Source organism: Trachinotus anak, unplaced genomic scaffold (assembly GCF_046630095.1).
Source record: "Trachinotus anak isolate AG129_WGS33_773 ecotype Australia unplaced genomic scaffold, CSIRO_AGI_Tana_v1 ptg000002l, whole genome shotgun sequence".
NCBI classification, from domain to species: Eukaryota; Metazoa; Chordata; class Actinopteri; order Carangiformes; family Carangidae; genus Trachinotus; species Trachinotus anak.
Window position 1 is genome coordinate 5,809,586 of NW_027273853.1, and position 127,058 is coordinate 5,936,643.

The 127,058-nt window shown below is 40.9% G+C and overlaps 5 protein-coding genes and 1 long non-coding RNA gene across 12 annotated transcripts; 3 read left to right on the forward strand and 3 right to left on the reverse strand.

Annotated features, from left to right (window-relative positions):
* The first annotated feature begins 515 nt into the window (after positions 1-515).
* On the forward strand, positions 516-20,472 carry crabp1a (cellular retinoic acid binding protein 1a). The gene is made up of 4 exons (XM_071492668.1): positions 516-971; positions 4,380-4,558; positions 15,570-15,683; positions 20,115-20,472. Exons 1-4 carry the CDS (start codon positions 902-904, stop codon positions 20,163-20,165), a joined length of 414 nt encoding a protein of 137 aa, XP_071348769.1. The 5' UTR covers positions 516-901; the 3' UTR covers positions 20,166-20,472.
* An 11,231-nt stretch (positions 20,473-31,703) lies between these two features.
* Positions 31,704-52,749, reverse strand: sin3aa (SIN3 transcription regulator family member Aa). 3 transcript variants are annotated; one of them, XM_071492682.1, is made up of 21 exons: positions 52,626-52,749; positions 45,895-46,111; positions 45,458-45,640; positions 44,106-44,212; positions 43,005-43,299; positions 42,626-42,874; positions 42,290-42,442; positions 41,843-41,998; positions 41,635-41,724; positions 41,074-41,192; positions 40,768-40,978; positions 40,476-40,592; positions 39,937-40,175; positions 39,246-39,429; positions 38,475-39,051; positions 37,119-37,288; positions 36,868-37,041; positions 35,727-35,819; positions 35,076-35,170; positions 34,697-34,889; positions 31,704-33,582 (listed from the first exon to the last, which is right to left on the reverse strand). In XM_071492682.1, the coding sequence occupies exons 1-21, from the start codon at positions 52,721-52,723 to the stop codon at positions 33,352-33,354; spliced, it is 3,951 nt and encodes a 1,316-aa protein (XP_071348783.1). In that variant the 5' UTR covers positions 52,724-52,749; the 3' UTR covers positions 31,704-33,351. The 3 variants fall into 3 exon arrangements, with proteins under 3 accessions (XP_071348783.1, XP_071348800.1, XP_071348792.1); XM_071492699.1 differs by lacking the exon at positions 52,626-52,749 and adding an exon at positions 49,307-49,713; XM_071492691.1 differs by lacking the exon at positions 52,626-52,749 and adding an exon at positions 46,307-48,507.
* A 3,518-nt stretch (positions 52,750-56,267) lies between these two features.
* ptpn9a (protein tyrosine phosphatase non-receptor type 9a) lies at positions 56,268-80,714 on the reverse strand. Of its 3 annotated transcripts, none has more exons than XM_071492721.1 (13): positions 80,617-80,714; positions 70,915-71,058; positions 66,260-66,349; positions 64,488-64,612; positions 64,022-64,127; positions 63,134-63,244; positions 62,357-62,673; positions 61,576-61,663; positions 61,135-61,204; positions 60,510-60,588; positions 60,230-60,380; positions 59,400-59,607; positions 56,268-58,839 (listed from the first exon to the last, which is right to left on the reverse strand). In XM_071492721.1, exons 2-13 carry the CDS (start codon positions 70,966-70,968, stop codon positions 58,649-58,651), a joined length of 1,590 nt encoding a protein of 529 aa, XP_071348822.1. In that variant the 5' UTR covers positions 70,969-71,058; positions 80,617-80,714; the 3' UTR covers positions 56,268-58,648. The 3 variants fall into 3 exon arrangements, with proteins under 3 accessions (XP_071348822.1, XP_071348813.1, XP_071348829.1); XM_071492712.1 differs by lacking the exon at positions 80,617-80,714 and adding an exon at positions 79,400-79,894; XM_071492728.1 differs by lacking the exon at positions 80,617-80,714 and adding an exon at positions 73,810-73,949.
* On the forward strand, positions 80,189-84,559 carry LOC139629844 (uncharacterized). Of its 3 annotated transcripts, XR_011693058.1 has the most exons (4): positions 80,682-80,786; positions 80,878-80,972; positions 82,358-82,456; positions 83,929-84,559. It is a non-coding gene; the product is annotated as an uncharacterized lncRNA (long non-coding RNA). The 3 variants fall into 3 exon arrangements; XR_011693056.1 differs by lacking the exons at positions 80,682-80,786; positions 80,878-80,972 and adding an exon at positions 80,189-80,558; XR_011693057.1 differs by lacking the exon at positions 80,682-80,786 and having other exon boundaries at positions 80,869-80,972.
* A 1,808-nt stretch (positions 84,560-86,367) lies between these two features.
* On the reverse strand, positions 86,368-95,762 carry snupn (snurportin 1). Its single transcript, XM_071492746.1, has 9 exons — positions 95,606-95,762; positions 93,891-94,055; positions 93,268-93,451; positions 92,893-92,997; positions 89,767-89,863; positions 88,439-88,536; positions 88,194-88,271; positions 87,606-87,686; positions 86,368-87,422 (listed from the first exon to the last, which is right to left on the reverse strand). Exons 2-9 carry the CDS (start codon positions 94,046-94,048, stop codon positions 87,102-87,104), a joined length of 1,122 nt encoding a protein of 373 aa, XP_071348847.1. The 5' UTR covers positions 94,049-94,055; positions 95,606-95,762; the 3' UTR covers positions 86,368-87,101.
* Positions 95,763-96,432: 670 nt separating this feature from the next.
* On the forward strand, positions 96,433-116,240 carry snx33 (sorting nexin 33). The gene is made up of 2 exons (XM_071492740.1): positions 96,433-98,819; positions 112,976-116,240. The coding sequence occupies exons 1-2, from the start codon at positions 97,388-97,390 to the stop codon at positions 113,227-113,229; spliced, it is 1,686 nt and encodes a 561-aa protein (XP_071348841.1). The 5' UTR covers positions 96,433-97,387; the 3' UTR covers positions 113,230-116,240.
* The last annotated feature ends 10,818 nt before the right edge of the window (positions 116,241-127,058 follow it).

The window sequence follows — 127,058 nt, forward strand, 5'->3', positions numbered from 1 at the left end:
TCCCCCACACACAAAGTTGTCCACTGTTGGTTTTGTGATAATTTACTCAAAGTCTTAACAATTTGCCCCCATTTAGTCAACAGTGCAGAACAAAACAGAGACACAGCAGAGCATAAAATTAGAGAGGACAGACAGAAAATTTCGTCATTAAAACTAGTGTGGTTGAATATTTATTATCCATATCTAAATCATGTAGAGTTTGATTAGCTTCACACAAGACGAATGTGTGGATATAGAAATTTTCAGAGTTTACCAAACTTTTATTTCTGAAGCACTAATTTTGAAATAACAAAGTGACATAATGTTTTGATTTTCAAAAATAAAGCCTGTGACCCAAGCCCCCTCTCTTTTTTAACGTGGGAAAAAAAAATGCTTTTTGAACCATCTTACGAAAGGACATCAGTGATAAATGACTGCTCATAATCGAGTTGTTGACAAACTGAAGCTCTATAAATACACTTTAAAAGAATGAATTCAGCCGTTTTGATTCCCAAAGAGAGCCGCGACGTCAGTCTCGCTCTACTGTGTTAATGGGACACAGCTTTCAGGGGGAGGGACCTGCTCTGACTCCCATTAAAGACAGTAGCTATAAAGGAGCTAAAGACAAGACTGCAGCCAGCACATTGAGACACATTGACGAAGACGCGGCAGAAGTGTGTGTGTGTGTGTGAGCCCCCGGCTGTGTGGATAAATAAATAAAAGAAGAAGCCTAGAGAAAGGCTTGGGTGTAACAGTGTGAACGAGAGGCTGAGCCCAGAGCAGAGGAGACAGGAGCGCAGAGAAGGAGGAGGAGGGTGAGAAAGAGTCAAAGAGAGACAGAGGAGAGAGGAAAGAGAGGGAGACAGACATCAAAGCGTGGAACAGGTTCTTTCTGCAGCCCTCACACTCAGCCTCTGCAGACATGCCTAACTTTGCCGGCACCTGGAAGATGAAGAAGAGTGAGAATTTTGATGAACTTCTCAAAGCCCTGGGTAAGCCCTCTCCTCTCTCTTTTCTCCCTCTCCTCTCTCCCCTCCATAGCCAGCACCACATCCCTGCATGAGGTTGACTATCCATCACGTCCATATAGAAAAAGGCTTTTCTTGTTCTTTTGGGAATGGCATGCCTGACTTCCAACAACATCTTATTGTTCGGAGGAGCTCCCTGGGAAAAGGAGGCAGAGATCTACAGGGAGATGCTACTGCAGGGAAATCCCTCGGCTTTACAGGAGATATGAAACACTGGATGCTGAATTCCAGCCCAAACAGACGTGGTATTGTTACATGATGAGAGGAGGGGGGCACAACATTATTCATGTTAAGCATTTAAGTAGGGCATGCATTAGCAATGCCAGGGGAGGTCTCTGGAGCCCAGTGTTGTTCTCTTGTCTCCCATCTTTTTCACCCTTCTTGGTCTTAACTGATGATTGTGATGGTTTAGATTTGGACCAGTTTAACTGGGTCATTCAATTGTGTTGCAGCGTTTCGTCACGCCGGGACTGCTGAAACAGAGAGGGCACAGCAAAAGGGCTGGGTGTCTTTAGAATAATGTAGAAATCTTTAGGGAGAAGTCGCGCTCAGAGTACAGCGAGCGGCTGCAGCAACTCTCCAGGAAGTGTTGACACAAAACTGGATTACAACTTTTTAGGCATGAATGGTTCCCATCTTAGCGCAAACAGAGTGAGTGAAGTTGAAAAGTGAACAGTTTTGTACCATGGAATAACCAACAATTTAGCCATTTGTGCCGCTGCACAGAACTTAACAGCACATGTAAGATTTCTTAAGGATTTAAGAGCAAATTTGTTGTAAATACCAAATGAATATTAATCTGCAGCTGAAAATAGTCCCCAGCCAATGCACTGTTCACTCTTGTTCAAGAGACATTTACCAAAAACTACAGTGCCCAGTTGTTTCAGGAAGTTTCTAAGCCTTCGATGGGAAACAATGAATTAGGATCTGAGAGCCACAGACAAGCAGCGAAAGTTAGAGAGGGTTCAGAGATGGACTAACACATCGTTGGTGTTTTTTATTGGGGTTTGATGACAAAGTGAAAAACTAGATAAATAACAGCCTTATCCTTTAAACTTCTATTTAATTCCTTGGTGTCAAAAAGAAAACCCCAAAGGCCATCCAAAAATACAATTATTTTGAAAGTCAGTAAAATTCATGGAAGTTTTTGATTAACTTTGAGTCACAAAACAAATTCAACACCTCACAAACATGCTTGCTCTTAGTATAAGGTCCATAAAACAACTGCTGCTCTGATTTTAGGGGAACTCTGAGTTTAGCGCCTCATCCATTCGTGAACACATTAACCACATCTGCTGGAACAGATCACTCGTTCGCTCTTACATAAGGGCCTGGTCAATTGAGAGCTGCGATGGGCAACTAATGTGGATTCCAGTGCTGCAGGGCCGCCACTTTCCATCAACATCTTCATAATTATCTGTTGACTCGGAGGTTTCCCTACTGTAGGAGGGGACTGTTAGATCCAGGGTGCAGATAGGAGCACACTGAGTGAACAGAGCTGTATGGAGTGATCAGACTCACAGACTGAGAGCAGGCATACGTGTCTGAGCAAAAAGGCTGATTTTGTAAGACTTGCCTGAGTTAATGGGGACTCTATCAGGACCTGCAGAAACCTGAGATGTTTGGTTATTGGTGTTAATACAGTCACCTTTCTCTACCTTGCCCTAGGTTTCTGTAAGACCATGTACTCCATTATACAATAATCTAAAACCCAAAGCCTGTTGTTCTCTACGCTCATTTTGGACATAGATGAAGCTAAAAATGCTTATTAAGACTTGAACAAATGCCAACTTTTCAGACATGAGGGCAGACTGCCTGGCTAATTCGTGCTAATACATTTTTAATGCTATAAAAACACATGGCGCGATCCCTCAGATCATGGGTGGGGTCAAGTGTAAGTCAAAGTAATATGTTTTTATTCCTGGGTGTTGACCATGTAAAACCACGGTGGTTTTGGGTTTAGGAGGATCTTTCAAAACTAAGTAGAGCTGAATTTCTTTTTTCAAAATCCATGAAAACTTTGCAACATTAAATACTTGATCTTGTTTGTAAAGTCACAGGTTTTTTATGTATTCGAATATTGGTAAAAGAGGGCAATGAAATAAAAGACCCAGGACCTTTGGCAGGACATACAGCCAGATGGCCTTGCAGAGTCAAACAGGGCGCTGCAACAAGCCTGGGCTGTGCCACGCGCAAGATCGCCGCTCTTACAGCCACCAGACAAAAGGAGAGCCGGCGCTGATCTGCCCCGACATCCTCAAGACTTCGTTTTTTTTTCCTCCAGACATGGCTGAACAATCCTTCACACGGGCTTCAAAGCCAGAAATTCCACAGATTTCTCCCAGTTTTGAGAAATAGTTGAGGTGTTCTGTCAGAGCCACAGAACATTCATCAGGTTTTTTCTCTGAAGCATCGACGTTTCTGTCATTCCTAGTTAGAGTTTAAGCTTGTGGATGTCCATGTTTAAACACACCAGTACAAAGAGATGCACCCAGTATGTGTCTCTGTATCTGAGGTCCTGTGCCTGATTGAATGTGGCATCAGGGCCTGGAGACGTCTCAGACTGGGTGGGGTCGAGGGTAAAGCAGGACAGAAAGACAAGAGAAAATACTGGAGGTTGTTTTGGTGCAAATTTTAGAACCGATGAGACTGAAAGAGGCAGTGAAATGACTTCATCTCTCTCTTTTGTGCAGATTTTGTGTCTGTCTCTCAGTTTTTCTGTTAAATACATGTAAATTTGATTTAGTTTGAGCTAAATTGAAACAAAATTAAAGAACCATTTACCCAGTATTAAGATACAGCCAATTTTATACACTTTCTCTTTCGTGTCTCAGCTTCTCAGTATCGAGCAGAGATCAACCTTTAGCATGCATCCTTTCTTCTACTGCTGTGTCATGACTAAAGTTGATTTTATGGGGAAAGAAACTGTCTGTAACTCTTGCTGACCTCTGTCTGTGACCAATAAGAAGCAAAAACAATGGCCTCTGGCACTTCTGTAATTATGGTGGAGCATAATGGACACTAAAAACATCCATGGTGTATTAGCTCACTGATTAAAACAGTCACGAAACAATTATTTCATAAAGAGATAACATACCACAATACACATTACTGAAATTACTACAATAACAATTATATCTGCTTGGATCTTTTTCAACTACGAAACAAGTTTAAAAAATGATTAAAGGTGACAGATAAGTCAGCATGTTGTAATTATGTAGTCATGAGTAATGATCAACAACCATAAAACATAATTTTCTTCTATGAGACAGAAAAATATCCCATAATTTCCCTTTAATGAATCTTGTTAAAATGATGAAACTGAGCCCTGTTTCTTCTGTTGTTGCTCGGGCCTGTGTTGTACCTGCTCAGGGGTGAACGCCATGCTGAGGAAGGTGGCCGTGGCGGCGGCCTCCAGCCCCCACGTGGAAATCCGTCAGGACGGTGAGCAGTTCTACATCAAAACGTCCACCAGCGTGCGCACCACCGAGATCAACTTCCACATCGGTGAAGAGTTTGATGAGGAGACGGTGGACGGACGAAAGTGCAAGGTACATATTGGAAACAGCACAGTCAGACTCAACAGATTGTATGAATTCTGGTGTAGCATAAAGGGAAAACTACAGACTGAAGGAACATGTTCGTGTTGCTGACCATTTTTGAAAGCAGACTATACAGTTTCTATATCATCTTATTTATTTTCCTGTAGTTCCAGCAGCAGTGGTTTCCATTTTTCCGTGCACCATGTAAATCTATTAAGAGACTATTAAAACTGAGTTCTGTAAAACATCACAGAAAACATCAGCGCTGCATTAATTTAGTCAAAATAATGTACGACTATTGTAGTGGCTGGGAAGCAAGAAGGTCCTGTGTTCGGACCTCGGGCCTCTCTGTGTGGAGTTTCCATGTTCTCCCTGTGCCCTCCTCAGGTACTCTGGGAACCCAGAGACATGCAGGTCAGAGCAGTTAGAGCAGGTGTGCACTGCAAATGACCTGTAGGTGTGAAGGTAGGTGTACAGATAGACTGGTGTGACTGCGTCCTCACCCAGTGCCAGCTGGGATTGGCTCCAGCAACCCCAGAAGGTTCTGTAAATAAATGATGCACAACTTTACTGAACAGTAACAATGCAAAAGTTCTTTTCAAGCTTATTTTTTCAGTATTTTTGTCTTTATTTAAAATTGACAGTGTTATGATGTGCAATAAAAATCTCAGAATCAAAGTGGAAATATTGTGGTTTTATCAAATGTGTCTTGACAACTGCGTTGCCCCACAATATTCAACTTTGAATGTATAATTATATCATACAGAAATGAATAGAAAGCAACAGCTGCTCAGAATGGTAGATAAAATAATCCAAAGTTCTGAAACTCAACAGCGCTGTGTACAAAATTGTTATTTGTGACTTTAAATAAAGTGTACAAGGTTAAGGGGTTTAGAGGTTAAGATTAATTTGAGTGTTGGGTTTAGGTGTGACAAAAACTGGTTCCCATTAATTAAGATGTTATATTTTAGGGTTATGGCTCATTATGGCTCCAGCAGATATGGATACAGATATGGACGACTCCTTCTGTCCGTACTCCGCATTAATTTTGTCCGTGTTTGTGCATGTTTTCTGGAAGCTCACGGATACAGAAATGGAGACAGAAATCATGGGGCCAGTGTAGTTCAAGTGAAACACAACCACAGGACACGACAAAGACATTTTTAAAATGGCGGAACCTTTTTAGAGGTTGTACGATGTATTAAATGGCCTCACAGGCACTCTAAACTCTAAACTTTTCACATCATTTAGATTCTCCTGGTATCCTTTGTGTGTTTGTGTGTGTGTATTCACAGTCTTCAGAGCTGTCTCCGTGCTGTTGTTGCTGAGTGTTCAGTGAAAGATTAACCTCCACATGCTCTCGTGTATTGGTATCATGCTCACGCCTGTGCAGCTGGATTAAGGGCATCTTGAGTTGGGATGATGAGAGTTTCTCTCTGAACCTTTTGAGGCCCTCGGGGGGATTTCTCACATCCCCATACACAGCCAGAGCTCCTGCACAGGTTTGGAGAGTAGCCAGAAGCATACATTATACTCTTCTAATTTTTTTTTTATCTTTGGGGAAACGTTAAGGTTTTATAAATTACTGGATCCCATAACAATTTCTGCTCTGCTCTCTCTCTAAATGTTAATACCTGTAAAACAAGACTCCGTTAATCATAAATACAAAACTTGGACTGGACTGTTACTTTAAGTACTGAACTGACTGAACTGGCTTCTTGGAGACGTCTCCTGATATGATCAACACTGAGACACTGACGTAATAAATATGTACGTTGTTCAATCAGATAATGAAGATGAGGCAGCTCGATTGTTGATAATGATAATGTGAAGACATATTCTGATCATTTTCTCACAGCTGGGCCCAACCTGTTTTTCTAATTTATGTCAAAGCAGAAGAAATCCCCTTTGATTTATTATTTTATTCTGTTCTATAATTTGCTCCTTACTTCATAAAATGAATTACATCGATGTTGTATGTGGTATATTGTAAGATACTGTTGTGAGGGAAGAAGTAACATGAATCAATCCTTATTTTTCCTCTGGGTTTTAAAGCTTTTCCATGTGATGTCTGTGCCATTCAGTTTGTTGGAATAAGAAGTCAATTCACTCAACAATTTAACTGCACAGACACAATGAGGAGAGTCAATGCTGAGACAAGATGTCATGGCAAAAACACACTGCAGCTGACTCACTGCAGGTAACGAGAGTCTTGCATTAATGGTCGAGAGGCTGACATCTGTTTATCGCCCTCTGCTACGCAACCAGAGTCTGACAAAGACTCTTGTTTGGTGTCGGTGAGGACGCAGTGGGTAAACAAGGTTAGGATATAACCCAGTGTTGTCCTGTCACACGGGGGGGGGGGGGGGGGGGGGGGGGCAAAACATAAAAGTAGCATGTGTTAACCAACAGACTCAGTGTTAAATGTCTATACTCTCATTGCTGTTACATAACTTGATTGTGTGGCAGGTTGAGAGAAGCTAAACAGAAACTAGAAAGAGTATTTTACACGTTCACTTTAAATCAAACAATCTAAACAGACATTCAGTTGGAGGTTGAGTGAGGAGGCTTTAACATGTGTGATATTACTGATTAGATTTCATATGGTATGTCATGAAGAGGCAACCATGAAGCACGAATCTGATTTTTTTCTGTAAATGTAAATGTAAAGGTAATTTGTTGAGCAGGTACACAAATCTTTTTTTCTCCTTGTGGAAGTCCTGCAGCTGGTGGGTATACAGTGTCTGCCTCCATCGGTATGTACACACTTTTCATGAAGAAGAGGCTGCGGCGGCAGTAGCAGTGAAGCAGAGGAGCGTTACGTAACAGGCGTGGGACTGGGAGCTGTTGACAGCCACAGTTAAACTTTTCAAGTTTCTCTGACCACTGGATACATTTTGGGTTTTGTAGATGAGATTTTCCATATCTTTTTAAAACACCACTTCTTTTTAAAAGAAACTGCATCTTGGATCAAAGTGGTTCCTCCTCATAATCTCAAAGTAGCATTAATGTACAATTGCAGGGTTTGAATAAAAAGTCTGATTTCCTCTGAAATTGAGGACTTTTGCTAAATGGGGTTCCACATTTCAAGTTAGCAGATATATTGCAATTAATAAAACCTGTCAATAATAGATCTATGACATTCATTTATCATTAGGGGGCTGAAGCATTTTTTTTTTTTTTTTTTTAGAAAATCCTTATTTCACTGCACAGTGTGGTCTGATATTTACAGGCCCACAGGTCTGTAAATGTGTTGACCTTTAAAAGTAGAGGTATATTCACATAAATGAAATCATAGATAATAAAAGTAGCATAATCTTAAATTTGTCATGAGTTAGCTTGCGTTCTTTTGCAACCATTTCTAAGCATTAACCTCCATTTCAGTGTCAGTCCCTTCACTCAATCTGGAGGTGACACTTTTTCCCATCTCGTGTTTTGACCCTTTTGTTTAGATTTAGATCACACATTGGACCTTCAATGTCTGAAAACTAGGACAATTAAAACCACTGGAGGGACTTCGGGACATTAATTAATTTGTACAACCTGTATTTTAAAATCAGCTGTTGATTGTGTTACATTCACATAAAGTATTGGACTGGTTGAATTTGTTTATTTTCCTAAATTGCCAGTTGGACTGTTTGACTGAATGCACGATTTATCTCATTTGCATTGGAGCAAACATAATGGTGCCGAGAGAAAAACCATCCATCGACTGTACAGTCCACGTATCAGCAGCTGCTCCGCTGGAGCATCCTGAAGCAAAGCACTGCGTCTTTCTCAGCTGCAGGACTGCTGCTCTGTCAAAACAATAAACATTATGGTTCCCACTCTGTTTTTTTGTTTTGTTTTTTCAAGAGAGCCGCAGAGTTTCTGGTTCTATCCTCACATGTATTGCTGAGACTTTACCATCCTGAGACATTCTCGGGCAGCAGAGAGCAGTGATACTGATGGTTGTGGAAGAGAAATTTTGCTCATGGAAAGGGAAAAATGTGTAATTTCGTGCATGGACTCCATTTGGTTAGCAAAATTCAGCCAACATCCTTTCTGGAGAGATATGTTTTCAGAAAACCGACCGGGTATGTGCAGTATGGTTTTCATTAAGTGTCTGATCTGTGTATTTTGTCTATATCACATCTTTTAACATGCAAAATTTCACATATTCAAACAGCAGTCAAAAGCTAAAAGGGGAGATACAGATTTTTGTCTCTACCTGTTGTTTTATGGTTTGAACTCCATGTTGCAGTCAGGGGGAGCAGACATGACCTATTTCAGATCCCAGGAGACAGCGTGGCTCCTTCTGTCTGTGCCCTGGGGCATGCTGGGTACTGGGCAGGACGAGATGAATCTCAGTGTGGCTTTTTTGCTATACAAAGCCTCTCTGCTACGAGGCCAACAACTCAAGTTGTCATCACAAATTTGCTGCATCCATTTGTCTGGGTCTGAGCTTCAGCATCACAGCAGTCACCTGCAAAAAACGGTTACAACAAAATCAGAGAGTTTGTCCCTCATTGCTTTGACATTGTATGAGGTTATTGTATGAGGTTAAAGTGGCCTTCAGCTATTCCCCAAACTGAGCAGGATATTTGAGGATGTCTCTGGAGTTGAGTTTCAGTGTGCTGTAACGCCCGGTCTCATTTTGGATTCTGCTGTTTTGCTGCTGAAGACCAGACTGAAGGCAAAAAGTGAAGCTGGCTGCGGTAAAAGAGCAATAAAGAGGAAGATACCAATCAGTATCACTCGACCACAGACAGCAGAACAAGCTGTAAACACAACACTGACATTTATAACTGTCTAAAGAGTTTATGTTTTTTACACAACCAGAAGACACAGACCAAAATGATCATTCATTAGGACTCATGTTTCTGGTCGCCTGACAAATGTAAGCCCAATATTCATTTTCTTTTGGCTCTGGTGGGTTTTTTTCCCTACTGAAAACAGCTGCCTGCTGCTGCTGCTGCTGGGAGCAATGCCGAGTATAGCTGTGAGCCTTTAAATCAAAACAGGAAAGTTGACGGCTGGAAAAACCAAAACAATGAGCTGTAAGGCACTAAAATGCTCCATAAAGCTGACAGTGCTGCAGAGTCTGGTGATAATTTTCTGTGGGGTTTGTCTCTACAAGAAACCCCTGTTAAAGCACTTAGGGTCACTTGAGTAATTGTTTACATACAAAATGTTGATTAGTGCAGCGTCAAGTTTATGTTATGTTTTGTCTCCTGAAATGTTAAAGGTGAGAACCAGAACTTAAACTCCACATTTATTGTTTCTTTTCATGTCCTACGTGCTTGAGTACAAAGCCAACACAATTTAAAATATATCATTTTATCAATAGTTTATTACTGTTTCGTATATTCTGTCTATTTTTTTTTTACAAAGAAGATAGCGAGACTGTGGCTCTCAGCAACAAGCATATTGTGCTCTTATGTGGCATCATACACAAGACTGGAGCTAAACCTGCAGGAGGCAGCGCCCACTGACACTGGCACATGTGCCACGGGGATGCGAGGGGGGTGGGGGGTGTTGGCGGACTCTCAGGTGGAGCGACTGGCAGGAGAGGGCTAAGTGGGTTCTGGCTGAGGCCAGCTGCCCCCATGGTTAAAGGGATTACACGCTGATCTGCGCCTGGCGAAGAGCAGAGGGCTGATTAACACCGCCACAAGGTTAAAAAGCTCCTGTTAATCTGTGTGAGTGCGGTGAGATCAGACGGTCTCTTCTCACTTCCAGGAGGAGAGAGTGATAAGGTGTTTGCTGTCAGTGACACAAGCGACAGGGAAGCAGACACCAGACAGACAGGCTTTAGTGCAGAGTGGGAGTCGTAATGAGGCGATTATGTACCTGCTCCGATGGATAGAGCTGTTTGTTAATGTGGAAAAACCTCCAAGACAAACATTAGCACAGCAAGAGTCGTTGCTGTTTTCTTCAGCTGAGGCTGAATTAAGTTCAAACTTTTTAGAAATAAAACAGCGTCTGTGGTGAGGCTGCAATATTTTCACCTGAATGCTTACGCTTCATTTTCTAGGATGCAACAAAGCGAGTCACTTCTGGGCAGAAAGGCTTAGACAAATGGACCCTTTTAACCCAGCTGGTTGCCATAGAGACACACTCACAGTATCAGTCACCTGCCATGGGGCGATGGAGAGGCACAGGGAAGCAGACAGGCTGTGTGAATAAGAAAATGTCACAGAAAAACACAAATGTAAGAGTTCAGTTGCACACTGACGGAAGGTACAAGGACAAAATGGCATAAGTATGTCCTGATGATGGACTATACAGTATCCTGTAACATAAAGATGATGGTAATTCTTTTCCGTGAAGCTTTGCAGACTTTTGACTTTTTTGTATGAGTCTCACTTAACTCAAGGCTAAACAATTCTTTGTTATTCTGCCTGCTCCTCGCATTGATTTAAAAGTACCTATGTCCCTAGAAAACTGTGTTGTCACCCACAGTTTCAGCTGTGCAGGAAACTGAGGCTGTAACATTTTCAGTCTTGGCTGATTTGGAGTTTTATTTTCTAAATAATTCCCCAATAATTTCCCAGGATAAAATAATCAAATTTAGCACTAATTACAGACAAAACATGTTCAGCTGAAATTTTTTCAAATTAACAATTAAAAATGTGAAATTTGTCTACAGGCAACAGTACAGTTCGGTATTTATGAGGACTAATGCTCTCTGTAATGAATGATGAATATGGTATTATATCAGTTCAAGGAAATTCTTCTCAACAAAATCAACAACTCAGCACGATTAACTAAGTCTAATCACTCTCTGTGATTTGTCTGTTTTTCTCCCTTTAATCTTATACGTTTATTATGTCCAAATAATCTGACAGGAAGTTTTCTGGAAAAAGCAGATGGGTAAAATACAAAGTCACGGAAAGCAAATACAAGAATTGAGTATACTAAACATGACTTTAGCAACTCCGAATGGCAGTTTCAGATATAACTATGTCAGACACAGGAACATGGGGGTGAACGATTTCAAAGCAACAAACCGACTGCACCTGCTTGCACTGAAATTGTCTCAGTTTTCTACAAACAAAAATATATGCCGCCAGAATAAGTGTGAAACAATCATTAACCATGTGATAAGAGGAGAAAGACGAAATATAACACAATTCTTACAGTATCTTTAAACCAGATATTAGAAAATTACTGGAATGACCAAGTAAGACCAAAAAGTCAAAAAGTCAAAATCATCTCCTTTCCTAACCACTTGTCCTCGATGGATAACGTCGTGAGGTCAAGGATTTAGGAAAAGACAACTGTAGTGCTGAGAGAATCTGACTGCACTTACTCCAGGATTTTTTTTTAACCAAAACAAACAGGACTGAAATTTTGAAAGATGATATGAAAGGAAAATACAAGTAGAAAGAGCTGAGCCATTAAAATAATAATTCAATAAAAGTAAGTGAGTAAGGGGACAGAATGTATTATATTTAGATATATGCAGGCTGTATAGAGTTTTGACTTTTTTAAACATTTGTTAAATACAGAAAATTATTTCTTTAGATCTGGGTTTTGAAACAACATTTATCTATAGATCATCACGACGATAATACAGATGATGTGCTTGTTTGTCATGATGACTCCTAACTGGATTTGAAAGAAAATAGATCTATACTTATGGTCAGATTTTCATTAGTTTTGGATTAAGTCACAAACATAAAGCAGCTGCTCTGTTGTTTTTTTACATCTGCTGTGGTGAAACTACAATTGAGCATTGTTTTAAATGTTGGTGCAACAAGGAATTGTGGCATGGCATTTTCTAATTTCCCATTTCATAAAGGAAGGTCCAGTGTTTCCTATGCTAAAGGAGATAAGATAGGAAGCACTGAAGCTCCTTTCCTTATCATTTAGAGAACTGGACCAGCTCTCATCATGGCTGCTGATACTTAAGGTCATTTCATTCAGCGAGGAGCCTTCCTAAGAAAAAAAGCTTATGGAACTTTTTATGGAAACTCATCATTCAAGAAGTTGGAATTTTTACAATTGACTTTTGTACTGTCAGATTTTTTTTGTTGTTGCAGTGTTGAGTGGTTATTAGAGAAAGTGCAGTTTCTGCACTGTCTTCACCACCAGATTTGTTGCATGGTAAAAAAAAAAAAAAAAAAAGAGCTGATCTGATAAAGAGCTACTGTGCTTCAGATTTGATGCCTTTAGGGTAAGACATAAGCTACTGAGAGAGGAATATGAGAGACAGATAATGTGATCAAACTGTGGGAAGAGAGGAGTCCAAAGGTGGAAATTAGTGTGTTATTTCAGGCTGTGAAAGAAATGTTGTAAAATCCAACATAAAACTTAAAACCAAGCAGGAAATGAAATGTTCCCTCACTACTATTTGTGTCTGATGAAGAAGCTTAAGTCTGTCAAACACCGAATCAAAGCCAAAGGCAGCAGATGTTCTGATAAGTAAAACACTGCAGAAAAAGACAGCACACGGTAAAGCCTTGGACTATCAGGGTGAATTTGTCTTGGTCTCAAATGTGTGTGCACAAACTCTGGTGTGTTATCTGGAGGAGAACGACTATGCGTGAGAATTTGTCTGTGAGTTAATGTGCAGTAGAGAGAATGAGAGAAAATCCATCCAAGTCAGAGGCTGACTGATGCTAACGCTAAAATGGAGCCGTAGCTAATTGACTCTCTGGGTTCTGGCTTTATGAGAAAAGAAAATCAGAGGGAGAGTTGTAGAAAGCTGCAGAAAAGCCCTGCTGTTAGGCTTGGCAAAGTCTGCGGACAGCAGCCTGCAGGGATCCATGATGGCTTTCCTTACCTTTGATATGGTGATTAACATTTGCCTCTGAGAAACCAAGGCTGCTGCTTCATCCAAAACTGGGTATAGGCACTTTTCAACGTACAAAATTGTACAAATGATAAGACAAATTGTCCATGAACAACACTACAAATGTACAAAAAAAAACTTCATGGGTTTTCAGAGTGGGTTTGTCCAGAGTTTTATTTTGCTGGATGTAAATGTTGAGCTTGAGTTGGATGAAACAATGGCAGCTTTGATCAGCCCCAGGCTTTGGAGTGGGGTCACGGGCTTAAGACGATGCGCTGAAAAGGAAAATGCAGTTGGCTTTATTGAGAGGAAAACACTTTTCAGCTGTGTGTGAGGATCAGAACAGCAACACAAAGCCAACAATGAAGAGAAGATGTAAGGAGTAGGCTGATATCTGCATTAAAGACTTGATAAGAAAACCTGTAGCTGTAAAACAGCCATTAAAATACTGGTCTGACATTTTGGAAAATACACTTTCTTGAGTTGATAATGATAAAAGTCTCATATCTGCCAGAAGGTACAGCTAGGTAATGGCTAGCCTGTTAATTAGTGAACTTTAGCTTTAAAAATGAGAGTGGTATCAATCTTCTCATCTCGCTCTCAGCAACAAAGTGAATAAGCGTATTACCCAAACTGTTCCTGTAGCAGAACAGCCTGTGTGACAGTGGACGGCTGAGGTAATGAAACATGAGGGTGGCTAATGGACCCCAAGCTGACCAAAATGACAAATCCTCTCTGCTAGCACAAATTAGCGCCACAGGGTCACCTTGGTCCTGATCTTTCATGAACCCTTAACTCTGATAGGCAATTTGAGTCAGTTACTTCAGGAGAAATTAGTCCTGAAGTCACAGTCTGACTAATCCTGTTGAAGTCATTTGAACTATTATTGAAGTGAATTAGCAGACGGGGACCCTGACCAACCACAGTGCTAAGAGGATTTTATGGTTGGTTTTTTTCCCTCAGTCAGGCCACTGATTTATAATATCATATTTCTTTGTTCATTGATGTCTGGCCTGACCATTAATGAACTAGGCTGTATAATATATGGTCAAAAGTTGGTGGACAGCTGAACATTACACATATACTTTTATTACATACAGAGGGGTCCAAGATTCTGAAACCTCTTTCCCATTCAAGTGAATGTTATATTGTATTATAATTTAATATATTATTACATATTTTTAATTGCATATTAAAACCATTGGCATTAATGTGCTGTTGTAACAGCATTCACATTTTGCAACCTGGCTGCAGGGATAAACTAACTAACTAACTAACTAACTAACTAACTAACTAACTAACTAACTAACTAACTAACTAACTAACCTAAACTATGAAAAACAGGCAAGAGTAAAAATAAAAGTATACTTAAACTTAACACAGGTTTATCTATTATCTATTACTGAGCCCTTTACCACACATGGCTGGACGAACATACTTCTTCCTGAGCTATAAATGCTTTATACTAAAATATTTAATATTATACTACTACCCTCTAAATTCAGTTTCTGATTTTTTAAAAAATTTCTGGTTAGATGTCAGCCGTACAGTTGCTGAATCAGTTTTGTATCTGTATATATATTATACAGTGCCTGTTTAACTGTTGTTAATGAGGTCGCTTGAACCACAACAACTACACATTGTGAACTTTGTGAGGATGTTTAGATGCAATTTGTGGAAAAAAAAAACTGCCAAAAAAATAAAAACAAACTCTATAAATGGAAATAAATAGATAAAGAAGCCTAATTAAGTTTCAGAGGATTTTGTTAAATATGAAACAATGAAATGAAAAAATCCTCCTCAGTGTCACTTAAAGGTAACTTGTATGAGATTTGTTGTAACCAACCAAAAGTTATGTTTAGATTAAGTCTTTCTCATCAAAATGCATTGTGCCAAATTTTACAGTGTTTTAAATCCATCATCATCTACATCATTGTTTACTAGCTTGCAGTCTTTGTTGGTGCATTACCGTATTTCCAGGCTCCTTCCTGCCACATGTTGATCAGGAGAATAGTGTGAAACCACTGGCAGGGCTGTATGTTGCATCACCCGTGTGCACAGGACAAACACAGTGGGGACCCACTTACAATACGAAGGTTGTGACTTCAGTTGAAAATCTTGTTTTGTGACCTCCAGTGTGTGTCAGTGTGTCGGTACACTGTAACATCACAAAGCCCTGTGTTTTACCATCACTCACACCCTCACGTTGACATTCCCACCTTGTTGTGTCTCCCCCTGCAGAGCCTCGCCACCTGGGAGTCAGAGAACAAGATCCACTGCCAGCAGACTCTGGTCGATGGCCAAGGCCCCAAAACATACTGGACCCGAGAGCTGAAGGGAGATGAGCTTACACTGGTGAGCGCACAGCCATGACTCACTATCTTACTGGAAGCTTCTTAATAGATTACTGCAAAGAAAAGAAAGGAAAACATTTTAGTTCAGTAGATTAATGACTTTCAAATAACTCATATTTCTGGCCGAGGTCTATGCCCAACAAAAAGAGAAAAAATCCTAAACCTTACTCTAAGAGCAGACAGGGTATGATCTCATGGGTAGCTAATCTGTATGGTTTGCCTGTTATGTGGCTTGTTCTCATGGAGGCTCAGAAGTCGTCAGGTGCATCAAAATCGGATTTTCAAGCAGCTAGTGTGCTCTGTTTGAGAAATGGTTAATGAAACAAGGCAGGGAGTGAATGAAGTCACCCTGGAGATTCATCTGTAAAGGAAATGAGAGAGGCCGTTTCCCAAGGAGCCAAGCTTTCATCCACCCCGCAGAGAGATGTGAAAGGAGAACAAGAGGAGCTGCTACGCTGACATTGCAGGAATACCCCCTGTATTTATCCAGATTAATATGGGCAAGAGTCAATGGGTCTAAAGCCCCCCGAACGATGTGCAGGGGAACAGTCCAAGACCAGGGGACCACACGAAAGGTTCTCAGGGACTCGACAGTTTTCTGCTCTCAACGTTCGGCGCTCCCACGCTCTGCTTTGTTGTTCCTTGAGTACTTGTAAGATGAATGTCCAACAGGCAAAAGCTTGAAACAACAATATAGAAGGTTTAGATGCTGAAAAAAATCATCACAGGATGTTTGCAGAGCTTTGTAACACAAGCCAGAAGCGAGTACTGGGAAGAGGAGCTTTAATCATATCTTCAGTGCTCAGAAGAAGGCAGAACGTATGAAATCTTTCCCAGCGTTTGGGTGAAATGAGCAGGGAGTGTTACAGCGCCTGACTCTCCGGTGACACTTTGGCCCGGCTGCCCTGGAGGAGCTGAAGCATTCACACACTAATGGAGATTGATCCGGCCGAGCTGTGACAGCAGCCGAGCCTCTGTGTATTTCCCTGCTCTTCTCACCTCAGCTCTCCCTGCTGTCACGCCATCAGACAGACCGCGTTTAAACTGCGGCAATCAGAGACCCAATTCTGCATTTCTTTAATCAGCAAAAAGCTGCACAGTCACACTCATCCAACACATTATAGAATTCACACATACTGTAGTTACGTGGTATGACATTGGCTCTGAGTGTATGCAACTTGTAGATGTTGCCATGACAACCATAACCAGCAAATGTCCTCATCCACCTGAGACAACTGCCCTAGTGTTGGTGCCACAGCAGCTTTGCAGGGGCAGTGAAGGACAACAAGAAACTGTGGTGACAAAGTGAAGATGCCTCCATTCAGGCAGAACTCACAGGCACCTTGAGTGAAATAGGTTTAGACCACATGAGAGAAATATTGTTTTGGACATGGATGTAATAGACCGTTAAAAGTAATTTGCAAGTCTGTCTTAATACAATACTAAATGTGCGTTAAAAAAGTTGTTAGCTGCTGAATCTTGTCCTTCTACATTGTAAGAGATGGGAGACCAAATCTGCAGTCCTCTGACAGATATAGGCAGCTTTTTTCACTGAGAAATTCCCTGTCTGAGTGACCCGACAGCAGCTCAGTGTGGAAACACTGTCAGCAGAAACACAGAATTGCTGTGACCATCCAGAATAAGAGAAATGGATAGAAGTATCTCCTTAAATACAAATATAAAGGTCTGTGTTGTGCTACTCGAGTCCAGGACTTGGACTCTTGAGTCTTGTTTTCCGAGATTAGGGACTGGACTTGGAATTGAGCGCTGATAACTCGGAGTTGGACACCGACTTGAACATTGACTGTATTTGCAGTTGGAAGTTGGAGACTTGGGCACAGATTTTTGTGTTAGTTGTGCATTTGTTTGGCTACTGTGTCACACAAAGTAAATGGTGACAGCTGCATCATTTGTGTTTAATGTTGACCTTTTTTTTCTATGTCAGAGTGCATTGAGCACTGGAGTCCAACCTTGATGACTTGGACTCGGACTCAGACTCGGACCTTGGTAATAAGGACTTGACTCTGACTCCGACTTGGACTTGTGTAATTGGGACTTGGAGGAATAAGTACATTTTAGAAACACTGTATATTGGCTCAAAATATCAACTACTTGTACTTTTAATGAAAACTGATGCCTGCAGAAGTTCACTTTTAGGCAGTCCTTAAGAAAACACTCGCACCCTCTCATGTACCTGAACATACAGTATATCATGACTAAAACAAGGTAAATCTACTTTTCCAATCACTTTCAGTTTCTTGAAATCTGTACATATTTACCAAAATTAACAAATTACAAAAACTTTTGAAAAACTTTTCAAAATCAACACTCAAGTCACAATGATTTATCACTTTCAGCTAGCTAGCTAACTCACAGCAAGGTGCCGACTATTTTGAGTGCTCTCTCAAAGTTTAGAATATGACTGTTACTGTTTAACAGAAAATGTGATTCCTGCTGCTGTTATCTTTGGTCCTGTCTCACAATACAGTATTTATTCTTTTCTTTTTATATAATTTGTCAGTATTCATCTGTGATTGGAACTATTACATATTGACACATGTAAATATGAAATCACATTAACTTCTCCACCGTATGTTCAAACTAAACAATCAGCCTAATATCTTGACACCAGCTGGGAAATGACAGCATAAAAATACCTGCTCATAAACATACATTCTCATTGAAGTACAAAACTTGATGCTGATTAAGTAAATACTGTATCATTAAAATCCTGGAAAATTTAAATCCTCTCTGGAGAAAAAGACATGAGTCATCTTTGCACCCATGCAGACAACCTCTTTCTTTTGGGACGAGCAACTGGAAAAACCAAAACAGCCACTGTCTGAACCTGAATCATATCTACATCTGTCCCTCAGACACAGAGACAACCCCACAACTGCAGAGCTTCAGCTTGAGTCTTAGAGGAGGAGTGCTGATCATAAAACAATGGTCTGAGTGTCTGTGGCAGTTCACACTGTAACTGGGGCACATTTCCATATGATTTGCATGATCCGTTTAATTGGCTTAGTCTGAAAACACTATAAGGGCAGGGCTGTGTGGATTTCCTTCAGCTACATCAGCCTGAAATAAAATTGGAAAATGATGGAGCATCGGAAGATTGGACTTCAAGCCTGTGCATTCAAATGATGCATAGATCAGTTATTAAGCAGTTTCTTTTGGTTTCATCATCAAGAGTTGGCCAGCGTGACCTAGATTGATGTCCATAATTTGCCTGTGATGTTGTGACATATACATCATTGCTTTATATATTTTGAAATTTAGTTGGACAGTTTTATTCACTGTGAACTCAAATCCAAATTTTTTATTTTTCTCAAATAAGCCCATCAACTTTGCCTCTCTCATAATGAGAACAATATGGTAAAACTATCACAACCTACAATGAGACAAGTTGTAGAGACACATAAAGGTTCAGTCTTGAAACAAACTAGCTCGTACAATGTGTCCAGCCACATTTAAAGAAGTAAAGTAGTAAGTACTGATGCAAATTGCCACACACACTGTCTCCCTTGTACCGCTGCAAAAATTATTTGTTGTGTGTCTTTTTAGTCCTTTCACTGTGTACTTGTTTGCACACATTAAAGCGATATATCCATCCATTTTCTTCCAGTTATCCGGGGTTAGTTTGTGATGGTAGCAGGCTAAGCAGGTTATTCTAGATGTCCCTCTCTCTAGCAACACTTCCCAGCTCCTCCAGGAGGATCCCAAGGTGCTCCCAGGCCAGATGGGATATGTAATCCCTCCAATGAGTTCTGGGTCTACCCTGGGTACTTCTCCCAGTTGGACGTGCCTGAAGTACCTCCAAAGGAAGGCGTTCAGGAGGCATCCTAATCAGATTCCTGAACCACCTCAATTGGCTCCTTTTTGACAATCCCAAACAAATTTCAGCCGCTTGTATCCGTGATCTCATTCTTTTGGTCACTACCCAGAGCTCTTGACCATAGGTGAGGGTCGGAATGAAGATCGACTGGTAAATCGAAAGCTTTGCCTTCTGGCTCAGTTCTCTCTTCAGCACAATGCTCTGAAACAATGTCTGCACCACTCTGTCTGTCAATGTCCTACAAAAAAATCCATCCAAATCCAAAATCAAAAATGCCACAACTCCTAACAACTACCCAACTGGCAAATGCAGTGCCTTGGATGACCCTGTACTGTTCTATCAGAGCCGGGTTTGAGGGCTCTGTTCAAATGAATGAGAAGGCTGCATTGCTTCACATCATGCTAAAACTGGCCTGAATGCAGCCTCAGACCATCTGACGATTACCCCCGTTGTAGCGTACCAAGGTGTTTGCTAAAAGTGTTTGTTGAAGCTGAACAGCAAACAGCTTCAAGATGTGAATCTCATTAAACTCATAGTAAGGGCTAATCACTGTCAGGTGTCTAAAATGCAGAAATGTCTTTGTGTTTCCTCCAGATTTTTGGGGCAGATGACGTAGTGTGCACACGGATTTACGTCCGGGAATGACGCTCTACAAACTTCGTCGGGACAAGGCAGAAACCCAGTTGAACCACAACTTGCTTAAACCCTACAACACTCTGTCATGCTAACATGCTAACACATTTGCAAAGTATCCTGTGTAATCTGTAAACATCAATCTGCATAGTCCCTGTAATCTGGTTATTTGTAGTGAGTATTGTGTCTGCAGTACAGTAGCTGGATAGCTCAGTGTCCATACCTGCAACCCTGGTGTCAGCTGTTTACGTAGGATTTAGTCATCAGTTGCATCGATTAAGTATTCATGACAGGAAACAATAAAATGGAACAAACGGTTTCAGAGCCTCTTTCCTGATAATATGCGTTTGTTTTCTTGTAAACAAACATAGTTTTGTCTACATCCAGTGAGCCAGTGATGTACCTCGCCATGTCAAAGCTACGTACAGGTACAACACACCTGACCACACCCAGCTGTGATGTTGGGTATGGTTAGAGGTTCAACAGACGTACAGTGGAGGAAATTATTTTATCCCTCGCTGATTTTGTAAGTTTGCCCACTGACAAAGAAACAAAGTCTATAATTTTAATGGTAGGTTTATTCAAATAGTGAGAGATAGAATATCAAAAAGAAAATCCAGGAAATCACTTTAAATAAAAGACAAACAGACTTGCATTTTATCGAGTGAAATAAGTATTTGATCCCCAGGCAAAACATGGCTTAGTACTTGGTGGCAAAACCCTTGCTGGCAAGCACAGAGGTCAGACGTTTCTTGTACTTAATTACCAGGTTTGTGCACATATCAGGAGGAATCTTGGTCCACTCCTCTTTGCAAATCATCTCCAAATCCTTAAGGTTTCGAGGCTGTTGCTTTGCAACTTGAAGCTTCAGATCCCTCCACAGATTTTCTATGGGATTAAGGTCCGGAAACTGGCTAGGCCACTTCATTACCTTAATATGCTTCTTTTTGAGCCACTCCTTTGTTACCTTGGCCATATGTTTTGGGCCATTGTCGTGCTGGAAGACCCATCCACGACCCATTTTCAGTGCCCTGGCAGAGGGAAGAAGGTTGTCACTCAGGATTTTACGGCACATGGCCCCGTTCATCTTTCCATCAATGCGGTGAAGTCGTCCTGTCCCCTTAGCAGAGAAGCACCCCCAAAGCATAATGTTTCCACCTCCATGCTTGACGGTGGGGACGGTGTTCTTGGGGTCATAGTCAGTATTTTTCTTCCTCCAAACACGGCGAGTTGAGTTGATGCCAAAGAGCTCGATTTTTCATCTGACCACAGCACTTTCTCCCGAGACTTCTCTGAATCATTCAGGTGATCATTGGCAAACTTCAGACGGGGCTGTACATGTGCCTTCTTGAGCAGGGGGACCTTGCAGGCACTGCAGGATTTTAATCCATTGCGGCGTAGTGTGTTACCAATGGTTTTCTTGGTGACTGTGGTCCCAGCTGCCTTGAGATCATTAGCAAGCTCCTCCTGTGTAGTTCTTGGCTGATTTCTCACCTTCCTCATGATCAGTGATATGCCACGAGGTGAGATCTTGCGTGGAGCCCCAGAACAAGGTCGATTGATGGTCATTTTGTGTGTCTTCCATTTTCGAATAATTGCACCAACAGTTGTCTCTTCCTCACCCAGCTTCTTGCCTATGGTCTTGTAGCCCAATCCAGCCTTGTGCAGGTCTACAATCTTGTCCCTGATGTCCTTAGACAGCTCTTTGGTCTTGCCCATGGTGGAGAGGTTGGAGTCTGTTTGCATGGATGGGTGTCTTTTATACAGGTGACTGATTGACACAGGTGTCTTTGCTGCAGGTAACAAGTTTTTTTCGGTGTGTCTAAGGACTAGGAGTATTTAACCAGTCTGTGGGAGCCAGAATTGTTAATGGTTGGCAGGGGATCAAATACTTATTTCACTCAAAGAAATGCAAATCAATTTATATCTTTTATATAATGTGGTTTTCTGAATTTTCTTTTTGATATTCTGTCTCTCGTTGTAAAAAGGAACCTACTTTTAAAATTATAGACTGTTCGCTTCTATGTCAGTGGGCAAACTTACAAAATTAGTGAGGGATCAAATAATTATTTCCTCCACAGTATGGGGGGTGGTGCAGCCCTACTTTTCCTTTGTCCAAAATCTTCTGTGAATTTACTACACTCTTTAAATTCTCTGAAAAAAACAGACAAACAGGCAAAGTCCATTTGCGGAGTTAAGGACCAAAGTGGTCTTGTGCCAGCCCGGCTACACTGGCCTGAGTCTTCACAGCTGTCTGGCTTTGGGAACAAAAGTTCTTCTCAGTGGTAGGGTGGGCAGTAAGCAGCTGGAATGGTGGGAATATATCTAGGTATAAGATAATAATTTTGGAGACATATGTGTCCTTTATAGAAACCTTTTATGTTTTAATTCTATTATTTAAAAAAAAAAAAAAAACACTTTTGCCTTGCTATACTGCAATAAAACTTGTGAACTTTCGTCCCTGAAATTTCACAGGCAAAACAATGGGTGCAGGAATGCTTGGAGTAATCTGCAATAACTCCCAACTTATGATGAAATCACACTAATACACTTTGTAAAAAGCCTGAACTTCCCCTTTAAAAGAGTCTTAGGTTCAAAACCCCTCATCCCCTCATGCTGCAGGCTCCCACTCCCTGCTGCTATTCATCACTTGCTCTGCTTCTTCCCAGACACTCCCGAGAGACACGTCTTTGTGTCTGATACAGTTCTGAGGCAGCAAGATTAAAGACAGAGTGGGGCAGCAAGATAAGACCAGACAGACTGGAGCAAACACAGTCAAAAGCTTCCAAGCAGGGCCCTGTGGCTGTGGCGTGACTAATGCCACAGTTGAACATTTACATGAATCAGCCATCGACACGAGAGCTTTCATTGTTAGAAAATGAGTTAACCTCATAAGAAATCCACAGAAACACTTGGAGACATTTGTTATTTTTGCATAATGTATTGGGGAATTCAAAGAGATGTAGAAATGAGGAGAGTTGTCCTTGTGTGACTCGCCCTCAGGGCCTGGGATTTGGAGGCAATGTTACTGGAACAAACAGACACAGTAGCGTTGTGGTCAGTTCGTCTCTCTGACCTCTTTTGCTTCACTAGCCTTTATAACCTGATTGCCCAGCGATCTATGTCGCCCCTTGTTCCACCGACAAGGTGGTCAGTATAGGGACAAGAACAATGACATCAGAGAGAGAATCTAGTAAATAGGAATACAGAGGTAAATTTTTCACTAAACAATTGAAAAGAGTAATGGTTAAGATAGTGTTAAAACATATGACACATGTGGTATTGCTGTTATTATACACGGATCATTATTAGGAATGTAGGATTACACACTGTAGAGTGGCCCTGAGGTTTAAATTAAAAGTTGGTTGGGAAAAATGGAAAACATATGTGGAAAAAAAGTTTTAAAGCCAGTTCTCTCCATCTGCAATCTATATGCATAATGTTTGAGTAATAGCTCATTATTTCATTTTAATATAGTGTAAAGGAAAATTCAGATACAACGGTGAAGATGCAATTGATGGTAAAACCTAATGACAGTAAAAAGTGAAATGGGCCATGTGACTTAAGTCTGTAATCAACATGCTCCGTACTCCTGGAAAATTTATGAACCACTATCATGGGAAGTGTTGTGGGAATATGGAGTTCTAAGTAGTGGACACTAAATTATAGCACAGTTCAAGATCTGAAAAGCATTCAGGTCTAAGAGGGAACTGGACTGCTGTTTGGGCTTCAATGGTCAATGATTTATCATGTGCATCAGAGCAGTTTGTATCTAGTTGTGACACGATCTGGGTGAGGATCAGCCCTAAAAGGAAAAGTTTCAGTAACTTGGGGACTTTGGGGTTTTTTTAGTCTCTGACAGTCAGTGGGTGGTCAAACTCAGGTTCTTGCATGGCGAGGGTCTTCACTGTATATAACAGATTGAGGATTCAGTCAGCTAAGAGGACTTCATGGTCAAGCCTCTGCTGCTTCCTCACGTCATTGAAACCAGCTGAAGGGATTCAGGCACTGAGCAAAGATACAAACATGTGCTTTCTTTAGAAGGTGTATTGGGTATAACTGATGTAGAGACCAAAGGCATGTGCCTCCCAGCTCACCTGAAAGTGTGAGGGATTCTCTCAGGAAGAGCTGGATGAAAGGCTGTGGACTGAAAGACAGAGTTCTGACCCAGATACTGATGGAAGGATGGATGGATGGACAGATGCACAGACAGATGCAAAGTAAGTCCGAAGAAATGAGTGAGTGATGGAAACGTGCACTCTAAACTACAGAGCAAACTCAAAATGATTAGATCAGTATCATTGGATATTTTGGATGTTTACATGGACAAATTTGGGTATTTGACCCAAACTTGTCCATGTAATATAAATGGAGACTTGTAGTATTGTTAATTTAAAGTACAAGTAACAGACACCAAATTCAATTAAGTGCAGTTCAATTCAGTTTCATTTGTATAGCACAAAATCATAACATATATCATCTCAAGGCACTTTACAGGGCAAGAGTCAATATCTTACAATATTATAAAGAGAAACCCAATAGTTCCAAGAATGAGCAAGCACTTGGTGACAGTGGGGAAAAAACTCCATACCTGAGGCTCCCTCATATATATATATATATATATATGTATATATATATATATATATATATATATATTTTTTTTTTTTTTTTCTTTTTTCCAAAAACCAAAAGTTCATATTATTATCAACTGCAGGTTTTTAAACTTTCCTCTTTATTTGCTTGTAGGAGGATTAATCTCTTCCTTTCCTCCTCTGATGAGCTGGAACTGTTTGTTTTTCTGCCATAAAGGTCTTTTAAAGCCAAAAACTCTGGGCAAAACAAACCAATTCACACAGGTTGGAGACCATGATGCAACTGCTTCAATTGGATGACTGAGTCCATTCATTTTGAAGTATGAGAAAGGTAAAGTGACTGTAAACCTTTTCTTACAATCCATGGTTTCAAACGCTTCTGTCTTGATAAATAATTTAGCCTTTGTTTTATTTAAACAGTGTTTCAGTGCTGCTCAGGAGCTAATTTACTGCTTGGGTGCATGAGCCAGGCCGTGCACTACTACCATACAAATCTTTCTATTGGGAAACCCTTGGGGAACTTATTCAAGACACTTCCCCGGAGCAGGTGCACAACAGATGAGTCTGTGGTCTGAGCCAATACAGCCTTAGTCTAACTAAATGTGGTGCTGCCTCACCAGTGGTCAGGGGCCTTGGCACGGACTTCAGTCCTGTCCAGGGGGTGGATACGGCCAGAAAGTGGCACAACATCAAAAACAAAAAGCAAATCTGTCTCTGCCCTTCACAGCTGCCAGGGATTAAAAGGTTGTCCTTTCAACACTACGCCTCACGAGGACTCAGCGAGTGTTTCCATTCCTAAACACGAGGCTGCTGGGACAAGTCTATACCACCCCTGCTTTTTGACCTGTATCCCCTGAAAGAATGAGTTTCCTCCTGAGTGCACCACAATGCTGCGGGAAGCAAGGGCCAGGGCGCGCGCCTGCTGTGATGTTAATTTAATGACGAGCTGCTGTTCAGATGGCAGGTCCAAACAGCTGAATAAAGGGATTGTTGTGTTTTTGCTCTATTTTGTGGGGAAGGGGCCCCTCCGCCTGTCTTACTGCTTTCTTCTGGGCTCCAAACAGTGGAGCCTCTGTGAGTACAGTGGAGTACAATGCTGCTTCCTAAAGAAAAAAAATCCTGCCTCTTTCTACTTGATGTCCTAGTTTAACTCCTCCCTGGGTCTGAGTGTTTGGGACGGAGTTTGGGATGCTGCTGAAAAAGGCCCTTGGGTTTTTCTTCACATTAAGACCTTTGGCTAATTAGTACATTCTTAAAAGAAAATTCAATTTAGAAACAACCATGGTCTTATTGTTGACAAGCCTGTACTTACCAAGTTAATGGTAATGGGCCAACATCTGAAAAGCATTCAGACATGTTTAAAAGAAATTTTCAGGATAGCAAAACCATCATCACCATCAATCATAGTTTACAGAAAGACTCCCTGCTTCAGCTTTGACCTTTCATATTTACCATAGTTGTGCGATCACACTTCCTGTCTTACTGTGTAATTAAGTAGCTTAGGTAAACAGACTTTGTTGGTTTGTGTAGTGATGCTGCTGATATTGTCATTGACTGAAACATAAGAAGTTGTCATAAACAGTGTGAAACTGCAATTAAGCTGAAGATGGGAAGAACTTCTTTATAGTGGCATGAAAATTAATAAGGCATCTTTTACAAAGAGTTTAAATGTTGTAACTAATGGCTTAATGACTAATAATAAGACCTGCCAGTGAGAATTTGTTCTTATATTGTCCTTATTAATGGCTTATAACTGATCAATTAAACATTGTTATATGATTTATTAACCATTAATAGCCCATTAGTTACAAAGCCTTATAAGGAAGTGGCTCCCTAAGGTATTAACTTTGGCCATGATGCTGCTGAAGTTACAGTACAGGCGTCATGAATGACAGATAATGCAAATGATTGCACTTGTATTTAACCGTGGCAGATGGTGCTGACTAACCCCGCACACTGCTGTAGAAGGTGTAACATGCAGCATTTTCACTTACATGCACTGGATATGAACACCAAGGGAGGATGGAAAAGGTCAAATGTGTGTGTGTGTGTGTGTTGGTGGGAGTGGGGGGCTTGCTGTCACATTAAATTACCCAATGTGCTTTGTGCCTCTGATGTCCCCAATGACTTTCATCTTGTGATATATATAGTCACGCTGAAGTCTCTATACATGGCTCTCAGGAGGGGATACACACATATTGAGTCGTCACAACTCTGCACGAATGTCTGCATAGAGAAGAGGAGAAGAAGAAGAAGACAGGAGCAAACATGATGAAGATGATGGTGATGATGAAAAGATTCCAGGCATCTGAGTAGCATTCGTACCCTGTGTGTAACACAAGATCACACCAGTGATTTGTATGTTTCAGCCCAATAACTACTAGTTACCAATACTTGTCTTTGACAAATCTGTGGTAAATTCTCCAAATACAGGGTCTACATTTCCTGTGGTTTTTGGTCTGATTTCATGGCTTCTCCCTGATTTCTATATTTTTTTTAGCAGGGAATGAACCAACCTGCAGAAATAGTTGATTTTTCACATTTCACTGCCTTTACTTTTTGAAATTTTGAAAGCAGCTTTGACCGTTCTTCCACTGTGATGCAGTCAAGGACACTGCTAAGTTATATTTCAGAATTACAGCCAAACAGTTTTAGGTCAAGACAATTCATTTTAAATCACATCACAACACCAGTGTTTGCTCAGTGGCTTCTGGTTCAATAGTAATGTAATGCTTTAAGTAGCAGGCTTTCAAATCATGGATTTACTCCCACTCAGAAATCCTCTGTCCATCCTGGGATTCAAACTACCAGCCTTCATGTTACGAGCCTGTTTTTTAAAGGGTTCAGTTCACCCAGAATTTTTAGAAGTCTGTGCAGTGCAGACAGTTGTGTTTTTTAAGAAAGCAAAGTTGACACTAATTTAAAAATGACACCATCACCATCATATCTGAGTCATACATCATCGACAATAAAGTTCTCAAACTCAGACCTCCAGACTGCTGCTAGTGTCCGTTAGTCCACTGTGATGGACATGGACGCCAGTTGACTGTGTGGTTCTGAGTGGAGCGTTTCTAATGTACCCAAATGAGGCACTGCCGTTCTACAAATAAGAATAAGACAAAGAGTCCGGGGTCTTTCTGTGTGGAGTTTGCATGTTCTTCCCCTGGGTACTTTGGTTTCCTCTCACAATCCAAAGACACGCAGGATAATTGGTGACTCTGGTAGGTGTCAATGTGAGTGTGAATGGTTGTTTGTCTCTATATGTCAGCCCTGTGATAGACTGACAACCTGTCCAAGGTGCCCTCGCCCAGTGTCAGCTGTGATTGGCTCCAGCCCCCCGTGATGCTAGAAGGATGAGTGGTATAGCTAATGAAAGACAAAGAGTCAACAGTCATGCTAGCTGCTGTGTGGCTGTATTTCCTGCCTTTACAAAGGGTTTTGAAGTTTTAACTAATGGCTGATAAATTATTTGTTAATGTTTTGTAGGTCAGTTATAAGCTTTTAACAAGAACAAATACAGCCATGCTAGCAGCTCTGTTTGATGATGAATGTCACTAGTTTTGCAGGTATTTAGATACAAATCAAAGTATTGAACAAGTTGAAAATGTGATCCGATGATGATGCTAGACGAAAAGTTAAGGGATCAACAAAGTTGTTACAATTTTTCTTGAGGAAGGCATGAATGTGTGAACCAAATTTCACTGCAATTCCTCCAATACTTGTTTCCAACAACATTTTCCTTAAAACTGCAGGTGTGAAACTGGCACTAGAGGAAAGGGTGGCCTCACTAGGACACATCCTCTGGGAATCATAAATGTCTGTACAGATACATATAGAGATATTTCACTGGATAAGTGAAACATTTGACCTGTCAGTGGCACTAGAGGAAAAGTCAGGGGATCAGCAAAGTCATTAGGATTCACCCTCATGGGACCATGAAAGTCTGAACCAGATTTCATCACAATCCATCCAACAGTTGATGAGATATTTCAGTCCTGACCAAAGTGGTGGACTGAGTGACCAGCACTTGCCATCTCCAGAGCAATGCTGCCTCTGGAAAATACCAGTGTGTGAGGTGAGTGCTTTCTGTTTTTCCAACACTATAGCATTTGGTCTGTAGCTTAGCAAAGATGCAAGAACACAAGAAGAAGAAGAGTGGATCCATCCAGAGCACGACATCTCTGCTGCAAAGTGGCCGTTAAAAGGTTAAATGAGTTAGTGGATGGATTTTTTTTTCTTGCCTGATGAAGTTGCTGGAGCTGAGCACGTAAAACCGACAGTGGTTATGTAAGAGTGCCAGACTTCACTAATCCTTTTATAGAGGAAAGGAGCCTGCAGGGTAGAGCTTTCTCATCATCAAGACAAATCAGCCTGTAAAGCATCCGCCACCATACATCACCAGCATCCTCTCATATAGACAAAGAAAAGCTCTGGCTGCAGTTAAGAGACCACCAAGTGAAGAGACAGATGTTTTGTCTGAGTGCTTTGAGGTGATATTAGCTGCTCTGACTCATGCTTCTTATTTTTTTAATCTGCAGAACTTCAGACCTTATAACCTTTTTTGTAAAATTACTTCCTAAGCCATGAAAAGCTTTTGGATGATCTGCCCTTATTCAGTGATGATATTGATGTCTGCTGCACACAGTGAACGCTGCCATCATCCAAATGCTGTAATGTCATGGTTGCCAAGATTGTCTGTTCCCCCAAGAAGCATTCAGATATTTTGTTCTTGAGAGCACTGTAGCGTATCAGAGAGTGAAAGCGCCAGAAAAATTTTGAAATACAGCAAACACTGTAAAAACCCCACCTCCGCACATACATGAATAAAGAACAGAAATCTACGTGGTTGCTCCAACTGAGTCAATTGCTCTGCACTGTGAGTGCCAAGGCCTCCAAGCTTGAGGGACAATACCAGCTCTGTAGTTGTGACAATAGCTCTGCTCTCTGAGTCAGAAGTTGCGGAAGTGCCGACATTGGAGAGTTGAAAGCTGTTGAAAGTTCAGGAGTGTGCACTCCAAGGAAGTAATCACGCAGAAGAGCTTTGGGGGGGGAAAAGCCCTCCACTCCCCCTCAGCCGGTGCTGCCTTTGAGGAACTCATTGTTGGCGCTGCCAGTGGGAGGCATGGAGGGCTCTGCTGGCATGTGTCGGCCTCACTCCTCATCAGGGCCTCACCGCCGCGACGGCCAAGTGGGTAAAGGGTGTGTGTGTTTTGTTAAGGGTCTGAAAGGTGCAGGTACAGTAAGTGGGGTGAAGTTTGGGTTTGGGACATGTTCTGTTTCGCTTCTCACCCAGTATGCGGGACCGGCCCCAGAGGCCTGGTGGAGTCTGGCTGGTTGCCCTGCTGAGTTCAAATTCAAATGTGAAACCACTGAGAGAATATTTTACCTTCATTATAAAATCTCAGTAGTAGATAATTAGGGGTTCATTGATCAACCATCCAGTCTGTGCACCTGGTGATGCACATGTAAAAACTGATGCAAAAATAATTCTGACTGTTAACAAGATGAAATCTGAGCAGAACGTTAAAGATTAGTTTGTACTGAAATGAATAATATGGTCAGTGATTTAATGATTAAATGATTTAAATGTTCAAGCTAAAATGTTAAAGTTACTGGTTTATGCTTTTTCAATGTGTGGATTTGCAGCCTTTCTTTGTTCTAACTCAGACTTTTTCACACACTGAACAATTAAATAAATAAGGCAGTGTAAACTTATTAATGGAAATAGAAATGCAAATGGACAATTTTTTTTTCTGGTGTTTACTGCATCTGGACATCTTGTATAGTTGAAGGTGATGAAAACAGACTCTGGTCCAACAATCACAGAGCGAGGAGACCAGACAATCTTCAGCCATGACGGCAATGCAAGGATAACAAATACAGCTAATCAGCTAATCAATAACCTGTAAATAAAGACCATAAAGCTGCGACAAACTCAAGTCCTTTTGTGTCTGGAGATCAAATTAATAATTTATGTAAAAAACAATAGTGCATGTGCAAGATGCAAGGAGCTGTTTATGCTGGTGGATGGCGTGAGGGCTCCCTCTGCAGGGTTTCAAAGGAAAACATCGTTTTACAGAGACGTTGACAAAATGGCCTTTTAACGCCTTAAAAAACAAAAACCACATAGAAAGCCATTTATTACCCTTTTTAATCATCATGTTGGCCACAGTATAAGTAGTAGTGATGATGTGCCCTCAAATTATTTATTTATATATCACATTTTTTCAGTACCACTCAACAGCATATAACAATAACAGTATAATGTGAGTAATTCTGCCGGATGAGTAGTATTTCAGTTCATTTAGGGTTTTGCTTAAATTGGCATTTGAGTTAATGCACAAAAAAGAACTTAACACCCTGCTGCACACACAATCCACTGCTGCACCAATCCCACTTTCAGTTTTTAAGTGCATAAATATGGAAAATTAAAAATTAAAGACTTTTTAAAAGCTGTTTTTAAAGAAACTGGCTTCAGTGCTTTTTAGACGTTCTGAGAAGTGCAGGTACCTAGAAAGATCAAGGCTTTAAGCATTTTCATTAAAAAAAAGCATTTCATACTGTCATAACTACAAAAAAATCATTATACTCCGAATATACAGAATGGACTTTAGAGCTGGTGTTGGCGGTACAAAGTTAAGAAATGTGGGTTACAAACTTTTCTGTGTGCCGTTACAGTACCTCTCAGACTGTGCAGACAGGTTGTAATTTATCTATTTGTTTGGCTGTTTGGATGTGAGTGAGGCCTGTTTGCTTCTTGTAGTCTGAAGTGAGAGGAAGCAGGATTTAAAACTGTATCATAAGAAAATTAAGCCTAATATGTGTGTGTTTATTGAGCTGAATAAAGGAACCGAGTCTCTGATAAGAGGTTAACAGAAAAGATTCTCCTTCAGTGCAACATGAACAATGCAAAGTTAACAGATGAAATAAATCACTCAACAACTCCACAAAGGGCTCCGTAGGCTACAAATGTCGTTTTTATTATTACTTTAAATAATGTCTAAATAAAGGGACTAAAGACATGCTCGAGTGACTTTTTCCATTATCAAAAATATGGTGTGGGGTGATGTCTGCAGCAGAAATCTATCCAGGGAGGGAAGCGTGCAACACAAGGTGAGACCGTTGTGGAGTCCATCAATCTGAAGGCTGAACTGGCTGAATGAGTCCCACCATCACCACGGACGGTGTCGGTTGTCAAAAGGGGGGGCAGTGATTTTTACCAACCAAATGTCACATTCAGAAGAAAGAAAATGTTATTCGATGTTATTTATAAAAACCAAAAGACCTGGATACATTTCTACTTCTCCACATTTTTACTACAGAAATTAAAAAGAAAAAGACATAAAAGGAACACACAAAGGGGGGAAACAGCTATTTTTATAATCAACTCCCTTTGGTAAAAACTGTAATAAATGGTCTTGCATTTGTCTTTTTCCATATACATACTAACTTTAGCCATTTATCACTAAAGTCCACAGTAACCTTGGAAAGTATTACTAGCACAACAACACAGATTTGTCATAAAAAGTCTGAGACTATATACAGTGTATTTACAATGTAAGCGGCATGTGGACAGACCTCCCAGAACGAGACATGTGTGTGTGTGTGTGTATATGGGTGTGTGTGTGTGTGTCTGTTTGTGTGTGTACAAGCTGGTGTATTGGCGGAGGGCATTTTAAAAAGGTTGACTTCCAGGGCGGCGAGGATCATTTGTGTTAATAGAACTATATATAATATATATACACAACACATACACTGGAATACATGTCAGTATCTGACATTCACAAGCTATACAATTTTACAGTCTGAGACCAAACAGTGTTGTGAGGCTATTTTTTATTTATTTTTTTACATTAAATGCAACAGTGCTTTTCGATGTTAACCTGACAATACTGTTTGGCACTCAGGCACAGTTTCTAATAATGCTGCCATGTGTTTTGGAAAAGGAAATGTAACCCTCTTTCCGTCTGGTGATAGGTACATAATTGTGATTTGGCCTCAACGCAGGAATGTCTGAACCAGATCTCTCAGACTTTATTGAGCTCCCTCCAAACCTTCAATCTGGGAAACAAAACTATTTGAAACAGCATTTTCCTCTTAAATAAGTGCACTTGTCCACCATATTGTTTTCCACGGAAACTGTAGAATAACACTATCATAAAGAAATCCCTGTATGATTGATTTCGATGGAGCTCTTACTCTGGTCAGTCAAAAGCTAAACCGAAGCTCAGTTTGTGATAAAGTACAAAAAGCACCACTCTGTCTCTCTCAGGCTCACCGTTTGTGTTACTAAGCCCGGCCCGAAAGGCTCAGGGAAGACGTGGCTCTGAGTGCTGGTAAGAGCTCAGGTCTGTGACTGGAACATGACGATTCCTAAGTTTTGGCACCAAAGGCCCTGCGCAAAAATGGGCCCAGCTAAAAACGCTGGTAAAATCAGTAATCCTGCCGCCCTCGGGGTGCAACATACACGGTCGCTAGCTTAATTGTGCTCCCATGTCTGCCTTAAAAACACATTAATAAGCCCTCGTCCCTACCTCTGCTTTGACCTGTTTGACCTCAGACCAAACACCCCGAGAAATCAGTCTCTCTCCCGTTTTCTTCCTCAGCTACGGTGCCTTGGCTGGTGGGCCATATTTGACGCGGTACTTGTTGATGTTCATGAAGTGCAGGACCTCGGGCTGGCGGGTGGTGGTGCAAGGTAACAAGCCGTCACGCCCTTCGCCCATCAGCCACTTGTTGGTCTCGGCGTTCATGTCGCGGGTGACGTGCTCCTTGACCCACGCCTCCACCCAGGCTTGGAAGCGTTTGTGCAGCCGTGTGCTCACCCGCTCGTGTGACTGAGGAAACACAGGAGAGGGGAGTGTGTTGTAAAGGTCAGTGGGCAGAGGTTACAGTTACACTACCGTGGTCAGAGACTCGACTGTGACATCACTACAGACTCACATGAAGGAATAAATCAGGCACCAAATCCTCAAGCTGAGCTGAGAACATCGAATCATCAGCATTACTGACCGGATCAAAGGTTTTTACACTAGAGCGCCCCTCACTGCTCTTCGGCAGCACTTCAGCTGTAGGCCTCCGTCTGTGTTGACGGCTGAGATCTATCAGCATCTCTCTGAGCTCTGTTCACAGTGACATTTCTTTTCATCACTCGCTCTGACAGTCGCTATTTCTGACCGCTGAAGAAAGAAGGAGAAACTAAAGAGCCAGGGAGCGTGTTGCTCGCCGTGAGTGGTCAGGTGATTAGCTGCAGCAGAACTGCATATGAAGGTTTTTTAGTTTGGTCAGTCTGATATTTACTGTTTTATATTTATTGCTTATTTCCCTTCCCTTTTCCTTTCCTGTTTTTCTGTTTGATAACATAACAAAATTCAGTTAATATAAATATCACTTAATATTTAATGTGGTGAAATGTTCTTGAAACACATAGTAAATAAAAAATATAAAGAACAAACGGACCTTGACCTGATTTTGTACTGAGTTGAACAAAACCATTCAACTGAGAAACAGACTGAACTCCCTCAGACAGTGAGAAGCAGCACATTGAGAGCTAACGGCTTAGTGCTTAACTGTTAACTGTTGTATTATAATACATGATTTAACATTTAAATTTAGAAGATGCAGATCTGACTGGATTTTATGCTTGAGTCACATATGTAAATCACAGCATATGTTCACGGTGTTTGCAGTAGAGCTGTGTGTGGTTTGATGTTTATTTTCAATGCTCATTTAATTATTTCAAGAATCTTTGGGAAACCTAAACCTTCTGCTCGGAATTGCAGATTTTAATAATAAGGTGAATCGATTTTAATCCAAACTGAGCCACAACCACAAACCTCAGTGAACAAACAGAGGCAGCAGCCAAAGATTCACACCTTTAAACCACCACGTGATAAGAGAGAAACACAGTCGCTGATGAAATCACATGAAGGCAGAGGGTGTGGTGAATACCTGGTGAGCTCGCAGCAGGGCAGTGCGTCGGTACATGTAATCCTCAGACTTGAAGACGTAGACCATCTTATAAGAGTTGAGCTTGAACATGCACTCCATTTTCTCCTTTTCCAGGGATTTCTTGCCGCCCTCGCAGGCCTCCTTGTCCAGCTGCTCTCGGCCCTTCTGGTACTTCCTGATCCGTCTCAGATTCCTGGTCGTGAGGGTGGAGACAAACATAATGACAGTGACTAACGGGATCCAGCAGGAATGCGCCAGAACAAATCGATTAGAGATAATTTAATCGATGGGCTCGTGTTGGACTTTTGACATTTGACTGTTACAGGAAGAGATGTGTCAGACAGTTTACGCAGCAAGATACCATGATGTGACGACTGACCTGGGAAGAAAAACAGGCTTCTGTGCGAGGTGCTCCCTCAGTTCAGGTGTGGTGGAATCTGGGTTTAAGTAGCGTCCAACATAATCAGACCAACGCTGCACATGCGAAACAACAAGACACAGATTAGGTACGTAAACACGACTACTGACACCATTATTACCAAAAGGTTGGCAACAGGTCCTTACTAGTATTTTCACTCCAGCTGGAAAAGTGGACCTTCTTACTAGACAAAATGTAAAAACAATGTCAACTTTTATTTGCATTTATTTGCTATATATTAAATATGAAGATCATATTAAGCAGAAAAATGAAGTTTAACCTTCCTCTGATCTGAACCTCGTTCCCTGCCATTAAACACCAGTGTGGGAATATGTGTCCAGCTAAAAGCTAAATACCGGTGCTGGGAATTCTCACAACTCCTCAGCCATTTTGGCAGATTTACCGACCATCACCGTCACAAAGGCTCTGTTCGGTTACAAAATCTTTACCGGCTTGTAAAATTGTAAAAAAGGGCTGAGCCCATTTTGGAATTACAGCTTGTGGCTTGTGGATTAAACATTTCTTTGCTGAGTTTATCCAACCTCTTTGCTCAGGGGCCAAAACTCACAACCGAGAGCCTTCGGGGGAGGGGGGAGATTTAGATTTTCTTACCTCAGCCTCCATGGGCTCGTCTGAGTTCTCCTCCTCCGTGTCGAGCAGCTCCACCGTGAGCTGCACCTGCCCTCTGTTCCTCAAAAACATCACCTGAGAACCAGACAGAGACAAGGCGAGTGTGAGACTGAAATTAATTCAGTGTGAAACACAAATAAGCCAGCACGTCTTGAGGGGTTTAAGGTCTGGAGTGTGAAGCAGGCAGCTGCAGTATATTAGGCTGGAATCCAGGACCCCTGTTATAAATCATGCAGTCACCATCAATTGTTCTTCTACTCATACTACATTATTTTTAACTTGAATGCAAATAAATGCAAAGGTAAAATAAAGGAGAAACATTAAACAACTGAGAAGCAAATAATAATAAATAACAGTATTAGATAGATAGTCGATAGTAATAGCTTGATTTCAGTGTTGCAAGCTGCATTTTGTGGACCATCCCTGGCTAGAATGTTAATATAACTGTCACTTCAGGGTGATTGGGCTTTGAGTCATCTTCTTCAAAAATGACTGTGATTTATTTTTTTGACAAATCTGGATGAACCTTTCTAAACCGAGTGAGTTAACAACCGTAAAATGAAGCTTTCAAAATAGGTCAGCGGGGAAATTTGCTGTCAGTTGGCAGGTGGCCTTAAGCTGCTTTAGAATTGCCAGTGTTACATGACAACAAACATAACTTATAACTTAAAAATGACATTATAATGTCACCATAACAATTGGTAGGCTGGAGACAGCACACCTATGTTTACCAGACCCACTAATCAGTTACCTCTTCAGACCTCATTTTAGACTCTTTAGAAGCAAAGGCACATGGGAAACCGGTGAGTAAAGTTTTCTCTTAATGGATCCTCTGCACAGCACTGCTTGTTTTTCACTGCAAACCTCTAATTTGCGACAGTGGGGAGAAGTGTGCAGATTTATTAGTGGTGAACACACCTGAGAACACCTTTAAATCACCAGGATTTCTGTCAGTGTGGGTGGGACATTCTTCTCTGCAGTCATGTGGAAAACTGGTCGTTTTTAAGTACTTCTCCTGAAGGGAACTAATTTCCATATTCTTCTGCACAATGTTTCATCTCCAATAATCTCATGGAACCATCTCCCCAGTTTACCAATGCCAGTAGCAACCTTGTGTATTCACCTTGAAGCAGTTCTCATCAGACATAAGCTGCTCAGCTTTCCGCTGGTAGATGGCCTCTGCCGAGCTCCTCGAGGACTGGGTGGACATGGTTCCTCCGCTGGCCCCGTTCGCGCTCTCTGCCAGGTAGAGGTCTGTTACTTGGACGCAGATTTCGTCACTGACGATGTGCTGGAGCTGGATGGGGGGAAGCACGACAATGAGCATGGCAACTCTCGGGAAATCTGCAGCTGAGAGGACAGACAGAGTCTCACCTGCCGCACGATGCTTTGGATGAGCTTGTCCATTGTGAAGGCGATGTAAGCGTGGATGGTGAACATTTCTCTCAGCGAGTCCTCGTACTGAGAAGCCTCCATGTTTCCGTCCAGCAGATTCCTGACCATCTCCAAGAAGGCTGAGTAGTAATCTTCCACCTCGATGTCCACTAGAGAGAAGAAAATCAATCAGTTATCAAAAATCAGATCAACTGAAAGTCGGGCAGCATTTCTGACAGAGCACCTCTGGCAGCAGTTGAATTTTCCAAGTCTAAGTGATTTCTTCTTTTTAATATCCAACACAGTTAAGTACTGTTTCACTTATTCACTTCTTCACTTATCTATCAGTTTATTTTATTTGTGTAATTTATTTGTCTTTAATTGCTTTCAATAAGACCATTGATCTGCTTCTTGTGTGCTGTACATTGATTACAATAAACCTTAAATACTTTAAAATACTTTTCAGATTTTCTCTGTGAAAACAAAAAGAATGTGGATTATGTGTTAGAGGGGGAGTGGGGCCCAAAAGTCTGAGGTAGTCACAAGATTTATGCAAGAGCTGAGTGATATGGGAAAAAAAAAAAAAAAAAATCAGATTGTGATCATTCCGACAGATATTGCGATATGAGTCACTGTTTTAGTGGAAATGGCAACTTTTACTTTGCAGTTTCACTGAAACAAAAATACAAAAGTTATAACCGTGTAATTTTTTGCTGTGGTCTGTACCAGAAAGAGTTTGTTTACGTCCGGGGAATATCATTTGCAGGCCCTGAAATGTCTGCAGCACCACAAAGCTTTACTTATAACAGTACATTGTAACACATTCTGCTTTTATCCAAAGAGTGCAGCTAATGCCATTTGCACTTGGTTACATTGTGATTTCGATAATATTTTGATTGATTGTTCAGTGCTAAATTATGTTACTTCTCCCCCAAAAGGAAAAACAAACAAACAAACATAATACAGTGGGGGGTTGAAAGGCAACACAGAAAATGGGGTTGCTCAATATGGATGATTATTTTGGCAGATATTGTGACATGAGTCTGGATTTCAGTTGGAACGATCATTTTTGCATTTCATTGTCAATTTTTTTTTTTTGTTGGGTCTTGTACCAAACAAACACGTTCCATTACATGATTTATAGGCCGTGGCATCTCTGTAGCACCACAACACTTATGGTGCTCACAATGCACAACAGTGCTGTGACACATTTTACCTTTATCAGAAAAGTAATTGCAGGTCCTGGTACTTGGATATTGCCTCTTGCATATAGCAATTTCAATTATATTTCAATTCATTAGAAGAAGAAGATAGAAACTAAGAAAAACATGTGAGGGTGTGTGTGTTGTTACTCACTGGGCTCCTTCAGTCTCAGCTGGATGGCTGGATTGTCGTTCTTCTCCTTCTTGAGTCCCAGGACTTCCCTCTCCCAGTCCCGCTCTCTGACCTCCTCTTCGATCTGGCGCTCCGCCTGCCCGTACAGCCTCAGCAGGCGCGAGCACAGCGTCTGGTGCAGTCGCAGGAAGATGTACCAGTTGTTGTTGACGTAGAAGAGGTTGTAAGCGTCGTCGCAGCCGCGCAGCTTCTGTGCCGCCGTGTTGCTGAACAGCAGCTTGGACTTGGAGGGGCTCCCGCTGCTGGGGACGCCGTTGTGCTTTTTGGAGGCTCCTTCCTCCAGGTCCATCTCCTCTTCCTCCTCTTCCTCCTCCACGTCGGAGAGCTCGCCGCGCTGGGAGAACAGCATGTCGGGGATGAAGTGGTAGATGATCTGTTTGATCTTGTACTTGTCCTCCTTCTGGATGCTCGTCTGCCGCTTGACGTGGTGGATGATGAGTGCTGCAGCGTCCTCCAGGATCTGACTGTCCTCGTAGGCCAGTGTCAGATGGGGGCCTGTGGGTGGAGTGGCGTTTTCCTCAGAGGCCTGCTCCTGGCGCTGCAGAGCAAGAATAATTGACTGTCAGCCTTTTGGAAGCAGAGCATGTATGATTTTGTTTTTTTATGTTGAAGTGATATTAAGTTAAACATCACTTCTTAAAACACTACCATAACGTGAACAATACAACTTGGTGAATTCAGGTTTTAGCCCAGATCTCGTGTTAGAGGCTGGTACTGTCTTTTGTCTGTTACCTCATCGTAGATGCTTTCGATTTCATTCAGCAAGGACTTGGATCGAAGCACTTTGGTGTCGTTCTGTTTGAAGTTGATGCCTTGATGGTCGAGAGACTTGAGGTAATACTTCTCGTTCTGCTCCCTCCAGATCTTGTTGAAGCCTCGCTGGGCTTCCCGCCACTCTTCCTCCTTCGTCTTTAACCTGGTTAGAACAGATGTCACAGTGGAGTAACGTACATGCTCAAGTCTCTGAACGATTTTACATCATCGCACCAAGATGCAAACATCTGCAGCAATGTGATGCATAGGGTACTAAACAAAAATACTGTTAAAGGAGCGACTTTCCAATCTTTTTTGCTGCTGTGGAGATATTTTGTCTATAAAAGCACACAGTAATTCTCAGGAGCCATTTTTAAATCCACCACTAAAACATCATATTGCCTTTTCCTCTCCTGTGTGGATTAGTGAGTTTATAAGCTGCAGTTCACAACCTCAGTCTGGGCACAACAGAAGCTTGTGTGCACACATTTACTGCATTATGTAAAAAGGGAGCTGGTGAGTCCCACATCTTCCAGTAACAGAGAAATCTCAACAGAAAAAAACAGCTTTACGCCGATTTGCACTTTTTTTTCACAAACATAAATCAACTTTGATTAAATTAAAAAGGGAAGTCAGTCAGAATGGATTCACGCCTCGGTTTAACTCCCACCTCTTTAACACGATGGGGACAGAAACCGCAGGGTTTTTCTTCAGGCCGTCGATGATGTCGGGGGCTTTGTCTCCATATATCCTCTGGATGGCTTTGCGGTGCACGACCTCCGAGGAGCCGCCCAGTGTGTTGTCCAAGCGGAACTTAGCTTGCTCCTCAGCAGACATGCGGGACAACTTCCGCTGTACTGTCTCCAGGACTCTAATGGTGGCCAAGTTGGTTTCCAGTACCACATCCAACTGTCAGGAGGAAAACATAGAGATTTTATGATTCTGTGTTTTGCATGGATGTCCATTTATTTTTCATTAAAAAGATCAAAGTTTCTCGATTTTCAAATATGTCTTCTATGTTCTGCCACTGAGTACTCTCTCTCTAGTAGATCAAAGGTCTTTGCCTAGGAGTGTTTTAGCACAAAGATAAGAAAGAAATCCTGCAAAAAGGGAAATTAAATTGGAATAAAATCATTTTTCATATCATGGGATATCGCTGCCATAGTAACCTCAAGATACAAGCTGCACATGTTTAATATTCCTGCTCACCTCGAAGCGTTCATCCTCACATCTGTAGATATGCTCCTCGTACTGAGTCTTCTTGGAACTGACAAATGTGGAGTCCTCAGACCAGGAGGGGAAGGAGACCCAGGTGTCATTTAAGACCTGGACACAGCAGAAACAAACACTGTGCACCTTAACATCCACAGTCTTAAATCTGGGTGGACAAGCTAAACAAAACAGGAAAATGATATACTATGAACTATGAAATGAATACTATTTACAATGAAACAGTTCATGACTTTTTCTCAACCCTCAGGAGGTCATAAGTTTCCCTCACCTCTTTACAAAGTGGAGTTCTGCCAGTACATTTGGGCTGCTGGTAGCTTTTGGGCAGCGCTCTGTAACTGGAGCCTAGTCTCTTACAGGAAGCATAATCAATCTCCATGGCGATGCCCTCAGTGGCCCGCTCCTTAGGGTACGTTTCGATGTGGGACATTTCCCGATATCCCAGGAAGTTTTTAAACCAGTTGAACAGCTCGGGGAACTTTCTGTACGACAGAATCAAGTAGAGAGAACATTTATAAGAAATTCATGCTGTATACTGTAAAAAGACTCGTATCTCGTGCTAAGTGAGACACCTCACCCTAAAAATGGCAGCACCAGCTGCACCAGTTCAGCCCTGGAGATCACCTCCTGATTAAAGATGACCAAGCACCGCAGGAAGTTGTCGTAGGCCTCTGCACTTCGCAAGGCTTTGCGTACCTGTGATGACAAGCAAATCAAATTTTTAAAAAGTCTGTCAGGGACTAATGGGGGGGTTCAAAATCTACCTGGAAAAAACAAGCCGAATAAATACAAGAATAAAGTAAAGTAACACTTTTTTTAAGGACCGTCTGGATTCAATAAACGTCATAATAAACTGTGTTTTTAATCTTAAGTCATATTAACAACTCTTACATTCTTGAGTATTTCAGTATTGTTTGTGAATTAAAAAATAATAATTTGTAGTGCACCTCAAAGGAACACGTGGTGAAACATACTGTCAGAGGTTGAGTGGGACTATTGATAATATACCATTACATTTAGTTCTGCTTTGCTTCTTGAGCCTTTGCATTAATTTCAAATGGCATCTGCATCTGTTTTTGTTCCTTTAATTTCACGAGTTGAATTTTTAACTAAACAAAAAGTTTATTTATCAACTCACCTTCTCAAAGAACAGAGACTCTGTGCCGACTCCATGCTTGCTGGCTTCTGCCACTGAGGAATCTTTCAAATTCAGTAACTTGGGCTTCTTCTGTAGCGTTAGCAAAATCACAACGAGGACATAGGTAACAATTACAAAGCATGTAAATAAGAAGGAGAAGCAGGAGCTGACTATAGCTTCAGCAGTATGTGAGAGTCCTTGTACGTACCTTGACGGGTGGCGTGGTCCCTGGAGTTGGATGTCGACGGATCTGGCAGCCGTTCTGATTGGGCCTCTGTTTGTTGTTGAGCTGCAGCTTTTTGGCAGTGCCACCGTGGTCGTTCCGTACAGACTCTGCTTTCTCAGCTGTGGTCTTATTTAACAGCTGGAGAGAACACACAACACTGGTAAGACAGGGACACGTGAACATGATCTCTGGACACGTACAACAGGACTACAACTGCTACTACTGAAACTTACACCTTCATAAAATAGGTGAACAAAGTATTTAAATAAGACCCTTTAAAACAACATGTACTACTGAATCATAGAGCAGTAACTGAGACATATCTGAAGTGTTATAAGAAGCTGATCTTAGTCAACTTTATATTTGAAGTTACATCTAGTACAGCTGCACTGTAACAAGGAGAAAGGCTAACATCACAGCTCTGCTTACCACTGAACTGTTGGCGTCAGGTAGAAATTGTCCAAATTCTGAGAGCAGGTCCTCTTGGTTCTTGAAGAGCCTGGCCACCTGAGCATAAACCTCCTGCTCCGTCAGAGCCGGTGTGTAGTTCCCTCCGGCCTCCTTCGCATTGCGCTGCTCCTTCTGTAGTGGACGAGCACAAGATGACTGTGATGTCAGTAACATGAGAGGTAACGGTGCTCTCACCTAGTTTTAACTGTGTGTTTTCACTGAAACTGCAGCATTTTATAGAAGTGATAAAATGACATTTGGGCCAGAGAGGTACTTTAAAGTGTCACTTGGGGTGTTTCAGTTTGAGCTGCTGACCTGGTACGTGTGCAGGATCTCCAGGAAGGCTTTGTAAATGTCGGGCTGGCCCTGGAAGCGGTTCTTGATCTTGTTGACGTAGTTAATGGCGTGGTTGAACTCCACAGGCTGGTTGTTCTGCATGGGTGGACCGGTGGGGGTCCCGCTGAGTGGTGGATGGAGCTGCATGGGCGGGGAGCGTGGAGATGTGTACGTAGGGATGGACGGATTGCTCTGGCTGCTCGGTGTCAAGGCCTGGGGCTGGAGAGGCTATAACACGGAAGGTTTCAGGGTTTTTTAACAGAACACTATATTTTTTCACTTGAGGAGGGGAATAATAATATTTTTTTACTTTTACAACTTGGCTGGTGTGCAGCAGTCACTTCCTGTTGGTACTCACCTTGCTCATCTTGGCAGGGGTAGGCTGTGTTAGAAGAGGCGGGGCAGTGGTGGTTGCTGCAGATGGGAGCTGGGCCTGGTGTTGTGTCGCTGCTCCTGTTATGGGGATGTTCTGGACTGAAATGCCGTGCGGGGTGATGTGGTGGATCTGACCGGGTGTTGTCACGTTGACCAGGTCATTAGTCTGGACCTCAATCTTGTAGCCAGGTGGCAGGAAGGTGTTGAAGCCCATGATGAGGTCGGGATGACCTTTGAAAAGCTGCGACACTCTGCTGATGACCCCTGGAGTGTCAATACTAGAGACAGAAACACAGACAGAAGTCATTTAAATCCACTGAAGGATCATTGGCACTAACATAATGATCTTGGCCATATTTATCAAGTCAGAGCCACTCAGAGGTCAAAGGTCATTCTGACAGACCCTCACTCCCCTCTCCATGCAGACCTTCAACTCCTGCCATCAGGGAGGGAGGTTTGTCTATATTGTACCATTTTATTTATGATGTGTATTGGTTGTGTTGACTACTGTCGCAAACCAAAGTGCCCCTCGGGGACAATAAAAACTTTCTAATCTAATCTTCAGTTGTCGTACCTGGGATGTGACTCGGAGGCAGTTCAGAAGCTCTCAACATTGTGAGGCAATAAAACTTTTACCAAACCAAGAGCAGCTTGTACACCTTTAAATTTACATTATTCTGAAGAACACGTTCACCTGCCGGCTGTGACTGAGATAACAGATGGGTCATTCTGAAACTGTGAAAATATGCTGGTTATTTTTAATGGAGGCAAAGATTTATTTTCTGGAAGTGGAAGACTCTCAGACACAGGGGAGTCGTTCTGGTTAGAAAACACTGCATCTTGCAAAAAGAAAAAAAAAGTGAATGGGATTTGTGGCCAAATGTATATCAAATATTAGTTAACACTTCAGCTTCTGGATGAATTAAACTGATACCGCACCATACAAAGGAGCAGTACCAATGACACTGAGAGTAAGAACAGACCAGAGTAAGAACTCATGTAGTGAAATATCTGAGCAAGAACCTCTGGGTGTGCAGTACAGTCACTCACAGGATCCTTCTGTAAAATTAAACAGTGTACTCACCTTTGGGACTTGAACTCTTTCATTATATCCAAAAAGTCGTTGTAGACCTGAGGCTGGTTGCCAAACTGCAGTTTCACTTGGTCCAAGTAAGACAAAGCATCTTCCACCTTAGGGAGAGAGAAAAGGTAGAGTCAACTTCTGCTGTTTTTCTTTTCGTTTTGACAGCAGTGCTCCAGTGCTTAAATCAAACACCAAACATTCTTACAATAAGAAACAATGACAAGACTAAGTCAAAATCTGGCTGGATTGTGTATTTGCATTCTGCCTGGTGTCAGCTGGTTTCAGACCTTTATCTGTTTGCTTCTGTCCTCCTCTCTGTGCTCACATGTACAGTATTTAATACAGCTGTTCTCATTTACATGTTTTTCTGTTTCTGACGTCAGACAACAGAACAAGTAGGAAATAGTGACTGAAACTCGGTCCATTGAGGCTCCATATTGACCAGCAGTCACCTCCAAGCTGCTGCTAAAATCCTGATTTCATCAACACAACGTCGTCTGACAAAACCACCAGTGAAATAAGTTTAAGACAAAGACTGAGCTGTGATTTTAGCTTTATTATTTATAAAACAGAAGTCACTGGATATCTTTCTTACTTTGTCTTTCACACATAACAACAAACTCCTGCTTCACCACTCTGCCACTCACTGAATAGATGAGACATGGAGAGGCGACCCTCTTGCTTGCAGGGAGTTACTGGAAACTCTCCTCTATGGAAGGTACCTGAGGTTTGTCTAAAAAGGCCTCTAGATTTATCTCTAGGTGTTTTTTGTTGCTACAGCCTGATAAGTCAGTAAATCTAGCAACAAATGTGCTAAGTTGGCAACACTACTTGTTTGTGCTAATCCATTTGAAAGAGCAATGGCCAAGGGGGAAACTCCAACACTCGGCCGGTCGACCATCGGGCTGACCAACGGTGTGAGTTTGTGTTTATAGAGCTAATCCCACTCTTGCGATCCTTGGACAAATCAACATTGGACAATTACTCCAGCATTGCCATGTTGGAACCTTGACAGACAGTGTGAACAAAACAGCACATAAATTGGGATTTTAACCCAGATCTTAAAATGTTAATTGCAAGTTCTCTACTCTACTAAATATTTCCCTGTGATTTGATTTTTTTTTGTGACTGGAGTGACCCGACCATTTAACTTAATAAAATATGTGCTCAAACCAACACCAACCTACCAATCCACTAAACATTTAACAAGCTAAAAAATACACAAATCTCCCAAAGACCTCTATTAGTGTCTGTATATTTATTCTAATCCTTTAGCCTGAGACATCCTTGACACTTTCAGGTTTTCCATGGGATGTCACAAGAGCCTGTCAAAATAAAAGTGGCAGACTAACCTTGAGCCTCTGAAACTGCTGCTGACCCTGTGCTGAGGCTTGAGGAACAGCCGTATGGCCATGTCCTGACATCACTGAGGGCCCGTGGGATTGGACCGCTGGGCTGTGGTGGTGGGACCCCCCGTGGACGGCTGGGCTCGGGGTGTGCCCATGCCCGCCACTGTTCTGGGCCACGGTGGGAACCTGGGGAAGCACACTAACTTTTAAAAATGATGGTAAATAGCAAACATTAGCTGAATGATATCTGGTGACTGGTACTTTAATAATTTAAATCATCATATACATGTAGAACTATTTATCCTTATAAAAAGGTGAGGCATGCTGACAGGGGTTTAAATGACATCTTGAGTTGTCTGTGACAAGTGAATTAAAACTGCTACAAAACTCAAAACCAGCATGTGGTTAAAACAAATCTACTCTGGACAAATAGAGTATACCTGGTATCCCTGGGGGACGGAGTACTGGACACCTGCTGTGGGCTGCATGTTGTCAGACACGGCCTCATACACAGCTGGAGCTGGAGCAGGGGCCAGGACACGATGCTGGAAAGCCTCCGCGCTGCCAGCGAGGCGCCGCTGCGGGGACGCAAAAACCGCTTCCTGATCCTCCAGTCGCCGCTTCATTATGAACTCATACTCATGAGAGCTGAGAGACCTGGGAAGAAAGAGCGGCATATGGACCCTGTTTCACACTGGCAGACCTCTGTCAAGTTATCAGACCCTGTTAAATCAGAATCTTGAATTCATTCAATGATTTGTTGAGGAAGATGAGGGAATATTTTGGGGGTTTTTTTGTTGTTTTTTTTTTTGTTTTTTTTTTTGCTTTAACCGTGGATTTTGGGATACTCACTCAACTGTTGTTCGGCTGTGGAAGTCTCTGATCATACACCTAACAAAACATCCTATGCTATTAGCAGAACAAAAAAGCCAGGCAGTTTACAGTGGTCAACTGCTTGGGATTGCACTGATTAATTGGCACATGAGAGCACATACTAGTTTTAGTTTGCATGATACTTTTAGGATGTCTTTCTTTTCGGGACCTGCATCACAGCTGCACTGACAGAAGATTCGGTCTGTATGTGTCAATGCATACTGGCTTCAAGTGTCCGATTACACTTTTGTTTGAACTTGCCGATGTCTTAGGCCTCACTGACAACACCAAGCCCAGAACTGTATACACATGAGATGTGCTGACCAGCCTCAAACCCGAAGCTCCATCCTACTCCATTCATAACAGTAGATAATCCATGTCACCATGGGACTGAGAGGATGCAGTAACTGTATGGAAACAAAGCAACTTTGTTTGTACTGACAATAAATGAATGAATTCAATATTCACAACATTCAATATAGTTTTTAGCTGCTGAAAAAAAGATTGTAAAAAAACTGTGATGGGCATTTTCCCCCACTGGGACATTTTATAGACCAAAAGACCGATCAGTTCATCAAGAAAATAATCAGATTAACTGATGATGAAAAGGTGTTAGTTACTTAGTTGTTGGGGAGGGGGTGTACATTTGGAGTGGAGGTGGGTGTTTGGGGAAATATACAGGGCATAGCTCCCTACAACAGTGAGGCAGCTTTATTTCTCTTTTCTGTCTGTTGTTCTGTTTTGTGTGTTTTTCCTTGCATATTTGTTTGCATCTCCAACCATTTCATTTTCTTCTGTGGATAAGAAAGTAAAATTTGATTTGATAAAAGGGCCAAATGTAGAATTATCGTCTCTCATATTTATATCACTGTCCTTGTTATAAACAACACCACAGTTGTACTCTGCGAAGACTGTCTTTTTCTGGTACCACTTTCTATTATGGCACCACACAAATCAATTACTTAAGTTTTATCCACCAATAAGCCATTGATAAAGAACAATTTTTGGGCTGTCAGATTGTGGGAATTCTTTGCCCAGTAGGACACTTTCATTAGGGGAAATATCCAGTAGAAGTTCACCCCACTAGATGGATGACACTTTAAAAAGCTAATCATAAGCATTCTGTTAAAATGAAATAAATTTAAAATCTCTTTAAAACAGGTGTGTTTAAAGTGGGTTCTGCAGTTAATCGTTTATGGCAAATCCCAATATTAATGTCATATTAATGTCACATTAAATGCCATATTTTCTGACTCCTTTGAGCTTTTAACAATGAGAATATTTTAGAGGACAAATGTACATTTTGTTTTGTATTTTACCATGTACATGTAAAGGTAGCTAATGTGTAATAATTACATCGACAGCAACCTGCATGTTCTCATCTGGTCTCAGAAATATGGATATTGGTCATGATTCCATTAATTGTTGGTATACCAGCACTTTTGGAGTTTGGGGCTTAAGGACTTGTTGCTCTGACAGCAGCTCCATGTAAGTTTTAAACCAGCTTTGAAGAACCAAAAAAACTCGGACTCATTTCAAATCATCAAACATCTGTCCGGATAAGACAGCTATTAATGAATGAAGAACAGGCCCCTGATGAAAACACAATGACAAGCTAATCATAACTTCAGAGGTTATTTAGGAAGCTTTTATTTAGGTTTTTGGTATAAGAAGGCCAACAAGAATAGTCTACTTATAATCCTAACAACATAGTTTTTCCCCCCAAAACTTTTAACTTTAGTCTTTCAAGGGGGGCCCAGTTACTTCATGGACACCCCTGCCCTTTTACATAATATCGTAAAAGACTGTTTCTAACTACCTTTAACCCAACTCTCGGATTATAGATAATAAAGAATGGAAATATAATGCACACAGCAACGCTACGCCACCCCCACCCCCCAATTTCTTTTTCGCGCTGTCACTGAAGTGAGGGGCGCTCTTGTGATAAACTATACTTAGAAGCACATCTTAAATGCATCTAAATGTTAACATGTACTGAATGCAAAACTTGCAGCCTCCGCAGCCAATGAAACACAGAGAGCGGACGTCAGCCATGCAACAAACAGGTGCTGCGGGATCGTGGGAGCTGGTCAGCCACGCACAACCTCCTCAGGACGGCAGCAGCTCCTCGTCACCTGAATGAATGGCTTGTTCGACGGAAAATCTACGCGAGGGAGACGGGGAGTGGACGGGTACATCAAGTTTCAAACCTTGATTGTCGAGCAAAAGTGACACAATGACTGTGAAACTTCAGTGCCCGTGTGACGGTCAGTCCTCGCACGGTGAAGCTGTTCACCGACAAATCCTCGCTCCTCCAGGCCCCGTCCAAACACACCGGGGCTGTAGTATTAATAGCTGTATCAGCCTCGCACGGTGCAGCAACGTTACAGTCACATACAGGCAAAACAGCGATGTCTGCTACATGCTAACAGTCGTTAGCCGACCATCCCCTTTACGGCCTAGCAACACAAGCACCGACCTCGAGTTACAGCACGACGCTTCCCCCACGCCCGCCATTTAGAGCGTGGCGCAGGAGTGCAGCAATTTACCTCTTGTTTCAAGTGGGTAAGTGCTAAAAGTCGCTGACTTGCTGGCCGCCTGACTGGCTACCCAGACTGGGAGGCTTTTTAAGTGTTTATTTTAAAAACTCCGACTGGAGCTTGTTCTGTCGCCAAGGGTTGTGAGCTGCCAGCTAGCTGCTAGCTAATGTAAACAACATGGGCAGCCCGACACCGAGCAACGTCCGGGGCTAGCAGGGAAGCACATGCAACTAAGCATCACCGATCTGGCTCGCTGTCGCCGAAACATCTGTAGCAGGAATTGACTATCGATATGTCAGACTGCTCATGGCGGGTCTTGCTAAGAGTGAGCGACAAGCCAAGAAACATCGACCTGCCGTGTGGTTTACTTAAAACGTCTGCTAACGGTAGGTAGGTAGCTAGCTGTGTTAGCTTGCTGAATGAATTTAACCGAACTCACCCCCTCTCCTAAAACAACGAGCTGAAGTTGGTGGAGGATGCTTTGATAATCCGTGATTTGTTAACCGCTGCGCCTCAGGCTGGAGAAGATACCAGAGCGGACGTATAGGTGAAAAGAAAACTTAACAGTGGCGTGTGATTTAAAATAAACAATTCAAGCTGTTGGCTGCAAAGTGAAAATCTCCCCGAGAGAGGAAAACAATCTCCGTTCGGTTAGCGATGGAAGGGGCGTGGTTTCCGGCATAGACCCACCCCTTTACGAGCGCTATTGGTCAGTTCGTTCAGAGGGTCCGCAAAGGGGCGGGGCGAAGACCTGGGTTGTGGATTTGAGCTGTCAATCAGATATTTGTCGTACAGCGTCCACGCACGCCCATTTTGACTTGAAGCGCCACAATGCCAGGAGTGGGTACAGTTCCAGCTCTATTTTATATATGTATGTATATATATATATATATATAATCAGGGGCGTAGTGTCGGGTTCATCTCGGAGGGGGCCCCTACAGACCCCCCCTATATGTCACTTTAATTTTCCCAGTTTTCCCCAGGCATCCAGAGCCAGACCAGTACTCTAAAGCTGAACTGATTAGTTGATGAGTCAATCAGTTTCTTAGCTCTTACATTATGTTTGGGTTTTGAACTGTTGCTAAAACTTAACAAGACATTCAATAACATCACCAAGAATACTGTAACTGGCATTTTCACTGTTTTTGGCTGTTCTATAGACCAGACAATTAATCAATTAACCAAGAATATGATTGATAATGATAAATATTGGTAGTTGCACCATATTATTTACGTGAATAAACCTTTAGCAGCATCTAAAAAGCTAAATAACTGAGATTGAGTTATCATTCAACATTACTCCCTGCATTATTACCAGTCAATCAGATAGCGACAGCATGCTGAGTTTCCCTTTCACTTGAATGGGAAAAAGTGTGTCCAAACTTTTGACTGATATTGTATATATGTATGGATTCTGAAGTTATATTATTATAGTCCTGTGTTGCAACACACTGCGCTACCACTTGTTAGAAACAAATTTACTTTAATTCTGCAAATAAAATATAATCCCAGTGAAGTCTTTTATGTTTTTCTTGTTGTCTTTTACTACAAAACACAGTAATGCAATATACCTTTCTCAGTGGAGGTAGGACCAGACTAAGACGGCTTTCCACCTTGGACTTATGCCTCAAAAAGTGACAGAAATAATGTTCTATACTGTTGCAAGACCTCATGGTGAAACTAACACAGAGATTACAGTATGTTGAGAAAAAATCTGATATATGCTCAGATTTCAAATGGTTCAGACTTTCTCAAATACTGGACAAGAAAGGAAATCTCCACTTACGCTTTTCTTCCAGTGTATTTAATTCCAGGATATTTTGGACTGATTAACATTTTATTTGTAATTCAATTGTTTACTTAACTTATTTAACTATTTATTTAACCATGTCAAATACATTTTTTTAGGTGGATCTTTAACGTGTTGTGTATGCAAGACAGTCTAAAAATATCTCAGAACTTGAAACTTGTTTATTTTTTGAAGTTTTTTTTTGCATATGCTGAAAAAAAAGTTGCCACAGGGTTGCACAAACATTTGGATATAACTGTGTGCATGAAAAGACACTTTTTGACTTCCCTATGGGGCGACCACAGCCTGCCATGCCTCCTCCCCCAGCACACAAACACTCTCCATGTATTAATAACTAGAGAAACTGCTTATTGTAATAATATTGCTTCAGTGAGCTTTTCTCTGACAGTGAAGCATCAGGCTCTTCTTTTCCCTAATAAAAAGTACTGTACTGTCTGTAACATTCATTATGTCACTTATTTATCACTGCTCATTCAGTAATGAATACTGAATACTGTCCACTTTCAAAACCGTAACTACATAGTTGTAGCCTTTAGTTCATTTTCTAGTTAAGATTTGAGTTACTTGTTTATTTGTTTTTTTTTGTTTAATATATTTATTTCAGAGCGTCCTTCCGTTATTTGTTTTTGTGACATCTCTCTATGCGTCTATCGGAGGCATTAACACATATCTCCATAACTTGCCACTTCCTGGAGTCAGAAAACACGTGACTTTGTAGGAGGGAGCCTGCCTTCGCACCCCCGCCCCGCCCCTTCGTGGACCCCGCAGCCAATCATCGCACAGAACCGCTCTTACAAATCCCCAAAAGGTGGAACTTCCAAAATAAACCATCGCCCACGACAGGCGGAGCTGCAGCACCAGCCCGGGATTCCTCCTCCACCGCAGGCAGAGGGCTCAGCGGCGGCCGTAGGCTGCAGCACACACACTCTGCTCCACTGTCCCGACTGCCCCCCCCCAACACAACACAACACAACACAACACAATTGCGTGCATTTTTGCAAAAGCCAAGCTCCAGGCTGAAAACCAGCATTTGCTCGAAAACACGCCTGGTTTTATTTCTGTGAACGCGCAATATAAGAGGCTGCTTTTTTTCAAGTTTCGTGCAAAAGCATGCATGACAACGCACTGCGGGCTGTGGAGATCCCCACACGCCGAGCTACACGGCGGAGGATCACCCAGCCCCCTGCGCTCGGCGTCGGTCGACGTGGGTATTTGCAGGCTGCACTCTCCAAACAAAAGGGTTCATGGGACAAAAACGCATCATCTGGTAATCGCTTTTCCTCAGCCACCGGCGGACGCGGCGAAGTGGGGCCTGGGCGGCTAACGCTGCATATTTTCTTGGCGGCAAGAGCCGGTTCAGTTGCCCTTACTAAACAATGCCAAAGTCAAACGAAACGGGAACTACGGTGTCGCTGCGTGGAAACATCGGCGCGGCGGAGCCACGCCATTCCCCGCGTCCCCAAACAACGCAGCCGGAACAGCCGCGTCCTCCTGCAGGGAGGGCGACCGCGCTTTCTACAAATCCTATTCTTTGTTTACTTCACTCGCCTGGAGTAAAATGTCTAACCTGTCTTTACACACCCCCCCCCCCCCCCCTCCCTCAACGAGCCATTCGCAAACAAGCGTTACATGCTCACACAACGCTGCAGACAAAATGTTTCCACTTCCAGACAGAGGGAGCCTCCGATTCTCACCACCCAGCCCCGGGGAGACTGTTCACGAGCCGACGGAGCGACGAGCTGCACACTCAGCCCTGTACCCTCCACCTCGGTAGGTTTCTTTGGCTTTTCTGTTGCCGTTCACGAGCATAAAAAGCCCCCTTCAATTCATCTCAGGACACAAAAGGCGCGACTGGCCGCAACACGCTTCCCCGGTCGGAATGAACATCGTTCACTTGTTATAGCAGCAATGCTGAAAATATAATTTAGTTTAAGCAGCTGTTACATACCCAGGAAAAAGACTCCTTACTCCGGATTCGTGTTTGTAACAAAATAGTTGGAGACGCCCCCCTCCGCTGGCATTGGCGCACACCACAGTCCGCGTCATTTTATTTTGAATATCACCCGCTAAAACCGAGGCAGCGCCGCTGAAGCAGCCCCGTCCCCCGCAGACGAAGGCCGTGCGGCCCGGCCCGTGGTCCGCAGCGTCTTCGCAGGACAGCGAGGGTGAAATGTGTTTCACCAAGTGCTGCATTTTATTTCACTGTATTCCCACCCGCTGGATGTCAGAGGGAAATATTTCTCCCTGTATGGTCTGAGGGCTAAACTTTACAGATTCAGAATTTACACACGAAACACATAACTCACAAATAAAATATTATACACGTTTATACTGCATCTTTGCATTTGAGAAGCTGGACTCATTCTTCCTAGAAAAATTACACAAATGTGTTACAGTGGATTTTTCAGGTCAAAGATTGACCCTGGAACTTGTAACAAACTGTATCTGTATCACTAGTTTTACTAAGAAGCATCTGAGAACTGCACTGAAGTCAGAAACCGTGACAAGTGAGTAATGTTGATTGTACTTTGCAAACAAAGTAACTTTTACTCCCAAAATACCTTTGTATTGTATTTTCTCCAGTTATTAACAACAGGGGTACATGGAGAAAGTCGGGGAGTCTTAGGGAATATTGCTCCTCATCCCTTCAGCTCTTTCATTCTCCATAATGACCCAATGACATGGTAGTTTTTTTTACATTAAGTCTGAACCTCTTCATTCCTGCTAGTAGAACAGGCGTCTTAACAGACATCATACCAGAAGAAATCTGGTATTTCTTAAAACAGGCTTTCCTTTAGGAACCTTTAGAGCCACTGCAGGCTGTGGGGTGTCCTCCATAGCTGTAACTTGTAATACTTGAAATGGAAAATAGTCTGGAACAAGAATTGCTATTCAGCTATTTCCCGTCCTGTTTTACTTAAAGTGTTCACACTGATTACAGATTTGCACTAAAGGCCTATGTCTATTGAAGCTAAGGCTGATAAAATGAAGTGTAGATGATCAGTAAAAACAGGTAATAATTTAATAAAAACTAACATCCCATGTCCCAACTTTACCTTAAATCTTTTATTTCTAAGGAAACTCCTTGGGCAAAAAAACGATGAAACGGTTGTGAAAAGCTGGTAATTTTTATTAACTTTTCTGAGAACTTGAATTATGAAAAATACACACATAATGAGACTATTTCACCAAGAGCCAGCCCCAGGACTGTAATTTCATACTTGAAAGAGCAGCTGCACTTTCTGATCTCTGAGTGCCTTACTTTTTTACCTCTTGAGCATTTACATTGAATTCAAGGGCCTCAGTTTTCCTCTTCATCCTGTAGGTTTTGGGTGTCAATGTCTTCCACAAATTCTGTGGATTTTCAAAAGTCACTCACAGTTAAAAACTACTTAACCAAGTCTCATGTGTTTAATATCAAAGACTTTCAGGCTTTTTTCCAGTGTTTGCTCCTGGATTGATGCAGTCGGTGGATGGGCTGAGCAGCAGCAACAAAACACACAGAATTCTTGCTTTTAAAGTTTGTTTCCCTGGTTTCAACATCTTTGTTTTATGTGGTAACGAGGATGATTAAAGGTCTTGGGTCTCAAATGACAAAGCTTACCCTGTGACCACGTCATCAGGTGTAGGATTTAGAGCCTGAGATGCAGCGACACGTGTCATACAGACGTACAGGCAGAGTACTTCAATGAGCAACAGAAATACGTTTGGAATTGTCACAATGATAATTTCAGGCTGCTCCACTGGGACACTGTGTAATAAAGCTGGTGATGAGGGAAAGCATTCGTGTAGTTACTCTGAATGTTGTTGTAGAGAAAGCAGCATCTACATTTACTCAGCTGCAGGTAAAATGAGATCATGATTAAATGGAGGGAATGCATACACTGAGTCTTGCTCTCAGTGAGCTTTACTGCTACGATTGTTTGGGAGTGTGTATGCTCTTTCTTGAGTGAAATTACGTCTTTAAAAACTTTGATTCTACCCACTTCAAACACGTGTTAATTGTTTGTTTGGCTGCTCGGGAGCAGCGGAACAAGCTGTGAATACATGATCATTTTATAACAACCAGCAAAGTCAGACCAACATTAGCTTTCACACGGAGTCTTGCTTCAGGACACTCGACAACTTAAAATCCAACATTCACACTCCTTTTTGCTCTGTTTTCGTCTCCATTAACTCCTGAGGGAGAAAAACGACATGGCTCTGCAGTGACGAGCTAATGTGTGAGCCTGTCTGCCATTTAGAGCTGATATGGTGAGGTAAAATTGATTGATTAGAGTTTTTTTTTTTTTCTGTCAATATCAGCAGCCTGCTACAGTGAGGTTGAGAACGCTGAACCTAAACAGTGGGCTGAAAAACCAAAACAGCAGCTGAAAGATACTGAAACACCCTGAAGAGGTGAGGAGAGCTGCAGAGTTGGGTCATAATTCTCTGTGCCAGTTGGTCAAACAGCAAACTTTACACAGTCATTTGACCCAGTGTTAATATAAAAAGATCTGTCAGACCACCTTTAAGTTACTTATTAAAATCAAATAAAGCAGATTCACGCAGGTCATCTTGCCCACTTTTGCTTTTGATTTATTGACATTCAGGGGTGCAGTTGAATACTGTGCTCAGTACAGTTTTTGAGTATCAGTACTTTCCATGAGTATTATTTTTTACTACAATTAAAAGACAAATATTGTACCTTTGAGTCCACTACATTTCTATGAAGTACTTGTAACCTACGTGGAACGAATTTTTTTTTTATTTTGAAAACTGTGAAAGACCATACACTGTGTTCATCACAGGAGAAAAAACCAATCACAGCCAACTCCTACACGATCAGTCTGAACTTGGCAGTGGCCTACGTTAGATAAAGAGCACCACGGCCTTATCTTCAGTCCATGTTTGAAATTTTAGAAATGTAAGACTCCTTTAGTTTTAAATGTTTGCTGTGTTTACGATGACCAAACTTCATCGCTGCCTACAAATATTTGCCATCTTTGAGAAAGCACGTCGAGGTAATGTTTCTTTAATTCCAGACAAACCTCTAAACAACTAGTAGGTGTCGGCTCCTTTTGTTGATGCAGCTGTGTTTTTATAACCATTTCTATACTCTTCGTATCATCGTCTACAAGCTGTTTATTCTACAGTCAGTCAGTACGTTCATCAGGTTCTGTAAATGCACTGAGGAACAGCACGACAATGTGTTGACACCAGGAAATGTAGGCTACTTTTAAGGATTATTTAAAAGCAAATATTCCAGTACTTTAAGTAAAAATCTGACTGAGCAACTTTCCCTTGTGTTGGAGTAATATTTGACCTGGAGGATCTATACTTTGACTCAAGTAATGGGGCTGTGTACTTTGTCCACCTTCGGTGAGATTATCTTTAACTGCATTTATTCCAATTCTCATCTCTTTGTTTCCCCCACTGTGAGAAATTCTGTACTCTTATCTCATAGATGTATAAATAAATGCATATTAGTATACCAAAGAATTTTCAAACTGAAACTACCATAAATAACAACCTCTTGATCGGAAAATAATTTTTGGAAAATAGAATGCCAAAAAAAAAAAAAAAAAAACCCACACAACTTTCACAAACGTACACGTTGACATGATTTGTATTTAATACAGTATAGCTTGATTCAATAGTCATACGAATGATAAAGTAATAGGTTATAACAGAACAAATATAAAATTAATGTAGATAACTGTATAATCCTGGGTAATTGTATGAAAACAGTTGTTGAATACAATAGAAAAATAAAATAGGGCACATTTTGCGTCCATCATTGAAAGGAAAAATAATTCTAAAATCAGAGTGCATGAGGATGGCAGACTTAAAAAATGCTTCACTACAAGCAAATTCAATATGAATTCTGTAGTAAAGAACACATTTTTTTTTTTCACCCGGCAACAACATAATGCATCATATGACACACAGACACTCAGTACTTGTACATATATTCTATAATAATGGCAAGACACTGGGACCAGATGAAAGCACTGATTACAACCACAGTCTGTAGAACTTGAAGTAACACAACAATAATGAAAATATATTTCAGACAAAATTTCTGACTCTCAGGTGCCCAAGCAGGACTTCATAGGGTGTCGGCACAGATTTGTGCACACTTATTCAGCTATTCTATCATTAATTTCTGCTTTCCCTGTAAAATCCTCCTGATTTGTCCCAATAAAGCTCTATGCAGACGTTTACAGTAAGTCCAAAATGTCACTAAATGTTTTATATTTAAGCATTACTAAATTTAACAATAACAATCAAGTTATCCCAGCATCACGTGTAGACCTACAGAATTACTATTAAGTTTTATTTGTCATCCCATCCTATCGCTGTAACAATTAATCTCAGAGCACAGTGGGAATAGTTATTTAAAAGTGCTAAGACATGGTTTGTGTGTAAAAAAAAAAGTATTGCACTACTCATGAGGTCTTAACTGATGACTTACACAGATGTACGGTTCAATGGCTTAGTCACCGCAGCATGGACAGCTCTAAACGTGTGTATATGTGGGTGGGGTTTAGCAATACATTCCCACAGTCACTAAAGCATGATGGCACGGCTAGTGAGCAAATGCGGCCATAGACACTGGTCACTGTGCTGCAAGTCAGGAAATCTCAATGCTTAGTTCAGATGGAAGGTTTCAGTGGATACATTGGAAAAACAAAACAAAAATAAAACTAAAGAGAAATTCACACGGACAGCAGTTTAATGAGTGATCACAGACGTGATGTAACAGCCATTCGGGAGATTACAGCCTGATAGTTTTAGATGTGCTTTTCCCCTCCTTACTGCCATTCAGTGATATTTACTGTGGCAGAGGAGAATGCATCATGTAACCTCAAAGAGATACAACAGCTTGTTGGCCTTTTGATTAAATTACTATTGCCAGCAAGCTGGGCAGTCTCACCTCCTTGTGTTCAGTGTGACACTCCTGAGACGATGCAGAACTAGCTCGTACCATCTACGTAACCATGTGCTACAAATCCACTGCGGTGAAGGCAACATTTACTGGACACAGGAGGTGTAAAAACTACCCTATTATTGTTGCTAGAGAGTGGTGATTAAGCTCCACGTTTGGAATAAAAATGGTGTGCTTAGTTAAAGGATCGTTTTCACCTCAAAATTATAATTGTGTCCATCTCGTTCATCACTTGAAACGCCAATGAATAAAATTTGTTAAAAAGCATAACATAACATTGCTCACTGTAGTCCCATCTCAGCTGTTTCAAAATGATTAAATTTAACTTAGTGCTTACCTCATGCCTCATGACTAAAATATACTGTTTGTGTACAAGATGTACTTGCCTGCCTATTTGGAATTCATTTGGCTCGAAAAACATGCCACTTTTTCTACAGCAGTTGTTAGGAGAAAAGTAACGTGGCCATGTTAACTTCAGTCTTTAAAGGAGAATATGACTGAAATGCAATTAAAAATCCAATTAATTGTTTTGTAGCCATGAAAAACTTCAGTGGCATTTTACTGATGAGGGATAAGGGGGGATAATGACTGACTTTTATTTTTGGGTGAATTACTCCTTTAAAAAGGTCCTGAAACCATTTATTTGAAGTGGCAAATAAATAAACAAAAGATTAATGGACATTACCTCGATCATTTTCACCCAACGTCCCTGACCACAGACCACGAAACTGCACAACACTAGAACAGTGTGTTCACTCTGCCACGTATTTTCTGAGATATGTTCGGCAAAAACAAAATGTCACGTTGCTGGCAGCCAGAATGTTATCACATTGAAACATCATAATGTCAACACTCACGCCTTTTATTGTCACTGTCTTGGGTCTGCCAAGGAAGAATGGCCTAGTTTCAAAATGACAGCCACTGTGAGGAAGTTACTTTCCTGGATTCACTAATTGGTCACACAACACGGCTTGGGGTTAACAGATTGACTGCAGAAATCTCAGGGCTTACGGTCTGGTTTGGAAAGTCAGGGATGAAGCTCACTGATTGGCTGGGAGCAGGCCCTGTCTTTGGGCGTGCTCCAAAATGGCATTGTAGCAGAAGTAGTACTGGTCCGGGGTCTGGATGCTGAAGGCTCTCTGTGTTCTCATGCGTCGCACCGTCTGGCACACGTTTAGTGAGCCTACGTCCTGCAGCTGGGACAGACAGATGTCCAGGGCACAGAAGGTACCTGCAACAACAGGTTGTGTTTTTTTTTTTGTTTTTTTTTAGGAGTGACACATTTTAAAAAAGGGATTATTGACAATGGAGCACATTTGTTCTTACCATCTTAAAAACCATGAGTTGAGGCATTGCTTTGACACTCTGTTATCCAGATTATCTGACCCTTGATATAATTACATATAATTTCATAACTGGATGTCTAACATTTTCCAATCCTTGAAACACACTCACTTACCAGTGTATCAGGTACATCTAGCTAAAACTAATGCAGTGTAATATAAGAGTCCTAAAATAAATCCTTCCTTTATGGAGGTTATAATATTCCGTTTTCATTGCACCTGTTTTAAAGAACTTTTATGATCTTTTTAGAGGACGTAGGTGAAGTGCATTGCATCATACATTATTTATCCATATACATTATTTATCCAACCCTCGTTTATATGAATGGGGTTGACAAAATAATCAGTATAAAGTGACCTTCATGAAGGCAGGAATTACTGCAGGACTAAAGAAGACAAAAAATGTCAACAATCAAGTTTCCAGAGAGACAAAATCTCAGGGTCTCACCTGTTCTCCCAATCCCTGCACTGCAATGGACAATCATCGGGGGTCCCAGCGGGTGGCCTGTCCACTTAAGTCCCAGAGCCTTCACCGTTTTCCTCTGTTGTCTCTTCACAGCTCCCAGGAAGTCAATAAGAGTCACAGCAGAGGTGGGAACACCGTAATCGGGCCAGCTGAGGTACTGGAAATGACTCACTTGTCTCTGTTCACATGTCTGAATGGATAAAGAATATTTTGACACTTTTATGTTTGCTGTACATCGAAAAATGCATCCTGATCTTTCATTATGGCTCCATTGCAACATTAAAAAGGAATAGTGTGATATTTTATGAAATATGTTTTCTTGCCGTCTCGCCAACAGTTACATTAGTATTAAAACCACTCTCATGTCAGTGAATATGAAATTAGCTTAGCTGAGCTTTAAAACTGGAGGCACAGTTAGCCTGAGTCAAAGCAAAGTTGAAAAATCTGCCCAGTAACACCTTGAAATTTGACTGTTTAACACATTTCATCTCATTTGTTTAATCTGTACACAGACAGAAATGTGAAACTGACAATTTGTGGCTTTAATTACTTGGCCCAGAGCAGTGACTTTACTCGGCCAAGAAATGGTTCTAGCAAAGTTAGTGTAGGAGAAGGATGTCTGGATTACACTGCTTACTCTGCTTCCATCTGACCCAGATAAAGAGAGGGAAATGGATCTCTCTACAGCAATTTATTGACCAGAATTTCCACTGCAAAAATATTTTTGACCTAGCTATGCTGCTTTATGTGCCTTGTATGTTATTTGTTTGAACTCATACAGTTGTACTCATACAGTGGTTCATGGCCTTTACCTCAGTGTTGTGCAGTTCGAGGGTTGTGTGGTTGTAGTGGGTGTGGTGGTCCACTCTTTGGTTCACCACTGCCATATGACCATAGACTTCTTGTCCCCCTTCCTCCAGTGGCCAGTACTGTCCACATTTCCTCCGACTGCCCTCGTCTGTCCTGCAGCACAGAGACAGGACATATTTGATGAGATAAATATAAGTCACAGTTTTAATTGTGACAATTTGTTTATGAGTCAACAGTAAAGTATGAATTATTATTGGTGTTTTTAAAAATTACTCAAATTACCTGGTCGTCATGACAATAACGAGGACGTTTTGTTCCCAGACCATTCTCCAGAAATCACCGTAGGTCCTTTCCAGTGGTCCTACACAGTGCATTAAAGCACATTAAAATTAGATTGTAAAATCTTATTATTTTTTTTAATCAGTCAAAAATAAACTTATGAATTTTATAACAGAGCACACCGACGCATGTTGCATAAATTACTTTAAATATCAGGAACACAATACACTGGAATTGCATTTAAGTATAATTTTAAATCATTTATGTCTTAGTGCATTTGGAAAAAATATTAGAATGCAATGTAATGCAGTCTACGCCAACACTGTGTGTATCTGAGAATAATTTAAACATTTAACACAAATTTAACAAAATAAATAGCAAAATAACAAATTTAAGCTTTGATTAGCAAAATCCAGATTTTCTTGACAAAAATAATTAAATTCCCTTAAATATCTTTAGATGACACATATAGTATATAAAAACATTAGTATTTGAGTATGCTGTAAAACTTCAATGTATTATTTGAGAAATGAATAAAGGAGCAAACTTGTTTTTTGCTTATAAAGCAGTATAATCTCATATTTCTGAGTGATCTAGATAACATGAACATGTGTGACAGTTGTCATACCTTGAGTACCAATATATGCGTTCTTCTGTTTGTAGCCATCCATGAAGCTTGCATTGATGTAGTCTGATCTCTGTAATAATAGCAATGTTTATTTTCTTAGTTTTACCATTGCAAAAATGTAAAGTATGTTATGGAATTTCAGTAAAGAGGTGAATTGTTGTATAATCTCAATGAGATTGTACAGCTCAGTTCTCTACATGGGGCTGCAGGACTATTAAATTATTGCAGCGGGTTAAAAGCAGCAGAATCAAAGTACTTTGATTACACTAATTTTCAGACTGCCAGTATTCTGTTTTACAAGCTGGCTGGTATTAGTCCAGAGTGGCAGCCTGTCAAAAGTTTGTAGCTTGGCACATTTTTTTTGGCTGCTGAGGAACCATGAATGCATCTGGTCTTGCTATGAATGACACCTGTAATATACAGATTTGGAAAAGCACCTACCTCGTTCCTTCTGGGTTTCAAGCGAACTCTTGTTTGATCAAGGCACAGCACGTCTCCATAGCGATTCCTCTCCTGATTGTAGGCAGCTCTGTAGGCAATTAGCACAAAAAAATTACGAGAGGCATCTTTACAATATTCAGCAAACAATGACGATCTACAAATTGTAAACCTGACTTCCCAAGAATGTGTTGTTTCTGTTTAGATAGCTACATTGAAAAGAAGTTACTTTGCTGTGATTAATACATTTTGAAGTTATATAGTTTTTGACAGTGACAAGTACAGTACGTGAGACAAAAAAGCGCAGTGTGCATTAGAAATACCAAAATGACATCAGAAAAACTCCATAAATACAATTGATCTGTGCAATGGGTTACATCTTATTTATTTACAATCTTCTAAAAAAAACATTGGGTAATTGTCATTTTGCCTGCCTCTGTCACTACTGTGGGTTTAAGATCAACAATCTTAATTATTGTTCTTGATTACTTGTTATAACGTAAAGCACTTTTGCCATCCATTTACCATTCAATGCAACAGATGAACACAAGTATCCTAAACCAGGCAAATAGTTTGAGAGTGTAATTCTGACAGTCCGAGACATTATCCATAGATAAAAGAGGATTCTGCTTCCTGGGGAATTAAGTAAACTAATTAACTGCTTTTTAAGAGTAACATATATGCATAATATGTAATTAAAATTTTTCTGTGGAATAATCCCAAAATGCAGAGCTCCAAAAGTAAACCCTATGCCTTCAGCATGTGCGTGCTGCTGTGAACTCACTGTGCACAGTGGAAGGTTCCAGGCGGTGGTTCTTTGCGGAGTTCCTCATACTCCTGATGGATGCCCGAGCGCTGAAGCCTGCCGAGGTGTGTCAGCAGCTCCTGTGGGCGCATGGCCTCGGGCCCGGGGGTGTGAATAGAAGTATCTTCCAAAGGGATCCCCACCAGCTCGTCCACAGGGTCTACTCTGCCATTCTGGCCTGCCAGTAGCTGCTGGTTCCAGCTGTATGCGTCCAGAGGCAGCAGGCCACCGAGGTGCTGGGGGAGACAGTCTCTGGGGAGGTGTAGGCGCAGCTCGGCCATTTTTACCATCTGAACCTACAGTTAGATGAGACAGAGAGCTGTTACAGACATACTTGAGGCTTCAGCTTCATATTTGACATGAAACTGTTAAATTAGATGTGAATAAGCTTGAATGTTAAAACATGTAGCCAACCCTAAAATCCTTTTCAAACAACTGTTGAAGTTTTCATGTCAAAAAGTAATTATTAATTGTTCTTATTCATGATTTCATAAATAATCCTGAAACAAAATTTACAGTGGACCAGCTTCCACAGAAATCTATACTAATTAAATTCTTCAGAGACAGTGATGTGGTAAAGTGATCGATTCCAAAGATGGAAGCGTTAACATCCCGGGGATCTATGAGGCAGCAGGGTGGATTAGTGGTTAGACAGAAGCCCCAGATCAATGATCACTGACAGCACTCACTGACACTGAACTGCCTGCTCACTTATTCTTTGTCATTAGAAAACGAGCAAGGAGCTCCTTCACTTACCCTCTCCCTAAGTTTCTCCTTGAGAAGCAGGCTGAGCAGATTGTAGGGCACTCGAAACCAAACAGGGGCCCCAACAATCAACACCTTCTTCAGCCTGGCAGGGAACGCCCCCTGGTGGAGAGAGACAGCACACGGTATTAGAAAGTACAATTTCTATCAGGGATTCAACTGGGTTTATTTTATCTTTCTTTCATGAGCCAATTCTTTGTGTTTGAAAAGAAGTACAAAGGGTACTCCATCACCAAAAGCTCACCCTTTCAGTAATCATCAACATCTTGGAGACTATCCAAACATACTTTCTTTATACTTTCTCCTCTTTTTATTGTGGTACTCCATTTCTGCATATAAAAGAAATTCTCCTGAGGACATATCAGCTACTCCAGTCAATTTTTAGATCAATATGTGGGCACAAGATACAGGCCACTGCTGCTGATATGGCCACATAAGTGTCTGTGTTATTGACTTCAGATGACATACTACTTCACCCTTCAGGCATAAATCACTGAGATGGAGGCAGACGTGCAGGTAACTGCCAAAATAAGCACCACTCTGAGTATTACAGAGCCACGGTGTATGGATTAAATAATTCTCATGCTTGTCATCCCATTCAGCGAGCCATTCATTTTTCCCTTTGGACAGGCACGAAACTACTTTAAGACACCAGCCTGCTCCTTCCCAGGACATCATATAACTCAGGAGTTTATGTATTACCCTTGTCCTGAGAAGAAGTGAATAGTTTTCAACCACAGCAGAAAATTAATAAATTAGAAAACCGACCTCCTTTCAATGTGTAGAAGTGTTTACAATAAGTTAGTTTACATCTAACCCTTTTAATATTATATTGTGTATTTCTCAGGATCATGCATCATTTACATATGTTATTCTAACCTTGAGCAAGTTGAGGATCTTCTTGCTCAGGTCCAGCTCAAAGTTCGTGTAGTTGGATCCTGCCATGTCGTAAATGAACACCAAGCCGTTCCTCTGGGTCTCAAAGCTGTGGAAAAACCAGAAACGTGTGTGTTTATGATATATATTATACAGGTTAACCACTAACTTCTGCAGGCAACACAGTGGACAGACCAGTTCAGTGAATGAAGGTGCAGAGTGAACAGTGTGCACAGATGATCAGTTACACAATGATTGATGGAGGGGACTTCCTGTGGTATTTACAAATGGAAAATATTTATAGTTTGCATAGACTAAACAGTACAAACAGTAGAATGAGCCATGTGAGCTATATGACGTACAACAAGTAATTATGTGGAAAGAAAACAAATATATTCAGGTGAATATATAACACATAGATTATAGACTGATAATATTCAGGCTGTCAACCTCAAATGACAGTCCTCACCTCTCCACAGCGCGATCCAGGAGATAGAAGAGGGCCTGAAGCACCACGTGGTTGCCCGTCTTGTTGGGGTGGTGAAGTTTAGCCGTGTACAAAGCAATGGAGGCCCCTGAGGGGTCCCGCACACTCTGAAAATACACAATACTGACAGTTTACATCAGCTGTCAAGCTTGTGGGACAAGTTACTCATCATTTCACTGCCAACTCTCAAATTTCATGTACTGAACTGTGGAATGTTTAGAAGTGCTGGGTAAATCTAATCTTCAGGTTGCACTAAAACACCAGACTGTGTATTGTCCTGTTATTCTGAAAATGTTGTTTTTGATCACGTTTTCATGTGTGCATTAGGTTTTTCACCAGTAATCTCCTTCAAGTGGCCATATGATTTCCGTGAAAATCACATTGTAGTGTTCACTTGAAGGAGATTACTGGTGGTGGTTTTTAGTGCGATGACAAGGCAGCCAAATGGAAGCTATTCAGAAGTGAAGGATGAACAATGACCACAGGGGGGCACTTAAGTTCATATGCTGGTTACTGGCACACAGCCAAAAGGGGCTGTCAACAATTCAGCAGGAGGAACCATTCTTGTCAGTAATGATGCTGCAGGTCTTACAGCTCTCTGTCTTTCACACAGCATATTTTTCATGTCAGAGCTGATCAGTTTGGAGGCTGCTGGTGTCACAAGAACCAGAGGCTCTTTACTTAAATGAAGCCGCTGATACTCCAGAACCATCCTTTGTAAGCAAATAAGCCTGTGTTCTCGGGCACGGGGGCTAAAAATACCTCAGACAGGATATGAAACCCGCTGCTGAGGCTGGAGAATTCAGACGTCAGACAAGAGGATGTACAGCATCAGTGCCACTGTGGCACGTCAATGGGGAAGGAAGAAGGGAAACGCTGGAGAGTGGGAGTGGGAGTGTGTGTGCATGTGTGCGTGTGTGTGCGTGAGTGTGCGCGCGTTTGAGAGTGCTGGGAGGGGTGGAGGCATCTTTTACGGTTGTGATTTGGCTGACAAAAGGCTAGGCTTATCTGGCATAGGGACACCGCTTGACTTGATGATCAGTCAGTCAAAAACCTGGACCCCATAAGGACCCCTGAATTCCTGATCATGAGTTCAGATTTATACCGTGAATCTTAGTGTTAATGAAAAGTGAGCTCATCACATGTGATATGCAAGTTATTGACTGATTGATCCTCAAGCTAAGCCACTTCCTCAAAAGTCCAAAAGATTCTACATTTCTAAAGGGGAACAGTCTGTCTGTGGCGTTCAGGCCTCAGCTCACTGGTTCCCACTGAAGACATAAAATAAACATATAAAAGGTCACAAATGTATAATTTAATCTTTAAAAAGGCTCAGTTAATTCAAAAACAGCAGGGCACTGCAGTTTTTTTTAATTTACTCAAAGGAGAGGAGCTAGTGCATTTATTGGGGACTATTTTTAGCTGCGGATTAATACAAATTTGGTGATCTAGAAAGTGTATATGGAAAACTATACGGAAAACTACAATACCCATATTCATTCAAATCAGGGAACATGACACCCAGTGCAACAATGTGTCTCACTGATGTGCCTTAATAATTTTAGAGCAAAGAAGCTCAGAGGATTAAGATCATTCAAGCTTTGGATACGCAGACTTGTCTTTTAATTTCATTTGTTTATGACAAGGAAAGTATAGAATTTCACCTGCCTAATACTTGTTCTGTTATATGACAAACAACTGGACTATTCCATAGAAGGGATGCCAAGTGATCAGGATTTAGACGGCACACTTACCAACACAGTAAACTTTCCACTGAGCAGCTCTGAGCGCAGAGGCTCCTCCTGAGGCTGAAGTCTGACGATTCCTTCTTTAAGACGCGTTTCCTGAAGAAAACAGATCACAGCATGTGAAATGACGCTCTGGTGTTACTATATCAGGCCGGCACTTTGAGGTGAATTCTTCCCCGTGAACAATAGTGAATTACATGCCTGACTTTCCTGCCAGGAGGATCCCTCTCTGCATGGTTTCCATTCCCTTTTTTTCCCTCCCCCAAGGAGGTTGTATGGGAGTTTCTTGAGCTTACTTTGAGGCAAAGTTTGGAAGGTGTCATTTCCGTTTACAGTTTTACTTACTGATTTTCTTATTTCTAATAACACAGAAATATGTGGACTGATGAGGTTTGACTCAGCTTCACCTATATGAAAGACCAGACTTGAAACCCACAATTCCCCCTTCATTTAATTTAAACTGTTTTTAATACAGCATCTGGTTTTCACTGAAGCTCATCTACTTGATATGTTGATGGAAACTGCCTTAATTTCACAGTTACTGCAGTTCTTCTATTCTTTATTATTCTAAGATTTAGTTTTTACCAATCACATGTTATTGGTAGTGACAGAGAGACATGAAAGAAAGAATAACATGTACAGATAAAAAAAAAAAACATAACATATTATGCTGAAGTGTAGCCTATACATTAAGTATAGTAATCAGTGATGCAAATAGGCTTAATGCCTTACTGCAAGATGTGTATATGACAACTGACACTGAGCTGTCTTGTCTAGAGAATGATTGATGACATTGAACCAAAGCTAAATCTTAAAAACATGATCAGAACGTTCTGTGAAACTGCAGAACAAGCCCACTGAGGGACTGCTGTGTCACACTTTCATGGAGATCATGACAATGCATTTCAATTAAAAAAATACATATATATAGTGTGGACCGTGCATGAGCAAGAATATAAAACATGAATTAATAAGAACAACATAATATAATAGACCAACATAGTGTGATTAAATCTGCAACTTGGAGGCCGTAAAATCAAAACAAGGATCTGAAAGATGCAAAGACTCTCTGCAGAGCTGAGGGGAGCTGCAGAACTGGGTGTTTCTCTGTGTGAACTTTTGTCACATGCAAGTATATATAGCTTATAGTTGCTTTAAATAGTATCTATGTGACTCACAGAAAGGTGTGAATCAATAACAAAAATCTGTTTAAAAGACAGCTCCCATTGACCTATTCCACACCACCCCCCCCCCCCCCCCCCCAGGAATTATTTTTCCAATTTTCAATTGTCTGTTCAACATTGAAAACATAATAAAAAAGAGTTGTAAAAACAGTCTGCGCAGGCACGTGTGAAGCTGTTTTCTTCAGTGTTTACATGATCTTAGACTATGTTCTTGGCACCAAACATGGATTTCAGTTACTCAGTTACTAAGAAACAGTTTTTTGGCATTCATCATGTTCTGTTCAGTTTTTAAAACAGAGCTGAAGTAGGAGTGCTGAGTTTTAATAATATGTGATTTTGTATGTATAAGCATAAATAATTCATACAAATACATTTTAGAGAGTTTATATTTGCGATGCTTAATTGTTAATCGAGGTGTGAAGATTAATAGATATACAGCAAGTCTTAACCCAAACCACTCCTGTGGCAGTCACATACACACATCGACCACCTGTGTCTGAATGCCAGCCCGGCCTGTTTGTACCCCCTCCCAACCCCCATCACCCCCGGCCAAACAAGCACTGCATTGGAAACTTTCCCTCTCAGTTTGGTCTGACAAATTACTTGTCCCCAGCCTCTGTCCTGGCGCTGACACAGCGTTAAACTGAGTTAAATGAACTGTGGCGTGGCAGGGGGAGTCTAATCCTTCTCAAAGTCACACTCAAGGCTTTCAGAAATGAGTTGCGTTCATGCAGGCCAACCATTCATCGCTGAAATAAGAACCCACCTTGGTGATTGAGACAACTTTGCTGAAAAGGTAGGTGGTAAGATCCCGCCACGTCTTGAAGCTATTCAGGTCATTAGAGCCTGTGCGAGACGTCTGGGAACTTTCTGTTTGCTGCAGTGGATAAACCGCTGCAGATCTGAACAGATAAATCCCATTTTGTATGTTCAAATTTGGCCCGGATGAAATTTACAGCAGTATAGACCATTCAGGGACAAAAATGAGACTCCCTGGTAGAAGGTCTTGATTATATTATCATTATCTAGATGTTATTTTCGGATCATAAAGTAAATGAGACGTGCAGTCTGATCCACTGGCCCTGCCCTGAGGGTTTCATTTTGATCATCATTTTCCGGTTTGATGGTAATAATATCACCAAGGTCACCAACTGCTATTTCTGTGTTAAGTGAACAGACATCTTTCTCTCATACATTCAATTATGTTCTGTTCTAAGGGAGTCCTGACACTCCACTCATCTTGTTCTCAGCTGTGGCAAACAATCAGGTGGCCTCTCAACCTCTCTACAGATACACAGCTACTTGCTATAGATAAACACCAATGCATGTTTTTAACATGGGCCTGTTTCACTCTATGGTTCTCCCCTGGGAGGTGGTTAAGAGCATAGCAAACAAACAGGAAACAAAAAGGAGAACATAAGCAATGTCCATTAGAGATACAGAGCTATTACAAAAAATCCCAAAAAATAAACTGCCTCATGCCCAGGGTAACCGCATTTGACTTATCACGCATGTTGAAAGCATCCTGATCCATCATTGTGTTTCTTACTCATGCCCATCCCTGTGAAACCTCCTTAGGACTAACCTCATAACCTCAGCTGTATCAACCAATGAATTTTTCTGACGACAACACTTACTTCGTGATAAGCTTCAAGCTCTCTGGAAAGCTGGATAAGTCCACAGGCTGCTACTTCAAATATCCTGCCAGTGTTTAGTTCAGTGTGAGAGGTGGTGTGTTTAAGAGTGTGTGTGTGTGTGTGTGTGTGTGTGTGTGTGTGTGTGTGTGTGAGATGCATCTGTTTGGGCAATCTCTTGCTTGGCTAGGGCTTCTGAAGAAATTAGTTCAATAAAAAAGGGCCTTGTGTAGCTGTGGCTGTGGGTATGGTGAGGATTACCTCTTCCATTCTACCTCAGGATTGACCTGCAGCTCTGTGTTGTTTCTCTGTGCTTCCTTTCAAATGCAGCACATAAAACAACAACAACTACACTGAAATGTAGGGAAACGTTGTTATGCCGTTTTTCTTTGTCCTTTGTAACAGGTCATCAGTTATTTCTGTCCATCTGAAATAACCACAAAGGTAATAAACTGCTGAGGCAATTAGTTACATACTTTGTAGTTGTGTCATAATTGTACAAACAACAGGCTGAAATAATACAATTTCCTCTGTGGAAATAATGGCTGATTTACTGTATAATAAGCAAGAAAATGTTAGGTACACAAGACAGATTGTTCCAATGTGGGTGTAGATTCTTGATAATGTTGAAATAGAAAGTGTTTAAACTGATGAGGTACTTACATTTCTAAATTTAGATTACCGAAAACTGGAAACTATGTTTTCACCAAAGCAACCGGGGGTAATAGCTTGAGATGAGTCAGCTCATCTAAAACAATTTCTCCACCTAATGACATTTGCCTTTTCTGGCTCTGTTATTGCTCTGTAACAAGCCCACAATGCTGAAGCCTGGAGCTTTGGGTTTTTGTTAGCTTGGGTAGAACCTGTTGACAGAAGCTGTGGTGTATGCCCCCAAGGTTTCCCTTCACCCCCCCATGACCTTGAATCAAACAAAGAGAAAGAGGGGTTGGTCTTTCAGAAAAACACCTGTTTGCACAGAGAAGAGTGATGTTAAGATGATGTCTCGCTGCATGTGGCTGTGTAACATTCATGACTTAAGAATGACATGGTATTAAACCACAATGCTGGATAATACAACCACAATGTGTCAGTAGACTTGAGTAGTGACAAGTGTTCAGTATTTTAAGTTATCATTAAACGCTTGGGCTTGTTTACTATTTAAATGAGGAAACCTCTCTAACTTTAGACTGCATTGTGTTTAGGTGAAGTTAGTTTTTGACAAAATGGTTTGTATTGAAAACGGGTAAAACATGTATACATTTCCCAGTAAAGTGTCATGTCAAGTGACATTGGTACCAAAATTCAGGTATTGTAAAACTTTGCACATTTTTGTAAAGATATTTTTTGGACATTTACCGGTATGCCTTTATTTGATACTGCAGGACAGTAGAGTGTGACAGGAAAGGGGCAGAGAGAGGGGGAATGACATGCAGGAAAGAGTCAGGCCGGTCGGGAGTCGAACCAGTGACTCCCCTGCTAAGAGCACTGTGTGCCCATGTGGTACACACCCTGACCACTTGGCTATTGGGTCATCCCACTTTGCACATCTTTTGAGACCTCTCTTGTAGTTCATATGCATTTACTAAATGACAATGTCAACTGAGCACATAGTTGGCTGATTAACATGCAAACACAATATATTGATTTGCAAAATCAACTATCTCCTTGCATCTACTAACATGTGTTGAGAAAAGTTGTTAAGCTCTTCATAGCGACTGTTTTCAAAAGGTGTGGACTTGTAATGAGTGACTTGAGAGGTTGCTACACCAATTAAAGGTCCCCTGGTGTCATGCATATATAGGCAGCTGTTTTAATCTACATGATTCTGTCTGTTTCTCCTTACCCTGTAGCTGTGGAATAGCTCGATGGCTCGGAGGACATCGAACTTGCGAGCCATGAGGAACTTAATGGCCAATTCCCTCGACAGCGGTGACACTCCATGCTGACTGGTCCACTTGTTGATTTCCTCCAGAAACTGCCTGGTAGCCTGAAACAGACACAGATGTGGTCACAAATTCTTATAATTGAAGGGTCAAACAGGAAAGAAGTGAAACTAGGCTTTAAACTTGATACATCCTCAGAGGAAGTGTCATCTACTGCCTCGCAAAATAACTGACACAATTTGATGGCCTGGTTAGATGTCAATGCTAGAGCTTCATGTGCTGTTGTATAGTCTGGAGAACAATGGGAGCCCTGTGAGGGTGTATGCATGCAGACTGCACACACACGGGGACGTTCAAAACAAAATGTGCGCAGCCAAGTTCTTCCTGAGTTTTGCTAGTTCATCTCGTGTGTTAACCACAGCTATCTTGGGGAAAGATCCGGCACTTTGTGGAAATCATGAATGGACAAAGAAAATTCCAGTGCATGGTTGAGCTAAAAAAACAAAAAAAAAACAAAAACAAAACTGAAGAGTGGCAAATGTAAACAGGAGCAAGTAAGTGAATTCTGTTCAGTGAAAGAAAAGTCAGAGCTTAGTTATCAACTCAAGTAAGAGCATGAGAGGGGGAGAAGATGGAATCCGGCTGAACTGGTGTTTATGAGTTGAAGCTGCAATAATGACAGGGTAACACACTGCCTTTTCATAGCACTCGGCACTAAAGCCAGTCATATGTGTATTTGTCGAGTGTTGAGACATCAGTTAATGAAGCAGACTTGGTGAAAGGATGTCACCGATGACAATGAAATGAAAAATGGTTTTAGGTTTGATTTTTTTTTCTGGTTTTTTGTTCCTCTTCACCAAGAAGAATATGAAGAATTGGCCATCAAGTTCTGTGACGGTAAAGCTTACAAATGCAAATATTTCAGTATGAGGATGCTAATTAGTTTCTTGTGAAATCTGACAGGAGACGAGCCCAGAAGAGTGAAGCAGAGAGGAAAGGAGCTAAAAACCAGGACTCATATCATGACGGGTTACTACTGATGACGTCTAACTCTCCATGGCACTTACTCCCATTTAAAATTCAAAGACTACTTAGAAAGTAAAACAAAAAGCAAGGCAACTGTTTGTTCTTTAGTATTCTGTTTCATATGAAGTCCTAATGAGACTGAAATATATTCTTTTAAGGTTTTCTTAACTTGCTTCAGGTATTCAAAAAAACGAAAACAAAAAAACAGCATATAACATATATATTTAATTTTGCAGTAACTGATTTCTTGAGACATTATCACCTTGTGTGTTGATAAAAGGTCAGTGTTAGCAAGCAGTTGCTTATTTACATACCCATACACACTGTCACTGCAGCGTACAGCAGGTTTTTAGAGCTTGAGCGATTAGACTGAACCAAAACAGCAAAACTGTGGGACAGAAAACCAAAAACAACTAACTGAAAGGGGAACTGCTGAGTCAACTGAGAATATTTCATATAGCCACTTTAAAATAAAGGCACTTAATTAAAGAAGGGGGGGTGCTCAGTAGACTGATTCAAATCTAAACATCCAGTTGAATTTATATCATACACTGCACTCGTAATTTAGAAAATGTGTTTACCATAAAGGCCTTCCAGCCATCTTGCAAATAACTTATGCATTTAGCCAGCAGTCTTTCAGGAGCTTCCTGTCCTCCCCTCTGGTCTTATTATACACTCCCTCAGGCCCACACCCCCCCCCCACCGCCCTCAGCACCCGCAAAGTTAGCGAGTCAGCACCCAGTGAATCGTCAAAAGGCGACAGAGGAGGCAATGAAAGCTTACACTTTAAACACAGGGTTCCGCTTCTCTGGTCAGGCACAGCAGCGGTGGGGCATGCATGGGAGACAGGAAGTCAAGTTCTGGGAGTTCGCGGCTCTTTAGGAATACAAAACGATCACTGACGAGCGCTGAGCCTCAAAGACAGGATGCCACTGTCTCTCCTCAGGAAAGCCAGTGCTTTCACAGACAGGAGGGCCTGCAGCTTCTGCTCTGTTCAGATGCCTTAACATGCAAGGGATGAGGGATGATTGCACCTGACAGGGCCGAGGTCGTTTCATATCCGATTCTCATGGGGGGAAATGTGGAGGACTGTGATTCTGAACTCTTTTCAGTGCATTGGAGAATAGATCTCTTTTGATCTGATTTTTTAAACACGAATTGACAAGGAAATAACAAGTGATCTATGAACAACACTTTATGATCTTGCAGTGACCTATTTTACTGTGAAAACTGAACAGCCCCAATTAGAAACTACTTCCTTGTGACTGATAGTGACGCTTTTCAGTTTACTACATCAACACTAACTCTGAGGAAGGAAAATCACCTCTGACTTTTGGGAATAGCATGTATTAAAAAAAAACACCTAAGTTAAAAGAAAAACTCACCTAATAGCTTTCAATTACATCTCATGACCTTCTTCAGCAAATGGAGCTGGCCCTTGTGTCACCACATGACCCAGTTGTGGAACTAATGTGGCACCACTTGTCTGTGAGCACCAGACCAAAACTGGTCATAGCATTAATTGAGAAAGAGTCAATGCTAATGACCAGGAGCCCATAGATGGCCAGAGAAAGATCAAGCGGCAGGGGTGAGGGGGGGGGGGGGCACATCCACATCTCTCGCCAGAGACAAGAGTTTTTTAAAAAGGGACATAGGTTATGATCTCCCATTTACAACCACCTTTTGTCACATGACTGACTTGGGTGTCACATGATGACAGCTTAGCCAGCTTTGTCCACTGAAGAAGACCAAGGCATATATTCAAAGTCTTAGAAAGGGAGCAAATACCAATTTCTTAATTAATTTAGACAGGACAATTTTCCTCATACCTAGGGAGAATACTGGGTGTACAAATGGTTGGTGCCATTTCTCTAGTGGAAGATGATGACTTGAGGCTTCACACAGTTGATGATACTGGCAGGTGATGTTGGATTTTCAGCAAAATCAAATTCTGTCAACTTACTAAACAAGAAGAATAGAAAAAGACAGAAGTGGGAAACTGTGTGAGATTAGAGCTATGATTTGTCACACTTGAAAATCAATTGCATAGTAAAACTAACTGGTGATATAAACAAGGTTTATAAAATTGTAAAATACTTCATAAATAGTATTTGATGAAATGTAAAAAAAGGGGAATAAAGTAGGCATCACGATCACTGTCTCCATGAGTAATTCTAGGTTGTTTACGGTCATAAAATATTTTAAACTGCGCTTCCCTACAAGAAAAACACACCTGACTTAAAAATATGGTGTGGTACTGTGTTGTAACAACAACTCCACGAGTTCCATCTAATAAAGGACATCTACTCTTTGTTGTTGCTCTGTGAAGCGTTAATCCTTCAGTGTTGGCCAAAGACAACTTCCTGTCAGATTGCTGTCAGGTACACTCCGCTTTCCAAGATTTCTATGGTCGGACAGCTGCTCTTTCTCTCTTAGCCTTTTAAGGGGAGCCTGCCAACTCCAGGCAGTGACCCTCTGTTCCTGGAGAAGCCAGTCTTGTTTGGTTTTTCTGCACTAGGGGCCATATCCGCCGGAGTGGAATTTGAGGATGAACCAGTTTGTTTTCATGATAGCACACCGATCTACAGTGGAAGACTCACTGCGGAGGAGTGACTTGTTCAGTTCCCGGAGGATGCATAAATATTTGCTTGACTTGCTCCACTTCTGATATAGCAGGAGATTTTTTCCTCAAAGTTCGTGATTATTCATTTAAAAACACTTAATTCTGGCTTGAACCATCATGACATGAAACTAAATAGACCGAGAGGTCCTTGCAAGTTCAGCATTAGTCTATTTTTTCCATCTTCACTGGTTCAGCTGTCTTCATTTCCTCAGTTTGTTGTTCTGAAATTCTGTGTGAGGCATTTTAGGCAGGTGGCTTCTGGCCTTCCAATACACAGCTGACATTACATAATCCTGTTTGCTATCAGGATTGTTCATTGATGATTGGGGTTGTTTATCGGTGATGTTGACAATGACAGTCAGTGGCGAATTGATTAGGTCCACTGTGGTAGAAACCTGCTGTGCTGGGAGCTTGTGGATGAGTTTGTGGTCAGTTCTCAACTAAAAGGCCCTAAAACCAAATCCACATGTCCAAAAAGGTCAGAGACCCAGCACCACACAACTCACTGCTGCAGCAAACAGTTTCAACAAAACAGATAACTTTTCCTGCAGGGAGATGGGGACTGTCCTTAAAATCCCTCCATTGTTCTCTCGTTTACTACTCCCTCAATAACAGACACTCAGTACTTTACTCTGCAGTGAGTGGTGAATTGAAAATTCAAACACTCATTATGCACAATTATTTTGTGTCATCACTTTGCTCAACTATAATTTTCACACCAATACAATGTGACACAATCCACTGTGGAACTGTTAATTGAAAGTCATGATATACCATGGATGTGACATGGGCTGTAATGGTTAATTAATCTCTCTCCTGCATCTTACTGCCTGGACATGTTCACCTTCGGGCACTCCTTCCTGGAGAGGTTATTAGGATTATTCCTTCGAATTGACACCAAACATATCAAATGTGCAGTATAGAGGTATAATCTTATATTTAACATTAACTGACAATGACAGACTCCATTGACAATGCAGAATTCTGCATTTTCCTGCCTCAGTGTTGTTAACCTTTCTTGGCTCATAGTCTGGACTGTAGTTGGGAAGCACAGGGGAGACACTCGGACTTTGGTCTTGAGGAGTTGCAGCATTTATTTACTGACAAATAGCCTTGAGTGCACATACATTGCTATGTTCACAGCTTTACTGCTAACTTCTAACTCTCTGCACCAGTTGACTTATTATTCTGTACACCTCTATTTTCTGTCGCTCAATATTTATCCGTGTACAGTTTATGAACTTTTGCCGCCTACAACCTTGACACTGTGCTCCATCCCACTATGTTCCATTTAGGCTTTTTCTGCAACAAGCACCCACAGTAATGGTAATCTGAATCCTTGCAAAAAAACAGATCTACTTGTTGCTGCTCTGCAAGACTAACCATGACTACATGTGTTGACAACATTGTTTATTATACTGTTCACTGCATTATGTTGTACATTGCAGAAAGTGTTTTCTGATTCTATAACAGATGCAGTACTTATAATAATGTTCAACTTATGGGAGCTGGTATCGCAATATATAGGCTGACCATAAATAACGTGTCTAATATCAAAGATTTTGCTATACTCTCAAATTGTGAAAAAAACAAAATTTTACATGGCTATCCCTTTAATGTCTCTGTGGCAATGCAAGCAATGCAGGCAATGTTGTAAGTCAATAGGCAAGATTGCTTTAAAGTAGAGTTGGAATTACAGGATGCAGAAAAGTGATGAAGTACCTTGATTTTAGCACTGCAACTAATGATCATTTTCATTATCAATTTGCCAATTATTTTCTCAATTAAATGTTTTAATGTCTGAAAATAACAAAAAACGTCATATATATAGATCACTGAATTAGCCAAAACGTATTTATACAACACTTTCTATGGTGAATTTGTAGAAAATGTTGTTTACATATACTGTGGAAGATGATTTTATCCACATTATTCACCACTAATAGAATTCTTCAGATCTTCCTCATGGCATAAGTTTTGACTTGTCAAACACAGATTGTTTTTATTAATGGCTGCATTTCATTTAGATGCATCACTGCCGCAATGACGGTATTGTGCATGCCGACTTACTGGGATGCCTAAATTGGATTTTTTTTTGTTTTACTTACTATTGTCATATTCCTTAGTTACAAGAATTGGTCATTGATGTCTTGGTATTGACATCCAGCCCATTGTATTCACATTCCCGCCAGGAGGAGTCATACTGTAGCTGGCGACTGTATGAATGTCTCAGCTGGAAGGTCTATTGAAGGGTTATGGGAAGCAGTGGAGGGTGATTGCAGCGTCATGATTACGTCTTGGTCCTACAGACAGGGCTAATGCATTTCTTTATTATTAGCATTATTATTATTATTATCATTATTATGAAGAGGATTTATGGCTGCCCTTGACATTGTCTTTCCAGAATGTATTTGATTGCAGATGCCATGCTAATCTATTTACAAATGTGGGACTGCAGTTGCCAAGCGGCTTCGCTTCACTTCAGTGAGTCCCATTTGGCACAAGTCAATACCAAAACAGGAAGTCAATAACGTCACTCTCTCCCTATTCCCCACTTTCTCTCACTCCACTGCTTCCTGGGAGTAGACACAACACACACACACACGCACGCACACACACACACAAACATACACATTTTCTCTAGAGCACATGATAGACACACACACAGGCACTCTGTAACTCATAAACTCCCCCTTCCCCCGAGTCTGGTGGAAATGCTTTTAACAGCTGCCTTTAGAATGAAGTTCCACTACACCCATGTACACTCCCAAGAGAGCTACCCTGCCACACACACACACACACACACACACACACACACAAAATCTACCCAAACGCCCCCCACAAGGCTGTGGATGTAATGAGGGCGTCCGGTACCCTAGCAGGGGCCCTGGCTCACACAGGAAATGGAGTAGCCAGATAAAGCTTTCTGCTGACCAGATCATGAGAAGAGTCAGTGGGAAGAGGAGACACAAGCATGACCAGCACCAAAGAAGAAGAAGACTTGATAAATCAACTGTAGATTCAAAATGTGGCCCATGCAAACTGATCATTATTCCCCCACAGTAACTGTTCTCTGTTCAGAGTGAAATGAACAATGTACAAAAAATACTAACTAGTGTGTTAACGCTGTTTATGTTGGATTTCTTATGGGTTGGATGGCGTTTATGCCACAGTTTGGTGTGGCTGGTTATATTTGAACTATAAACCAGACAGAGACAAATGTTATCATTCGCACCTAGTTGCCAGTTTATTAGAAACTAAACAACTAATGTAGTGTAATACATCAGCCCTGCAATACACCTAACTTCATGAAGGTTATAATGTTCAGTTTTTGTTGTGACTGTCTAGAGAGGTGTTGATTCAACTCAGTGATATAAATATGGTGGACGATATATAAGAAACATCTCTCAGTACAACACAGTACCACAAACTACAGCGAAAGTAGACAAAACAATAACAAAAACTGAGCATCATAACCTTCATTAAGAAAGCATTCATTGCAGATAGTGTTGCATTCGAATGCATTAGTTTTGGCAGGGTGTACCATATAGTTAGGGATGTAACAAACAGTTCTCTATCAACAATCTTCTTCATTTATCCATTGATCTTTTGGTCTGTAAAATGTCAGGAAATAGTGCAATAGTCCATTGCAGTTTCCTTTAGTTTGTTTAGTTTAGTTATGACTGACTGGCTTTGAAAAGATATTCAGTTTACGATCACATAAGAAAAACAAAAACAACAAAAACTGAAAACACACCTAGTTGCCAGTTACTTTTCTGTTGATCAACTAACTGGTTTATCCTTTCACCTCTACCAATGATAAACTGTCTAATGGTATATTCAGAGTACACTAATAGACATGAGCTCATCAATTCAGATTTACCTTACTCAAAATTCATTTTTTCTCTGCTAAAATTAAGTCTAATTCACTTCAAGAGCAAATGATCCTTTCTTTAGGACCTGCGATTATAAAGCATAAAATGTAATACCATTCTCAGCCTACAACTTGCAAAATAATAACTAGAATATACAGACCTCGGTGGTGTGATGACTTGGCTATTTTTTAAACAATGCAAAATCACTAAAGAATGAGTTTCATTTTGGTCTCCATCACTTTTTAAACCAAAATCTTAATATTAGTGACACATAAAGAACATCAAAACTAAGTTTACCGCTCTTTGGGCTTACTCAAACTCATTTAGGCCTTCATAAAACACAGAAATTAAGGGAAAATTCATTTTCCACCCTTCATATTGGTTTAAATTTGTGAATATGTCTGCATTATAAGATTGGATGGTACAGTTAAACCCAGTCTCTCATTCCCCTCATAGCATGACACTAAAAGCCAAGTTTCAACCGTACTCATTTTTGAATGAGCCATATGGGGAACCACACGGCACTTCCAGCTCTCCTCTAAAACCTTCCCCGGTGTAATATCACGGTCTGCACCCACGACTGCCCAACTCTGAGCCACGCACTGAATCATTTTACATCTGTGGAGGCTGGTAAAGGCGAGCACGGCCTCTTTCGCAACAGTTCAGCCGGGCCGCTGGAGAGGAACTGACAGTGATGCAACGAGAGCAATAATGCGCCAGAAATCGATACAATATTTCCGCTCCGCACTCAGGATCATTTCGCAACAAATCCACCATTGCGCACCGCCACCGCCACTCGCTGCGGTGCGCACACGCAATGCACAGGGCCAGAATACCTCCAGGTAGGGCCGAGACAGGAACAATATAGGGCGATTTAACACAGAAAGGAAGAAGTGTAAGCATAGAGACCCTTAGGCCTACCTGTTCTTCATCCGCCGATAAAGTAGCTGCCATGGTTCCCGTCAGTTCTCCGATCACCTTTCACCGAGACGCGTCCTTTTCATAAAGTGGAAGATAACGGAGATGTCTGTGTGTCTGTCCCTCGTGTAAAAACGGGGTTTAGGGGTTGTCCCTCTCGCTCAAAGTTGAAGGCATCTGAATCGCTGCAGTATGAACTGAGTGTTTCTTTTCTCTTGATACTGTTTGACTGCGAAACACGCAGGCCAATTAGCCTGAATCTGCCATCCAAACTAGAGCGAAAAGCCGCTGATGTTGTGTCAGATTTCACGGAGGAGAAGAGAAAGAAGACAGGGAAGAAAAAAAAAAAAGAGAGAGGACTACACTCGAGCAGCTAGACGAGGCTTTGCTTCGGCTCGATGATAACTGGGCTCAGACCATGATCTGCTGCTCATCCACCTAACCTTACACAGATCAGAGGGCGGCAGCTGCCCGCTGACTCCTCCATGCCATGAATTGCAAGTTTTTAGCTCTGAACGCTGCCTTTATGTTGTGTGAGAGACAGCCCTGAACAGCGAGAGAGAGAGAGATTGAAGGCTATTCTTTCTGCATGCCGCTCTACCCCCTGGTGGTTAAGAGTAGAAAATGACAAAAGCTCACTGACCTCCGCCTTCATTCATAAAAATAGGAAACCAAACAGGAAAATCACCATTTTGAGTGTCAGTTTACTTTTGGGGGCGCGGGGAGTACTCTGATACACAGTGGATTTGAAAGAGAGAAAATAAATGACACTCACTATACCAGCCTTCATAAAGCCCCCTCCACTCAGAATGAGTTTTGCTGATACCGGTTATTAAAGATAACTTGGATGTTGGACTGTCACTCTGTAGATTAATAACTGAACAGGCTTCTTTCAAATTCGTCTGCTGAGTTTCTCCACGCTTACCTTCCAGCAAAAGTTTGAAATTTTGGGAAACACATTTGCTGTCTTGCAAGGAGTTAGACAAGAAGATAGATAGCCTGCCACTCACATGTGTCTCCGCAGCTAAACATGAAGCTAAAGCCCGTTAGCTTAATGCTAGTTTACCTTAGCATAAAGACTGGAAACGGCAAGCTAGCTGACTCTTTCTCTTTCATAAAAACAACAACATACAGGCATCTCTAAAGCACACTAATTAACACGGTAAGTCTTGTTTGTTTAGCTGTACAAAAACTTTAATCTAATAAAAACAACAATTTACCGTTTTATGGAGTTAAGTCCCAGACTACTTTGCTCCACCAGTTTCCGGGGCAACCAGCGGTGACAGTTACTGCTCCCAGCTTGTTTGTTATCGGATATCTTGGTGTACACTTAATTGCTTTCTGGCCGAGACTTAGTGAAGAAGATTGATATCATTTTTGTGTCTGCATGGTAAATATGAAGTATACAGCAACACAAAAACTTGGCACAAACACATCTAAAACTCACTAATTGACACATTACATCTCGTCTGTTTATTCAGTTTTAAAAACCACAATGTGAAAATGTCTTGTGGGAAAAGAAATCATTTCTGCATGGTCAAGAAATAGGCTGACATTAAACCGTCTATAAAACCAGGTCAGTTTTACACTTCAGTCTTTGTATGGATTAAACAAACAAGATATGACGTGTTAGTGAAGCAGGGCTTTGTGCTCTTTATGTTAAGCTGTCTGCTGCTACTGTGGCTTCACATTTAACGTGAGAATGGTTTCATCTTGTTTAACCCTCTGCCAGAAGGCAAGCGTATTCCCCAAAATGTGCATTTGCAAGCATGATCTTGTGACACCACAGCTGGTTTCAAAGCCAGTTGTGGTAAAATATGCAATGTGTGTGTTCATATGTCAACTTAGGCCTTCACATTTCTGCATATACTGTATACAAGGATGCATGTTTCAGGGAAATTGGAGACAATTTAAGGCTAAACGAAATATATTTGAACATTCCTAGATTCTATACTTTTCAATGAGGGCGCTTTTTAAATTGTTCAAGTACTTAATTTTTTTTTTGTAAAGAAAAAAATATGTTAGATGAATTATTATGCACAACAGAGTATTTCTTTATGTCTTACACATGTCTTGAAGGAACCGCTAATATATTACTTATCTGCCACCGTGGTGTATATTTGAAATATACTGTTTTTGTGCACATATTACTATTAACAATAGGTCTACATCACAACAGCAATCTTCAAACTATTACCAACATTACTAATGCATGAAATAAAGTGAGAGGAAATTACTAATAATAGGAGCAGAATAGGTTGCAAGAATAGCAATTTAATTAGTGAAACTCTCAACTCATGCATCCCCCAGGCTACATGATAATCCAGTACACTTTACAGGAACTGCATGACATCATAGGAAACAGAAAATACCCAACAGAATGATAAAGTTGCTGTAAAAGGACCCACACACACACACTCAGGTTTCCCTAGGAATATTACTGGCTGCTGATATATTTCAGAAGGGAGGTTGGTTCAAGTGCAGGCGGGAGAGTGCATTTCCTGCAAGATTACTGATGTGTTACCTTGATGTGTTCCTAGTGAGACTGTAAAAGTAATGTGATGCAAAACAAGGTGAGAGTGTAGAAAGAAATGTATGAGAATGTAAGAAAATGCTGTGTTAATCCTCTCATCATGATATTTTTTTAAATCTAGCTAGCTTTTGGTCAGAAATTTGGCCATTGCCTCTCTGCACCTTTCATTATCTTCTTCTCATTTTGCTTTTCTTTTTTGAGGCCCTGATCATTGGTGACTCAGCATTTTGAGCTAGCTAGTCAGTTTGCACGTGTTCTCTAAACATCTGACTGGCCAAGTGTTTTGACCACACCACTTTCACGATAACAGTGGGGAGTGGGGACACATTGAAATGTGTTTTCAACACATATTTATATGTAATAGATAAAAAGTGTATTATCGATGATATAAGTCAATAAGTAAATTGTTGTTCTTGATCCAATTTAAGGGTTAACCATAGACCTTTGCATGGGCCACCCCTGGACCTTGGGCTGGGGTCATGCAAACCCTTGGACCCTGTCCAACAGTAGGGCTGCATTCAAGACAGGTAGGCTATTTTCAAGATGGGTGTTTTTTAAGGAAAGGTTGCAAATTATACAGTTCAAGCCCAGTGAATAACCGTTAATGGCATAATGGTAAACTGTCCAAAGTAAAAAAATATGTTTTAAGTTTAGGTCACCAAAAACTGAGAAATCATGTAAATTTCATAGACAACAGGCCTTATCTCAACAGGCCAACTGGGAAAAATGGAGGTGATCTGAAACCTTTGACCAGTAGTGTAGGTGCATTCATACGGTGTTTGTTTTTTTACACAAATAACAAGGTCCCACAATAGGCAAACTGTAAATAATGAGGCGTGAGAAAGTCTAGCTTGAAAACCAAAGGGAAAATGGGGTGGACAACAATAGACTTCCTGTGAAACCAGCTGACATCATGTCATTTGGGGAAATGGGATTGGTTAACTCTTAGTCCTGCCCATGTAATGTCCTGTCTCACAAAAAAAGGTTTTGAGTATATCAAACGCTTTAGAGCGAAGGCCTGATTTAACTCACTGTGCCAGTCAGTAAAAGCTGGAGACAGAGATTCAAGTATTTAGTTTCCAAAAAGATCAGTTTACTCAAAGATGTTGCCAGTGTATGGAGGCCTCTAGTTCAGCATGATTCACTCCAGATCCCATATATTAAGTCTAAAGTGATTAAAGGTCATGCTAAGGCTATATGGAAATCACATCTAACTGGATTTTCTAGGAATCACAGATGTACTGAGCAAAACATTGTGGGCCCAGGGCTTTAGGAGGACACCGAGGTCATGCCCTCAGAATTATGTCTTGGAATTTGGAGATTTTAATGACCTGAGGAGTAGCTGACAATTTACAGTTACAAACATATTACACATGGTGGGTTTTGAATCCTGATTCTGATGTTTTTGGGATGAAGATCTCAAAATGTGATTACTTTTCTGGAAAAAAGGTTACTTGTTTGTATCTTCCTGAGATATAGATGTGAAGATCACAACAACTCGCATGCCTGTATGTTAAATATAAAGCTCAGTAATTAACATGTGTGTGTAATCTGTACAAAACTTCAAATGCAATTCATAATAATAAAATTATTTTTAGATTTTAGTACCTGCCAGGCTAGTTGTTTCCTTGTTTCCAGATTTAATGTTAAGCTAAACTAACCAGCTGCTTACCTTATTTACAGTGCAGACATAAAAGAGGCATGATTTTTTTCTTCTCTCCTTGTGACGAAAGGGATGAACATATTTCTGAAAAAAAAATTAGATTGATAATATAATCTAAGGGATTAAAAAATTTATAATAATATGAAAAACAATGTTGGCAAAGTTCAAAATGTCTAAGGGGAATTGGAGCCTCTGGGGATTTGGATTTGACCTCATGTTTTATCAAATCCTGGCTACAGCCCTGTGCAGACCCACAAATCAACATGCATCTTACTTCAGACAATAATACCAGGAACTAAAACCAGCCGTTGAGGTTAAACATCCTTTGTCTGACAGGTGTTGAAGAGTTTCAGGAGAAACACAAATCTGCTTCACTCCTCAGAAGTCTTGTGACAAGGCCTTTCAAAGAGATCAGAGAGGCCTGAAGTAAGCAACATTGTACGTGTGAGCGTATGCGTGTGTGTAGGAGCCTGAAAGCGCTGTGAAAAGTGTTACTGTGGACTGACAGGTGCTCAGTTCCTGGAAAGTGATGGGTGCTGCTGACTAATCACTGAATTCTTACAGAAACCACATGCTGTCTTTGACAGACCCTTTGGTGCAGAGGTGACTGAATGTGAAAGAAAAAAACATCCGACTGTACTCGATGAACTGCATTTATCAAACATCTTGCTCTGAAATACCACACTACGGTAAAGTCAAATCCTTTCGAGCTTTTTGCAGAAAACTGGCTTAAACACTTTGCACACATGTTGACCAGAAATGCAGTGACACAATCCTAAAGCCAAGTGGAAACATTGTTCATGTTGTGTTTTCAGGAGTATAATCCATAGGAAATTCAAGTAATTTAAATCTCATTTATCACAAAATACATCATCACTGTTATACTTTCTTTTTTTTCCTTATCTACATTTAGGTAGAAGTAAAAACTCACCAAAAATCAGATAACCAAAAATGCAACCCTGCGACTTCTTTTATCTGTTACCTTTATAGATTGTCTTTTGTATTTTTGATGCTTTCCAGGAGTCATTGCATGATGAGGTATTGCAATTGTATTTCCTTCAGCTGCATTTTGCACCCCCCTCCCCCCAACAGTCAGTGATCTCCTACGTTTCCCAGAATGAGTTATAATGATCCCCACAGAGGGTAATGAACATGTAACTTTCATCTGTTCCGTGTAGGTGGTGATAGCAATAACGATACCATTGCAAAGCCAAGACAAGGAGAAAATAACATTTGTTTTTTCCAGAGTAGAAAAAGTGAGTAGTGGCACAAACACAAGATGTGTGTCTTTCAGCTGCAGTTTTGGACATTAAGCTGATGTTTCTAAAAAGAAGTGGATCCTCTCTGATTCACAGGGTCAAACACAAACCCCTGTACTGTTTAGTGATCTTATCTTTTAACTCTAATTGGGACACCAAATATACCTGAATACGACCTGAATTCAAACACCAGCTGAGCTTGCAGCTCTGTGAGGCTGTACTCAGCAGGGCTTTGAGCTAAATGCTAACATCAGCCTTTCAAGATGACCACAATGACAGTGCCAAAATGCTAATGGTAAGCAGAAACAATGTTTACCAACATAATTACACTTCATCTAGAGGAGGGTTTTAATGTCTTTACCAAATTTCTTGATAATCCATTCATCAATTGTTGAAACATTTCATGAAAAACCAAAAATATCAACAAAGGTGGCAGAGGAAAAGTCATGTTTTTGTGAGAGTCGGTGGGATGCATCATCTGGGGACCATACACATCTCTACATAAATTTGTGCCAATCCCATCGAGTTGATATAGAGATACAGTATGTCACAGGCCTATAATCTTTATCCTCATGACCATTCATCCAATAGTTGTTGAGATATTTGAGTCTGAACCAAAGTGGTGGATCAACGAACATCCCTAGAGCCACTAGTTTTAAAGTCACCACTACTAACTCAGCTACCTTTGAAATCTTAAAACTAATTTATCGTATACAGTATGTATAATAGCACGTCAAAGGTGGAAACAGGTCAAAGGACTTTTAAAAACTGGGCATTTTCCAGTTGAAACCAGAAACAGCTCAAATTCAAAACTGTAATTTCTCTACAAGCAGGGAAACAAAAGGAAAGGGAAAATCAGGTCACCTCCCTTCCTAAAATATTGTAAACTACTTCATACAACCAAGATCTAGTAACCTGAGGCAATCTTAGATGCTCTCTCTCAGGATCTGTTGGCACAGGTCACTGAAACCAAGTTCACAACCCTGCCAGACAGTTCACATGTCTTTTCCTGTTGACAGTTTCTGCCCTGTCCTTCAGTTACGCAAATGGCACGGTAAACTCAGTGCAGAGAGGAAGAGATGCGCACGAATTCTGGCTGTGTGAGTCACGTCTTAGCATACACTGCAACATCAGCTACTTGCAGGTACATTGACAGAGCATGCACAGTTGGGTGTGAAGATTTCTTTCTGGCTTAATTTTTTAAATCAGTTCTTGCTTGATCACAGAGGCAGCAATTTAGTAAAATGAAAGTTTACTAAGTTTACTACTAAAATAAATTAAAACTATTATCAAAGATTACATTTTGATATATTAATTCCTCAAACTTTATATTTTTGTTAATTGTTTAATACTTTTAATTGCATTCCAAAACCAATTTCAAATTCTGAAAATTTCTGTTCTTAAGTCTTATTTTTCTTGTAGTCTAATTTAAAAATTCCCTGTGTTACACGTCACATCTAGAGAATTGATTTTGAACTGTAGACCTTTCAACAAAACACACTGAACAGGAGTGTAGTCCAATTAAAAAAACATTTATTTAGAAACATACACTTTTAAAACACATTATCACCAATGTTAAACTTCTCATTAAATTGTAAAAGCCTATGCCACTCCTGCTGTTCAGCATGATGACAGCTCACAGGGTCTGACCAGTCAGCATCATCTCACCTTCCAAAAACACTGAGTGAATCCTAAACTCTCCTTTCCTTAAGCTCAAATAAATGTTCTGCTCAAAAAATTCTGCATTTTTCAGTGAATATGCATCAGTGACAGTTGACCTACAAACAACTGCTGACGGTAAGGAGGGAGATGTTTCTATGTAAGATCTGTTTTAAGTGCACAAAGTGCAGAGCAGCAAAATCTTACATAAGACACCTCTTGTCCTCTTTTTTTGATTCCATGCAACCACCTATGGTGTTATGAAAAGGATCTGCACAACAGACTGTCATTGTAATTATAGTGGCTAAATGCTCTGCAATTATTCTCAAGGAAACTAACTGTTTCCAAATTCTGCAGCAGGTAGACGTAAAGATGTAAATGTTTTTTAGCCAAAATAAAAACACATATACAGCATAGCTCTACTAATCTGCACGCTGAGGGCATCCCGAGCAGTGCCGGATTAGAATTAGCCATGCTTTGCAATTGGTCAGATCTGCAGAACCATTCAGCAGACATTCTAAAGAGCCATATGTGGGCCGACACCACTCAGAAATACTGAGTTGGCAATTTGCATCTCGTTAAGCCTCCCACTCAGATCTCCATGTTTGCTTCCCTTATTGGGTTTTGATTCAGAAAGTTCACAGAGTCTGCACTGTCCTGGCTCGGTGTGGACAGGTACTCTAACTCGTAGCCTCCGCTTCTGTTGGCCGGGCGGACTTCGCTTGATGCCTTTTTGTGCTCCAGGATCTGCTGCAGCTGGTGGCTGGCATACTCAGGTTTGGTGGTGAGAGGTCCTACGGGAACCTCTATACCCAGGATGTCAGTGACCATGTAGGGGCGAAGCCAGCCAACTAGAGGAGTACTGCCAGGAGTGTAGTGGGTCTGCCGGTGGTAGAAGAGGAGACCGTCCACCTGCAGTCAGAAATTCATAATTAAACTTGTCAAAGCCTGATGAGAAATACACAAAATGTTTGAGTTTGTTTTCCATAAACATCATTACACCGAGCATTTTTAGCATTTATCTGACACATAACACGACTTGCAATGTAAGGTGTTTTTCAGAAGACAGTTTAAGATCAAATGATCGGTTCTTACGCTGAAGCTGTACTCAGCTGCCAGGGCTTTCTGAATTGATTCTGCTGTGCAGTCAGTGCTTTGGAGGCTCACAAACCGGAACTGTTGGACCAAACAAAACCAGAGCACCATGATGTTAGTTCCCAACACAATTTGTCTCAATTTGTCTTCTTGTCAAATGCGAGAAAACTGCTTTCCAATGGTGAGTTCACCCTGCAAGGACTAAGCCTGATTTAGCTTCTCCTGGACTGGGCCACACAAACACTGGAGATTTAGAGGTGGAACTCAAAGTTCACTCGAGAAACATAATCTTCAAGATTTGTGTGCAATAATCACTTTAGTTCACAATTAGTCCCCAAGACAGAAATGGGAGTTTGTCTTTAATTTTCACTTGTCTGATTTTCCCTTGAGAACATTTAGGTTCAAGTTCAGGACTTTATTTATCCCATATGGGGAAATTAAGTGCAGCAAGGCATAAAATGGAACACCCACCACATTCAGAAAACAATGACTGAATAAACATGTTACAGTGTCTCAAACAACAGAAAACTATGAAGAAAAAAATGGGGCATGAAGTGGAAAGATTCTATTCCTGTTTGTGGTGCTCACAGGGTTGCGTTTGGCGATCTCTGATAGGCCATCCGTCTCCTGGACTTTGGATTGAAGCCAGTAGAAACGGAACTCTGTCTGTTGATGAGAAAACAAGCATTGTAAACAAAAAATTCCCATTTCAAATCCTGAGCCAATGAGATGGGCAACGTGGTAAAAAAAGCACATCTGTGGCCCAGACTTTGCTACTTAAGCAATTAGACAAGCATTCCTGGATTGCTGGAGGATTAGAAGCCCAGTCTTACCGGGCAGTCGTAGACCGGGTGGCCTCTCCAGCACATGACGTCCAGGATGTAGTACGTTCTGTCCACTTCGCTGTAAATGCAGTCCAGGATTGTATAGTCTGCATGGGGAAAATACAAAGACCAACTTACAGATGTGAAGAATTCACAGATATAAAACTACTTTATGGTGACTTCCGATATAATCTGAACTATTAATGTCTTAATGAAAAGCAATAAGAATATTTAATATATCTGCAGTGTGCACGATGTGATCATTGATATTGATATACCACTGGCGTAATTACTACAAGATATTTTTTTGGTTGTGCAAAGGTTTTTTTTTTTTTTTTTATGACCTGTACCATGTTTTGGAACAAAAATTAATTAATTTCAAGACACTAACGACACCGACCACCCTGAGGATGAACAACCAGTGCTGCAAGAAATTTTAGCTAGAAAGGATTAAAAAAATAAAAAATAGAATAACAGCCTTGTGGTTGTATGGCTCCGCCCACAAGCCAAGTTGCAGGACATATGGTCACAATCTCCCCTTCCTGAGTTACAGCATTAAATAATGGCCAGAGGTGTTTTTGCAGAACATTATGATGTCACAGTGAAGTTGACCATTTGGATATAAAATGTTATCACTTTATTTGTGGGTTAATTTTTTTTTTCTTTTTTACCACAATTAGTGTTTGAATTTGAGAGTTGTGACCAAAAAGTTGTTTTGTGAAGCCACAGCGACCTTGACCTTTGACCACAAAATTGTAATCAGTTCATCCTCGAGTCCAGATGAATGTTTGTGCCAAATTTGAAGAAGGTGTTCCTGAGATATCCCATTCACAAGAATGGGACGTATGTTTGTGCATAGACAACAAGAAAACATAAATAAAAATCACAACTGTTTAATGGTAACAATATCAACTCTTCACTTGATGCTTTAGTCTGATCTCTGCTGTGACTGACCCCTTAATGTCCAGATTTTCCCTTAAATTCCCCCTTAAGTAACAATAAGATTGTAAAATTACCATTGCATCAAATGGAAATAGTCTTATCATCATTTTATTCAATCATCTACGTTACCTTTGGACAATTTGGGATTTCCACTAGAATCTAAAATAAGGTTCTGTCAGTTTGGGCAAAGGTTGTCGGCGTGATATGACTTTGTACTGACTGCTCCACCAGCAGGTAGGTGCAGTTTAAGAGGTTAAAAGGTTTAAGAAGTTCATGAGAGAAAGGGAGATAACACAAGAATCTACTGTTGGTGAAACACTTGTGCATGTTGTGAAAATGCCCTGGCGGTCCATTTTAGTGAACCACTGTCCTCCAGATACAAGCGGCCCACCTACCTTTTCCCATGGCAGAGTTGTGTCGGTTCCCACCGGGCAGCAGGGAGGGGAAACGGTTCACACAGTAGCCACTTTTAGTGTACGCTGCAGTGGACCCCTTCAGAAAAAGTCAAAAGCAGAGACGCAACATGAGGGAAAAGACAACGACTATTTGTTAGCTGTGGTTTTTCCATTGGTTGGCCTTATTGTCAGCATCCTTATATCCTTATTTAGGCATATGTGGTATGCAGCAAAATGACTCTGTCTGACACTGGCTTCTGAAAGCTGGCTTGAATAAGCTTAACCTAAAAATCCAACTGAAGTTTTTCTAAACTTCAGCCCCACAAGCTCACATAAGGTCGCCTAATACACAGATCCTCAAAAACCGAAATATATTTTAAGCTAGGGCTGATTTATATTATAATATGACAAATATTGGCAAAAATCACATATAAATTGATCAGTTTGATGCTCAATGGCATGAAGTGTGTTCCACGGTTACGCAATACATGAGAAAAAACTGTAATTATTCATTTTAGTTAGTTTGTATTTAATTATATTTTACTTGGAATCAATAATTTAAACATTTAGTAAAACAACAAGATAATATAATCACATTGTCACTGGGGCTAAAATGATTGACTGATTACTTGATAACTCAATGGCCAGAGTTCGATCCCACTGAAAGCATGAAGACAAGACTCCTGAATTATTACCCAGCTCTAAATACAGCAGAGTCCACAAGTCTGAGACCACTGCCCTGTCTTTGTATATCATAATTCATGAGTAAACTCTGTTTAGAGCTTTCTATGTGCATTTAAAAAATAGAGCTATGCAGCAACTTTAAAAGCTCACAAAGTCATATTGTGCAACTCTGACAAATGAATGTGAATGCTTGCGAGCAGATGAAATGTGTCATTCAGTTCCCCTCAAACACTAGGAGCCATCTGGTGTTTCTGGTTTCAGAGAATCTTCAGTTCTCATCTTGTAGAGAGCGTTGGGCCATGGTGTTTCACACTTGCTTTTGTCATCAGTGAGGTAAAGGTCTAAAATAAGGAACTAGGAACCAGATGACTGTAGGTGCACATTCATTATGGTAATATAGATGGTTACATCACAGGGTGTGGAGAGTTAGTGACACCAGTCCAACACATTTTACAGAACAGGACAGGCATGTTGTACCAGTTACCAGTAATCGGCATCTAATGCTGATAAGCATTTTCAAGCCTTTTCATTACTCATAAACCGCAACACTGATAGAATACAATATAAATTAGGCTTTTGCTCTACAGTTAAGATGACCTCAGAAAAACTTATGATGTTGCAAGAAAATACATCAGAAAACCCACAAAGTTCTGACAAGTCTTTTTTTTTTTTTTTTCACAAGAAGTTGTCTAAAGCTAATTTCACTTCTTCTAATGTATGTCTATATGAAGATTTTGAAAATACTGCAAAGGATATCATTACCTTATAAAGGGAATGTTTGGTGTTGTATTTGATCAGACTGACAGGTTTCTTGTGATTCACCACAGAGCCCTGGTGACTGCCACTCACCTGCTTTTAGCAGCATCACTCAACGCTTCAACCTGTCTCCCAAATTTTGGATTTTGGTTTCTGACAACTCATAAGATGTGAAAAGTGTAAATCCAAACTCCAGACTCTCAACATTTTCTGTAGATTAGTGGTTTCCAATTTGAAACAAACTCTAAAACTCTCTCAGGCTTTCAATATTTTTCATTTTTTACTCATATTAGCAAGTTGCAAACAGTCATACGAGCGCAGCACAGGCAGATCGAGTGGTGAAGTTGGTGATGATGGACTGATTACCTCGAGTACTGATAACCTACTTCAGTTCAGTATCATGTTGTTGTGAGCTGAGGAATGTTGCAGAACAGACTCGCAGAATTCAGGGGAATTACAGCACAAACATTTCATATCATTACTCAGCTTTTAGAATAAAGGGTACTAGCTTACGGCCCTGGCTTTGGAAACCATTACTATAGATGCTACAGCTTAACAACTGACACACAAAAACTTTGGTCTTTTGTCTGACTGTACCCTTGAGGAAGACAGAAGTGGTAACATATTACGCGAATTAAAGTCCTCATGTGCTTCTTTTCACCAGACAATCTGTCTCTTTTCTGATCATCTTTCTGTTTTACAGCCTGATGACATAATTCATGTTTGCGTTGGCATGACGGTACCTTCTCCTATTTCAAACTGGATGACGAGCCACACTGTGGCTCAATGTTTGTGTTGTTATGTCTGTGTGCCTTGCAGAACTTGCTTTCTCTACTTCTTGTTTTTGTTTCCTCAACACTTTACTGCCAGGGCCAAACCCATTTTCTTTCATGCATTATATTCTTGTAATCACGTAGTTTACTAAAGCATTTAAAACAATAATATGCCAGTGGTAATTTATGCAGCTGCATGTTTTACTTTGATAAAACTGACTCAAATTGTGATTCAGACTCAGAATTATGCAAATCTTATGATTCATATGGTATTCACTGTGTACCTTATATACGCTGCCGGTCAAAGGTTTAGACACACTTTCTCATCCAGTCCAAATGTATGACTGGTACTGTACGTGAATCAACTTCTTTACAGGTTTATAATGACATCAGTTCTCTGGCTTACTGGCTTCTCTGTCACAGACTCAAGAAAATTTCATCCTAATCATTATCCTACATTAACAATATTGTGTAAGGTTGCTGAGACAAGGTGGCTCATCTTACCCACAGTATAACTCACATCATTCTCGTTGATACCAGGAATGCAGCGTGGAAGGTAACAGATGCAACGCACGGTAATCCTCTCAAAAGTATTGATTCAGTAAAGCCGTGACAGTACATTCAAATTAGACAAGATGCTGATCGCTGTTCTTCAAGTGAAACAAATATGGAAAGTGGTAAGACTTTCAGTCAGGGCCGGAAGATGACGCCTCAAAATCAGCCGAATGGAAACTAATTCAAAAGCCAATAAGAAGCAGCTCACAGAATCCCAGCTGAATTTGACTGATAGTTCTGTACCTGACCAATTATCAACGTGGCGCCTCAAACTCTTCTTCCTTCCTGAATACTTGAATCTAAGGACAGCAGCAACAGATCAAGTGAAACAGTTCAAAGAGCAGTAACAGGTTCTTACCTTGGACGCAACAATGAGAGATCTTTTCCCCACAGGACAGACCACCATCAGCCAATCGGTGTCCAGCTCTGACGGCACGTCCACCAGCCACTCTGACAGCATGAGCTGAGGAGGAAGGGGAACTTTGTTAACAAACTCATCTTCATCAACATTTGTATTAGACTCCAAGAATTATTGGAAAAATCTGTCAACATTAAATGTGAGTGTGATTTATAACAAGGTCGACTACCAGAGAGCAGGGCTGTAATTCTAAAAACTAAGGCGCCCTCTGCTGGATAAAATACAGAATGCAGCAAAAAGATAATTGTATAATTTGTTGTCCTTCACACATGAGTAAGAGTAAGATATCTGGGTCATAATATGTCAAACACTGACCTGGTTTGCGTAATGTTTTGGCAGTTTCCTCCTTTCAATCTCCATCCCCTCTTCCTCTGTGTTGCCATCTTGCTGTGGTTCCCCCTCCTCCTGTTTCTCCATGTCCTCCTCTGGATCGCTGTCCGCCCCCGTCCAGTCCCCATCAGCCAGACGCCGTGCATGATTGACGTAGTTTAACCTTTTACTGAGATGACCGATGGACAAAAAAAAAGGCTCCTTCAGACGCTTTTGCTCTGGCATTAATTGAGCTTGAGTCTACAAGTCAGTCACAACATTAAAAAAATGCAACAAAATGGCAGCGTCCTGCAGTGAAACCAGTCATTAATTTGCATTTTGAAATTGGTCAATTGTGTTCAATCTGGAGAGAGTCACGCTTGGCAGAACTAGGTGTTATTGTGGCTGCAACGTAGGCGACAGGTGTATGAGTTCTACGTATATAGCTGGGAGCAGCAGCGGTCTGCTAACGATGCAACATAGAGGGACAGTGGATAGAAATCCAGCCTCTTATTTTACACCTCAAACAAATAAACAGCAGTTGAGGGAATTAAAGTACATTTCCCATGTATCAAAACATGTGATTTACTATTTGGACTGGACAAACACTAAATGGTTGGGACATGTACCTTTTCTGCAGGTCAAGGAAGCGCCTCCGTCGCTCACTCTGCTCCAGCACGCTGAACTTGCTCTTGTACTGGGCCAGCCGAGGGTGGGGGGCCGCTGTACTGTTGGGCTCCTTGGACACAGCAAAGCTGGCCGAGAGGGCTTGGGTCAGGTCATCCATGGGGACTCTGCAATCAGTACAAAATAATGGTTACAGCCTTACAAGCATCCCTTCCCCTCATTCCCTGAGACTGACCATCCCCTCCCCTGAGAGTATTGATTGGTGTTTATATTGGAAGGTAATGCGGTTGATGAATTCATGAATAATCACTATTTAAAAGCCTGAAAATGAAAACAGTGGCATTATTAGTTCCATAGGTCATTCATATCTTTATCTTTATCTGCAGAATCTGCATTAAATTCTTTTGTGATTTTCAGGCAAATGTGTACTCATCATTTCCTGCAGGCATTTTCTGTTTTTTTGGCAGTTCAGCCAGAAAACATCAGTGTGACATCTGCATGATGGCACACATGTTCCTGCTGCTGTGTGAGTGAGACTCAAAAGACATGTGCTTTAGTTCATACTGGGATCTATCTGAGATGTTGTAAGATTAGGGATTAGGGCTTCAACTAAAACTTATTTTTATATCAATTAATCTGATGTTTGTTTGTTTTTTTTTCTAATTGGCTTGGTCTATAAAATGTCTAGTCAGTGATCATTTCCCAGAAGTGACAGCTTTACATAGAATATCAAATTTATAATTATAGAAAAGCTTACATTTGAGCGGCTGGAACTAGTGATACAATATTGATACACTATTACAATATGTATATATATAAGTAAAGTATTGACTAAGCAGGGTAAAGTATTGACTAAGTAGGGTAGTCAAATTTTTGCACATGCCTCAGTAACTGTTTTTTTTTTCTTCTATTTTTCAAGTTCATGCAAGACAGTGTAAGTTGATTAACATTTGAAGAAAGGCTTGTTTGTAATGTCTATTTTCTGCAAGGGAAATATTTACCCATTTTATTTTTCCAGGGGCGTCTTTTTTTTTTAAACTGTGATTAACCAGGTACTGTCAACATAATTTTATGTGCTTATTTAACTGTCTGCACCACTGCACCAGTGGTTCGCTTTATTTTAATGCCACATACACTCAGTTGCCAGTTTATTAGGTACAGCAGGCTAAAACTAATGCAGCCCGGCATTAACCTATGCAGGATTAACCTGCATAGTCATTTAGAGGGTGGTGGTTTTTAGTGCACTGCATGATACAGAGAGATGTTTCTATGATTTAACCTGGCGAGTGGACACAGATTAACTGCAGGACTGTTGTGTTAGAGTACATTAGTTTTCTTGTTGTTGTTGGATGCACTGAAACTTTTAAACACTGAACTAGCTTCAGTTTTAAACCACAATATGGCCGTTGACCGACAGGACGTTTGTGATACACCAAGACTACAAACGTCTCCACAAACAGGTGGTGCAAGCCTTCGTCTAGTGGGGGTCTATTTGGATTCACTGACATTAAAAAGTCCCAGAGTTTTACAGTTTATCTTAGCAGCTAGCGTCATGCTACACCTGCTAGCATGCCGTGGGCCGACCAGTCGTTAGCAACACTGCTAGGCTACCATCACTACGTCATCGCTTTAATTTCTTCTACACATAATTATCAGGCCCAAATTAACCACTGAACAGGAGGTTTGGTCGGATAATAATCAATAAACCGACAGATACCTTGGACATCCAGGGAGGAGGCTGCTGCTGCTGCCGAAGCGTCACGCTGTCATCTTTCCCACCACTGACGGTATTTGGTTGGCCGACAACAGCCGCAAACTAACCCGGAGTTTTACAGAGCAAAGCTGCGTTCATGATGGAAATACTTCTGTACGATTTGTATGTGTGTGTAGGTATACGTATAAATACATATTTGTGATCAGTAATTAGATAATCAGTGCTGCAGCACATAAAGCTGTAAACATCTATAGTGGTTTCATCACTAATGAGATGGTCTGAACAATTTGAAATCTAATCATATTGGATCATCAGTGGTGCAAGAAACATTCAGATCCTTTACTTCAGTGAAGTTTGGAATATTACAGTGTAAAAATACCCCCCAAGTAATTATGTCCTGCATTCAGAATTCTTCTTATACAAAGGTATTGGCCAAAAATGTACTTCATAGATACTATATATGTAAAAAGTTAGTCAGAAAAGTAACTGCAACTGTTAAATAAATGAGGTGGAGGACACTGGGTACATTTCTGAGTCTCATTTTTTGTTTTTCTGTTTTGTATTATTATCCTGTAAATCACTTTTATATTGTCAACCAAATATATAACTTTATAGTGTTTTTTTCCAATAAAGAAAACACAGTTTGAGTCACTGTTGATTTGATGCAACTCATCATAACTATTATCGTCATTATTATTATCCTTTGATGATCAGCGTCGTCACCAGCATCATTTTAAGCCTTATTACTTTATGTGTCAATGTGTTAATGTTGTGTTGTGGGTGGTACTGTGTGTCTCCTGTCGGGGGCGGTGTTGAGCCTGTTCCTCCTCCTTCGAGGTCTAGAAAGGAGGTGATGAAAAAAAGGCAAACTTGCCTTCAATTGTCCAAGCCTCACGTCATGGAAAGAGTTACTTTGTTGCAGCGGGCACAGGAATAAACCCGGAGAAACAACCGTGACCCGGGACGTGCGCGGAGGCTCTGCAGGGGCCGACAGTTTGGTGGCTGCCTCTGCTTTGAGTCACATTTACAGAGTGGAGCGAAGATGCGCAGGAACCTGTTTACAAGGAAAACGCAGCAAGTTTGATTCTGAGGGAATGCGGAGCAGGCTCAAAATGCACAGGGATACCATTACTCATCCCTCTGTTTTTCTTCACGCCGGGCCTCTCTGTCTTGGAAATATTTTCATCCAGGATCTTTTCTAGGCCCCGTAATGAGAAACAAGTGTCCAGTGAGAGAACAACGCGGGGCTGCAGTCCAGTTTCTGGGGATTAAAACCACCGTCGATGCTCTGCGAGGAGCTCTTTGAGGAACCAGCTTTGTTTTTTAACCTGTTGAGTTTGTGATGCGAAATGAGGTAGAGACTCTCTCTCTCTGTTATGAGGGAGTTAATGCGTCATAGAGCATCTACAGCCTGAAGTTAATGGTAGATTTTTAAGCATAATAGATAATTAGACAATAGAGCCGGAGCCTCAATGGGCTGAGGATGCTAGTGGCCACAGTAGGCATCTTATAGACTGTTTTTCGGCGAGTAGAAGTAATAGTTTTGCATACCTGTTTGCTTTTGCTGTGCTTCTTTAGTGTCAGATCATTAAATTTGCATTGGTCATCTTGTGTTGTTGCACACCTGATCCAACAGCTGCCATGTAATGTGAGACGACTTTTAATAGTACAGTGAGCTTGTGTCAGATGTTTCCCAGCATGCATCAAGACAGTAGCATCAATACAATCTAGGCACTATGTGCATGTAGAATTTGCTGGTTTAGCACTGCCCACTGGAGTATCAAGATGTCAGTGAAAGCCAAAGCCATCTACACCTTTCTAAGTGAAAACAAAGAGGAGATCAGCATCCAGGAGAATGAGGAACTGGTTATCTTTGATGAGAACTCAGTGGACGGCTGGTTTCAGGGGGAGAACAGCCGAGGGGAGAGGGGTCTCTTCCCAGCGTCGTATGTGGAAATTATTCGCACCCGCTCAAACTCTAATGTGACTGACTGCTCCATCAGCCCGGCAGGCTCTTTAGAAAAGGACTCCTCCTATTTCCCCTCATACCCAATCACCCCTCCTCATTTGCAGCAACCGTATGATGATGATGAAGACGATGACTGGGACGACTGGGATGACAGGTCCACAGTGGTGGATGATTCTGATCACACTAGGAGCCCGGGAGCCAATGGTCATGCCCATCAGAGCCCACTGTCCAACAACCCCAATGTGCACTACCGGCCCAAGCCGCACATGGAGAGACAGGACAGCATCTCCAGCTCCAGGAAGGGCAGCATGGTGGGCAGGAACTTGAATCGATTTTCCAGCTTTGTACGCTCAGGGGTTGAAGCGTTTGTTCTGGGCGATGTACCCATGATGGCAAAGATAGCTGAGTCATACACCATTGAGATGGGTCCCTTGGGGCCCGGGTGGAAGGAGAACCCACAGCCTTTCTCCTGCTCCATTGAAGACCCAACAAAACAGACAAAGTTCAAGGGCATCAAGACCTACATTTCGTACCGGGTCACACCGAGCCACACAGGGCGTCCTGTCTACAGGCGTTACAAACACTTTGACTGGCTGTACAACCGCTTACTGCACAAGTTCACTGTGATCTCTGTGCCTCACCTGCCTGAGAAGCAGGCCACGGGGCGATTTGAGGAAGACTTCATCGAGAAGCGTAAGAGACGACTGATACTGTGGATGAACCACATGACCAGTCACCCAGTCCTCTCCCAGTACGAAGGCTTTGAGCACTTTCTGATGTGTGCTGACGACAAGCAGTGGAAACTGGGAAAGAGGCGGGCGGAGAAGGACGAAATGGTGGGCGCCCATTTCATGCTGACACTCCAAATCCCTAACGAGCACCAGGACCTTCAGGATGTAGAGGAGCGGGTTGACTCCTTCAAGGCCTTTGCCAAAAAAATGGACGACAGCGTGATGCAGCTCACACATGTTGCCTCAGAGCTGGTGCGTAAACACCTGGGCGGGTTCAGGAAGGAGTTCCAGCGGCTGGGAAACGCCTTCCAGTCTATCAGCCAGGCATTCATGCTGGACCCTCCCCACAGCTCAGATACCCTCAACAACGCCATCTCCCATACAGGCCGCACCTACGAGAACATTGGAGAGATGTTTGCAGAGCAACCTAAGTACGACCTCTTCCAAATGCTGGACAAGCTGTCGCTCTACCAAGGCCTGCTCGCCAACTTCCCTGACATTATTCATCTACAGAAAGGTAATGAGCTCGCCCTTGAGTAGTGTTGATAGTTTTCTCTGCTGTTCTTATGCAATCAAACGCCATGATAATCACCTCCATTATCACCGCAGGTACTTGGATGTATCCTCAGCCTCCCATCCATTTTTCATTCCGCAGCTTCATTCACATTTGAACTGAATGTCCAAATCAGCCCTGTGTATAAATTAACAAAATGATAACTTCATAATGGGCTTTTCATGTCATATCTACCAGACCTTATCAGAGGGTGTGTCTGCGTTGAAGGGAGAAGGCTCTTCAGGGTATTAGCAGATTATCATCGAACCTAAATGCTCAGACAACCTCCAATAATGACTTTGTAACAAGTGCAGTTGTGTATCTGCTTTTCCTGCATGGTGTTTTTAGCCTCCTACAACCACTACATTTGGAAATTGTCACAAAAGCATCAGGGATAGTGAGGAATAACATACAAAGTGTTTGCTAATGGGAGTAGACTAAACTGATGGCCCGTGATCATGTTTTGTTTCTCAATCTGTGCTATTTATTTTGCTGTGGATGACAGATGAGGTCAGGTTTTGCCTCCAGCATCTTCCTCTCCTTTCTCTACAGACTCACACACACGCACGCACACACACACACACACGCAGACACACACCATTTAAACCCCAAAATAAAACATAGTGTGAGGATGTTTTATGTTTCAGTCTGGGCTGAATATTTAGGTCGGAGTATTTGCCTGCAGCATCTGAGGTCATTTGAACCACCTCCTTGACTCCCACCCATTCAGATGCACACAAACACACACATACATACATGATACCACATTCTGTTGCTCTAACAAATACCTTCCTGACAATGATGGACTTTGCCAACCTGGGCAAACATGTTCATTATCTCTCATGTCTTGCGTCGAGGTACACAAAAAAAATCTTGTTTAAATGAAAAAATATAAAATATAAATAAATACAATTCAAAGAGGACTTTATTCATTATCTCTGAAGTCCACGTGTACAATCCTAAGTAAACTGTGTATATATCAAGGGGCTTTGGTGTCACATTTTCATTGCATAAGCTTATATTACTGATATCATACAAAGTGTGTTTCCATAGGCTGTCATTAGAAACTGAAAATTAGCCAACTATTTACCTAACTAGTGATGTAACAAACCCACCATTGACATCACATTTAATATCAGGTGCTTTTGTCGTGAAGGTTCAGCTTAGATTCCTCTTGGTTCTGTTCAAACTTTGATGAGTCCAAACAGCACAGCCTTTGTTGTAGTGGAATAATACAACCAGTAGCCATGATTTCACGGACACCTGAGCATCGTCAGCAGGGAGTGGTGTATGGGCTGGGCAATCAGAACCACTGGTATGTTATCAGGTTGCATTGACCATTGTGACCTTGGTCTTCCTCAGTAGTGTGTTCTGTGGGTACAAAATGTAACTGGATACCATTTGCAATGAGTTCAAGGATATAAAGTACGATTTAAAGCTGTAATCCTTAAAATCTCAGTTTTTTTATTTAGTTTGGTGATATCCTTTGTGCCTAGCATTCCTGTGGTTTTTTAACTTGGTCGTACTCAGAGACAACTTGTTGACATCTTTATCATTGTTGGGGTTGTGTGGGCAAGAAATAATGTATATCAATACTAATGCCAAAGACCCATTTTATTGTTAATTAAGCCCAAACATTTTCTCATAGCTGCTGCTGGAAATGTAAAATACACCTAACCGGAGCATTTCCACTTAGCAGACAGCAGTTGTTCAGAGCAGCAGATGCAAATGTTTCTATGACCTAAGGAAAAGTTCAAATGCCACACATTATTACTGTCACCAGTTCATACAGGTCACTCTGGGCCCTGCAGTCACCACCACTTTTCTTCCTTTAAACCTTTCATACCTCACATACATTCAAACATAGAGCCGCCATCACTTTGCAAGTGGCTTGGCCTGTTCGCAGTCATCAGTGGTCACATTTATGAATGACAGCATAAACCTCATGCTCCACATTTACTGCTTGTATTTGCTGAAAAAAGACTCTGTACACGTGCCACCAATGGAATTAATGGCTTAATTTGCTCTCCTGCATTACCATAATGATGTTTAATCATTAACCTTACTGTCCTGAAATCATAAAGCACGCCATTGTCCTGTAACGGCAACATTCCTGATTTGAATACTCTGGCTCAGTTGTGTTTGTTATGGCTGATTTTCATAAAGTGCATGGTGACATATTAGTTCTGCTCACTCAGGTCTACAACTCAAGCATTATTTGCTGTTAACCTTGTTAGATTTTTAGCCCAAGACTCTCAAACAGCTCTCAAACAAGTAACCATATCAGCTGATAGGAGTTAGTTCAGGAGGAAGGAAAGGGCTGCTACCAGGGAAGACTAACGCTGCTGGTGAATGTTGCTATCTCCTTCAAGCAGCTGGCGCTCATTATCACAGAGTTCATTTGTGATACGGTTCAGCTAGTTACACTTGGGCACTCCACCCAGGAATAAATGAGATAAACAAAGCCATCTGAGTGATATTAAAGGGTCAGTCCACCCATATCATGAAATATGAATATTTTTAATCAATCCTGACAGTGTCAGGTCTCGTATAAAGATCCAGTTTCACATGCAGAGCTTTTGAGATATCCGCCACAGAGACTGAATATTTAAATGCTTGGAGCGCCACAGAGGAAAATCCATTCACCTTCATTATACTGGGATGACTGAGGGGAACATCTTAAAACCTCGGCACATGAAGTCAAAATATTTGCTCGGCTACATAGTTAAGTCAAGATTTATTGGTGGCTCATGTTAGCTAATGTTAGTCATCACAAGCTGACTTGCAGAAACACTGTACAGTGTTTATCAGAAAGGTACACCCAAAGCTCGGAGGTAAAGGGGGAAAGGGAAAGCAAATCAAAGCAAAGCAATCATGTTTGGCATTTTTATTAGCACCACAACCAAATTACAGGGGGATTATCTGTAACATCAAATAATATTTCTTGAAAAACCTTGGTTATCTTATAGCAAATGGTGTTAATATACTTTTGCAGCTTAGCTATGCTCTGTTTGAGGCTTTCTATATATTTGTCAAGAGCAAGACTATGTATCAAATATTTGTTTTAAAGGTTGGCATCAGAGGCCATTCTTTAGATTTTCTGTGGTTTTGATTTTCTGACTGAAATGTTTCCTTAGTAATGAAGACTGAATATTGTATTACTGAAAGTTGGCATCAAATTCCTTGTCAGATTTGTTGCTTTGTTTGCTTATTCTATAATTAAGTTGTTCTTTATTTAATGTTTTTTTTTTTTTTTTTTTGCTGGGTTTAGATTTTTTTTATTTGGGTAGAGTTTTCATGTGGCTGTTTGTGCATAGACAAAATTTAGCATCTGAGAGGTTTTGCTTGTTTTGTTGAAGAAATAACTCAGCATTTTGGGAAATACATTCATTCAGTCTCTTGTAGAGAGTCAGATGAGATGATCACAGATGACATTTTCACATGTGTATGGTAAATATGAACCTGCAGCTAAGAGACAGTTAGCTTAGCTTAGCATAAATCCCACCAGCACCTCTAAAGCGCTGTAATTAACGCATTATACGTTTTTTTATTTAAGTTATAGCAAAAATGAAGTGAACAAATGGCAATTAGATATTTTAAAAATGGTTATGTGCCAGGCTGTTTATATTTGCTTTTCATGAGGAGGTTGTGCAGCAGTGTTTTTGTTCAGATAGAGTCCGTTTCCCACTGCTGAGTCTTCCCTGCCGGTCCAGATAACTCTCCTTGATGTGACTTGTGTTCTGCTGAACCAGATACAGCTGTGGCAACACTCAGAACACACAGAACTGAGGTCAACCTTTTCCGGTGCGCTCCTCCTCCTCTTCATCCCCGCACTGCTTTTTTCCTGTTTGACTCTCCCCTTCACTGAGGTCTATGGAAGCTGTTTTTTAACTGTGTTCCTGGTGCGCATGTGATCTGCAGGAATGTTAGCTGTCTTTGAGATGTGGTGGTGGGCAGCGACTGCATGTGGCCTTGATAAAACGGGTGTAGGGAGGAGAAGGTTTTGTGTAATGTCAGAAAAATGTCAGGGTGTGCTCAGTAAATCTTATACCCCCATTTTCCTCTGTCCCGTTTTGGCTTTTACTCAACAGATACTCTATTCTGGTCTCTGCTGTTTCTCAATCTGCAGATCAGTCTGTCACAAAAGCTTCACCTCAGCTTTGTCATAGACTCTTCACGTCTGTCTGCTTCGTTTCATCTTTTTCCCTCCTGCCTCCCCCTAAAGACATCCATATCAGAATTGTCTGTCTGGGCTGCCCTGGCTTCAATAACAGAGAAAGTAAATCCAGTCTGGTCCAGGGGCTTGGACTCCAAACAGTGCACTGCAGCACTTTGAAATTCTGCCAAAGCTAATCCCATAGTTAGACTTTGATCTCATTTGAATACAATTGAAGGTCTTGATCTGAAGGGTTAACTATGTTGCACTGTGATAGAATAAAGGCCCTCTGAGGCTTTTGTGTGAAAGGCAGATGTAAGCACTGCTGGCAACAATCGCACTGCCTGTTACAATTACTTGTTTGTTGGTTATCCTGGTCTCTGGAATTTACTGCACTGTCCCCTGTTGAATCAATAGTGCTTATTTTGAGTTACTTTTCTTACTCGTAAATGGAGCTGCGCTGGCCTGGTATCAGTTTGGACTAAATCTGGACCTAAATAGTAAATGACAGCAACCATAACTGGTGTTTGTGAGATTAAAGCAGATAACACGATCTGTAGATTTTGTACCTGACAACAGCTGAGGCGCTAATCTGAGAACAAACCAGCTCTTGAAGCTTTGCACAACCACAAAAGGGAACACAGTACAGTGAAACTGAACCGCCCCCTGGTCTAGGTATCAGTCTGATCTGGTCTGATCACTTTTGTAACATGAAATCTGAGGCGTTGGCTCTGCATGAGGTCTGGATCTGCATCACCTGTGCGCCCAGTGTGACATGTTGAGGAAAGCAAGGCAACAGTGATTGCTAAATTCTTGTGGACAAACCAAAACAATGATGAATTTCTTCATTAAAATGAACTTTGAAGTTGTGGGTTAGCTAGAAAAGGCCACACTGGAATAATTGCAGTTTAAAATCCTGAAGTATAAGATTACAAATGAAAAGTGAGAAAATGTTCTGTGGTAATCAGTGAGAAGGCTATCAGTGAGACTTTAGCTGTTTTCATTTTGGCGTGATTCATTTTCTGTAGAAAGCCTCTGTAGAAAGTGCTGTGCTTGTCTTTACGTGCCTGTAGCTGTTTCTGATAGTGGGATAAAACCTGTGATCCACATCAGAGCAGAGCATTATTCAGTTTGAGAATGAGCTAGCTCCCTTGGGACGCCTCCAGCACGCCAGCCAGACTTTTAATCTGGACAAGAGGTTAGTTGTCCTCCATATGGCAGCACATTACAAAACCACATGTAGGCTCTATCAGTGTGAAGGAGAAGATGTTTTGTTGCCAGTTCTGAGGAAACGTTTGGGTGCAAAAGGCCCCTTTTATCTGCACCAATGCCACAGAGATTTGTTGTATATTTGTGTTTTGTCTGAACAGTTCTCAATCTCATTTAATAAGGAGCTGGCATGAACCATGGCGTGTTTATATGATCTGACAAACATGGTACAGATTAGCATTCCATACATGGGTTACAACATGAGAAAATACCACATTGTCAGCAGGTACACAGGCTGCACTCTGTGGAACCAGGCTAATGAAAGCCTGCTCTGGGTTTCAGGAGCATGCAGTTATGGCGCCTCTTAAATGTTGATTGTATATTATTTTGTTGGCTCCGGTCCCCTCCGCTGACTGACAGTGGTGACTTTGGAGAGCAAATGTTTGCCTACTCATAAATCTTGACAAAGGCTCAGCCCTCGTCTTCACACACACACACACACACACACACACACACACACACACACACACACACACACACACACACTGTCTATCCACATGCTTCTGCATTCCTATCTGTGTTGGCCCAGTGCACTGCTGTTTCACACTGAAGGAGATTACAGATGTCTCCAAGAACTCGTTTTTTTTTTTTTTTTGTACCACCACTGCCTCCATCCTTCTCTCAAAAAAAAAAAAAAACAAACAAAAAAAAAGAAACCCACATATTTTGTGGCATTAAACTGAAGAAGAAATGAAGTAAAGTAAAGAGAAGGCTAGCAAATAGAATTAAAAATCATGACACAGCTAATCCAGCTAATAATGTTTTTAATATTCAGTGCACAATGCAGTTTAATACAAAACCACCACCACTTACTATGACCTCAGTTACAATAGAGTTGAACACCTCTCTGACTTTGTGTCTGGCCTAGCTGATTTCTCAGGTTCAAACCAGGAATACTGAATCAGTCTTCAGCTATAAAGACCTTGTCCCCATTCATTTCAATGAGATTACTGCATTGGCACACTGATCAACAACACTGTCAAGGTGCCAGTGTTATCCAAATGACCGAGTTTCAACAAGTTCCCCTTGGCCAACTCCAAATGAGCTTAGCCAAGTTGAACCTGGCTAATCAAGCATGAGTGGGGGCACATTCCTGGTAGATTACTTTGCAACGTGACTACTGAATATTATGAAGACAGGGAATAAAAAGATTGTCAAGGTGATAACTTTAAATTTCTAAAAGCCTTTCTCAGTGTTACAAATCATTGTGCTGTGTTTTTGGGTGCCTTTAAACTCGGATGCGTAGACTTCCTGAAGAGTATTTCCGCATCTCACCAATACCACAGTAAAGCCACAGCATGATTAGTATTTCTATATTAACAATGGGTTAAATGAGTGTGTGTAATGTGAAAAGGGTCACTTCTAGTGACCATAATGACTTTTTAATGTGACATTATTTTGTGTTTTCAGCTTGCTCTGCTGCTCCCAAATGCCAACAAAACTCACTGAATGCTGCATAAATGTATTCCTATTTTTAGCCTGAAAGCCAGTCTGAAAGTATGACATGGCTGCTCAATGGTTTGTGCTCTCACAGCTGGAGCCGAACAGTCCAGCTGTGAGGTTTTCTGGGAGTACTTTGAATTTTCTTTCTCTGTCTGCGTGGGTTTCCTCCTCTGTATAGTCCAGAGACATGCAGGCTAGGTTCATTAGAAACCTTGAATTGCTTGTATGTGTGAATGTGTTTGTCTATAGGTTCCTGTCCTGTGATAGATGGGTAACCTCTCCTGTGTGAGCTGGGATAGGCTAGAAAATTGTATGAAAAATGTATGAATGGATAGCATCTTTGCTTGACTCTCCAAGTGCTTGTATTGTCATGAAGGACTGGAAAATAGAAGTGATTGCCATGTGTATTTGTTCCTGTTTAGATCGGCTCATTCTTTGGAGTCAGGTTCACCAGATACATTTTTAAAGTTTTGGCTCTGTCCATTGAGATATTAACATTTCTACATTCACTGCAACTAAAGCAGCCCCAAACTAAAACTTTGTCTTCTTTGTTTCTCTGTCTCTCCCTGAGGGGAATAGAGCTTTAACTGAAAGCCTCTGTGTGTTTACTAGTTGTACCTGCTGTCATGGCAACACTGACATGATGCTGGTGGTTGGCGTGGAGATGCCATCCCCCAGAGGAGAGCTTTGTTAGCAGCGCAAAATTCATCTTAAAAAAATCTGATTTATCACAGTAACATCTTCTCATAAGCCATTGCAACACTTCTCATTAGACAAATGTTACAGGTCAAACACTGAGAAAATAATGTGTCTGTTCAATAACAAAAGATCTGTCACTGTTATGTAACACTGTTAGGAATGTAATGTTAGACACAGAGCAGAAAGCCTTGACCCGGAGGGATTTCAGGACACCACAACTCTTGTTGAAGACTTCCAAGTGTAAAAACATAATAATAAGCTTCACTAAGGATTATGATCATTTGTTTAACTTTGTGTGATGACATAACAGATTTTTCTAAATGTTTTAGCCTTTGCTTAAGTTTAAAAAGCCAACTCTAAACTCATAATAAAGTGGATCACTTTGTTTCGAATGACAGCTGGAAATCCCAAATATTTTTATCCATATCCAGTCCAACTTTTTATTTAACTATGACAACACCCTTTTTTTCATACAAATGTAGGAAACCTGAGCTGAAAACAGATGAAATAAAACCCTGCGAGATAAACACAGGGCTATTTGGAGTGGTAATGAATTACACGTCCCCTCAAGATCAGCGCTGAGCAAATCGCAGTCGATAAACAAATACATCATGAATGCAACATGTCTGACACAAGTGTGGATTTATAACACCATTTGTGTAAACGCAAAGTATATAATGTTTTTAGACCATATTCTTTATACACATAATAAAAGAACATCTGTCGAACATCCCTTTGCATGGCTTCAATTAAGAGATTCAGTTTGAGGTTTGGAGCTATTACACGCTTTATGTCTTATTTCTGTGAGTGTAACAGTCGCAGCCATGGTCAAAAAAGTGGTGGATGAGCACAAAGTCGGATGGAGCGTGCGGAGGAAGTTGCCTGATCACAGATTGAACATTTCTGGTAACTAATTCCCCATGCAGGCTGGATGGGGTGGTTCTGTTTTGAACATTCCTCATCCCTGAAGTCATTAAAAATAAAAGAGTTAAAATGATCCTTGAAGGAAAAATGCACAAAGGATATTTGATATGGCAAAAATTGCCTGTGAGGACATTCCAGCTCGGGACATAAACTTCAGCTCTGTTTCTATCTGTGTATCTGATTGGCTGCTGTAAACATTATTACTGTTAGCTTACTCAGCAGTGGGTTTTTTCATGTTTGTGTATCCTTGGGGCTTTTAAGGCCCACTTTAAACACTGGCAGATATTGCAAAGTCCTTTTGACCCTGTCATGCATTCTTGCAAGCTGTGTTTTTCTCTCTTCTCTTCTCTTCTCTTCTCTTCTCTTCTCTTCTCTTCTCTTCTCTTCTCTTCTCTTCTCTTCTCTTCTCTCTAAAGCTTCCCCCTCCTCTGTATTTTCAGCTCTGATGCCTGCTTTTTCCTTTCCTTTTCTCCATTACTCTCTACACCTCCATTAAACTTAAATGTCAGTACAAACCTAGGCTTCATCTGCCTGGTCATTGTAGACCAAAGGCAACATCTCACCAGCATTTAAGATGTCAAAATGTAGCAGCAAAATCAATTTCACCTTTCAGTGGGCCTCAATTCACTGACAGGGCAGAGGTAAAAAGAAGGTTCAAAATATCAAAGTTCACAAGAATTTAGCCTTGACTTGTGAAATATGATTTGGTCTTGACAGTGCTGCCTGTTAAAAGTACAGGAACCCGGAGAGTCCAAAATGGAGGAAGCTATAGTAGCTAATTAGCTGTGTTAGCCCCATTCACTTATATTTAAGCTTCATTTGTCTATAAACTCCTCCACAAACGAGGAATGATTTGCAGACAACAGTTATGAGACAGGAGTTAACTTGTCTTTTAAATGGGACAATAAACAGTGAGCTTATCCCATTATCCCATTAGCAAGTGAGCTAAATAAGCCGAACTGACAATGCAAATTAACTGACGGTTAGCAAGCGAGCTGATGTGGAAAACTTTTCCCCTTTTCATTAACTCTTGACTGGATGAAGGGATGTACAGTTGTAAGAATAACATGTCAGAGAAAATAGGCTAGTGCTAGCATGTTTGGCTTGCTAGCTTGTTCACCGACTGGTAACTACTGTGTGTTGATGTGCAGATTAATATTTGTTTGCCATTTTGGGCCTGAAGACCTCAGTGAAGAAAACATCTTCTCTAACATATGATGCAGCATTTTAACACTTGAACATTTTTTTCCTGTTTTCATTCACATTTTTCAGAGACCAACAAAGAACAAATATCGCATCAGTTCACTGCGGTGCTTGACACAGACGTCAGCTCGTCCACACACACTCAAGCACACACTCACTGCCGTCTATCAATGGTCAGTGTTTCGTGGTGACAAGCTCCATTTGTCCTCAGTTGGAAAATGTTTCTGTTTACTAGTCTGTCCGATGTGAATAACAGCCGCTAATCTTGCTGAGTCACATTATTTCTTCCTGTTTGAAGTCTTTAACCAGATTCCCAGATTTATTTTACAGTACATCAATGAGTCACTCTGATTACGCAAATTCAAAAAGGATTATTACACCAAGTTTTCTTGTCAGTATTTGAACATTAAACTAGTTTAAGGTTTTCAGACTTCACCCAGACTGTATTCCAGCATTGTAATGCACATGACTAATGGCTGTTTCAGAAAGTTGGTTTTCCAAACTGTTGCATATTGTCTTGGATTTAATGAAAACTTCATTCTATAACAAGCCAAATATTTTCCCCTTTGACTTTGCAAGAGAGAAATTTAGCCCAGGTCCAAGTTTTGAAGGAAAAATGGGGGTGTTTTGTGGTTTGCACAGCAGCAGTGAAGTCATAACATACTAGTGGCTATGCTTTCACATATTAGCCCAGCACTATTTCACTCCTCACAGACACACAAACCCAGTCACCTCAAGAGGACTGTGAGGCAATAAGCAATCTTTTTCATAATTGGGGATTTTATTCAACTTAACCTCGAAAGGGAACATTTTTCAAAGGTTATATCTTGATTTGTAAAGATGGAGTCATTTTAGTTCATCCCAAACAACAGTTACCTAATGTCTTTGTTTTGGAAATCATTATTGCCAGAAGAAGTTAAAAAGCCTAATTACTTTCTAAGAAAAATAAACTGTCTCAGCTCAACATAACCGTGGGTTGCAGTATTATAAGATCCAAGTTGATATTTTTTTCAGCTCTCAGCTACTAGTTACCCTGACAAATGAAGTCACAGCAAAATAAATCAGGCCCATAATTGGGTCACATGCTTGTTTTCTTCTGGCCCAGTATATTCCCGGTTCCATGACCCGAATCTGGACTATATACAGCATGATTGTCAGATGCTACTTCCACATCTAGACCTATTCTGGTGCACACACAGAAAATCTTTTATCTGTCAGCCAACACTGGAGGATAACAGCCAGAATCTGGCCAGATGTGGAAGTACATGGGCCAGACTGAGCCGAGGACCCAGGTATATGTTAGGCCAGAAGTTTCATTTTGCTACCATATGACTTCAAGACATTCTGAGATGAGCAGTCCACCTATCAGCCCATGTTATTTTGATAGACTGCCCACACATCGTAGGGGTCAACAGATGTATACAATCTAATCTCAACTCGAGTTGAAGGATACCTTCATTTTAGGATTGAACAAGAGGAGTGATTTAATAAACTGCGACTGGAAACCATGGTCCCAGATGAGAATGAATTAAAATTAGACCCACTTGTCCTAAAACAGCTGTGTGCTAATTTTTGGATCTTAAAAGAATCTGCAGTCTGTGGAGAAAAAGAACGCTGGCTTTGCTTAAAGGGAACTGGGAAAGGCCATCAACACCACATACATAAATCCAAGTACATAAAGCAGCACATGCTGTAAACAAACACAAGTATCTTAAAGAGGGACTTCCGTCCTGTTCCAGACCTCCAAACAGAGAGAAGATAGATGTAGCGTCAGAGAAGAAGTGCCGCACATCCTGAATTTGTCCTGCACTGACCTCTGGCCCAGGGAGGTCTGTGGGAATGGGGAATTTAGCAGATGCTCTTGAGCAGAGTTCATTTGACCAGAGGGTTGCAGTCATAGTTAATCTTGACTGTCCTCATTCTTTTTCTCTTATCTCATACTCACACATTTACATATACAATATGTATGATGTAGGTGGTCAAAAGACAACAAAAAGCTCTGAATTCAGCTCTGAATTCAGGTCCCTCAAAGTCAAATATCTGATTGCAGGCTGGTGGGAAACGCTACACACTTAAAAACTAAAACTAGGGCTGTTGCAACAGTGGGCTGTGCTCACAGGAGGCTGTTAAATCCTTGTTGGAGGAGTTTCAGTCAGCACCATCAAATCTATGGCAACACTGTCATTACTGCAAACTACAGAGGATACACAGGAAGCTCTTTGCCTCAGAAAGTGTTGATTCTCCTCTCCTCTCCTCTCCTCTCCTCTCCTCTCCTCTCCTCTCCTCTCCTCTCCTACCTACTTCTTAATCCCTTGTAGAGCACTAATATCTACCCAGCACAGACCCATGAAGCTCTCACATGTGAGCCATAAAACATGCGGTAGCCGGTCTGGTTGGGGAAGATAAACAAATCTGGTGACTTTCCAGCCCACTGGCCATGTATCATAGACCATTTTTAAACTCAAAGAAAAAAAGGGTAGACAGCCTATAGTTCGGCAGAGGGACTGGTTTGTTGAATAGTAGGAAAGTTAGAAAGCAGATTTTCATTGCGATGAGATTTTGCATCAGCTGAACCAAAGATTTTAAGGATGGAGCTGTTTTTAGAAGAGCGGGAAACTTAAACAGCTGTGCTTTTTATTGCCACAGTTTATTATGTTGAAACTTGCATTTTGTGGCTTTAATCGTATAATTTGGTGTCACATTTGGCTGCAAAGACGAGCTCTGCAAGCTATCTTTGCAGATCCAAAAATGGTGGACCCTCCCGCCCCCAATTATTCCCCCTCTCCATACACATGCATACAACCATGAGCACTTTCCTTTATGTTCCACAGACATGCTATCTGGTGATGCATATTCTCCTCTCATGTGGAAAACAGAATACATGAATGTAGGTCAGCGCCACAGACTGTAGTCCACACGCCTCTCCTCTGGAATGGATTGGAAGTGCTGTTCATGCTTTCCCACACTTCTGCCAGTAATTCCATACAAAACTGAGGGCGGCACGAACCCACAGATACAGCTAACGGATAAGGCCTGTACGCTGCGGCAGATGCATTAAAGACAGATCAACCAGCCTGTCCAAACTAGTCCTGCTAGCTAGATTGTCAGCACAATGTCTGACTGGAATCTGTGCATTTCCTGGTTTTGAGCTCAGTTTGCATGAAACTGAGACAGACTCACTAATCTGATGGGAAATGCGATGCGGCGACATACCGTGCTATGCTCTGCACTTGGAAAATGACGTCATGGCAGTCTGGGTGAATGTGGTTACAACTTGTCCCCATCTCAGTGAAACTAGACGTTTGGTATGCAGTGAAACAAAAAGTAATTGTGTGGCCTGTTGCCTGCTCTACCTATAAAGTGTACAGCTTTACAGTAGTTAGTTTCTGGGGGAAAAGTTACGACGTTGGTTGTTAATGCGGCGCTCCAATGAGAGGATATTGGCATTACGCTACTGTGTTTTTTTTTCATATCACATATCATACTGTGATAAAGACCCACCCAAAAAGCAATAAAAACCTGAGACTGTTGTTTTAGACTATATTTAACTTTTATACCAACTTTTGTTTTAGGGTTTTCACAGGCACATTTTACAGCTTTTCTTTGAGTCTATACGCTAATTATCATCCCAGGCATTTTACTAGGATGTACTCTTGAGTTTTTACATCGTCTTAAAATAGTTAATGAGTTGACAGTGACATTAAAGGGTCCATTTCACCAAATTACATAAAAACATAATTGCTTATTCACCACCAGCCATTATTCAGATAGTTTTGGTTTTATTTGTCCACTTCATCTGTCTCTTTTTGATTCATGTCTTTTTCCCCAAAACAATGCAGGTGCTTGGGAATTTGTTTATGGTGCCCACTACATAAAAAATAACATTTAACTAATTCAGCAGCAAGAAAACTGTCCGTGTTGCTCAGGAAAAAAACCCTTGTACACTTCATCTATTTACAGTTTGATCTGTGAATTATCCAGAGCATCCAGTACATAATGTCCCTGTAAAGACACATTAAATGTAGTTTTTCATTGTAGTGAGCAGCACAAACAAAATTCACCTGCACTGCACTGGGTTGGAGGCAGAAATATGCCACAAGCTGTGAAATAAAACCCAAACTGTCTGCCTGGCCCGATACCATTACGTGTAAGTGATAAAAGATTTTTGTTGTAATTGGTTGGAGGCTGAGACCTCAGATGGAGATCTGAAAAACTGTGCAAGTTAAACTGAAACAATCTGTGTTACCACATACCACAGAGATAATGATAATATGTGTGTTTTTTTTTTGTTTTTGTCATTAAGGTGAACTGGCCCTTTAACGAGTGTTCAGTTTGGTCAGTCTAAGTTTGTGCAACACATTTTAGTATAAAATGACATTGCTGCTTTGTGTTTACAGTTTTTGAAATAGTTTTTTTCTGAACCCAGGTGCCTTTGCCAAGGTGAAGGAGAGCCAGCGGATGAGTGACGAAGGGAAGATGGACCAGGATGAGGCAGACGGCATTAGGAAACGCTGCCGGACAGTTGGGTTTGCCCTCCAGGCAGAGATGAGCCACTTCCATCAGCAGCGAGAGGTGGACTTCAAAGACATGATGCAGGCCTACCTCAGGGAGCAGATAGCCTTTTACCAACGCGTTGTTCAGCAACTAGAGCGCACCCTGCGCATGTACGACTGTCTGTAAAGGCACCAAACCGCTGCCCAGTTCAAGATGCCAAAAAACACACAGAGGGGAAGGAAAGGAGATCAAAGTCTCGACTCTTTTATCAAGGCATTTTGTGTCAGTCGTATTTGGTTCAGTTCGAAAAGACTCACACATAAATGAAGCAGTAGTTACTGGAAGCAAAGACATACAAAGCCAGTCATTCTGTCACCTTGATGGATTCAAAGTCATATTTTTGTTTTGTGTTTTTAAAGACCTACTGTACCTTTTTTTCTGAAACACACATCACATAGGCAATGTCATAGCTTATTGTTTATTTTACATAATTTAAGGTGTTTGTAACATTAAAATAAGAATATAGGTTTCAAATTCATAGTGGATCTATAGTTGATTGTTCCATAGTGTAACACATTAAAGCCATGAAACGGGTTTTATTTTGAAATTATCCCCTTCTCTCCAACATCTTGCACTTTGGCTTCTCCAGGAACTGATTCAAGTTACTTCCAGTATGTAAAAAAAAAAAAAAAAAATGAAATCACAATAGATAAGCATTCCATATAAATTCAGTATTTTAGAATTTTATAAAAGTCACTTTTATCAAAAAGCAAAAAAAAAAAAACAAAAAACAAAAAAAAAGTATTTTTGTCCAAACAACTGTATGATATGGTAAAGGGGAATTTCACCATCACCTCCTCCGGTTCATGTTAAGGGCTCAACTTGCTCAGGTGTTCACTGCTTTGTTTCACTTACTTTGCTCATGTTATCTTTTAATACAAGCCACAGACGCCTGTCTAAACCTTGCAGCATGTTAATGACACCAGGTCATTTTGTTTAATTTTCTTACTTTTTTCATGAAGTAAGTGCCTTTAAGGATCTGAGGCATTCTGATGGAGTATTTGTAAATGGACCGTCTGTCTGTAGCATGGCTTGTGTGTTTTATCAGGTGAAATGTTGGAATAAGTTTTGTGTTTAGAAACAAGTTTGCACATGTTTTTTATACTGGTGGGTCGTAGTGTGTGTGGGTGTGTTTATGTGAAGGCGAGTGAATGAAATGAGTCAACAACTGTGCTGATCAATTCCATTTGGCGTGATGAAAAACAATTCTGTCATCTTAATAACCCTTTAGTATGAAAAATAGTCAGATATTTTAAGTTTATTAACTGGTTGTGTGAGGCAGAGTATCAGTTTGTCATTTAAGTGTTTGTATTAGATCATTTAATTGACATAAAAACTAATTAACATATTACCAGAGCTTTGTGTTTTCATGTATTCTAGGTTAAAAAAAAACTGAATGATTTGTTCATTGTCTAGAATTTTAAAACCACATTTAATGCACAAATTAAATTAAATTATATTATTCAGATTATGTCTATGATCTAGCCATAGTAACAAAGACAGATTTGCTTTTTTGCAGAAAGTTAGTGAAAGCGATATCACTCTCATGTCTGTCTGTTAAATATGAAGCTACAGCTAATTTATGGTTAGCTTAGCATGAAGAATGGAAAGAGGGGGGAACAGCTGATCTTACTCTGTTTAAACATAACAAAACAACACATACCGGCACCTCTAAAGCTCGCGGATTAACCTGCTATCCCTCATCCGTTTAATCTGTACAGAAACCGAGGTGTGGGACTGTCAGTATGTGGTTTTGCAGGGGGCTGTGTCACTGCACCCGTTCAAGAAATAACCTGTTCAAGTTGTGAAACCACAACTTGTCATTCTTACACTTAGTCTTTTGTTACCTTTGGGTGTAGCCAAGCTGTTTCCCCCTTTTTATGCTAAGCTAAGCCAAGACCCTTCAATTTATCCTGAACAGATGAGTGGTATCGGTCTTTTCCTTTAACTCATGTTGAACTAGTCCTTTAATGATAATCAATTTTCCATATTGCTTTCATTTCATGTAGATGTGTCACTTTCTATATTTAGTTTTACATTTTATCAGTTTGTCTGCTCATTTTCTCACATCAGCTGAGATATGCCTGACTGACTGAGTCCCACTCTTCTCTGTCTGAGTGAGAGTTCACTACTAAATAAGAGTTGTTCCAGTAACATTACTCATCCCGTTTAACAAGAGAAACATTTTCATGGAAACTTGTGGTGTAGACGGGACTATCTTTAGCGTCGAGTTGACCTTTGAGGTGTATGTGGAGTCTGCGTTGCAAATATATGCATTACCTCAAGAAGTGTAGGGAATGTATTCATGAGCTGGACGTGCTTTTCCTCAAGCAACTTCCAGTGTTTATGTGTCAGTGGTGAGGCACTGATTGTTCATTTTGATGGAAGAGGGGGTTGATCAGTGGTGTGTTTGGGTATGGATGAAAGTGAATTGAAAATTAATTTTATGAAAAATCTTCCTGGTGTTTTTGGGTTTCAGAGTTTGAAGTTCATCATGGTTCTTCTATTACAAAGAAGTGCTGATTCAGAGTGCAGGTTTCTCAGTAAACAAAGGGTCTCTGGATGTGTGTGTGTGTGTTTGTGCATGACTCAGATATGAGCATTGTCTCAGTGACTGGTGCTGCTCAGTCCACATCTGCAGCCTTTAACTCTTTGCTGTCTAAATGCTGTTGTTTATGTTTGTTTATTTTTGAACAAACCTCTGCTTTTCATACGTCAGCATTATTTTTTTTTTTCGGTCAGCATTTGCACTCATCTCAGTTTCTCCAAGACCAAAGAAGTCAGATTTTTCTTCCTTTTTTTTTTTTTTTTTTTTTTTAACTCTGGTGTAGTGGAATTAAATTTGTTCTCTGGTTTTGTAATTGAATCTGGAAACTGTGAACAGAAAAAAAACATTCCCCAGCCAGGTTTCATAATGACACTTGCCTCTCATGTTCCAAAGCTGCATGATAAGTTAAATGCCAGGCATTTCACACAGGTGACTGTTTCTTAACATGGATGTGTGACCTGGTGAATTGCAGGAGCTCTATGTTTTAGTTTCAGTCTCTGAAGTAATGGATGGTGATTTTCAGTTAGTAATTTGTCACTTGATGTAAGGGAAGGGGACCTAAAAATCTTAATAAAAGTAATGATGGTGATTTCTCTTTGTCTTTGTCATCTTTGTGGGTTTGACATATCGATCAAAAATCATTTAAAAACCAGTGGATACACAGCAAAGTGAATTTGCTTTCCTTGAATATGTGGACTATTCAAGTATTTACAATAATCCATACAAGCCCAGACACTGATATGTAACTGTGGAACTGAGGCATTCATCCATTTTATCCATTGAGTCTTTGTCTTAAGTCAAAACACTCTTATCATCACATTTTACTGTTTTTTTCTATCCATACTCAGTACGTCACGGCATTTGTGAACAGGATGTAATGACACACACAAACAGTTTGTTCAGAATATAACCAAAACAAGGACAGGCAGGAGCTGTTATACACATTTCTTTGTTCACGTAAACACACTGACACAGTGATGTAATTACATAATTAATGAAAAACAAAGAAATGTGTGCACATTCTGCCAGAAGTCTGTGAAGATAACTTACAATGTTGGGATGAGTAATCATTCTGATGGATTTTATCTTATCTTTTAAGATCAGAAACTTATCAGAACTTCACGATAAAAAAAGAGAAGATGTTCTAGACCCAAGACAGCACGGCTGATCCCCTTACACCAAAGACTGAGATGATGGGAACGAGTGAAAGTAGAGCTTCACAGAGCTGCTAGCATGGCTGTAGACTCTTTGTCCTTTTTCATCTTTTTTCCTCTTCATGTGTAGTTATTCAAACTAATGAAACAGCATATGTCAATCACCTTTGTTTAAAGGCCAAACTCTACGCTGTATGAATCTGGCGGAAAAACCTTAACAATTAACATTTAGCAATAACATCATGGAGAGCTTTTTTAACTTCCTTTTTACTTTTTTTGATGACGTTCACCGTGAGTGAAATGCTCTTGCTTGGTTTATTCTTGGACACAGCTGATGAAGGTCAAATTGTAGCCCAGTACAATATGTTCAAATGAAACCCAGGCTTTCCCCTTTAATGTTTTCCAGATGTTTCGGAAGCAAACATTTAAATTGGACAGCTCAAATCTGTTGTTAAATGAATGAAGTGTTGGCATATATCTTAATAATGCTGAGCTCCCTACAGGAGTCCTAACAAAACTGTATTTTGTACCTTTAAACTAATAGTTCCTTTGTGTTGATATATATGGTGATGCTCACAGCTGCCCCACTGCCTGTCAAGAACAAAGTATAGGTGTGCGCTACAGATGCACTTGAGGACTTGCAATCTTTTCAACTTAAAAAAAAAAGAAAAAAGGAAAAACAGATGTTTATATTTGAACCCAATGCCTGCGTTTGATGGTTCCATTTCAATCTCTCTCAGGGTTCGGTATGCAACTGGAGATGATGTCACCTTCACGATATGAGCCAGAGGGAGACGTCATCACATACACTCAGAAACCCAAGACTGACACAAGAATGATTTGAAGCATAAAAATCGCAGCACTAATTGGAGTGGTGAAAGCTCATTTAGACAGTATATTCAGACCAGTTAAGTTTGTCTGCCTCACACTTCTCTGATGTTCACCACAGAGTGCAAGTGAAGCAAAAAGAACTCAATGGCAGTAAAATAACACCTTGGAAAATGTCCCAAAACCTTGCATTCTTACATCTGGCATTGCCAGAGTAACGCTATCAGTGCAGCTCTCTACAGCAACCCAGTTTGTGTGAGTGAGGAAGCAGGGGAGATGAAAACCAGTTAACTTTGCTGTCTTTTAGGCTTTTTCCATCGGATGCAGCTGAAGCCTGGATGAGCTAACTACTTCTTTTCCAGGGTTAGGGAACAGTTGTTGAAACAGCTCCAGCGTGGTGCAAAAATGGAAGTGGGGAAATAAAAACTAAAGCAGCACACTCCTTCATTTATCACAATGTAACAGACCTGTTGCTACTGGTCCCATCATGCCTTGGGTGTCACGTTGCAAGTCACATTTACATTACTTAGCACATTCTTAACTGCTTTTCATGCCCAAGACTTCCAAGAAACTGACTCGGCTCATCTAAAGGGAAAAGCATAAATTTCTTTCAGGTCTGCAGTGCTGCTGCAGGGGCACATGGTAAAAGCGTTATGGCCCAAAGTGCCAGCAGATGTCTATAAAAAAAAAAAAAAAACAAGATGCTGAGTGAAGGAAAGGAGCAGTTTCATGTCTGCATAGTCTGGGCAGGAAAACTGTGCCTCCAGTCCTTCGACAGGATACCTCAGAGGACACGACGTACCCTCATTTGTTTCCCTTAATGAAAAACCAGTCTGAGCTCCAGTGCACAGAAGCGAAAGTGTTTAGATCTCAGCAGCAGTGGAGCTGTCTGCATCTAATGCTGCAGACATGAATCACACATCAATTTTTCCAACAGATTCCAGGTCTTTAATCTCAAATTTCCCACTCATTTGTAAGTAAGCTTCCCTGAAGTATGTGGTTCAGCAGTAAAAGGAATGCTTGGATTAAGATTTTTTTCTTGCTATCACTTTCACAAATGACCAGACAGGATTGTTGTCTCACTCACTCCTCAACTGTTTGCAGTGACATGGACTTGACCTCCACGGTGCAGAGGATTACAGAGTCCCCCTTCCTAGAGCATCTGAAGGAAACAAAGGCAACAGATGGTCAAATCACCACACATGGTGGGTCTGGTAATCCCTCCTCCCCCTCCTGCTCCTTCTGCTTGCTGCTGCTGGGCCGGCGTCACAACAGGGCCAAAAGCCAACATTCAAACCAGAATTGTGGCTCCATTAAATTCATTCAGGAGAGGAATCCTGACACTGGAAGTCTTTGGGGCTTATTAATGATCCTCCACCTAATTACTAAAGATCTATAATCATGGAAAACTCTTATTTTGACCTTTTCAAAGAGGTCAAGATACGCTTTCTTCTCATTCAGTTTTATGTTGAAATACTCAGGATTATCCTCACTGCAGTAGTTTCCAACTTTATTAACTCGTGAGCCTTTAAAATGAGGTAACAGCTTCTGTGGTTTCCAGCATTTTTAACATAAGACGCTCACATAAAATGTTAACCTGCCTCTTTGTGAAGCTGATTTGAATTCCGAAAAAAGATTTTTTTTAAAACTGCCGTGTAAAGGCAACGTCTCTCAGCAAACAATGAGTCATCTTTCATCTAAACTTGAACATTCATCGTGAATCCGAGGCTTTAGAGGGTAAACAGTTTACAGATGTAGTCAGTATAATTCGCATTGCCTAAATTCAGGCAAAGTTTAACATGCCAGCTAATAGTGTAATTTATAGATGACAACAGGGAGTAAACGGAGGCAAACGGGATCTGAAGCTGATGAAAGCATGGCCACTGTTCAGTTAAGATGTATGGAAACATGTGGAAATTATTTTTGAAACAATCTGCTGTGTGTTCAGAGCACGAGTCATTATAAATTAGCCGTATGTGGAGACTTAAACTTAAAGCGGCACTCCACTGATATTACACATGTAATTTTACTTCATCAAAACAATTGTATAATATCAGCTGGGGCTGTGAAGGGAGCTGGAGAGTGGAGTTTATAAAAGATATGGACATCTACCAGGCAGTTGGAGTCAACTGAAACACACAATTGAATTGCATTATGGGAAGTGTAGGATGAGACATTTTGTGGCAGGAAACTTACAATGGGCTGAAAATCAATGAAACACTGAATAACTAAAAAGACTCAGTCAAATATGAAAATAAACAGAATAAAATGAAATATCCTATGTGCTGAATATTAGACTTTCAGTGATAGGAATACACTAGAATACACTATGCATTACTGCAAGTCAGGAGGATGTTCTTTAAAAATGGTAATAAATGGAAATAAACAATGGAGGCTATGAGTATTGCAAACATTTTTCCACCAAGAAAGTATCAGTCTTACTTAAAATTTTTTATTTTTTTTTGAAGAGAAAGCATCATTAGTTTATTTTATGAACCATCTTGTGAGTTACAGTGATATGGATTTATGGAGCTGAAAGCGATAAGGACATACCTTATCAGCTTCTGTCCCTCTGTCTGTCTTTCACCATTTTGTATTACATGTCTCTGTCTCACATTCTTCCTCTTTATGTCTCTCTGTCTGCCCTCCTTCACTTCCCTCTCTCATCTCACTCATTGATAAGGGGGGAGGGGTGACCCATACTTAGGCCTGACTGGTTCCAGATGCATTTTACAGACCAGACCCATCAGAGAAGTGCATTTCAGGTGTGTGAACGGCTTCTCTTTCCTGCAGATTGGGGCTGTAGTCATGCCACTTATAACATCACAGGGAAGCCAGTAGACATGGGAATCTTCATCTCAGCTTTTATCAACAACATTTTAACAGTTAAAAATGTGGCTGTTTGGCTTTGTATAATCAACCCTCCAATTCACACACCTTCACACACTATCCATGGACAAGAATATCAGAGAGAGAGTCATGTCACACTTTTCTTATACACACCTAGTCCTGATGCCAAAAATGCCCTAGCTGCTGTTCAGTCTTGAACACTTGGCTATGAGGGAGGACATTCCAGTGGGTTGAACCCAAAATGCCTCCACTCTCCTCTGGAAAGTCCCAACATAATGTTTTGGTGGAGGATTTTTTTTTCTGAGTTGGTCTTCAGGCCTCAACATGGCTGTCTTCCGCTGGGTGACATCAGTGGCGTCTACAGAGTCCAGCATGTATCACGAAAATGTAATTTCTGTTCTCCCAACTCTACTCCCAACAACAATTTTAATACTGACTCATCAGTTTGCTCTTTACTTCCACTCAGCATTAATAGACAGGAACTATTCTCTGGCACAATGAAAAACCAGAGAGCCAAGAAGTCAGACTGATGTACAGCCCTCGAGCGGCTCCACACACAATAGACAGAAGACTCATTTTTATCCACCAAATACACGAGCCAGCATCGTATTTTATTTGTGTTAATGGTCCTAAACCAGATATCACTGCCTGTGAGGTGATAAGTTAATGTGACATGGCTATGAAAGACAATAGTAAATACTCATTTCCTCATGTGCCTCTGTGCTGTCATGTTAGAGTGCATTTCAAGTGCTGAGAACATACTTTTTACACAGTAATCCCTGTATCTTACACAGTTTGTAGCTCGGAGGACAACATGTGATACCTAATGACTTCATGTACTGTGGATGTACACCTGCGTGTGTGTGTATGTGCGCTGGTGTGTTTTACTTTAAAATGATGAAATCTTTTTCTTGCCACAGGCCCAAACAGGTAAAGCACAACTTGCGTGTGAGTGGTTTCTCTGCTGAGCATTTCCAGGATGTCACATGGCAAAACTTGTTTCTCCAGAAGTGAAGAGATTGTGAAATCCGTAGATGTGTAGATAGGGAAGGAATCAGACATGAGGTAGCCATGGAAATTGCAGGGGGATTCTGGGAAATAAAGTGAACAGCTCAGGCTCAGATCAGACAAATGAAAGGTCTGTAACCAATTCTGCCAGAGCACAAGGCGCTGTTGTTACATCCGGACCACAGCCTCTAATTGAAACAAAATATAGACACACGACTGCTGTATCATCACATGGAAACTGCAGTGTTAGTGTTTCTAATCTGAGCACTTCTGCCTCTTTGTAAACCTTACATCATTGTTGCTTCACTTTAAAATGAAACTCCTGTTCCAGACACATTTCTTAGCTGTATTTGAAAAATTGAATATTTAAAATTCATGTACAGTATGTTGACAGTGACTGGGCTGCATGTCCAAGCCATTTCTGAGACAAAAAAAAAAAAAAAACCTTTGCAACAGTGTCGCAATTTGTGAAATTCACACAAGTTTACAGCTTGACAATACCAGTGGCAGCAGTTATTTTCCATATCTTTTTCATTACTGTATTTTTCCAGCAATTATCTTGGACTTGTTTCTGTCTTTTTGGTGTCTTGACTTAGACTTGACTGTTTAATTTAATTAACAACAGACCTGTTGTCAGTTTCAATTTCTCCCTACAGAGGCAAAATTTGGTGACACTTGTCATGTTTATGGCCTGTATTTCATTGTATAAATCAGGTACAAATAAGACACTGACTTTTTCCACTGATGCTTAAATATAGTTACAGTGGATTATAATATATTTCTCTTCTGCTTTAAGATGCCCACTTGTTGCGCCCTTGTTCTCCACAGTCTGATATTTTTATACACAAATATGTGGAAAGCTATGATATCTCCACACTCAGCTTGTAACCATTTGCACAAATATTATGTGTCTAATACACATATTTTTGAGTTGTAATCCAGATTTCTGCAAACAGTACAAAGTTAAGGTAAATTTGTGTTGTTTCTCTTCTAAATCCGAAAGTTGATTGAGACGACTGTATGAAGAATATTGAATGTGAACCGTTCTGTTTCTGTAGTCTTGTTTTTGTTTTTGTCTCAAGCTCCATTTGGATCGCTTGAAGCTGCACAGACTTGGACTTATCTCAGACTCGACTGGTGCTAAATGAACCATAATTTTGCAGATTTCTTGTATGAGTTTTCCTGTTGTTTTCAGTTGACTCAAATTCTTTCAGAAAGGCCCACATTTGGTACAAGTATGTAGAAGCTGAGGTGGTTCCTGCAGTAAAACACAAGAAGACAAGATGTGTTTCTAACATTCTTGTGACTTCTGGCAACAGAAAAGATTTGGACTTTAAGATCACATCCTGCAAACTGAACACTTTTGAACAGCTGCCATAAATCACTCATTTCTAGCAGCTGAATCATTATATCCTGTACTGTCTATTAACTTGCAATGTTGGAGTAATACGTGTCTTATAAGCATGCTTTAGTGTGCAGTATACCAAATAAAGTAAAAAAATGTGCAAAAATTACAGTGCTAGAAGAAATAATTTCAAGATTGCTACAAGATTGAATCAGTGGCAACTCAGATACAAAAAGCAAAATAAAACCAGCCAAACCTGGAAGAAATTAAAAAGTCCTGTTTAAAGTAGACCTCATTAAAAGGCACCACAGACTTTAGAGATTTGGTAGATTTGGTACTTCTCAGTAACCACTGAATTCCTGAGAATTCAGATCAGTAAAATGGAGGCTTCCCCATAGCCTAGAAAGTGATTAACTGTTCATTAACTGTAATCTTCAAACCACCTATCCTTCACTGCACCCCACAAGACTGACATGAAGGACCAGACAGATGAACAGGCACCGCTACAATGCAGTGTGTGTAATGTAGGACGTTAAAGGGGCTATTTGTAAGTTTCCTCTGCTGCCAAACGTGGTGGTGATTGTCACTATGTACCATTGTTGTCTTTATAATACAAGGGGTTTTAATGCGCCCTCTGAAAAGCACTGCGTCTTCAGGGCAGATTGGAGGCTGCAGTAGGTCACTATCAGAAAGTGATGAGATGGGCTGGGGCTAGCTGGTTAGCATGCTAACTTCAGTAGAAGAAATAATGTAATAGAGACAAGAGGTAACATTGGCGTTGCTTTCCACCGGTGGAGACAGCTGTTGGTGAGTAAAGGAAGGAAGTTTGATGCTGAACTCGCAACGTTTCTTCTAGACTGGTAAGTAAACAGCTGTTGATGCTAACACTGGCTATGTGGCAATAGCAAAAGTTGTACCCATTACAGAAACTGATAAACCCACCCACAATTCACCATGGCCAGGCTGAACAAAAGCATGAGTGACTTCACTTCACAGACAAACACAAACCCTTCCTTCACCTGACCGGACGATCGGACCACTCGCTCGGCTGTTGTTGTCATCATCCATTCACTGCCAATTTTCAACCAGGAGAAACTTGTAAATTCTCCCAAACTAACCAGTGTCTCAGTTAGGATGAGGCACGATTGAAGCCATGCGTATTTAAAATATATGAAGCGTCACTTTAATAGTTGTTAGTGATGTTTGCACCAAGTCATGTTACTATTTAAACACTAGTCTGGTACATATTGAAGTGATTCTCTGAGGATGTCTCCCAGATGTAAATATCATAGTGAAAACTGAGCTAACTCTTGGCTGTGAGGCTTTGACAGGTTTGTTGTATCATCTCATTATCTGTTCATAAGAGACTTTTAAACGTGCTCCTTGCGCTCCACATAAAGTCCGTCCCTGTCAGCCTTTCCCCTCAGGATCCTCAGCCAGGCTGTTGAAGTTCCCTCTGGGGACAACAACCATTTCCTCAGAACACAGTCTGCATTCCTGAGACGCTGTCCAGTGCCTGTAAACAACATTCCTGCTTTGGGAAACAAAAGCCACAGAAAAACTATTATCTCACTATCTGATCCAAAAATCTCCTGTCTTCCATCTCTTTCTCTTTCTTTCCCTTTCTTTCTCTCTCTCTTTCTCTCTCTCTCTCTCTCTCTCTCTCTCTCTCTATTTCTCTCTCTCTCTCTCTCTGCATCTTTTTCTGTCTTGCACTAATGAGTGGCATTCGTTCTCTCTGTCCGGTGTTTCCAACATTTTATTGGAAACAGGCAGGCAAGTGTCATGACAATGACTAAACCTGACTGTGGACAACACACGCCCCCATCTTCAGTTTTGATACAGCAGGACTCCAAACCCTTAAACCCCTTCAGCATTCCTTAGCCTCATTAAAACTGTAAAATCTCAGTCACAACAGAGACAGTAGGGCTGATAACTTTTTTGTCAACTTGTCTGTTACAACCCCATGCTGGTCTGGGGGAAAGGGGAGTAACAAAATGCTAAATTAGGAACTTGAGGAGTCATTTTGTTCAGGAACTTCAAGTTTTATTGCACAAATGTGAAGCATAACTTAACTTCAGGGAGATCCCAGGCAAAAATAACAAACACAGCAACCCTAGTTAGAAACAAAATCACAATACTGAAACTGACACAAAAGAAAAGATCACCATACTAAACTTGCACACTGGAAAACAGGAGAGGAAAAAAAAGGGATGAACCAAAATGGCAACTGTCCCCTTCAGAGCTTCTTGGCAAGATTTACAAAGTACAGATGAAATCAGACACTCATACCAATAACTGAAACTTAACAAACCAAAAGATAAATCTGACACACAGTTAGACCATAGATAATGTACTGACACATATAGCTCTTCCTCACCTCCACATACAGGCAGGCAACAGCATGTGGCCGAGAGAACCTGAAGTGGAGCTTCTCAGTCCTTTTACGGTCCAGGTGAAATAATAGGTGGCACTGATTGGCTGCAGGTCATCAGATACACCAACCAATAACATGAAGAGGATCCATGGCTGAGGCCCACGGAGCAGCAAAGTAAACAAACACTTCACACACAATTACATTCACCTATGGAGGGATGTGACGCTGTCTTATTCTTATGTTTCCTTGTAGATACAATTGGACTCCGTCTTTATCGTATGTGGCAGTTGATGAAAACATTGCGCTGTGTGTATCCTGGCATTTTATTCAAATTGTGAAACCTGCAGACTTGCTTGTTTAGTAAAGCATGCACATAAAGTAAGTGGAAAGTCATATGTTGCAGACAAAGCCAGTGGGAAAAATGTGAATGGATGTGAACAGATTTAAATTTGCTCAATGCAACACAAAACCGAGGCAAGTGGAGATTCTTCAACTTATTGAGGAACACTTGTGCTGATTCTGGGGCTTCATGAGGAGAAAAATGGAGATTAAATTAAAGACAGAAGTCAAGTTGATGGTCAAATTTGAGATGTGAGTCTGAACCTTCACAAATAGAGGACTGCACACACACACATCTGTGCATATAGCCTGTGCAGGTGTATGGACAGTTGGTATGCTGGCTGTTTGTGGCTTTTGAAACTGACTGTAAAAAACAGTCCAGCTGTCAAAAGCTCTTTGCTCCATCTGAACACACCTTAAAGCATGTCAGAAAACTGTCAGGTAAGCAAGTCATCCAGAAATGGATCCGCTATGACTGAGCCTGTCAGCTGACACATTCCAGAGTTTCTTTTTAAGAAATCAGAGCAGAGATTAAACAGAAAATTCAGGAGAGGATGTGTCTTTAACATTTCCTGGTCTTGGAAACCAGCAAACAGCAAGCTGTAAGTGGAAGCAAATAAATCCATAAAGGGAGCAGCCAGGCAAAAAACCAAAAGCAGGAATGACTCATTAACTGGTTGGCAGGCAAGAACAAGTACAGAGGCTGAAGGCGACCCAGTAGAGATCTGGTAGAGAACTAGTGTTTGCCGACAGGTATAAATGCAAACTAGATTTTCCACCTTGCAGTTGTATGCATCTGCTACTCAGACTAGTTTCAGGTTACATATATACAGGTCATATAAAATATTGTGTTTGTGTGAAACTTTTTAATAATTGCTCTGTGAAGTATTGGCTAAAAAGTTTTTTGATGTCACAGTGACCTTGACCTTTGACCTCTGATCAGTTCGTCTTTGAGTCCAAGTGAGTGTTTGTACCAAAGTTGAAGAAATTCCCTCAAGGTGTTATGGAGATATTGCATTCACTAGTCCAAATCCATGTTTTGTGAGGTTGCTGTGACCTTTGACCCCCAATGTGTAATCAGTTCATCTTTGAGTCCAATTGAACGTTTGTGCCAAATCTGAAGAAGTTCCATCAAGGTGTTCATGAGACAACCTGAAAAAGATATGCTGACTATCTGACTCTGGCTGTTTCCAGTGCGGAGGCATAAAAATGGCTAACTTTTCATAGTAACTATAACTTTAATCACGACTCTCTTCCATTTTCAGTAAGTGTTCCTTAAACCTGTGCTTGTCCTGGTATAACATGAAAAAAGGTCTATAATGGGAAGTGACTGCTAGGACTGGTTTCTATGTCTCCACTCACATGCTGTCCCACTATTACATTTGCAAAGTGTGCGAGGGCTTTCTGGCTGATTTACTGAACCCTTTATACACAGTTTCCATATGTCTGCAAATTCCGACACATGATTCTGTTGATTCAGTCCAGGATCAGAAATGACAGGAAATA

Bases quoted from the DNA above. Each gene is read 5' to 3' on its own strand.
- crabp1a (XM_071492668.1), top strand. From the start codon at position 902: ATGCCTAACTTTGCCGGCACCTGGAAGATGAAGAAGAGTGAGAATTTT. The intron at 4,559-15,569 runs GTACATATTGGA...CTCCCCCTGCAG, and splicing joins TGGACGGACGAAAGTGCAAG to AGCCTCGCCACCTGGGAGTC. The intron at 15,684-20,114 runs GTGAGCGCACAG...TGTTTCCTCCAG, and splicing joins AGGGAGATGAGCTTACACTG to ATTTTTGGGGCAGATGACGT.
- sin3aa (XM_071492682.1), bottom strand. From the start codon at position 52,723: ATGACGCGGACTGTGGTGTGCGCCAATGCCAGCGGAGGGGGGCGTCTC. The intron at 42,443-42,625 runs GTCAGCAGCTCA...CGTCCACTACAG, and splicing joins AGATCCTGCACACGTACCAG to AAGGAGCAGCGCAATGCGAA. The intron at 35,171-35,726 runs GTAAGAAAATCT...TCGCATGTGCAG, and splicing joins ACGAGCCCATGGAGGCTGAG to CGTTGGTCTGATTATGTTGG.
- ptpn9a (XM_071492712.1), bottom strand. From the start codon at position 79,432: ATGGCAGCTACTTTATCGGCGGATGAAGAACAG. The intron at 64,128-64,487 runs GTGAGGACTGTC...GTTTTTCCACAG, and splicing joins CTGGATCGCGCTGTGGAGAG to CTTTGAGACCCAGAGGAACG. The intron at 63,245-64,021 runs GTTAGAATAACA...TCTCTCCACCAG, and splicing joins AGATCCTCAACTTGCTCAAG to GGGGCGTTCCCTGCCAGGCT.
- snupn (XM_071492746.1), bottom strand. From the start codon at position 94,048: ATGGATGACCTGACCCAAGCCCTCTCGGCCAGCTTTGCTGTGTCCAAG. The intron at 93,452-93,890 runs GTACATGTCCCA...CGGTCATCTCAG, and splicing joins TTCCTTGACCTGCAGAAAAG to TAAAAGGTTAAACTACGTCA. The intron at 89,864-92,892 runs GTAAGAACCTGT...CTTTTTCTGAAG, and splicing joins CTCTCATTGTTGCGTCCAAG to GGGTCCACTGCAGCGTACAC.
- snx33 (XM_071492740.1), top strand. From the start codon at position 97,388: ATGTCAGTGAAAGCCAAAGCCATCTACACCTTTCTAAGTGAAAACAAA. The intron at 98,820-112,975 runs GTAATGAGCTCG...TTCTGAACCCAG, and splicing joins CATTATTCATCTACAGAAAG to GTGCCTTTGCCAAGGTGAAG.